Source organism: Coturnix japonica, chromosome 2, assembly GCF_054131305.1.
Source record: "Coturnix japonica strain WE chromosome 2, WE-NBRP24, whole genome shotgun sequence".
Taxonomy (NCBI): Eukaryota; Metazoa; Chordata; class Aves; order Galliformes; family Phasianidae; genus Coturnix; species Coturnix japonica.
Genome location: NC_140664.1, coordinates 126,796,520 through 126,940,698, shown reverse-complemented (window position 1 = coordinate 126,940,698; position 144,179 = coordinate 126,796,520). Strand labels below are relative to the sequence as shown.

The 144,179-nt window shown below is 40.0% G+C and overlaps 1 protein-coding gene across 5 annotated transcripts; it reads left to right on the top strand.

Moving 5' to 3' along the window:
• The first annotated feature begins 35,553 nt into the window (after nucleotides 1-35,553).
• Nucleotides 35,554-143,756, top strand: NRP1 (neuropilin 1). 5 transcript variants are annotated; one of them, XM_015853139.3, is made up of 18 exons: nucleotides 35,554-35,648; nucleotides 35,840-36,301; nucleotides 39,335-39,509; nucleotides 80,669-80,850; nucleotides 85,058-85,285; nucleotides 92,229-92,384; nucleotides 94,699-94,865; nucleotides 111,616-111,771; nucleotides 114,574-114,718; nucleotides 115,978-116,309; nucleotides 120,286-120,430; nucleotides 123,292-123,375; nucleotides 126,375-126,434; nucleotides 133,139-133,276; nucleotides 136,248-136,519; nucleotides 136,979-137,072; nucleotides 138,811-138,867; nucleotides 140,119-143,756. In XM_015853139.3, the coding sequence occupies exons 2-18, from the start codon at nucleotides 36,235-36,237 to the stop codon at nucleotides 140,403-140,405; spliced, it is 2,745 nt and encodes a 914-aa protein (XP_015708625.1). In that variant the 5' UTR covers nucleotides 35,554-35,648; nucleotides 35,840-36,234; the 3' UTR covers nucleotides 140,406-143,756. The 5 variants fall into 5 exon arrangements, with proteins under 5 accessions (XP_015708625.1, XP_015708624.1, XP_015708623.1 ...); XM_015853138.3 differs by having other exon boundaries at nucleotides 136,245-136,519; XM_015853137.3 differs by having other exon boundaries at nucleotides 123,292-123,396.
• The last annotated feature ends 423 nt before the right edge of the window (nucleotides 143,757-144,179 follow it).

The window sequence follows — 144,179 nt, the reverse complement described above, 5'->3', positions numbered from 1 at the left end:
TGCTTTATTTATGGGAATAATCCATTCAGTTCTATGTTCCATAGCCTAATTACCTAACAACGTTAAATTTTGTTCCTCTATGAGCAAATTTTCCTGGGAGCCTGCATTTCAGCTCCATAAAGCCAGCGCACTTCTATACAAATGAAACATGCTTTGGAGGTACATTATTCTGAACTCAGAGCCATTATTCTGAAAGTGAAGTCAATATGGGCAGTTGCTCCATTTGAAACAGGCACAGTTCCTTAATGGCAAGAATGTAGGACAAAAAAACACAGAGACAACTTTTGATATGCCCCTTCAGCCCACCCAGAATGTGCTGAGGAGATTCTCTGGACATACACAGGGATCTGTGAGGGATCTGATTGTTATTAGGGAATTCCTTTACACCCTGAATCATCTCAGTATAAGGGACTTTGTGCCAACCTTCTAGCCAGCAAAATGAATTGCTGCCTGCAAAAGAGAATTGATTTCCATTCTCTGAAGGAAAAAGTAGTGAAGTACTGCTATTTCACTTGTTGCCAGTGCCCCAGGACCAATCACAGCTTAGTTAGACTAGATGAGGCCCAGGACAACCCTGATGACATTGGTCTGCTCAGATATGAGCAAACAAACAAGCTTGCATTCCAATAGTCACTGAAATTAAGGGTCTGAAATGCCCATGTTCTTGTAGGTTTAGACCTTATCTTGGTAGTTTCACAACGAAACTGCGCAGTAAAATAGGTCTGGAGGAATTATTTCAGTATTAATTCTTTTTTTATTTCCACGAGAGTGAACAGCTTACCAACAAACCCATTAAAATTATTTTCATGGCAATACAGTGAATACTTTGAATATACTATGTCAAGGTTTTAGTTCAATACGTTCACATGGTTTCAAGCTTAGCAATTTAGTAGAAAATATTTACCTAATTTGATGTAATTGATGCTAAAGACTTTTTTCTTTCCCTAAATATGCTGTCTTGTACAGCATAAAGATAAGAAAGATAAGAAAGAATGGATTTGTAGATGTTTTTAATTGATTCCAAAGGGAATGCCTACCATGAAATCTACTGGTGAGTTCTGTGATCCAGTCATTCTACACATTTTTTATAAGATGCTGTAATATTTAAAATACTTTAAATACTTTTTAAAAATCAATTTAAATTTTAAGCACAGATAATTAAAAACTGATCTTTCTTAATACTATTTCAATAACAACCAAATTTTCACTGGTGGCAGGAGTGTCTGTTCTGTTTCAGATGCCCAAATTGCACAAAAAGACAATGATAGTAGAGCTACCAAATATAAAGTTCTTTGAAATTCTCACACTGCATGTTAAACTCTTGATTTTCAGTTACAGTGTTGAGATTTCATCACAACTTGCCTGACATGATGTATCATTTGCCACTCTCAGTTATTTAAACATTCGTTGTTCATTGCTTTTCACATGGGTTGAAATTAAATTAGGCTAATCCTTTGGCCTGCTTCGTGGAAGTCATCCTCTTTGTGTGAAGAATCCCACTGGCACCAGAAGAACTGGTTGAATGACTGAAAGTTGCTCAGAATTAATAACGATCAGGCTTGGTGTTTGTAGTGTGATTTAAGGCTAGCTTCAGGCAATAGGAAGCAAGACTCTTGGGATGCTGTTGTATTGATTCACTGTGTAACAATTGTGTGAGATGTTTAACAGTATAACAAAAACAAATACAGCAATGACATTACATAACAGTGTCATGATTTAATGAACACCCCATATTACATTCTGTAGATTCATCTGTAAAAACTATATGTTCTTTAGGATGTGTAAGCAGAAATGTAACCTGTAGGATGCATAAAGTAATCCATCACTTTTCTTCGGCAATGACAAGAATTTAGAAGAATTTCGTCTAGTTTTGGCTTCTGCACTTCAAAGAGAGCTGTGGACTAATTGCAGAAAGCCCTGAGGAGAGCAAAAAGAACAATCAGAGGTGCAGAAAACATGATCTATCAGACAAGATTGACAGAAAAGGAGATGTACAGCCTAAAGCAGAGAAGAGTGAGCCTCAACACAATAAAAAATTTCAGGTGAAACTAAAAAGCAGACTAATGTGGTGTGCAAGGAACCAATGTTTGCTATTTCTAGTGAAACACACACACACACACAAAAAGGGGGAAATCAGAAGTTTTCTTGGGAATAATATGTTGTATTACTACACTTCTTTACGGAGAAGACACTTGCCACCAGGAACAGTGGGTGTTGTCAATGGTATCTTTGGGCAGGGACAGAAGAGATGAGACTTATCAAGCCTTTCTAGTGCAACAATTCAACAGGTTTGTGATTGAAAGATGTTGCATAAATGTAAATTGCTTTTGTGACTGTAGAATCATAGAACCACCAAGGCTGGAAAAGATCTCTATGGTCATGCAGTCCAGCCGTTGATCTACCACTCATATTTCCCACAGCATCTAAAAATTTCTTGAGCACCCCCAAGGATGGTTGCTCTGCCACCTCCCTGGGCAGCCATCTGACCACTCTCTTGGAGAACTGTTTCCTAACATCCAACCTGAATCTCCCCTGCTGCAACTTGAGGCCATTCCTTCTAGTCTACTAACTATCGCTAGTTACATGGGAATGTGTTACAAGGGGAAGTGTTATTGTGCTTTCAGTGTTTACCATCAGGCTGATAAAACTACATCATCAGTACTTGGAATCTGGAAAAATAGTCTCTATATACTGCTCAGGAGAGTGTCCACATCACACCTACTGTGGCAAAGACGTACACTGGATAGAGAGTTCCCCTCAAAACATAGTGGATCTAAGACGGTAACTAAGTAAATAGGGCAAAATATTCTGCTACTTCCTCCTCAGCAAGCACAGATGGAAATGTACTCTATCCAGGCAAGCATGAGTTGAATAGAAGTGACCTGAAGCAGAAGGTCTGTTCAAATTGCCTGGCTTTGAGGTCCCAGTGAAATAAAAGTTCACTACTTATTTAACTCTAAAATGGCTCCAAGGCCTCAAGTGTTAGTCAGGTAGAGATCAGACAGGGTATGCCTTTAAAAGATGAGCAGATGGGCACATCTGTTTATTTGACAGCAAAACTTATGTTGCTTGACCTGGCAAAATTTCTTGGTGCAGTGAAAGCATTGCACAAAACATCTCAGATAGAAACTGAAATGCAACCCTCAGATACAGCTGAAAAATTGAGATATGATGGTGTCAACTCCACAGGAAAATGAGCCCAGTTAAAGGAACATTGTTCATCTTGATAACCCTGAAATTAGCTGTGCTACCTGTGCTGAATGATTCTGTCTTGCTCTGTAACTCATGACAACAATTCCCCTTTTATTTTCACTTCAGTGGAAATAGTTTTATGAGGATACATCAGAACAGAAGTTAGGCAGAACCAGCATTTTCAGAAAAGCTTCCTATCCCTTGTGTAACAATTGCAGAGAGATCTTCTGTTAGCCTTAACATTTGTAGCACCATAGCCTTGCATCATGCATTTGCACCAAAGAAGTTATCTAGCCCTGTATCCATAACGTGAGGCAGTCTTTATTCCTTTCATAAACAGATCTGGTACTGGTCAATCTGGTATAACACAGCTCTGATTTCTGTTGGAAATATTAGCTCTAGTTCTAAAAGCTGTATAATTACATTAGCATTGTTCCATGCCTGAGGAAATAAGGTCTGTCTCTCCACTGTGTAATCAGCTTCAGTTCAGCACCATTCCAACTGCTTTATCTAGAATGGTCCCTAGTACTCACTGGGCATCCTCTGTACTGAACATAATGCCACCACACTAGGGCCCCCCAGCTCCATGAAACCTCTCTCCATGGTGGATATGGAATGATGGAATGTGACATTACCAGTACATGTGTGTGTTGCTGAGATGGTGGTCAAGCAAGATTCTTAAATGAAGGGTAATTCTAGTTTCTTGAATTTACTCCTGGGAATGGCAAATGCAGGCAAATGTGAAATACAGAGGAACTGGAGACCTCGGCCTGTTCCCAGATGTCAATGCCTGAATACGTCAAGAACATCTGAGCTTTCTTGTTTGGTTATTGTTTTTTGGCTTGTTGATTTTTATTGCTTCAAATAATAATATTAATAATATTTTGTATTTGAGTAAACAATAGCTTTCATTTTAATGAAATTTGATACATAAGACAATTGTATATAAATATTATCATCACTGCAGTGGTCAAATTGCAGAAATCTTGGATTCTCTAGGGAGCAAAGAAACACGTATTATAAAGTGTTTTCCATTTCAAAAAACAGTTATAGTCCTCATAAAATCTTCGCCCAAAAGAGTTCTTATGTTTTGCTTTTGGTTACACATTGTAATCCACAAAAAGAATACACTAGATTTCAGAAGTCCAGTGTACCCAATTCTTCATGTAAAATTAGTAAGATCTTCAACCCCACTAAAAATCAGATAGAGCGCCCATCTCATGAAGGCATCTGGAATGTTAGTCATGTAATTCATGGTTACTCACAGCACTGTCTCTGGATATTTTTAAAAAAATCTACATTCTCAGCAATAAAATGTGTTGCTATGGGGCATCTGTTTATGTTTTTATGTGAGCTGATAATTGCATTGGAGTTTCTTCTGTCTGTAAAACCTGTAGATTTATTTTCCGTAAGTGTATACACAATTATCAGTTAAATGAAAGGATATTCACCATTTTATATCAGGAAAAAAAAAAAAAAAAAAGTGAAATATGAATCAGTACAAGCAGTTATCCAGGCAATTGCAAGTATGAATTATATGCAAGCAATATTCCAAAACCTCAAGCACTACAGAAATACAATATTTACTGTGAATAAAAGAGCAAAAGGAACGTAGAACAAAATAGATTGTAGATCCATTTTACACACAAAATAGTAACTCTACAAGACAAAATCCAAAGGAACAGGAAGCCTTTTACCATCATTCAGACGGTCCAACTTCCTACGTTACCTTTGACCTTCAATCTTTTTGTCCAGAAGACATCCTAGCACTAACTTAGCTGCTGGTAGAGATGCTGCTCATTAACTCACCCCTTGTTTACTTTCTTTTGGCAAATTCTTCTTCATATGAAATTTATCTGCCTTCGTTAGCACCTGATCAAAGACGCTTACATAGACACTCTCTGAAAATGTTATCGATGCACTCACAGTTTTAGGAACAATTTGCCATCCTGTGTGCAGAACAGTCCTTCTGAACCTGAATGCGGATAGCACCTTTTCTCCAAAGCTGGCTTCCACATTTCATTTTCATCTCACCCTCCTTCCTGCCTTAAGAATCACAGATTTACAAACTACTTATTCTGGTTACTGGTGTCAGTTTGTGTCCAGCTCATTTTTCCTCTAAAAATGATAAGGTTCATGTTTTCTTACAGCTTCTTAACTTTGTTCTGTTCTGTGTCCAATGTAATTGCTGACAGATTAATGCCCATCTGTCACAGTTCCACACTGTTCATTTTTAGTGAAAATATTCTGTACTTATTCTTCTGGGTGTTACAACCTGAAAAGAACCAAATCCAAATCCACAATAATAACATTACCAGAATTAGATAGATATCGATAACAAGATGTCAAGGAAGTGTTACATATGTCTATGCATATGTGCTTTGAAACACCACAGTTGGGCGAGTGGCTGTGGGATAAGGGGATGTACAGCAGAAAGTAAACATAAGATTTGGGTACAGAGATACTGGAAGTATGAGAAGAGGAAGAGGCCAGAGGCCCATCAGCCAGACACATGGCCAATCACTGACAGACACACAGTGGCCTAATGAAGCTGCCTGCCCATAACAGATAGCACAAATGAAGCATTTTTAAGTTGTGTTTGTAAGACCGCAAGACTGCCACAAAAGCTACTGGATGACTTTATCCAGTACTTCAGAACTGGGTGTGCAGAACATACTGCTTGGATTTGTTCTGAACTCCTGAGAGCCATGCTAATAGCATGGTAATAATTCATATTATGGTCTTGCTACCATTAATGTAACAGTGTTTTGGTATAACATTTTGTTGTGCTGATCTGGTGACCAGCTTTAAAGGAATGGTTACTAACTCTGCAGGTAGATAATGATGGAGGACATAGGCAATATAGGAAACTGAGTTCCAATAAATATCCACCATGGTGTGGGAAGCTCTTTCTATCTTGCTTTCATGATCTAGTTGCAACTCAGACTCAACAGCATAAGTACCTAACTTAAACAACTTAAACACCTTCACCATTTGGTAATAAAAGTTTTAGGTACCCAAGCTGCCTACGTAATCAGTTCTCAGTTATCCAACGGATAGTAAACATATGTGCAGAAGGAAAAAACAAACAAACAAACAAACAAAAAAACTACATTGAAATGATCATAACTACTTTAATCTCATTTTCTCTAGGATAGAGGAAAATGAAAATTCAGTTATAATCCTGCATATTGCAGTGGGGTCCAAATCCATGGACACAAGATATTTTACATGGGAATTAGGAAAATCATAAATTCTTGATGTCTTAACTTTAATAGAAAATGGGAAAATTATCTGCAATAAGTCAATAAGTTCAAAATATTAGTCCTATGGGTATTTTAGTGTATGGAAGATGATAAAGGTAGGAAAGAAGAGAAAAATCTAAAGATACCAACCAAATAAACATAAAGAGTCTTAAAAAATAGATTAAAGGAAGCTAAAGATTACTGGGGGGGAAGGGGGGGGGGAAGAGAGAGAGAGAGAGAGAGAGAGAGAGAGAGAAAAGAAAAAGTATAAACTAGAATCAAGCCAAGAAGACAAGCTATAAGAATCAAAACAGAGATAGAAGAAAATGATTCCAATTAATGCAACACAAAAGGAGTCACAATGCTAACATATCCAGGAAAATATAGAAAAAAAGACTGACCAGTTCCCATAAGAGGAAGAAAGAGCCAAAGGAAAAAAATTGGTGAAGTCCAGGCAACTCTCCTCAGTTTTTACTGTAAGACAGAAAGAGGAATCAGATGAGAAATTTGATCATATGCTCTCTTAGCAGGAAATATGTCAGTTTGAAAATATTTTTTTTAAATACCAGTTTAAAAATAACAAGCAGCGAAAGCAAAAGATATTTTTACATCTGTACAAAAGGAGAATAACTTGACTACAGATGTCTTGTACAACCTAAATTTTGTAAGACCTAGTGAGTTCCCCAATAATATAATACATTCTCATCATGAAGAAGAGCCTGCAAATCAATAATTAAATCAAATGCAAGTAACAATAAAACCAGCAATCACCAAATGAATTGCCAAAGCAGAAGGAGTAAAGGATAAGTGAACAAATCACTGTTGAAACAAAATTGGATACCAATCATGTTAGAACTACTGGTGAAGGAGCTGGTGAAATATCCGAGGCTAAACAGTGAAGATCAAACTTGCATTGATCAAGCAACTGCAACAAATTTCATCTGGGCTCTACTTAGTTCAAAAGGACAGGCATTCAAGAAGTAAAGTGCTTTAAGAAGGTGAACTTTACAGATCTTACAGGTTCCTCAAAAGGGTGGCAGAAGGAAGGGAGGGAGGGAGGAGGGAAGAAAGGAAGGAAAAAAAGGAGAAAAAAAAAAAAGGAGAAAAAAAAACAAAAAAAGAGCAAGGGATATACACAACAAAATAAATGCTGAGGGACTGCAGCAAGGTTAGTGCCTGAGAACAATACGGTGTATTTGTAAAGAGGGTTTCAAACTATCTGTATGTGAAGATCTAAACCAGGCTACAAAGACATCTGAGCCCAGCAAACCCAGCAAATGTTAAGTGAGAAAATTTAATATGTATTATTTGAAGACAAGAAGAAATTTTACAGTAAGGATGTGAAAGTTAAAGACAACCATATTAAGAATGAGAAAAGAAAAATGAAAATGGTAACATTTTCTAAATAATGACCAGAGGATCATTTACATACTTACTTACTTACTTATTTTGTTTATTGCAAAGAGTGGAATAAGGAGAATATGAGTAGAACATAGGAAAAATAGACTCCTAAGTACTTTATTGAGAAGTGTAGGTGTAGGCAGTTGGACATTAAATACACAGTATTGATTTCAGATGCATTTCTTACGTATTATGTATGTATTTCTTATGTATTTGCATTTGTCATGGGTTATCTATCGAGCATTTCTACAGGGAAATAGAACTTTACATATTTTAGAACATAGTCAAGGAGATCCCTGTTCTTTCTAACATCTCTTTTAGCTTCAAATGCCATAAAAGCAGAGCAAAAATCTGTCTGGATTACCACCTATGACAATATACATTGTTTGTTACTACAGTTTTCCAAAATTTAAAACAGAAATGAATTTAAATAAAAATTAAATACAGAAATGTCTGCTTTGGTAAATATTTCAGAAGTTGCGTGTGCATACATATATCCTTATAGCATTATGATTGGGAAAGGTGATGGTTTCTGAATTACTACACCAGGCATGTTTTATAGTATTTTAGAATAAATATATATAGCTTAATAAGCTCCAGACTGCCTTATGAAAACACTAGAAAATGAATGAGACAATAAATTCTTTAACTGTAGAGGTATAGTTATAATCAAAACACTACAAATCTGTATGATATGAAAGCATCCAATTTAGTGGAAGGATTATTTTGTTTTCAAGGAGCTAATCAAGTATTTTTAGAGATGTCCAACAATTGTTCTCCTAATCCGGGGAAACAACAGCAAATATTCATCATGAAGAATCATTCAATGCAAAAGTTATCTTTTTCAGTCTGGAAAAAGCACAAATTTTATGTACTTTGTCATGTGTTATCTTGGCAGTTAGACTACACTTTTTAATTGAAAACAAATCTTTATCCAATCAGATGGGTTCAAGTGCACAATCAAACATACAGTTCTGTCACTACAGTAATTGAAAATAATACATAGGATTTTCATTGATTGAAACTTTAACAGAGACAACGAATGGAAGAAATTATGGAAAAAGTCTCAACATTTCAGTTATGAGATAAATACCTATTAATAAGGTGAAATAATATTTATCATACATATTTGCCTTGAAACACCATGATTGGACAGAGTAAATTACTGGTGGGATAGGATAAGGACATAATGACTGCAGTAAAGACCCCCCAGGGAAAACCGTGGATCAGAGACCTTGAAAATACAGGAAGAGAAGGAAGCTAGAGACCCAACAGTCGGACATAATGCCAGTCATTTACACAGACAAGTGGACCAGATATCTATTGCAGGCAGCTTTTGAGGGCCGGTTTTTAAAATGTATGGGAACAATTGGCAGATGAAACAGATCAAAACTCTTTGCTTTTCTCTCTTTTGTGTTCGATATTTGCAGTTTTTTAGACAGTGTAAGTCAAGAAAATCAGAATTTTGTGTGAACATTAACCTTAAAAAACTGTTCACCTCAAGACAAGGACAGATTTGAAGGGTTCAGAGGGCAATACAAATGAAAACACATTGTTTTAGCTGTGTCTGAGGCCATTGGCTTTGGCACTATTCATTGAAGAGCAATATGTCATCTGTGTTAGGAACACTCTGCTGCTGCAGCATTTAATGTGATTGCAGGAATGCTTTAAAAAAACTCCCCGTATAAAATGGAATCAAAGAAGCCAGTAGAGCTCTTCAGCATGCCTCTTGAGTTGCATGAAAGTGTGTTTTAAAGGAACATGCTGTTGTCTGAGATGACCAATTGTTCACTGCTAGCCAACTGTATTTTGTGGTGGATTGATCTTTTCTTCTTTTTTCCTTCTTCTCAGTATTCATACATCGTTCTGGAAAACATCGTAGTTATTTGAAAAGGTCTATGGAAGTATAAATTTCTCTATGCAAAATGTCTGTTTAACAAGATTGCCTCCTTGAACTTTTCACATGATTGTGACAGCCACTTTCATTTACTAATGGAAGCTTTATAGCACATTTTCTCACTACTCTCATATCTCTGTTTACTGTTATTTTATGGAGAATACTTTACAAACAGGGTCTCTGATACAAAGAAAGAGACATTTGATGACATTCCCAGACTTCTATATGACGTGTTCGGAGGGCTGCCCAAGGGACATGGAAGAGTATACAAGAGAACCCCACCTAACCTGAACTGCCTCCGCTAGTGGGTGTATCTACGCGGGAGTTTGTTCAACAGTTGTCATGGCCACTGCCAAGAAACACCCTGTGTGTTAACCCAGCTTAGTGTTAAATTAGGAAGAACAACACATTTGTTAGGAATTGTTCCTCATTATTCAAGGTGCAGATACAAAAAGGATGGGGTGTAGGAGTAGAGTTGGTTTCACAACAATAGTGATAATTTAAATGAAAAGGGAAAAGAGAACTGAGGAGCAAATGATTAGGGATGCAACTGAGACTATGTGTATCCAATATCCATCATCTTGTAGCTGGCTGAGTTTTGGAACAGATCAGGAACTGACTGCTCTACAAGCTCATGTATAGAAAGCATTCACTTGGTATTTTAGGAAATGTCTCATGTATTCCATCTGTAAAATCCCTGCATAATTTTATGTTAAATGGTTGAATTCCCTCAGGACAAAAAGTAAAGATAGTTTCAATTGCTTGATTAGGAAAAAGAGTAGAAAGGAGGAAAGAATGTCTGGAGAAAAGGAGAGATAAGTAGGCATCTAGCAGTAAGGATCTCTGAGCAAGCATCCAAAACATCCAAAAGAGTAACATGCGGAGTAGCAGAAAAAGACTGTGAGTAACAGCAATGAAAGAAAGATTTATTTATGTTTTATTTTTCCAGGTCACTTGTCTTTGTGAAGTCTCTGTTGCAAAAGAAAAATCTTAAGTTCGCCCCATGTGCTATTTTTCATTTTGTGTTGCTTCATTTATTTTTTTCAGAGAAAGACGTTGCTATTTCTCCTAGCAACTAAAAATTGTTTGCTCCAAAAAATTATAAGTGTGAATTAAAATAAAATTTTGAAAAGCTTTCACTAAGTAATTTGGTAAAAAGTCTCATTGCTACAGGCAAGCATCCTCTTTCGGATCACTAAAAATATATACATTTAGAAATATCTTTTTACCAGAATAAGTAACTTTTTTCTCAATGAAGCTCCAAAACTCCACAGAAGCTGTAATTTTTTAAAAATCTGAAAGAATATTTTGCACATTCCTAAATGTGACATGATGAACACTTCTCAGCTTTTAAGGTTGGGTCATCTTTCTGAATGAGGATCATCCAAGGTCAATGCACTGTGTTCAACAGTGATAATACGAAGCTTACGACGAATCATTTCTACACATGAAATAAAGTCATAAGGCTGCATTTTTGTTCTAGATGTATCCATTAAATTACACAGAAAAATTAGTAGGAAAGATCCGTCTTGAGTCACACAATGTCAGAGCCCTAATTGAGATGGCTTGTGCATACTCCAAGATTGAATTTGTTATAGTGGTTGCACGCTGTTGACTGAAAACTGTTTTGATTCAGTTTATGTGGTTTCATAGCAGCAACCTTCACTTTAATTCATACTGGCATCATGGTGATTAAATTTAGTTCTTAAAACAAAGCTGATTCTAATAAGTTTTCATTTCTTTTTTGTTTCTATATAAATGCTAACATTGAAAATGTTAAGTACATAGTAATCACATCAGGAGCCAAGCAACTAAATATGCAGCCCTACCTCCAGATCACTTAAATTACCTACTGTTGAGGCACATCATCTACATCAAAAGAACAGAATTCTGGCAGAATATGTCCTCATCCATTACTGTGGCAAGCAAGGAGATGCACGATCAGATTACAATTACACTATGTAAATGCAAAGGATCGGAATAGGACCTCAGAGATATATATTCTGGGTTTCTCAAGTAGAAGAGATCCTAAATGTTATGCAAAATAATACATGGCATTTAATCTTTTAAGAGATATAAAGAAAATGTCTTCTACTTTATACATTTAAAGGGGAAAGTCTTTTGTTCATCACATTGGACAGAACTTTTATCCTTAAACTGTCAAGATGATAAAGGCATCAGCATACATTTAAATTCCTTACCTCAAAAGATGGTAAATGATGTATGCAAAAGAAAATCAGAGTGCACAAGAAATTTCTTTACACAGGGTTTGTACCATAGAAGAAAATAAATGTAAAAATATAGATGCGTTTTTTAAAGCTGATGTTAATACATGATGAGGTCAAGTGGCAAGCAAATCCAGCCAGCTAGAGGCTTTCTTTCTAATAAGAAAAAGATATTTTTTGAGAGAGAAGAATTTTTTTTGCTTTTGCTTATATTGATGTGCTGTGAAGGTCAGGAAGAGATTGATCCACAAGGCCAGTAAAAGTTAGAAGTAATTTAATTAGCATTGTCCAAATCCGAAATATCTTCAAATCCAATTATATATTTATTTCTGGGGGAAGACTGTGTGGATCTCTGTATTTCCTGTAGAAATATGCTTTTCTATAATCCAAAATGATTCAGTTATCAACTCCTGATTTGACACAATGAGTGAAAACAATTAAAAAAATCCTGGAATATTGGAGTACTTTTTCATATTTTAAAAAGTATATATTCTTGTATTAGTTTATACTTAAAATTGACTGCATGTATGTGTCTATAGATTTGTAGGGATATATTAGGACTTCATACTGCTGCCGCTGAAAGAATAAGGCCACAGACAAGCTTTTAGGAATGTATCCCACATATTGAGAATTGCAGCCTTTACTAGCATAATACAACAGGATTTGCCTGAAAACTATTTAGTTTTCTCAAACAGAAATCATAAGAAGTTTGGGGTATGCAAAAAGCACAAGAGTATAGGTCGTTCTCAGTGTCTCCATGTGTCCATTTGTAGCGCTGAAACAGAAAGAAAAGAGGTTCCGTAAGACATTTGGTTAGGTTTTTTAAAATGCTCCTCCCTTCAGCTTCCAGAATCCAGAGCCAGAAATAGCAGTGCTGAAATTCTATGGGAAAGACCACTCTCACACTTCTGGGAAATACCACTGTTATCTCTAGAAAGTCTGTTACTGTAACATTTGGAGCTCTTTTGCTGACTGAGAATATGTGGATATTCTTCAGATAAGGAATTGAAAGTTTGTCTTAAAACCAGATGCAAATCTCCAGTCTATGTTCCACCCATTAATAAGTTAGATGTTGAAGTATAACTATAGTACAAATCTGGTAGGATCTCCTCAAGATTAATGTTTGTAATGCTGTCCTCAAAAGATTTATAAATATGGATGGGCCAGTGGTGTTAGCCAACATAATTAAGATGTTCTCTAAATCAATCACTAACACAGAACTGCCCACAAATGGCACAGAAATGATTTTATTTTGAGTAATAAAACATCAGAGATAAAAAGCTCTTTGTGCTGTGTGCTGTGCCTCCTGGGCTTTGATTTTTTACCACTAGATGAACATGTCATACAAAAACCAACTACTTTAGGCAAGAACTTGAGTTCCATGTGCACAAGCTCTTTGCCAAACAGGCATGAGGTTATTCATGTGCTTCAATATGTCTTGCTATTACATAGATAATTCAAAATTTTAAATTTATATCCACATATATCCTACCCTAATGTAACAATTCTGCAAATGAAAAAACTTGCTGTGTTTTTTGGATCTTGCTGTATCCTGGCAAACAGAGAACATACCCCTCGCTCTCACTGGATATTTCACTGGACAGTTGATTTTCTTGAAGAGTATAATGCATGCATTCCTAATGATTCATGAGCTAACATGATGACAACTAGTTTTACCTTGAATGCTTCCCTGGATAGCTGTTTTTCTAAGGTGCTAATAAGATGTCTCAAACTCCTAGAGCAGTAAGTAATACTTTCCTAGGAGCTGTGCTTGTCCATAGTGAATGAGGGCCACATGAACAGCCTCAGGGAGAAGTCACACGAAAGCTTTTTTGTTGAAAAAAAATAAAAAATAAAATAAAAAAATAAAGGAAGAAAAACTGGCCTAAAAGAGTTTACACAGCTGTGAGTGATAAAATATAGCAGCCATGGCAACCCACTCTCCAGTATTCTGATAATGCATCAGAAATGAGGCTATTAGAATTATTAATTCACATTAGTGGCTATTAAAATTACTACCTGCAGATTCACAGCCTGAAAATCCTTTTCTATTTCTAAGAGAAGGCTCAATTGCAAAAGGAACCTTTTTGCTAAATAGGTGCACTGTATTGTATGCTAGACATTATGGGAAGTCCAATAGATAATAAAGCTCACATTGAGCTTTATGTGGCTTCTTTGTAATGCAAGGGTAGCAGATGTAATACTTTATTCTTTTAATGATGGCAAAGAACCAACACAGCCCCAATAGCAGTAACAATAACTGGACTCTTACTGGTTCCCTGGAAGCTAATACTAGAAATCCAACTTGCTCTGGGCTATTTCATTAAATAGCAAGTGGCATACAAAATATTCTACTTTGGTAGGTAATAAACAAAGCCAACAGAAACCAGCAGAAAAGCTGAGCCAGACCCATTGAAAGATTTTGTAGAGATTCTGCAGCGAGACTCAGGGAGTCCTGTAGAGATTTGGATGCATCCTTTCCATCCCCCATTAACTTAACTCAAAATGCAATTGCATGCTGTTTTAAGTAAAAGAAGAAACACTATTACACCAAGGTCACAGCAGGAAATAATCAAGGGGAACAGCAACATGGCAGAGAAAGAACATTTTATTTATGGAAATGAGCAGAAAAAGTAACACACAAGCTAGAAGCAGCCAAATAGGTACCAGTAAAAACAACAAACAAGTAAAGAACATGAACTTGGATCACAACCAGTTTTTAGGAATTCACATCAGTGTCTACCTCCTTTAAGAGTCCATGTACCAAAAATGGGTATAACATCCAGTGCTCCTTTTAAAAAGTATTATTCTCAAAAACAGCAAACAAAAAACAAAAAAACAAAAAAACAAGGGTGACTGCAAAAAGAAATTTAGCACACACGTCCACACACTAGACACAACAAATGATATAGGCATATATAATGGAATTTGAGCAGCCTTTTCACTAATGCTCTTCGGAATTTTCTCCCCTTGGTTGCCACCTAACTCAAGAACATCCTGAATTCCTTAAGGACTTTATTTTTCAATAAAGTTTACTCAGTGCCTACAGTTCTTTATACATTTTATTCATTATATATATTTTGTCTCCTTCTGATATCCTCTACAACTACCATCATTTTGGTTGGACTGGATGATCTTCTAGGTCTTTTCCAACCTTGATAATTCTGTGATTCTGTGATCAGGTAATGCCAATGGGCACCTGGATGTATACTTTTCTCCATCTCAAGTATTGCTGACAGAATCAGATTTTCAACAAATAGAGCAACTGTGCTTCTTTTCAGACATGGTAGCACCAGTCATATAGGTGGCAGTATTTATGGTCATGAATTAGAAGTCCCAGGGCTCATTTCCTCTTGGGGGTGTTTCGACTCACAAACATTGAATGTTTGGATGCAGTTTAGCCTGTGCCTCAAGAAGTTTGGATAGTTTAGCTTTGTCACCAAAAAACAACTACTGTAGGTGCCTTTATAATGTTAAGAAAATAAATGGAGCAATTTGTCTGCGATCTTATTTATACAGTTTCCAAGGACTACAACTCTGCAATATCAGTGCCCTGCCTTTTTCGCACTTCTCCTCCGGCATTCAGAGAAATATTGGTGTATATGGTATTATTCATATAAATAACAGTATCCCTGCTCGACAGAGGAGTTTCATGCATGAACAAAAGTGTTTTTTCTTCCTCAGTGCTCATTCATCAGCTCAAGTTCATGTCAGCGGGATGACTCATGTGCTTCTGTTTAGCACGTGCTTAATGCTCAGCTGAGAGAAGCAAAGCCTGCTGTGGGCTGCAGGATCCAGCTTGTCACCAGTGAGGGGAGAGGAGAGCAGTCTCTGTGTAAGCAGTTGCCACAGAGTTGAACATGGCACTGCTCCATAACATGGGGAGAGCTGTTTCATCAGTTACTCCATCAGTCTTGCAGAGGAGGGGAATGAGAGAGCAGCTGGGGAGCAGCCAGCACCATGTCCCATAACTTGGGCAGAGCCCATCACCAAGCATCTTTCTCTTTTCTCTTTCTGAAAAATTTTAAATATTTTCTTTTTTTTTTTTTTTTTTTTGCTTTTTTGCTTTTTCCAAATTGTGTTTGGAAGTATATCTTCATTAAGACAAAATAATCTTTTTCTGTATGGTTTGTGCACAATGGAGCAATAAGCAGTTATTTTTTCCCTGCCTTGTAAAGGACACCTTTGAACACCTCTCCTACTAAGACAGGCAGAGGGAGCTTGGCTTGTTCAGCCTGGAAAAGAGAAGGCTCCAGGGAGACTAGAAAGCAACCTCCCAAAACTTAAAGGAAGCTTATGAGCAGGAGGAAAATCAACTTCTTGCACAGGTAGATAGTGATAGGATAAAGGGGAATGATTCTAAACTAAAAGCAGGGAGATTTAGATTAGATATCAAATAGAATTTTTTCACTCAGTGGGTAGTGAGGCTCCAGCATAGGCTGCCCAGTGACGTTGGGGATGCCTCATCCCTAGAGGCATTCAAGCCAGATTGGGCACTGGACAACCTGGTTTAGTGTCTGATTTAGTGGTCTGAAACCTGGATTGGAACAAGTCAGTCTTTGAGATTCGTTCCAACCCAAACCATTCTATGATTCCATGATTCTGTAATTCACAGGGACTGTCTGGGAAGATCACGAGAATAAGAACTGACAGTGAGAGTCAAAAGTGAACAAGTAGCACAGGTAGTGATTCCCCCTTCCCCACTCCCTACCTCTCCCTCCCCCCCCCCCAAAGAAAACAACCTCTGAACAGTGCAGGGGAAGTGTTGGAGGTGAAGCACTTCTCCTCACAAACCATGACTGCATTTGCAGAGATTGCTAATGTGCAAAAGTATTTGGACATGACAATACCCCCAAAAAATGCACCACAGTTCAAAAAGCAGGCCCATACTAGAAGAGAAACAGGCAGAGTATCTAAATGCATTACTACTGCTTACAAAGGGGTCAATGTTTTAAAGAAAGAGTTCCATTTTGTAGTAAAATTTAGATGAACAGATCGATTTTGAAATTCTTCAGTGGGTGAAGGAAACCCAGCACAATAAGTGTAAGTTGTTCTGGCTGCAGCTCCTTAGATGCCCCATAAACCTCTGCTCCAGAGCAGCTCCGTGGTGGGAGCAAGCTTCCTCAGAAAACTGTTTCTGCCAACAATATTATTGGAGGGAAAATAGTTCCACATCATTCACTTATTCCTATTTTAATATTCTCTTAATGTTATCCTTCAGATCATGCTCTTCTAAGTCACCACAAACACATAGCTTCTATACATTGCCCACTGAAAAAATGACTGCTGCTACTTTTAGTCATTTTGATTTTAGCTTAATCTCATATTAAAATCTAAATGAGAGATGATTTCAATTTCTTCTTGGAGGCTGGATGGAATGGCAATGTGGGACTGTACCAGCTGCAGCTTTAGAGCTTTATTTGGAAGGCTACAAGGACACACTATATTTCCTTATGGATCTCAAAGGCCTGGACTAATTAGTACTTATTAGAAAACAAATTAGAAATGCATTTTAGTTCTCCATATGGTGAACACAGGAGCTACAGTACAGGAATAGGATCCCAGAAAAGCTGTGATGGTGATTTCCAATGCTTTTTTTTTTTTTTAACTAATTTTGCCTTTCCTGCCCGTGCATTGTCTACCAGCAGGTAACAGCTTCCCTGAATCTACCCATTGTTCAAAACAATTCAACAAATACTTTTTGCCACACGGCTCATCAGTGAACAATTTATTGAATATATTTGATCATTAAAATTCAGAATTGTAATGCAAAAGATATTTACAGGTGGCGTGACCCCTTTTCTTATTTAATAATGTGGATACCACTATAATAAGGGTGTTTTTTTTCTATGTGAGTGTGCTTGATTTGATTTTTAAATTTGTCATCAGCATAAATGCTTCAAAATTTATCTTAAAACTACCTGATCATCAGTAACTTGGCTGCCAAAAAGAAAAATGGTGCTATCAGGAATAAAGAACTAACTTTTCATTATGCCTTGCGTACATTAGAAACTGGAACAACAATCACTTTAATGACCTTTACCTCTTTTTCTTGCATTGGACATAGTTACCACCACTCTGAAGCCACGCTTCTCAGCCCAAATTTTGACCTTTGGACTGGTTAAAGTCCTGGAGGCACTCTTTTCCACATATACAAAGTTCAGGTCTTTATTTTCTGGGTGGGGCGTCATGCAGTAGATATTCTTATGAACCACTTCTAGGAACTCACCAACCATATTTATTGCGGAAGTCATTTTGTGTGGGTCAGTATCGCCAGTGTGCGACCACACACAGAACAGGGAGCCTCAGGGGAGCAAGGGCATAGTGCCAGATCTATTCATCCCAAACAGTTTCTCCCATTTGTCTGCTCTGGTCAATTTAAGACAGCAAAAATGATGCGAGTAGGAGTGGTGAACAGAAGTAATTATATCTATATGTATGCGAACCATGCAACTGCATGAACAATTGATTCCAGATATTCCTTTTATAGACCCCACACCTGGCTAACTCTAAGCTGTGGTCTTTAGACCCCTGTCCATAGGGGATGCATACATCCTAGTCTCGTGAGCAGGATGACTAAGATCTTTTGCAAAAAATCGGGTACCATTCACACTACTAAATGCTCTGAAAAATGCCCTGTACTCACATACATACACTGGTAGAAAGATACGCACAAAGAATTTACATAAGCATGACAATTTGAGGTAATTGATTTCATCTCCAGATTAAACGTTTTTGTTCTCTATTTTAAGATTCCAGTCAGACTTAATCTATTTTATTCCACTGAATATAATGGTTGGAGATCTGCTATCTTCCTTAAAATGTTTTTTGGCTAGAAAACGCTTCTAATTTGTATGATGCATTATTCCATCAATGTTAGAAAATTATAACTTTAATTTATGCAAACTATAAGTATGCATGGGCCATACACAGGTTTTCAAATTCTGAAAGACCTCTTGACTTGCTTTTCTCTGTTGATTTCCTTTACTGAAAGGACTGATCTCACCTTCCAGCCACCTCTTTTAACAGAACATTGCTCAACTGTAGATAGCATATAAACTCTTCTCTCTTTGAAAATCTTTTCTCCAATATGTCCCACACTCAGCGCTGTATTTCAAAGTGCCACTTTAATCCTTTTTATCTTTCTGATAACTTAGAATACTGGTCATTATTTGGTTATTCCAGTCACATTTCACTGTTCTTCACTGAAATCTCTACAGAGAAACAATGCTTAAGGCAAAATGAACTGTGAACTTTTGTGTCATCAAAATCTTAATATAAGTATATTGAATACAGCCTGCACAGCTTAGCCTAAAATCATAGGAAACACATTCGCATTATAAAGCTTGCACCAGCACACAAATGTAAGCTTTTGTGAAGAAGAAATTTCATTTCTCAGTGTTATTTCCTATGACCCTGGGTACTTACCTAATCTAATAATAAAAAAAAAAAAAAAAAGAAAAAAAAAATTGAAAATATTTATATCAAATCCAGGAAAGACAATGTAGTGAAGATAACAATAAAAACTTTCTACTTCCTCCTATAGAGACCAGAATGCTTTTTACTGACCATAAACTATTAAATGATTTGGAATTCTACAATTAGAAAGCTATGACATTGTCTTCATGCACCACATCTGAATACATACAGGTTGTGATGACACCATAAAAGTTAATGTGCGTACTCTTTTTTTAAATACCATTACTACTCCAAGTAAGTAGTGCCTATCATAAAATTGCATTTAATTTGAAAAGACATATCAACGGGAGTTAAAGTGTCCTTTTTCTCTTTGATTCTTTCGATACTTCATCCCTCTGGGATTATCAGAAAACTACTTGTTTTTTTGAAACAGCCATTTATGACATAGGTGCCTCAGCTCATACTTTTCACATATATCCCCACATCATTATTACATTAAAACACAGTTTTTGCCGAGGACTTTCTTTTCTCTGCTTCACGTTCTGCATTTGTTATCAAACCTGCTGCTCCCTGCTGGTGCAGACCAATTTCTCACAGCTTAATACTCAAATTATTATCTTAAAATTCCTAAAATACAGCTCCACCATGTCTTAGCCACTTTTGCCACTTTAAAAATCACTACTTATTAATGTTAATCATGTTAGAATACTGGGTTTTCTTAACTACTATAAGAGCTTACGTTTTTAATCTGAGTCTTTTTTTTTTCCTCACAAATTTCCAGAAAATTGCTAGGATTAAAATACCATAAAGATTTCCTTTCAACTTAAGTGAGCCTGTAGCCCAGATTGCTTAGGAGAAAATCTTTTATCCCATGCGAAGGACATATGTGCAGACTGATGTAAAGCACAATCAGGTACATATGTGTTCACTCTGACAGGACATTCACACATTTGCATTCTGTGGTTAACAAAAAATTGAAAACTGATGGAACTGCTTTACAAACTATATCTTCCCTTCACCTTCACCCCATATTTATGTCTTCACTCATATCTTATACAACCTTTGAATGTGCCCCCAGGTGAAATATACATGGGCTGTGGAGAACCCAAAATGTAGTGAATGCCGGATCTCTCTATTCAGAGTAACAAAGGTGACCCCAGAAGGGAAGCCATGCCAATCTCCTCCATTGCAATTTATACCTAGAGGAAAGTGATGAACACGTCAATGTATCATCTCTAAGACAAGCAGTGTCTCCACCTGTTGTCACACAGCTGAGTCTGGAAGAGATAAATGTGACCTCTTCTCTGGTAATACCTCAGCCATTTGAAGTAACAGTAATTTTGAAGTTTGTCAAAGAATCTCATTTTGCAGCCTGAATTTTAGAACCAAATTGAGCCCAAACACATTAAAACAGATATTTCTGATTCCTTGTGGAAACTAAAGATAGTATCTTCCCAAAACTGTAGTCATTAGCCTTCATTAAAAAAAAAATAGTAATAACTGTATGTCTCAGTACTTGCTATTTGTTTTTAGCATGTTGCTCCACAATCTCATTTCTAAGTGTTATTAAGGAGGAAGAAAAAGTTCTTCATCCATTTTTAATTTGATTTAGGAGAACAGCACTGACTATTCTCAGTTCTCTGACTTGTTTTCTGTCTAGAAATGGGCAAAACTCTCACGTCTCTTTTACTTTCTTAGATCAGTTGACAACCTTTGATACCCATGGTCCTTAGTTGCGATGAACAGCATAGCTTTTATTACATCACTCACTTGAGTGATTTTGCTCTTTCTTCTCCAAATGCCAGCTATAGTTCCCACTCAACTCAACTGCAAAACTGCTTTAGGCTTCATCTAAAACAGGTTTGGGCCCCAGGAGATGAAAGAAAGTGATTTTGATCAATTGCTCATCTGCCCAAAGAACAGTTTCACACAGGTTCTGCCAGGCGATATTTTAGCGCCCCTCCTCTATGTGATGCTGAGAGAGATAATAACACAATTTGGGCTGTTGTACTATCAAGATGCAGATGACACACAGCTCTATGCCTCATTTTCATCAAACCCAGATGGTGCAGCATCTTTGCTTTGCCTGTGCCTGGCAGAGATTAATACTTAGATAAGGACAAGCCGACAGAAGCTTAATTTGGACAAGATGGAGAAGGTGTTATTGTGCTAAGGAAAAATAGGGGCAATCTTACTTCCTTTCCGTTTCCCATTTGGTGGTTCAACCTGGAGTGAGTTTGGATTCCGATTGCTATTTGAAATCGCAGGTGGCTTAGAGGGCTTGAGACAACATTTCGTATCTGCTTCAATTAAACATCTATCACATTTCTTCTTGGCTTCGGACAGTGCCACCTCTAAGCTATGTCTTTGTAAATTCTAGACTTAATTATTGTGATGTGCTCTATATGGGGCACGTGTTGAAACCAGATGCTTGCCTGCTTGGCAATGGAAGCCATGGAGCACATCCTAGATAACTCGTGTGGCAAAAACATCCTGTCTTTCTCCCCACCAAGGAGATGTTTCCCTCCCTATGTAAATCAAGCTTCTAATCAGAATTGGTGTTAAATGACCTGGGTCCCATCTTCTTGAGAAAACATTTTCTGCCAAGTGAACTCTCAAAGCAGTTTCTGACAATATTATGTTAGAGATCTAGAATTAAACAAATAGGAGGCAGTAGCAATGCTTTTAAAACAAACAGCTCTCAGCTTCAAAGTTGGCATCCCCAACTACTCCAGCAGAGCCGAAATGTGTTAAGCTTGGCACAGTTAATGACCCTTCACTTTTCCCTAGTTTTGGATTATCACCAGGCTTATCACAAAGGACTGGTTTGGGAATCTCACAGTAATTGCATCTGTATTCATGAGCTTTTTAACATGATCATTAATATTGCAGTAGAGTTATAGGATCTCCATAAAATTCCACTGAACTTACATCAAGAACATAATCTAAACAATCTTGAACTTTCAATTTTTATTTTAAAGATCCCACTCATGGTACACTGCTCCCCAAAATGTATGGTTCAGATAAGCACTCCCCAGAATTCAGTATTTCTCTCACCTGCCTCTTGGATTAGCAGAAGTGGTTTGGAAAGCTCTAGTCAGTCGTCTTGTTTGTGACATTTCAGCACTTTCTTTTCTAGGTCCAGCTAAAACCAGGATCTGCAGGAAGGAACTTTTACTGTCTTAGGACAGTAAAAAATTCCTTTCAAATTCCAGAAGGACTTTAGGTGTAGTCCTAAAACAGAAATAGCCTGTCATTTCTCACTGCAGAAAAATCATGTATTTCAGAAGCATGTTTAAATAAAATACTGCAATCAGGATTTACACCGTTATATATGAGATGCAGGGCATCAAAATTCCTTTCTTTTAGACAAATTTTGTTTTCTACATTCATGTCAGATAATGCTATTCTCCATCAGCAGTGAAACTGTCAAAGTGGTGTAAGATACGGAGAACTAAGTTATCTCTTTTTGAGAGTAACAGTGGCAGAATACATTTATTATGATAATAGAATCAAATTCTTTTATCAGTTGCTCCAGCTGACCAGTTCAGACCTTGTTATCTGAATATGACACTTGCATCTCAAATATTCTGAGTAAATGGAGTTTGGCTGTGGTTCATACATCTAAAAAAGGGAAAGAAAAAAAAAAAAGAAAAGAAAAAAGAAAATCCTATATAGACTACATATACCAATAATAATTTAAATTCCTAGAGATATGCAGGTGCTTGGATGGAAAAGGAGACATTTCAATTCCTTGGTCTCTACTTTGCTTAATTGGATTTTGCTGAGCATTTTAAACCAGCTCAGACTTTTGATCAATGGCACATCCATCGCCACTTCCAAGAGCTTTCACAACAGTACAGACCTGAATATTTATCTGACAGACATATTTTTGAATCTACTAACAGTTCCTTACTAAGACATTTTCATCAAAAATGTAAAATCTTATAAAAAATTCAAATGTTTTGGTTCAGTTGAGGCCCTCAGCTAGAATAATGTCATCTCATGACTATGCTGTATGGTGTTGTATTTAGTTGGGGGCTTTTAATGCTACAGTGATAGTGATTTCAAAGTTTCTGGCTCCTTTTTATGAGATAACTACAACATACTTGATTTTGATCTGTCACCACCTTGCCACAGTATGATACTCCAGGTTTCTTGTTTTGAGTAAATGTATTTTTTAATCATTGCAGCTTGATAAAACAGAAGCCCATTTTGAACAATAAAGCATAAGTAATGTATTTCTATTTTTATGTTTTCTTGGATATGATTGCAATTTATGAGAAAAACCACTATAATTACGAATGCAAATGATTTCACAGTTACTGCAACAGATTTTGTTTATATATGTTAAACTATGCTGAGAAAGAGACGGCTTTGATCTGCGAAACTCATTAATGCCTTTGCAAAACAGCAATCAGAATATGGTGTGTAGCAGTGATAGTGACCACAGTTCTTCAGGAAGTGGCTCAGACTACACTACCTTTGAAATTCATATTCTTGTGTCAGAAAACAGAGATAGATGATAGAGAAGCAAGTATTTTCAAGTTAAATTGCTTAAAATTTTCTTTCCAGCTTGATACTAATAACAACGTAATTTATTAAACCAATAGAACCTTGGTTTCTGTCAAAGAAGACAGAAGCTGTACTGAAGATATATACATATCCTTTTAAATAAAAGAAGGTGAGGGAGCAAGGCTATGCATTCAGCTATTGACATCCACACTGCATTCTCCTTTGCCATGATTTGGACTATACCCTGCACACCTCTTCAAGATGAAGCCTAGGTTCATCCTGAGGTTAGCTCTCACCAATGAACAGTATGGATGAGGCCATACTATGTTCAGCTATCTCCATCTGTCACCATCCTCCAATGTTATCCCAGAAGACCTCATATCATCACATGCAACCTGAAATACTCACACAACACTCCAGGGCATGTGTATACTCTCCACATCACCCTTATTGAATTCTCAGTTTTGAGCCTGCAAAGCCATTTCATTCTCAGCAGTGTGGCTTATGGAACGTGCCCCGATGACAAGTGTTATTAACACCGCATCAACAGATATCTGTTAGGCAGTGTGGAGATGGTCTGGACCTTTCAGAGAGAGCAGCCATGCTTTCAGTCTTCAAAAATTAAGTCTAGAAGGGGAGAGCCATCCAAATGCCCCAAAAGAAACACCAGAATATTGCAGCCTCCATTGGCCATGATGGTAGCACTAAGCAAGTTTAAAAAAAAAAAAAAGAGAGAGAGAGAGAGAGAGAGAGAGACAAGTTACAAAAAAATTAATGGCTCACCTACAGATTCAACATAGAAATGGCAGATCCAGTGATGTCTGATGCATGTGTCAGATCTATGCTAAGTCTAAATATTATTTAGACTCTTGGCCACCACTGTGCCCTGCAGTGCCCACGGCCTGAGGCTGTGGTGCAGCAGACCTATTAACATTCTCCTTTCTTGCTTCTCACTGCTGTAGAGCAGGATCCAGGAGAGCACCCAGGTGAAGGGGTATCTCCTAGCATACCCCATATTCAGAAGTTTCTCTCACTCCTCTGCCAGAGATCAGTGACAGTTCTTCATCATCTGATACCACTGGAAGGAAGCCAAGGGATATGAATTGCATTTGGGATCATACAGTCTTTGATACCACACAGCCTGCATAGGTAAAAAGGAGGTATCAGCAGAACAACTAGTCATTCCTCCAAACAACAGTCTTTGTTTGCAGTCTCAGGGAGTAACTTGCAGCTACAAATGACAGCTGGTTACAGCACAGATACACTGCCCACAAGACCTCTAACAAACAAAAACTTTGTGTAACATAATAAGCTGTACAGGTCTCCAGGACAAGGAGACTGGCTACTGCCAATGGTTGCACCCCTGCAACCATTGTCTCCTGACATCCCCCGCTCTCACAGATCACAAAACAGAGTGGCAATTCAGAAATGGCCTCACATACCTCAAATGCAAAATAGCCTTATTCCTTTTTCCTTATCACAAATACAGGGAGATCAACTGTCAGAACTGGATTTGTACTTACATTTCACCATCAACATAAAATAGGTGCTCCCACAAGCCACTCCCACACACTCTCACACTGGGCACAGTCCAAATCTGTACCCTTGAAATTCATGGTGAAATATCCTGACTGTATCCCATAGGCGATGTTTACAAGAAATTCCTGGCCTTGTCCTTGACCATGTTCCTGATATTTATCCACACCCCTATTCACAGCTGGCCCAAGATGAGACTGGAAAGATCCAGCAATTCCTTGCTCACAGCACAGGGAAGATCTGTAGGTGACCCAATATATGGGGACAAAATGGGCACTGCACTGAACAGGCTCAAGACTCAGAAGAGGAAGGCATGAACTATGGCACAAGGCAGGAAATATGACATGACAACAGTCATCTCCCACTGCTTTCAGTTTTTCCTCAGGACTCCCCAGCTCTGGAGCACAGCACTCACCATCATGCATGGACTTCCACCATGCAATGGAAACACACGCCTGCCCTTCTCCCATAGAGAAAAGAGCAAGTGCATTCCTGGAAGTAGTAGGGGAGCAGACTGGCATAGAAGAGATGAGCAGTGCCTCTCTGTTCTTCTCAAAAATACTAACCTCCTTCTAGTATGGCATTTGAAACCATAACAGCATTTGACCCACATTTGTCAAAAAGCAGCTCCCTGATGTTGTAGTTCTTCGTAGATCTTCTGCCAGCCAGAACAGTTGGGAACTCTCTGCACCCTGGCCTGGCAGGGCAGAGAAGTCTGAACTATCACATAACACCTGAAAAACAGGAATTTTGATGGAAGAAAGATAAAAATCTTTTGCTTATCCTCATCATCAAGACCCTCTGAGAAACCCTGTCTGGAGCCTCTGTAGTGCTTGGCCCCTGGTGTTAACTCAGGGACCACAATCCACAATGGGAAACTGAGCAACAGGTTGTAGTACATAGGGTCCCCCTTCATTTTGATTGCTTTCACTCCACACCAAAAACATGTTCCCCAAATGAGAGGCCTTTCATTCTCATTAACTCTTGATAGGTTTCCATTAACTGGACAGCAGCAATTTTTGCAAAGATGTGGTTGTGTGAGCAGCCACTAAATCCATACCTGTGTTAGTTGAAGAGATGGGCGATGGATTTCTGCTCTGGCCTGAGGCCAACCAACCCACGCTCATTATTTGTGTAGTATTGCTTTGCTCAAACTTCCAGATAGAAACGATCCCTGGCCCCCTCCAACCCTTACCCAGGCATTGTCTACAAGCACTATTTTACCCTGATCAAAACCACACCAAAATCATAATGACAATTAATAGCAGTGCTCAGGTCCCCACCACATTCTGGTTAGTTTATCAGCATAACCAGGTCCTGTATAATTCACTGAAATACAAAGTTATTTTAAGCTGATATAAGTAGGGATTGGAATAAGAGTAAGTTGCAGAGTGACGCTCTTTCTTGCTCTCATCCTTCTGAAAAATAAACTTGTCTTTAGACTCAAAAATAAGTTGACAGCTGACTGAAATTATCCTAATCTTGTTTAAGATATAATAAGCCGAATTTCAGGAAAATGAAGTTTTCCATAGGGTATAAGCAAGTATGAGTATTTATCCAGTAAACCTTCTGATTAGGTGCCAAGGAATTGTCTCTTTCCAATATTTGCTGTAACTTTTTCTTCAGTGGGAGCTGATTATGGCTGGCAGTGTTCCCCTTCTGAGGCGGTGGGTCAGAAGGTTCATGTCTTGGCTAAAGGACCTGAGCATGCCTCACTTGGCAACACTGTTGTGTGCTGCCAGCATGCAGCAATGGGCGATAAAAGGCAGCTTAACCTCCCCACTAAGTCTAGTCTTCACCAAGGGAAGCACTGTACATGAATATCTCCAGTTTTGTTTACATACCTGTTATCAGCCCTCTGCTGGGGTTTAGTATCTGTGTGAAGTCTTGCTACCATGGCTATAAATGCTACACTTATAAGCTAAAGTTTTATTTTTGAAAGGAATCTTGCATAAAATGCTCACATTTCAAATGCAAAAATGTAGTCCTTTGGTATGATGAGCAACAGCTCATTCCTGGTCTTCTTTAGTCATTAAAAATATAACACTTAAAAGCACTAATAGTTTGTCAACACAGTCTCATCAAGAACATTTTTTTTCTCCAAGTACCACATTTACATAATTAAGAACTATTTATACACTTTGATTTTTAATTTCAATTTACCTTCAACTCCCAAAAACACAGCATCTATACTTTACCTGAATGGAGATTGAGACTCTGAATGTACTGGTGAATATAGAGTGCACTATATTTATATTGATTGCACCAGAATCATATATGCATGCTACAAAATTATCTTGTAAGACAAAATTCAAGGCAATAAATATGAAAGAGGCATTTCCAATAAATCCAGCAAGTTCCCATCATTCTCAAAAATGATATTTTAATTATATTCAGCAAGTGATACTGCGCATGTCAAAAAATCAATTCCATTAATTTTCTAATGTTCCATCCAGATACTGTATCACAAAGGTCTGGAAGCCCTTTTCTAATTATGGGTAATTGGGTGAAAGGACATTTGAATTTTTATTAGCACGTGAACTTTCTGCATGAAGGATACAGAGCTTCACAGCAAGATGCTGATCATTTTACTAAGGAGCTGAAAAACCTCCAGCTCCTATTCCATGTGGTGTGGCAGCTGAGGTAACTTTGTGTTTTATAAGATTAATCAGTATCTTGTAGTGTTAATTTGAAGAAGAGCTCTTGGCCACTGGTCACAGCATGATATTTTACGCCCAAGTAGAATCGTCTTCATTCCAGTCAATAAAATCTAAGCAACCTTTGGATTCAAAACATGCAGTTGAGAGATCATTGAAGTGGACTTCGACCATTTTCCAGTGCACACACTGTACCTATTTTTGTCTGTTTATTAGTCATTAAGGTCTTTGTGACAGAAAAAAAATTGACACAAAGGAGGAGAAAATAACTGAAGGTTTTATGGTGTGCTATGGCATTATGAACAAGCCATGAAGGAAACCTTAAAAACAACGTACCCTATAAATGTCAGGGAGTTTCCATGCAAACATGAATCTCACAAGAATAAATTAATGACAGTTGCTAATCAGAGTCCAAACTAATCTTAAAGATCAAAAGTGTACACGGGATTATAAGTACAAGGATGAAAAAGGAGAAAATACATCCATAAATTCTGAAAGTGTGATAAAGAAGCTTCAACACAGTAATGCCAACAGGAGCAGTTGAGAACAAAAAAGCAATGTCTCCGGATAGATTTAGAAAAACATTGAATTCAATTTTTTTTCACAGCAAACAAGATGTTCTCTGGCAAAAGATATGAATCCTTTGTCGAGGCTGTCCAGATGGCCTTTGCGAATAAAATACTGCACGCAGCAGTGACATACTTGTTGGACAGATAACTTACAGATTTGGAAACAGCCTGTTGGAGAGCTTCTTCATTAAACTAATAATGTTTCTGGTTATTTGGTTACAAGAAGCCAAGGGCCTGGTGACAATTTCATGAAAAGGAAAGTTTTAGCTGCTATGACAACCTGGACAAGTCTGATTCTCCTCATGACAACCCAGATGAATTATATAAAATTGTGAGCTCCCAGTCAAACCAGATCCCAGAAAATTCCCTAAAAATATAAAAACGTATATGGAAGATGACAAGAAATTCTATTCTGATCTCTTTTTCATTAATAACATTGAGAAGAATGTGTGAAGTCTTAAAAACTGCTTTGGTTATTGTGAAAGCTTCTTTAGAAAAGACTTTTTCATAATGTAAGCAAAGAATACATTGCTTACACACAAAACTGAAGCCAACTTTCTTCCATACAGGTGTTCTTCAGTTGCCCTCGCTGGCAACTTAATGGTCCCAGTATCAGTAAAACAGCAGTAGAAACTGTCGGGAGGGAGAACGCAGACAAACACATCAAATTTCTGAGATAGGAGAAGCTGACAGGTGAGGCCTTTTAAAACATAACCTCTTATTCGGTCAGTCCTTCTACAGATTCTCTTTCATTTTCTTTTTCTGGCTGGGAGAACCTGACAGTCCAATTTCTGTCACCCCCATTGGGTTTCTCTGACATCCCTCTATTGCACCCCCACAGACTGAATTTTAAAATGTTGCCCACCTACCCTTATTCTATGGCCAAAACATCTTCCTGCTTTAACTGGATTTTCTTGATAAAATAAAAAATAATAATAATAAAATTTTTTAAAAAATTAATTTATTTCTCTTTTTCAAGGCAATTTTATGAGAAGTAACATTTCAGAGCTATTTTTCTGTAAACGTAGAAATAACAATTAAATACTAAATGAAATCAACTTTCTGAAAATGTATCAATTTTATCAGGCCAGTAATGATTCTCGCTTTCTACTTTCAGGCTGTGGTATGAAATACAATTATCCCATGTAGACCCTTACACCTCCTTCTGGATGTCAGTCTGTACCCTTAAGTTGCAAGATCAACAACGGTAGACTTAGAAACTTTCTGCATTTGATTTATTTGAATAATACTCCTACCATTATATGTAATCTCCTGAACAAAGATTTGTGTTGCTTGTTGCTTCCACTTCCTCCAACTCAGTAAACCAACTGGAGGCAATCCATTGCCTGAGAGTTAATCCCTTTGAATACGATTCCCCGAATTTCTAGTTAATCCACTATAGTCTACAAATGGGTCCTCCATTCCATGTATAACATCAAAGTATGCCAATGTAAATGTTCTCTGGTTAATAAATAATCCAAACAAGCATTTAGCTGAAAAGCCATTTAACATCATCTGTAATAAGTGACAAAGAAAATTATGATAGAGAACATCTCTTGAGAAAGATGAGAGATGACTGAGAAAGGGAATCTGATCTGTAATGAATGCAGTACAACTGCTTGTTTACTGTGATTGCTGCATTGTAGCTAAAGGGGGTGCATGACAACCATGCAGCGCCGTGGTGACAGCTTCCATTTCCCTAATAACATCACAGCCTTCCTGGTATTAGTCTATCAGATGTAACATATAAAATAGTGCATATAATTTTCAATAATATGATATAATTATATGGACCTGCACAGATGAATAGATTACATGAGTGAGACACCAATTTTTCCAGCCAAAAACAAAGCAAGACAAGATATACAAAGATAAATCTATTACAATTTACACCTTCTTCTTAATGATTATAGACTTTCAGTCTAGCAAAGCCTGATTTTGAAAGGAACTGTTATTTTGGCTTTATGCAGCAGATCTCAGTGTAAACACAGACACTGATATACTCATTGTGCAATCAAATGGGAAAAAAATGAAGTTGATAAAACAAGTTTATTATCTGAGGGTCCGTGATCATTATTCAGGGCTTCTTTTCTTCTTTGAAGTCAGTGGAATTTTGTCATTGCCATTAGAAGAAATATAATCAGATTCTTAGTCCACATGGGTAGATTTGCTGTGTATCATTACTTTCATCACAGCAAGAGCTATTTCAGAACCCCTTGAGATGATCAGGCATCGTTAGTAAACACACCACCATAAAACCACTTTCATGCTGTGTATGTCCCCCACTTCCTATTTCAGAGAAAAAGCAAAAGATGCAGAGAAGAAAGGAGTGGGCCAATCTGGTGGAACATGGCACTGACCATGCCTAGATCTGGCAGCACTAGCAGTGCAAGCAGAAGAGGAACTGAGCCTTGGAAAGACTTGACAAGCTTGTCAAAATGGAAACAGGAGTAGAATGATATGAGTGATGATTTGCCTTTGACACACATGAAAACATTTGACTTTTGATAATCAGATAATCAGCTAATAAAGCTTCGGGCTGTGCTAATTTGTTGGAGTGGAATGTGTTTAGACAGGATGATGAACATGTTTTGATAAGGCATTTGTGAGACAACACAGTAGTGATTCCAAGGAATTTTGTAAGATACTTGTAAAGCCACTCTAACCCTAAGAATGAAGTCAATGTGGAGGTGATGTAAATGCAAATGAAACTGGTCTCTAACCAACCAGAGTAGAGGTTCAATGTGTATCTTCCAATACAGGCCCATGTGTAAATGTAAATAATGGACAGATCAGATGGCTTTGTTTATAAAAACTACGTATTTGCACTGATTCTTTGGAGGAGGTGAAGATGAGTGATGAAAGAGGACGGATCGTTTAGATGCATGTGGCTGTGTGTGGAAAAGAGGTGTAATGTGAGAGGACAGGGTAAGAAAGCATTGGGTGTGAGAGACTGAGTAGGAGGATAAAAGATGTAAGAGATAAAAGGGAGAGATGCAGACAAGAGAAAATGTATGTCTGATTTTAAAGATAAGGGTAAATACCTTCAGTTCAGTACAGCAAGCAATAGGAAGCCAAGCAGTGATTCATACGGCCAAAACAACAGGAGAGGAGATGACACAGAAGCCTAATTTTGGAGAGATTCTTGGGGAAGATAAGCTAAAGAAAAAGAAAACATTAGAAAGGCAATTATAAACGAGTACCAGGCTATACATGAACACACTAATAGTTTTTAGTCGTAAAGCAAATGTATTTCCAGTTCTCCCCTAAATATTTGCAGGAAGTCTTGATTTCATGGCATTTAACATTATGGATGGGTTTAATTTGTTGTGTTTCTTCCTGAAAATAATACCAAATAAAGGTGTCTACAGCCACGTATTAATCATTTGCCAAACTTAGTTTTTAATTAAATGCATTAACGTGCTATATGAGTGTATAAAGGAGAAAACATCAAAGTTGCTCTGTTCTGCTATTGTTAAAATGGGAAAACTGTTTTCTCTTTTGGAATTTTAAGTTTTACATTACATGATTTAGCCCAAGGCAAATATATTTTATGGCTGAATTATAAACTTCCTGAGAAACAGGTTTATAACAGAAGTGCAGACAATCTTCAAAAAGGTGCTCTAAGCACCAAGTCAAATTACGAAGCAGAGATGGGCCTCGACCCAAACCCCAGAGCTAGCCACTCCATTAACTTCTACACAGACAGGATTCAGACTCAGTCTTTGTAACACTAACTCATCCTTGCCATAAAATCCCATTACTGATGTGAAAATGGAGAGCTGAACAAACGTGTAAGCAGTTGCAGGATCAGAACCTAAAATACTAATACTGAAATGTGAGAAGTGGATTATAAAAAGAGACTTCTGAATGTTTCATTTGATGACAGTTCGTATTCAGGATGATTAAAGCTTAAACATTTTCAGAAAAGTATATGTAAACCAAGGAAAAAATGTCTTCACTCATCATTTCAGCTCAGTGCATACATGGAAGATGTATGTATGTGCCTGTGTTTGTGAAACAGAGAGAAAAAGAAGGGTAATAAAAACAGACCGACGCCATCCACATTGTGATAGGAAAGGTCATTAGTGTACCAGACCTGTAGCACAGGCTGCCCAGGGAGGTGGAGTCACCATCCCTAGAGGTGTTCAGGAGAGGGGTAGATGTCATACTGAGGGACACAGTATAGAGTGATCGCAGGCACAGGCTGATGGCTGGACCAGATGATCTCAAGTGGTTTTTCCAACCTTCACAATTCCACAATTCTATGATATTCTGCTGTATTTCCTAAGAGTTTGAGAATTCAAGAGAAAAAAAAAACAGTATGAAATCCAGAAAGCCTAGAGAGCACTGAGAAAAGGCTGAAGTTCCCATCCATGGCCCCAATGGAGACAATCCTGCCCAGCTGTCCCTGCAGCACATCTCTGAGCAGGAGGAGAAAGCACTGACACTGGAGACCCGTGAGCGCTGCAGTCAGCCCCAGTGTGTGGATTGGTGTTACAAAGCACAAGCCCTGCAATTCATCACACCGCACCATCTCACTAATGTACACACTGTACCTGCGTTTTAAGTATCTAATTCTTCTTTCAGATAATGGAATTCCTTTAAAATACACCATCTAGCAGTACACCATGCCTGAACCCATAGAAAGTGTCTTTTTCATCTGATATAGAAAGAAACTGAAAGAACCCTGCTGTTGCTTGATTTGTTTGGAGCATCTTTAAACTGTACAGCTGGGAATAGGCATTGGCTCCCTTCAGATTCATGGGCACCGCCTGATAGGAGAACAGTGATGGAGCCAAGAGAGCCACTGCTGTCAAAAAATAATTGCAACTGTTAATATACACAACCTCTGGTTATCTTCTCACTGCATTTCACTTACAAAATTAATCTTGGCTTGTAAGGCTAAGCTTTTAAAACTCACATGTATGTATACACTTGTGTATACGCCAATTAGCTGCCATCAGCAGGGAACTTCAGAATTCAGAAATAGATGTATTTTATTTCAGGATGAACGTTGTCTCTCAGTTGCAGGCAACAGTGTGCTTCAGGACAGAACCAATTTATCTCAAGGACTGTCCAGCAGCATGAGAGCTTTAATCATCAGAGAGCTCTGCTAGCTCCCCACTTCCCCCTTTTTTTCTGGGAACTTCACTATAAGAAAAAAATAAGGGGGCTCAATGTGCTACCCATAAAATATACATCCCAATCAATCATGGAAATGCCCAAGGATTGTATGTGATGATCCAGAGAGTGCCTAAAGACAGAGAAATGAGTCTGAACCCAGTAACTCAGTATGACTGGTTCCTGCCTGTGGACATGGGCACAGACATGGGTTCGGACACGGGCAGGGATGGGGACACGGGCATGGGCAGAGATGGAGGGCTGAGGAAAAAGAGGATGAAGTGTGCAGAGAATGTAACAGGATCAAACAGTGCTTCAGTGCGTGATATTGTAGAACTGCAGTCACAGAAGAAAGCAAAGTGTCTGGCAAAAACTCAGAAAGTAGCAATGAAAGTGCACGGTATGAGCCCAGCAGACAGATTTCCTACGGACTTAATCTCCAGACTTCAGCTGACCTTAAAGTCGGGGCTTCAAAAGGGCAGCGAGGGAGAGGGAGAGAAAGAGGGAGAGGGGAAGGCTGAGATGCGAGGCTGGAGACAAAGAGATGGAGGAGGCTGAATCTCCGTACGATGTCTGAACACAGATGTAACACATTTGTAGTTAATCTGTGTGGCTGCAGACTTACAGCTATGTTTGAAGATTATTTCAAACATAGTTACATCTTTTGAGTGGATGGGGATTTACAGCTGCAGCCTCACGGGGGCTGACCCCCAGCAAAAGCCCACTCCCTTCCCCAGCAGCCTTCAGAGGGGCTCCTTGGGAGAAGGACCTCCATGGGCCCTTTCTGATGGAGCGTGAACAGGGTTCACTGGCTGCACACTACTAACAAATCATTTCCAAACTTGGCTGCAGGAGATGTGAGTGCCTGATATCCACGGCAGCCCCAGCTCATTTAGCACAGACTCATCTTTGGGGACCACTTAACGCTGTGGTTGAGCTTTCAGTCTGCAGGCTCTTGGTGTAACCCCTACCACTGCACCTGACCACCTCTGCACAGAGGGAGCTCAAAGCACTCCATGTGAAGGGAGCACTGGGGTTCAGCCCAGCACTGACTGCTGAGGTGTAGTTAAGCCTTTGGAGCCGGGCAGTGGGGGAGGGCAATGGGGCAGGCCCCATTGCTGTCCAGAACCACACCACACATCCAAAGCCACAAGACTGGGAGAGTACTGTGCCCTCATGGATCAAGATTTGAGGCTGCACATTTTCTCTGGGGAACAGAGCAGGCCTGGGGAATCTGGGCTGCTTCTCTGCTCCTTTGTGGGGGATGGACAGAATGGTGACAGTCGAGAGGGCACGAGGGGAAGGGTTCGGCTGTCGGGAATAGGAGGGTGAGAGAAGGTGAGCACAGGATGCAGAGGGGACAAGAGCAGGAGGTCCAGGTGAGCCTCCAGCACGGGGTTCCCCATGCGGGAGGGCAGACGGCAGTAGCCGGGCGGTGGGCGCGGGGTCAGGGCGGCACCGCACGGCGGCGCGGGGCCACGCAGGAGCCCGCGGGGCGCAGGTGGGTGCTCCCGCCCGTCTCGGCGCTACCTGCCCGGCTCGGGGACGCCGCTGCCCGTCCCCCCCTTCCCTTCCGCATCTCACTGAGCCGGCCCCCGCCCGGCCGGCTGTCAAGGCCGTGTTTGTTTGTTGGTTCTTCCGCGCCGCCGATGTCTTGGGGGGCAGAGGAGGAGGAGAAGGAGGAGGAGGGCGGGGAGGGGGAGGGGACTGGGGCTTGGGAGACGGCGGCTCCTCGGCCTCTCTTATTGCCGCTGAGTTGCGCTCCTCTTCCTCAGGCTGCGAGCGGGAGCCGCCCGGACGCTTCTCCTTCCCGGCCGGCGCTCCCCGCGGCTGCGCCGCGCTCCCTCTCTCGCTCCCCGCCGGGGCAGGTGAGTGCGGGGCGCCGCCGCCCCTGCCCGAGCCCCGGCCCCGCCGGGCACCGCCGCCCCGGGGCCGCCGACCCGGCGGGAGCCGCTGTGCGGAGCAGAGCAGAGCGGGGAGGGCTCGGGGAAACACTTTGCCAAACTCCGGCGCCCGACCCCGCTCACCGCCGCTCTCCTCCCTTCTCTCCCCTCCGCAGAGCCGCCCCGCAGCCCGCCCCGGCAGAGCGCTCCCGAGGTGCCAGCAGCAGCCGCCAGGATTTTTGTCTGTCTTGTTTGTCTGTTTGTTTTTCTTTTTTCCTCCTCGTTTTCATTTGGCTTTCTAGTCTCGCTGGGAATGGCCGGGGCAGCGGCGCTCGGAGCGGGAACAAGTGTGGGGAAAGGCAGAGGGAGCCGGAGCTGAACGCCAGGATGATGCGGGCGAGCTGAGGCTCAAAGAGAGCGACCCTACCTCCCGGGACTGCCCGTGCGGACCGTGCCTTCTGCTCCCGACTCCGGCCGGAGGATTTAAGACCTAGGAAGAGTTGTGCGTGGAGGGCTTTTTTATTTTTATTTTTTTATATTTTTTGTCTTTTCCCCGCTCTCGGAAGGGAAAATGGATTGGGGACTTCTCCTGCACTGCGCAGCCCTCACCTTCACTCTCGCCAGGGCTCTGCGAAGCGGTGAGTGTCGCGGGGACGGCGGCTCTCAGCCTGGGGGGCGGCTCCGGGGCAATGGGAGCGGAGGGCGCACAGCGGGGCAGCTCCGACCCGCTCTCCCAACCCCCCGGGAACTTTCCGCTGGGGGACGGGAGCGGTGAGGTGTCCCTCCAGGCCGGGCATTGCCTTCTGTGCTCTTTGGGGTGCTTGTACCGAGCAGGCTGCTCGTTCTCACAAGATCAGGGCAGCCAATTATCTTAATAGCGTTTCCTCCCATCGGCAATTAAATAAGTCTCGCCTTCCGTATCTCAAAGATAATGAACGCTGAAGGCGGAAGGCTCTTCCTCGCCCTTTCTTTCACCAAAGCGAAAGGTGTCGGAGTGCCGTGCCCGTTTCGGGCTGTCCTCGTACCTGCGGGTGTCACAGCTCTCAGCCCACCCCTTCCCGAGGTGCTCAGTTTGTGTACAACTCGCTCAGTGCCCGGGGGGGGGAGAGAGGAGGGGGGTGGGCTGAGCCTCCCCACGAAGGTTCAAAGACTCTTCTAGGAGAGAAATCCCGTAACAGATGAGCGATGCAGACGGTTTGCTATCAGTCATTCCCTGCAAACACAGCAAATTGAAAGCACCGCGCTCCTCTTTCCCCGAACAATGCCCGGGCACCGCGGATGTGTCTGTCACCGCCTGATGCGTTTTTCAAGACGCTCCGGCTGTGGGAGCGCTGACGTTCCGCTCCCACACATTGAGCAGCTCCTGCGAGTTTGCCTTTCCCGACAAATCCCGAGCAATTATTATTAACTAATTATCAAATATTTACTTTAGCCTGGCTGGGTTTTCAATCAAAGTAATTAAAAGGAGAGAGCACCCTCCGCTCTGCGCTGGTATATTGTTTTAATAAGGGACCGCGAGCGGAAGAGAGAGCATTAAAGCCGCGTGGTTTATGACGGGAGTTCATCTCCTTCGCAGCGTTTGAGGGAGGCTGAGTTTAACCGGTAGGAGCCGCCTCCCAGCACAGCTGCACAGTAGTGGAGGTGTCAGGGGGTGCTTTGGGGCTGCCCCCGGCCCAGGTGAGGGACGCGGCTCCCACATCACCCAGGGGTGCCCCAGCCCTGCAGGGCTGTGCTCTCCTTGGCCTTTGGAAGAAGGGAGCAGGGCAGGGTGCTGGAGAGGAGCCTCCGTCTGCTTTGAGCGGTGGGTGCTTGGCCCTGCCCCAGACACCGAGCCGATAACCTCCCTCTCACCCACCGATGCCAACTTCACCTATATCCAGCGCCTGGTGTCTGCTAAATTAATTCATTAACCTTATTTAGAACTAATGGTCCAAAGTCATTAGAAACTACTCTTCTTAATCAAGTGTGAGAGAGATTGCACAGAGCCGCGGAGCCGACCGGAGCGCATTATCTTATTACACTGTCACTTTCCCAGAAGTCGCAGATGAAGCAGCGCTGGTGGTGGTGAGTCCACCTCGGCGTCCTCCGAACTGACTCTGTCAAGTGAGTGGGAGCAGCGCTGCTTTATTTCAGGCGTTAAGCAGATGCCAGACTCTGCCATGTTGTTTGCAGGGCTGAAGTGGGTTTAATGAGACGGGATCACTTTCCAAGGGTGCTTACAGAGGGAGGGAAAGGCAGGGTTCCCCCGAGCCCAGACAGCGGATTAGCGAGATCACCAGTGACAGCTTTGAGCTCTGAGCCGCAGCGCCTTTTGTTCTGGTCAGGGGGAAACAGGCTGTTCTGCAACGGCAGGGCGGAAATAAATAACAAGATAGCCGTTCCCAGCAGCGTGCTTAGCAATATCTGGTTCTTGACCACACAGCTGCGAATGTATCATCCCCTCCTCTCTTAATTTATGGCAAATATTCTCTACAAAGTGTGCGGCTTAATGCATTTTTGATGTGCTCTTCCTCATTCATTTCCATCTGACCTGGTTTTTCTACAATAAAATCCTGTACATTCATAAATTCATGCTGAGAGTAAGGAATGCCATTTTGCTTTTGCAGAACGTGCCTAAGATACAGCAGTGCAGTCTGTGTGTACCATTACTGGGACGTAGTGACATACAGGCTCCTTTCTCAGTGCAGACAGTCTTCCTGTCTGTAGTTTACTGTCATATTTTATTGCTCAAAATTAAGCAGTCAATGTGTAGGGAAAGTTTTCCCTCTCTGAACATCCAGGCGTAGAAAACCATAGTAAAAAAAAAAGTGAAAACAGAAATCTGCATTGGACAGTGAAGCGAGTGACCACGTAGGCTGAACCTCCTGTCTCTATATTGGTCTCCCTATATTTTTGCCATAAGCCCTAAAGCACAACCCTGCAGTGCTGCCCAAAGGATGAAGATGTGACATGATCCATCTCACGGTCATGCTCGGTGACTCCAGGAACTTTTGCAACTATTTTGCTGTGAGAAATAAACCCTTGTTGTTGTTGTTGGGGGGAGGGAGAGAGGGAAGGGGGAAGGATGTTGTTCTGCTCCATTACTTTGATACAGCCTCCAAGCATGAACAAACTTCCTTGAAGGAATAAATAGTGGGTGATTTCTGCTTCACTAAAACCACTTTGTTCTCTGCCAGCATGGGTTTGAGGAGCATAGATAATTTTGGTCTGCCTAGATTTATGGCCTGATAAGCAAGGGGAGGGTCTGCTGCAAGGAGCAGGGATCCTCAGGACCATCCCAGTGACACTGACCAGGCTCATTGTGGACAGAGGTCAGGCGGCCTCCTTTTAGCCGCCCTCCCACAGCTTTCCTTAAAACTTCATCGTTAAGGAGATTATACTTTGAGGGATAATTGGTTCTGTGACACCTCCTGAGCCAGTGTTAACACTGTTGGGAGGAGAGGTTTGAACACCGTATGGGCACTGTTTGCTTTGGAGAGCTTTTAAAATTCAGGAAAGGGGGGCTTGTGCCTGATGTAGGATTTATGGATGGATGCAGAGTTGGGCCTCTTCCCTTCAGAAAACTTAGCAGAGATGCCTTTGTGCAAGCACACAGAGAAAGTTTGCTTGAAGAAAGCTGTCATTGCCTTGAAGTACCAAAAACAAGCCAACCTGTTTTTCTTCTATTGCAGATAAATGCGGCGACACGATCAAAATTCTAAGCCCCGGGTACCTCACCTCCCCCGGCTACCCGCAGTCCTACCACCCCAGCCAGAAGTGCGAGTGGCTGATCCAGGCCCCGGAGCCCTACCAGCGGATCATGATCAACTTCAACCCGCACTTCGACCTGGAGGACCGAGACTGCAAGTAAGTGCTGCCGCCGCGCTGAGGAGCGCTATGGCTCCACCTGCCGGCTTAGAGCCGCTCAGCTCCCATCCTCCGCCCCGCTCCGCAGCGATCCGCGCCCACCCCGCTGCATTGCCCGCAGTGCCCGCAGTGCCCGGGCTCGGTCCTCACGGCTCCGTTCCGCCCAGCGACAGTCGTGGGCCGGTGGGAGGTGGGAAAGTGTCTTTGCGACTTTTCTGTAGGTGATCTGACGTAGGTTTGAATTTCCTCTGTCTCATAGGAGAGGCAGGTGGGCGATGCTGTGTGTGCAATTAGGATGAGGTGTTCTGTGTTCGTTTGGCTGTTTGCTTTTTGGAGTAGGTTTCCAAAATGTTAGAAGATACTTCCTCTTCTTTCAGTATCCCTACAACTAACAGCCTGTGGCAGAAATGGGCAACCTATAAATTGTAAACTCCTCTTATTAAGGCAAAACGTCTGCTATTTACTCTCACCCATTAAGGGGCAGTGAACTGCAGATACGAGAGCTGTATGTCCCCTTTTCTCCCTTTGCTGCTGATTTATAGCCAGGAGCTGCTCTTATCCCTCCTCCTGCTCTGCTGTAATGCTCTGAGAGGAGGAAGGGGAAAACTGAGGCACTCTGTGCATATTTTTCCATTGACCATCTATAATGGGAGTGGAACTCACCCAGAACATTGTTCTCCCCTTTTCCCCAAATCTTTGCATGGAAACCATTGAACCTCAGGTCATTCCCCTCTTCAACATACTCTCTAAATTCAGCCTACTTGTTCCACAATGAAAATATTTCAATAATTCACAATTAGAAAATTTCTTGAATATCGTGGAGTTTTCATCCCCTTCTGACAACTGCAAGAGAGAGTCATTGTTCATTAATGCTATCAGTCAGGATCTTCTCTGCATGTCAGGAAGAGATTAAACTCAGTTGCCATTAGTATTTGACATTTCATGAGAGTGCTCGATATTCCACCGGCTCTGGTACTGTAAAATGATCAGGAGTGGTTGTCATGGACTGTGAGGTGAGACTGTTGGACTTAGGGAGCAACTGTACTCAAGCACTTAATTTTTACCATGCATGTCTCTGTTCCTATTACTTAATAAATGGATTACTCAAATCATCATTATTGATCTCCCTTAAGATGAAGTTCTTTAATGATGCATTGTAGTGCTTAGCCGCTTTGTTGTTTCTGTAATCTCTAGTATATCAGCATTTCAGTTCAAGTGATAATGCAGGAAAACCCTGAGCTCATAAAACTAAACGGGCTCTTTGTTAAAATGAATTTTTATTGTGATGTTGGAGCTGCAGCTCATATTCACACCATATGTTTGCACGCTTGTTTCCCGTTCTTTAATTTTTAATTTGCTGTACTCAGGCCATGATTCACTTCCTTGTGTCTTCTTTGTATGGGTTTTACTTTCTTTCTGTGGGACAGCATTAATGCTTAAAGATGATCGTGTGTGTGTGTGTATCTCTTTGTCTTTCAGACAGAGATTGAGAAATTAAATCAAGCATATTTCAGTGTCAACCCCTTTTTTGTTCCTTGCTAGAATACATGTTTTTCCAGTGCTATAAAACCAACGTGGTCTTTGACAGCAGTAAAGCGGTGCACAGCATACAATTATTTAAAGAACAAGTAATCTTTGTGGCGTAGTGTTGTGTTAAGTAGTGCCAGACTGAGCTGAACTGGGTCCAGGGAAGAGATTGACTCCCTCCCTTCATCGCTCCCTTCTCAATATTCATTGTCCACTCTCGCCCTTGCATTATTCCTTCCTCTGAAAGGGGCCCAACGAAGTAATGAGATGGCAGTGGGTGGGAGGGAGTCTGAACAGGGCTGTTTGCATTGTCTTTGCAGTGTGTGATGGTGATGACTTTACTGTCATTTGGTCTATGCTGAAATGCTAATCTTCTAGGCTATGATAAATTACTCAGCTGCTACTTCACTTATATTTAAAATTGCTCTTTTTAAGTTGAGAAGGATTGTGTTTGTGCCAAGAACCTTAGGACCAGAATAATAGAAAATGATTTCAGCAACAGAAATTTGTCAACAAGCTCTGTGGTTTCACATTTCACTGTCTGCTTAGGAAATCCACATTCCTCTTACTGAATATTGGGTGCAAGCAATGATTAATGCAGAGAAAGATTTCAGGAGATTTTTTTTCTTTCTGGTTTTGCAACTAAGTACATTTTGATTTCCTAATATTCTTAGTTTATTAGCAACTCAGCGTGCCATCTCGAAATGTGCAATTTAGGTTACACACTGACTTATTGAAAGGTTTAGCACTGGAAATTAATAAGCACTTAAATATGAAAAGCAGATAGAAAATGAGAGGTAGGGGAATTCATGTCTGGGAACAAAAATGCCCCATACAATTAAAGTGGACTGGAGGAGAAGATTAGCTTTCTGGCCTAGCTCCCAAAATCCACTTTGTAATGCTGTTCCTTGCATCTTATACCTCAGTTAGAGTTGGAGATAACATCAACAACAAAAACCCATGCGCCCAAGGAGGGGAACAGTGTGACTTTGGAAAGGTTACTATTGTGGTCTGTAGTGTCAGTGGGAAAACCAGGAGGCCTTACCTTAATTGTAAATATCTCTGTATGTAGAAGACTGGGCATACTGAAAGGTAAAACTGGTGAAAGGTCTATTCTCTGAGGAGAAGCAAAAGCAGCAAATCTCAGTATCAGTTATACTGAAGCTGTTCGTGGCGAGTCTCTTTGAACGTGAGGGTTTGGGATTCATTTTGAAAACATACTCTTGATTTACCTATGATTATGCTGTGCTTTAATGGATAAGTGTTTCTCAAATGACTGATAGTAAAATTCATGTGTGTGTGATTTTCTGATGATCGTTTGAGTTGTTTTAAGCAAACACGGTGAAAAATCCTGTTTTTCTGGAGGCAGTCCAAAGTGCTCAACTTTCACAGTTCTGAAGAATAAAGATACGCAAATAATTAGAAATATGTTCTCACAAGCTGGGTTCATCTGACAAAAAACCTTCTAGCCAGAACTACTGAACCAGTGTAATGGAAATACTAGGTCTCAACGGGAAGCATACAATCATGTCAACCACAGATTGTTATCAAGAGTATTAGCACATAATGAAAAAACACACAGTCTCTTTGTAACTTTTAACTTTAATGAGTGTTATGCCTCCTCTTCAGGAGGCAAAGAAACTGCAATTACTGCGTACTCTAAGACAACGCAAGCTTGTTTGCTGTTTTGCCTTTTCTCAAGCAAGCGTGGATAACATCCATGCATTTTTTGGAGTCAGGAGGATGGTTAAAATGAATAGAAGAGACAAAACATATGTCTGAGTATTAAAATGCTCCAATGTTTGTTGCATGTGGTAAATGCTTTTCAGCACTTGGAGCAAGCTGCATACATCTCGTGTCGCTGAAGGAGCCTACTGTGTAAATGTAGCCATCTTGAATCCAGTAAAACTTTATACCTAGATAATAAACAAGAATGTCACTGATACAGTACTTTGAATTTATGGAACTTTTCCGGTTTCCCAGCAATGCATACTATCAGCATGATAATTTATAATGGTTTGTGACAAATGTTGCTGAGCAAAGAGGTGTGTGGTTACATTCAGATCAGATGTCATTATCTGGGGAGCAATAAAAATTTCACAGACGCTAGGTTAAAAACATTAAGAAAATGAATGTGAAGCTTCAGAAGAAAAGGGCTTAAGAAAGGTGGAGAACTGGGTAGAGAAAGCCCAAAAGTGGTTTTCTTACTGACAAATTATTGACTTTGTTGCCAGACTTGACTATATTGCTTTACAAGGTCTTCATAGATATTCCATGCGATATAGTTTTTTTATTGGCCATTTATAGATGTATAGAGTAAATATCATCCTTGCTTGACAATTATAAAAGGTGAACACAGTGCTGTCAAATTGGTTCAAACAGAAGAATTACCCATTTTGGAAACATTTGTGTCTTAGATAGAAAGATGTCATAGATAAGTTTTTTTGTGTACTGCATTTACTAGGAATTAGATATGCTGATGAGATTAGGGCTGAATAGAAATTTCAGTTAGTTATAGAATGCGGAGGAAAAAACCAAAACCAACCACCTATGTTTGTTTATGTAGAAAAAAGCAGCTCCTGCAGACCCTTGAGTCTGGCAGCAGAAAGGCTAGACAGACTTACTGAGTGCAACTGTAGCCCTACAAACTTCTATAGTCCTTAATGATGTTGGAAATTCATCCATCCATTGTATTTCTAAATAATGTCAATGGATTTATGCTGTAAATCTGTAGGCATAACAAACCGAGGCTGGTAAAATAAACAGGAGCAAGGCAAGCCATGGCTCAGCCTTGCTTTAGTTTCTGCAAAGTTTAAGCTTTCATTTACTTTTGTTTAAATCCTGGTTACTATTCCTCCGCACAGTGACAGGCTGCGTTAGCAGACTTTGTGGTTTATGTTTCTCTTGTGCAAAGGCAGTTTGAGCCCCAGGTGGCACTGAGCTTCTTTGGCTATGCAGTGATGTCCTGGGAGACCCAGTTAAACCACATATGCTGGAATGGCCCTTTGAACTGCTAAGGCTGCACACATTACAGCTGCATTCTGACTGCCCAAAGGTGTGTCTGGGGTCTGGCTCCAGGTTTACCAACCCTGAATTGCTCCCAAATCTGTGCAAAGGACATCTCAGGAGTAATGCAAGGATCTGCATAACTGTCCTGTTATCATTGAAAGCAAGGGGAGTTTTGCCCTCCGCTTTCACAGAGCTGTATCTCCTTTTTCTTTATGGCTGCGAGGAATGGTGGAGCACAGGCTCTGTATGACTGTTTTATAACTGTATCAGTCATTTTGATGGCAAACGTCAATCAGAGCCTCCTAATTTCATCTCTCTCAGTTGCTTTTGAGCTCAGTAGGCAGTGAGGTGACTGCAGCTGATGATGGCAGCTAAGCAGCAGAGCTAGTAAAAGAGCAGATTAATTTGGGCCTGTGAAAGACAGGAACCATATTTCCTAGAATCATAGAATCACAGAGTGGTTTGAGTTGAAAGGGACCTTAAAAATTATCAGCCCTGGCAGGGCTGCCTCCCAGCAGCTCAGGTTGCTCAGGGTCCCACCCAACCTGACCTTGAATGCCTCCAGGGATGGGGTACCTGCAGCTTCCCTGGACTGCAGTGCCAGGGAACCCATTTCACCATGGTTGAAGTCAGAAGATGAGCCTGAATGAGTTAATGCCTCTGATCTTTCAACCAGAAATGTGGTTTTAGCAGCTTGCTCTGTCTGTCTAGGCACCAGTGCCATTTCTTCTAACCGTTTGCCTCAGGACCAGGTGCCTAAAACAGGCATTAATGTCCACTTGCCACCTGCCACCCTGTGTGTCTTTTGAATGAACCTAGGCACCCAGCCCTCACACCATGAACACCCCACATGAGGAGGCCGGCATGTACCTGTTGGCCCCACTGCTGAAGCCAGGTTCAATGTGACCTTGAGAGGGATGTGATTTTGAGGTAGTTTAGGGTGAGAATTGTTGCAGTGGACTTGCAATATCTGTTTCTGGGTGCACTCTTAGAGCATGTCCCTCCTTTAAATAAAAACACATTAAGGGCTTTCTCTGGCAGTGTGCTGCTGGCGACCATTATTTGATGTTATCTGGAAGACCAACAGCACCAGGGAAGGGGGTCAGCTCAGGGCCTGCTCAGAATCAGGAAAGCAAACAACTCTTGTTTCAGTACAGATGGAATATGTTGCACACAGATAATTTTTCCTTTATGTAAAGGTTCTGAATCATAGTACTTTCTCCTTGCTACAGGATTTGGCATGTATTTCTAGATGTTTATCAGATGCAAGCATGCAAAGATAGCTCTATTATTTTATTGTGTTTTAGAGATGAAATAAGAGTTTAAAGAAGCTGGAAATTAAATTGTTTTTGCGATTACACAGTGCCATAAACAGATCCTTTTGTTGTTTTTCCAAGCAATTAACTCATATGAAACTCTCAACTGCTAACCTGATTATAACAATTCTTTCTTTTAGAGTAGTGTCAGGAAAAGGCATTAGCAAAATCATGATCAAATTACCTGGTCATACCTGGACATCTGGGCACGTGTGCAATGGGAACAGAGGTACTGGATACAGAGCCTGGTTTTGCACTCTGTGGGTGAGGGTACATCCCTGGCGCAGCAGAGTCTTGATTTGGGTCTCTGTACAAAGCACTTTACAATTATAATAACAATCATATGCAGATGTTTATATTAATGTGGACAGTTAAGTGAACTGTGGGGAAAATTCTGTCTTGATGTGCTACAACCAGATGCCCTTCAGACAGGAAAACGTCTTAAGGGTCAAATGTAGATTCCCGTGAGCCTCATCTTTCAGCTTTTCTGTGGACAGAGAGGCAAATTTAGAACAGAGGGCTGAGTCCTTTCTAAAATGAAACCCAGAGCTGCAGACATTAGCCCTGTGAACCATTCAAGATGCTTTCAGTCAACCCCATCTTGCTTTCCTCTTCACCCCCCTCCCCATGTTAATGTAATTAAAATAAAAATCTACAGGTTGCTGAAAATTAGTTTCTTAATTATAGCTTATTGCAAGCTATAACGTTGGATCATAATTTGATAATTATGATATAGAGACAGCTGATATAAAAGCAAATTGAATTATTTTCTTTTGTAGTATTTCCAAAGGATGAAGTTATGTCTGAAAACAGGAGACATACTCACATGCATATGTCTAGACATATATCATATGGAACAACTTGATCACAAACATACATGTAACACGCACATCTTTAAGACTGTGCATATATACATGCATGTCATATAGATTTGATAGCTTATATAGAAGTTCCTAAAGTAAATCTGCTAATTAAAGTGCTAATACCCATCTTAAGGCTGATAATTAGGTATAAAGAGAAAAAGAGAAAGGATTAGTGTTCAGATCATGTTCCAAATGCCTCTTAATTGGGTGTTTGTAATCAATCCTGATTGCAAGAGGCAGTGGTTTGGCAGTACAAAGAATGAAAAACGCTTAGCCCTACTATTTTCCTGTTAGTTGACTTGGCCATAGTATTTAGGTCAGGATCCAGTGTCAAACAAGGTAATTTTGTCAGCATTAGCGATCCTCATAACACATATAAAATCTTTTCTAATGATAATTTCTTGCAAACTAAAAACTCTCTCAAAGTGGACAGCTATTTTTACCCAGAACCTCAAAAGTGTTTTCAAGCAAACCACAGAAACGACTTTGTTTCCCTGGCCCCCATCCACCACTGACTTCTGAAATCAGGCCTGAGTTCACTGTGGGTCTTTCATTGCACTGACCTTGGCACTTTTCTCACCGAGCCACAGTTTTCCATCACAAAACCACACAGCTTGGTATAATGATTATTTCTTTTTTCCTAGTAACCAAACAATTTTTTAAACAGGGTGACAGATTTCCCTGTTGTGCTGCGGGAAACGAGCACCTGGTCATTTCCAAATAGAGTTTTAATGAACTTCCTGAAGGAGATTTGAGAGACGTTTAATAAGTCACCTGCTAACTTTCTGGGAGCATAGGTCATTTTCTTTTTTTTCTGTAAGAATTCACAAAAATGTGAGAATAACCCCCCTCCCAAGTCTTGTACTTCCATGGAGGAAATTGATTTTTGTGGGCAATATCAAAGGTTTATAAAATAGCAACTTCAAAAAATCAGGTTTCTGATTGTGTCTCTCACATGAGGTACTGTGAAACCCTGCCAGCCACAAAGCTAGCTGTGAACTGAGGTCGATCGTAATTCATTTAAAGTGAAAAAGATTGTACTTATTTAGACTTATTTTACATGCTAATAACATATGTAATGCTTTAAAATGAAGAATTTATATGGCTCAAAAGGACTACTATGAAAGTACATGTGCATATGGAAGGACATCCATTTGACATGATGATTTCTTCCAGAAGAAACTACATACATCCCAGAAGCAGGCTAACCAGCTGTTGTGCAAGAGAAACTTGGGGGCACTAGACTGGGGCTGCTGCTTTCCATGCTGATGTGGAACCACAGTAGCCCCGTGCCTCCTCAAAATACAGATGCCTCACATTGAGCTGGAGCTTGGAGTTATCCCTTCCTTATTCTCCCACCAGCTCTCTCTGTTGTACATTTGCACTGTGGTCTGCTCGTGCCCCCATGTGCAAATACAGCCCATTAGGGCTGTGAGGTAGGAGAGGGGTTGGAGCGCCCCAGGGTAGCAACACAACTCCCACACAGCTCAGTTGTACACTGGGGATGTTCCCACCGTGTTTCATGCTGGAAAAGAAGATACCATTTTTCTATTTTTTTTTTTTTTTTTTTTTTTTTAATTTCTTTTTTTATTTCTTATTTCTAATATGCTCCTGCAGCAGTTGGTAGCTGGGAACCTAGGGAAAATTGAGAGGTCTGTTCACAGCCGCGTGATTATTCTGCCTCAAGCTCTGAGAAACGCTCCCTTACAGCCAAATTTTTCCTCATCTTATTCACATAAACAGTCCCACTGAAGTCAATTAAAAGAACAGGCTCACTTGTGCAGGGCTAACAGCGCTTGAAAGCTAGGACATACGTTTTTGGCAGTATACAAATTAGTAGTTACTTCTTGCAACAATGGATTTCAAATGCTTGAAGAGTAATTTACTGTACAGTAGAAAATTCAACTTCAGACCCCACTATCACCTCAGTTCATATCACCACACCATATGCAACTTATCATTTGTTCTCTGAAATCTTAGCTCATAATGGCGGAGTTTTGGGATAAATTGCTAAGTGCGTGGGTAAGAATCAAAGTTTGTCTCACTGCAGAATCTTGTGCCAATCTGTCATTAAGCCAGGCAACTTCTGCCGACTTTCCTCTGATGTATTCATCTGTAACAAGGGAAGCAGATCAGCAATTTAGAAAAGCTTTAGCTTGATCACCATGCGGAAATGTAGACTATGCTGCCTATTTCCATAGTGATCACTCCACTTTGCCAGATGCAAAATGGAAGACTTACATCCCTCGTGCTAAAACCCTTCTTAAAGGAAATCCTAGGCTGTCTCTCCATTTGAGTAGTTTTCGATAAGTCTGGAAAAATATGCAAAGGTAGCTCTTAAGTAAAAGCGTTTATTTTGTTTTATTTTTTTTCTCCTTTTTCAAAGCCATCTCCATGACCTGTTGTTGGAGACAAAAGCATCCAATGTCTTAGCATGGAAGGTGTATGCTCTGGTTGTGAAGTGTGTTTTCAACGTTTCCACAAAACCCCTGAGACTTCATGTCACAATTCTATAAACTTTATCTATTTGTATCTTCATACCTGGGCTCAAATCCAAAACTTCCCTACATGCATTTGTAGCAGACAGTTTAGGTTCAACCCCTTGTGTTTCTGATGGCAGGCACTTAAAGCAGGTACACATTTTAACCACTCTACATAGTCTAGCACTATCCAAATATATTTCTGAATTTTTCTGTTTCAAATAGCACATGCACACCATAATGTATGCATATAAAACAGATACAGGACCACAGTGAGTTGAGAAGCAAATGGAGACAGCTCCAGTGATGCCAATAGCCTAGCACCTGCTAACAGCACAAATACAAAATACCAAAAGCATATCGTATTATGTTCCTTACTGGTTTCCATTTTCATTCACCCTCTACAGCTATACTCGATGATGGCCTTCAGACAGTATAATAGTCTTCTTTATCTTATCTCTCTGACATCATTTTCAAGTTCCTTATTACTCTTGAACAGTGTCGCTAATAGTGCCCAAATTGCTTCTCATTTTTCCCATCATAGCATGCCATTATTCAAGAAACCAGTGCTCTCCAGCCTTTCCCACATGAATAGCTCTTCCCCAAACTAAACTTACATTTACTACCAAGAGCCAGTCTCACATTTCCCAGGCAATCAGGCTACCCCACTGCCTATTTCACTTTTACTTTGTATGTTTTTATGCTTTTTTTTTTTTTTTTAAGTAACCATACTTGTGTGTTACTTGAGACTTGAATTTTTGTGTTCTAAAGCCCAGTCTTTGTGCTCTGGTTTTTGTACTTTTATTATTTCAATTAAGGAGTTTGTGTATAGTTAAAACAATTCAGCACGCATGAGGGGAAAGGTTTGTTCCAGTATAAAGATGTCTTATGTCAGTACTTTTGCAGAAATAAACCTTGCTTTTGTCAGCAGTTTGTAGCGTGGACTACAGCTCTTTATCTGTAATGGTTTCTAACGTAATGTAGGTGAAGTGGCTGTAAAAACAGTGTATAGGCTGTGGTAAATAAGTAGTCACAAGTAGTGGTAGAGATTTTTTGGATACTATAATAGCTAACTTTGTGAGCAGAAATGGGTAAGATTACCCTGCTGCTTGCAAGCTTCAGACTTCAATATGCATTTAAATATATATGTACATAGTGGGTGACTTAGTGGCAAATCCATTTCCTCACGGCTTTGATTCTTCTAACACTGGCTCAGGCAAAGTGTCTACGCTAAGCAGTTCCTCTGCTTACTGTAACTTATTCCTTCCAGGAAGGCTATTTTTTTTTTAAACTCACCTCACTAGGCAGTTGGATTAATTACTGCATGGTGACCTTCAGGCACCTCGCTCACTGCGTGGAAATGGTCCATATGCACACTTTCACCCTATGGTATTCCATATGAAGTGCAATGTAGCTTATCCCCTTTTTTAGTTATTCCTGCCCCCACCCCTAGCAGTGCAAACTAAAAACATGTTCATAGGTGTAGCCACAGCTCAGTTGACAATCGCCGGGTAATTTTTGCATGTCCCCATATGTTCAGCATAGAAAGGAAAATACATCCTTCCTTGCCACATCTCAGCTTCAGCTCTTTGTTGTCTGAAAAAAAAAAAAAAAAAAAAAAAAAAGTCAGATTATTAGATTATTGCAATGTAAATACCTGAAGAAAGGGAGCTGTTTGTCATTGGTCTAAAGTACATTACTGGAGCTTGTGTTGTATGTCAGCTGAGCGAGGAGCTGACTCTGCACTTCAGCAGTACCCTAGGAATTTTTAGAAGACCAACACTGCAGATCCAACTGCAGTAACTCAAAGTGAAGGCAGTTAAAGTTCTGCTTCAGTGCTTGTGTAGAATGGGTAGGAGGTTATCAAAATCAAATATAATAAAGACCAAGGTCCTCCCACCATGTATTCAGATCTCTCCATTACCAGCCCTAAAGAAGAACACTGAGCTGGGTGCTTGGGCATTGTGGATGTGCTGACCCTCTCATCCTGCTTGATCTTGAGCAAGTCAGCCATCATCTTTGTGCCTCAGTTTCCTCACAGGGCATAATATCTTCATGTTTTGAAGTAGGTTGAGGATGCATTTACTAATGTTTGTGAAGTCCATAGAAGCTTCCGGGTGTAAATGTAATGTAGTTCAATAATTATTTGCTATTGTTTTGTATTTCTTAATCTTCTATCCATTAATTTTTTTAAACAATATACTGCTGTGTATAAAGGCAATCTATTGACTTTCAGAGAGAAGTGTTATCCAAACAAAAATGAAGAATAGTACTCATGCTCACAAGAGACATATTATCCGTGATGAGAAGAATCTATAACAGACATGACACTAACTCAAAACTGAGCACCAGATAGCATCCAAATGCGAGCAATTTCCAATGTGTGCATATTGCAGCACAAAACCAGGCCATTCTGCGAGCACAGAGTCCCCCAAGGAGTCATGAACCACGCAGCAGCAGCACTAATGGTTGTCTCCTCATGTGCAGTGAGGGAAGGCAGCACTTTAGAGCCACCTTGGGCAGCTTTTAAGTTATTCATTCTTAACTTACTTCTATAAAGCTGTTATTGGGTGGAAGCAGATGACAAAAAGACTTGGCGCCTGCTCTGTCTGCAGCAGGTAGGACTTCCACATCTTTGCATGTAGAGTCAAATTATGGCTTCTTTTAGGTCAGTGGCAAAACTTCTCCCTACTTGCATGGGATCAGGATCTCACTTGACTTTAGGCTCCAAAATATCTTCTTTTGAAGAACATTTCTCTGGTGCCAGTGTATGTCATAGGTCTTTTCCCAGTTTGGATGTTATTTTTCTTCCAGTGCAGACAGTGCATATCAGGAAGCAAAGAGGCCCATGAGTTTCCAAATGGATTCATAATACAAGAAAAATGATTAAATAGGAAAAATACCCAATTTTCTCTTGTTAGAGTACACTTAATCATAGAATGGTTTGGATTTGAAGGGACCTCAAAGATCGCCTAGTTACAACCCACATCCCACAGGCAGGGTTCCCACCTGGGCAGTTCAGGCTGCTGTGTACCCCATCCAATGTGGCTTTGAGCACCTCCAGGGATGGGGGCACCCACAGCTTCCTGGGCAGCAGTGTCAGGGCCTCACCGGCCTCTGAGTAGACATTTCCTTCCTAATGTCTAATGTAGATCTCTTCCTCTCTTTTTGCTTAAAGCTATTCCTCGTCCCAATGCATGGAGTATTATGCTAAGTCACCTACTTGTTTTCTTAATTTGCTTTCAGAACATTTCAGGCTGTTCAGTGATTTATTTGTTCCACCTGATGCTTGCTCCTTCACTGTGTTCTCTCTGTGGGTGACTTTGCCAACTAAAACTGTCTTTTTCTTTCTTAATAGCACCCACTTTAAGTTTCGGATATTGCAAGTTAGTCCTCAAAAAATGTGAAACTTTATTAAAGTATCTCAAAAAGTACTGAGGATTTCTTTTTCCTTTTATTACTTTTTTGGGGATTTTCTCTGTGATAATAATAGCCATAAAATTCCTTCATCTTAAATGAGAAATTTGGCAATGCCTTGATATCAGCAGCTGATGCTTTAAAACCTGCCATCAAGTTTCATGACACCAGTGATAAAAATCATGGGAACTGGCAGAGCTGGATTCTCGTTACAGTTCCAGCTTTCTGCAGCCACAGCCTCGAAACTTCCGCTCAAGCGATAGATTTGTAGAAAAAAGTACAATCAAGAGGAAATTAAAGTATTAATCTCTATTGCTTTCACTGCTTGGCTATATTTCTTCACCACTCACTGCATGATCAAAACTTACAAATACCAAATTTCACCCCAGTTAAAGAAAAGTCCTCTGAGTTCACTAACCTCATATCTGTGTATATATACAAGAGCATAGAATCATAGAATCACCATAGAATGGCCTGGATTGAAAAGGGCCACAATGATCATCAGGTTTCAACCCCCCTGCTCTGTGCAGGGTCACCAGCCACCAGACCAGGCTGCCCAGAGCCACATCCAGCCTGGCCTTGAATGCCACCAGGGATGGGGCATCCACAACCTCCTTGGGGAACCTGATCCAGTGCATCGCCATCCTCTGTGTGAAAAAATTCCTCCTAATATCCAACCTAAACCTCCCCTGTATCTGTTTAAAACCATTCCCCCTTGCCTACTCAAGTACTGGAAGGAAGCATTGGGCATCCTGTCATTATGGAAACTAAATTTTTGTTTGGCTCCAAAACCAACTTACATCCATGAGAAGAAAAAAAAAAAAACAAATAAACAATGATTAGATGTCAGTAAACACAAGGGCATGACTTTGGTTTAGGAAGACCCTGTTCTGCAAGGTGCTGGCATTTTTTTGCTGAGCTCACACTGGTTGCTGATGGGTACTCATGGTCCCCTGCTGCTCTGCCCTGGCAAGTTGTACTGAGTAGATGGCACTGAGATTAATGGTCCTGTTTTTATGTCTGTATCTCTAGTGAAGACGATAAAGCCATGACTGATATCTGTGTATTTTCCACAGAGACTAGATCCTTCCTTGCCACAGTTGCTTTACAGCAGTGGGGCTGCTCTGGTGTGCAGCAGCTGAGAAGCAAACGTGTAGCTCTGAACTCAGGGGCTGTTCTGAGGACAAAACTAGTCTTCAAAACATTTTGATGAAGTCAGGAAAATCTTAATGTCTTTATTCTGTTATTACTTTAAAATAATAATCCCGAGCTGAACTGGGAGCTATTACTCAGTGAGCAGTAGCCCCTCGGAAGGTTTCAGCTTGTCAAGTTTAGCCATTTTTTGAATGCACAGAGGAAGTCATTAAGGCACATCAGGCTGCTGATTGCTATTAAACTCTGCGGAGAGTTCTGTGTAAAAATCAATGCTGTAAGAGGGCTGCAAGAATCTAGGAGGCAGGAAAAGCGTTTCTTTACCCTCTGGATCTCGAAAGTGGATTAATAGGTTTTGTGAAACCTCAAAAAAATATCACCTTTGAGCTAGGGGCCGCATGTAAGCCTCTGTGACAAAATAATACAGCTCAGAAAGCTTCAAGCATGTGAAAATGGGATTATAGGGGAACCCTCACTGCTACAACCTCGAGTGAACATTTCTGTGCTGAAGAAATCTCACACATCTGCACGTGTACCCATGCACATGCTCTTTTATTGTATCCCAGTGAAGACCTTTTGTGCTCTATCACCACTAAGAAACCCGGAGGGAAAATTGCTTTTTAGTAAAGTATGATCATACATAGCTTGTGCTTAAAGAGTACTGAAGAAATTCCCAGATGAGTTCAGTCTCAGCAACAGCAGAACTGTTTCTTAGATGGCCATTGGGTTCTGCTTGTGTGGGAACTGCACTGAAAAATGCAGCGCAGTTTACTATTAGTTGAAGGCTTTTTACCAATTTATTTTTTTTTTTCATGGGAAAGAGTAGCTTAAATCATATTAGGAAATTTTACTGTAAACAAGTTATATACAAACAGGCAAAGCCCATTCGCTCTGAGGCCAATTGCTATGGAATGGATGAAATTCAAACCTTCCAGTTCTCAGAAAGCAGAGTGGAAGCATTAGATTCCATTTGGGGCATGAATTTCATTAAATTTCTGATGAGAAGATGTTGAAACATCTCTTTAATTTGATTATTTTCTTTGATTCTTATATGAAAATACAATTTAAATGGGTTGTAATTAGTTTGTTTCATTCCATCATAGGATCATTTGTGTTGGAAGGGACCTCAGTAAACCAACAACTCAAAGGAGCTGTATTTTATAAGTACGAAGGCTAAAATGAAGTAATTCATTTAAAACCAACTGCTTCCATAAAAAATAAAAATAAAAAAAAATAAGAAAAAAAAAAATAAGAAGAACAAAGTAGACATTTTCATTCCCAATTAGGGTGTTTAAGAATCTTCATTTCATGTTATATCCCAGCCTTTCTACTCATATCAGTACTGGTTTCTCGCAAGCTCTTCTTGTTCATTTTCATAGAATCACAGAATCACAGAATCACAGAATCACAGAATCACAGAATGGCCTAGGCTAAAGGGGAGCACAATGGTCATCGAGTTTCAACCCTTTGCTATGTGCAGGGTTGCCAACCACCAGACCAGGCTGCCCAGATCCACATCCAGCCTGGCCTTGAGTGCCTCCCTATTGTTATTCCATTTTAAATACATGGTAATGTCAGGTAGGGTTGACCACAACATGCAGAGAGCTGAGAGGCAAGGCCACAAGCCTGGTCCATCATCTTATCTAAGCCCAGAAAATACCTTTTTAAATAAGGAGCTCAAGGAGGAGCTGTCTCAGCACCAAACCTTGGGACAGGCGGGACACACGACTGTAACATCCACCTGTGGTTCAGAGGGAGGAAATTTTTTCTTTGATTTCTCCCAAGATGCAAATGCCCAACAGTTTTCCCTTTCTCTGGGGGAGCTCCCCCCAGGCATCTCCCCTTGTCCATGGCAAGAGCAAGGGTTAGGGATGCAACTGATATTGGCAATCCCATCAGAGAGTCCAGATCCAAGACTGAGGTCTGGAAGGAAAGATCAAAACTAGGCTTTCTGCTAAGGACTGTCTCGAGCACACACAATGAAAAAGCTCTTAACAAGTGAGCTGTAAAGCCTGTTTTAGTGCGTATGGTCTGGAGTGGCTGCAGTGAGGGGGCAGCTCACAGCATGGCGTCAAGGATGGAGGCTCCTACACTCTCATTATAGTTGGGAAAAATCCACTTTTCTTGCATGGATAATTTGGAAGTTATGAATCAGGCTGTTGTTTTTATTTCAGTGGAGTACAGACAAGAGTTGTGTAAAATGAGGCTGCTGCCTGTCTGTCAGGCAGCTGTAGTTTTTACCCTGCAGCCTCTTTTAATGCACATTCTTGGCAAATTCTGAAGAGAAGCAGTCACAACTGTGCACTCAGACATTCGAGCAGCCCTCATAGCATTGTCATTGAGCTGAGGACTTCACTCATGCATTTTCCCGTGTTTGATACAGCCTTTAGACATCCTGACCCAGTAACCAGAAAACTGGTTTGGTATCTGAGTCAAAAAGCAGTGTAAATATATTTTCTTGAATCATCTGTTTTTGGAAAGTTAATATTTTCTTCAGTATATCTACTTTTTCCAGGTGTTAAATTGTTCGTTTGCTATCTGCTGATTCTTAGGGTTTTTTAAAGCAGGTGTTAAAGGCTATTCCAGCCCAACTCTACAGGGTTTTAAGGTATGAGAGACAGTTACCTGAAGAAAAAAAAAATGCCCTTCATTCAAATAATTAGCAATTATCTGTCAAAAAAAGAAATCTTCTGAACTGACTGCAGTAAGAAAAGCACTCTTCATCTTTGGCTTTTTTTTCCCGTCCTTCTTTCACTCTCCTTGCCTTACTCCCTGTTTTCCCCTTGCATTTTCTGAGCAGGCTTTGCCAAAGGAAATACTGATGAAAGTAACTGTCAGTGGCTGGGCAGTTCCCGGAGTCACCTCCTCGCAGTCCGCCCCCTAGATTGCAACAGACTTCTGCCTTTGTGCACACCATGTCAGAGTCCAGAAGAGTCATTTTACATTCATTGTTCCTCCAAAATAAATAAAAGCAGCACAGCCAACGCGAACTGGCTGTAGACATCCCATTGCTAATAATGGAGCTATGCTGGTAATTGCTAATAATGATGCAGTGTTCCAGCATGGGAATGCAGTTCTAGCTGTAATGTGGATCTGGCCTGAATAAAGTGACACAGATGGTAACATTATTGCATATTTCTTTGTAGGGGAAGTTGACATTTTACTGTGGGAAAAAAAATCCATTCCTACATTTCCTTCCAGTTATTTCTTTAATATCGGCGGTGCTGGCATACTTGATCCACAAACTGTGTCAGTGGCGCATAAGGAACTTGCAAAGGAGCCTGCAAAGTGAGGAGAAACAATTGTTTCCACTTAGGCAAGGAAAAGCTTAGATGCTGTTATACAAAACTGCCTTTGCCTTCCTTGGCAGGGATGACCCATTTTGATCACACGCAAAAGCCCAACAACAGCTGATTTGCAGCAGCTCATACTTTAAACTTCTCTGTAGCTGTCTGAAGGAGCTCCAGCTCTGGAGTCTCCTCTCGTTGACACATCTGCATCTCCTTGTTCTTTGCCAGCCTGCAGGCTGCAGACAGCAGGTACAGCTCCAGCCCCCAGCTGCCTTTTGATGCATGTTCCCCAATGGGAGCACCCAGTGCCCTCTGTGTGGGCATGCACAAGCCCTCCTGAGCCAAAACCAGGGAAAGGGCATACTGCTGCTTCGGCCTGCCTGCAACACATTTCCTTTGAAAGGTGTTTGTAAAGCTGTGGCAGCTTGTCAGAGATAAGAGAGGCAGGAATCAGGTGTGTTTGCCAAGCGTCTGCCTGCGTTGGCTCTGTCCACAGAGCTGCTACCCTTACTTTTGAACTCTCCGATCTCTTTGCGTGCTCACTTGCAGAAATCACTAAGCTAACCCAGAGCCAGAGTTGTCCTTCCTGCAAGATTAGGTCACTGCATTAGATCAAAGCCCTCATATGCCATTTTATACCACGTGGATGCAACAATCAGCCAAGTTTCAAGTCCTCAGCACAGGTGTCTATGAGCTGCACTATGTACACATGAAAGTTCAGGCCAGGAGCCAAAATTATGAGCTAAATTCCATCTTGTTCCCCAGCATTACACCTTTCTTATCCACCCTTACAACTACATTTCCAATTTAAATTCTAGCAGATTTTCAGGTCACTGCTGGTGTCTAAAGCCTTCCTGCTTGTCTTTCCCAGTTTTGCAATCCTTTGCAATTTTCTGCCTCTCTCTGGCAATTCAAAAGTGAGCTTAATAATGCCGTTTAAAAAGAAACAGTTGAGAAAGAATGATCCACAAACAAAGCCTCTTCCTGCCAAAAGGAGTGCAGCACAGTATTAATTAGCATGTGGAGGGACGTGCAGCAGAAAATGGTGTTAGTATGCATGTAGGAAATAGGCAGTGTATTTGCTACAGTTGCCGTGCACCTGGAAGTGCAAGGCTTGAGCCAAAGTGATAAGCAAGTGCCACTTAGTAATGATTAGGAGAAAAATATGGAAAAAATGCAGAAAGAATAGCCCTCATCTTGTTTATTTGTTCTCCTAAAAGCTGGATGTCTCCTTTAAACTGGACCCCTGGCCTTCTCTTGTGGCTTTTGGGAAGGGAGACACTAGCAGCAAAAATACATCCCATCTTACAACTGACCAGCAGAGTGAATCATTCTTTTCAGGTGCCTCTATCTTTCTGCACAGACTCCCAAGAGATAACTAGCTCAGAGCTCCTCCCTGACCTTTAGCTGAAGGTGAAATAAATTCCACCTGATGCCCTCAGAAGTAGCTGCCCAAGCTGACAGGAAGGTGGGCAGACTGTGATAGCTACAGCAGATCACTCGTGCCATGCTGGATGGAGGGCTGACTGCTGTGGCTGATGCATGCCATTGCCCATATCTAAGGCTACAAACATTCAGTATTGTTTGCCATGTGATGGGCGTGATACACAAGTGCTGTAGTCAGGCTATGGTAAAACAAAAGCAGAAAAATGAACATAAGATCTGCATGTTCTGTTTATGTGGAAGTAAACATTTTCTTCCAGAACTGAAACTGCTGTTATAAAATATGTCACACGTTGATGTGCCTACAAGGTAAAATTGCATCTACTCAGGCATTGCTACCTGCAGCTCAGAGATGAGGCATACTGCTGTGCTCAATGCAGAGCCTTCCTGAACCTCACCAGGGCCGGCTGGCAACCTGTGCTCTCCACTCTGTGGGTCAGAGTCACTGCAGAGGACACACACTGCAGGAGCTCCAGTCAACAGCCAGAGATCTCCTGTGGAAAAGCAACCTGATAGGACAAAAGAATGTGAAGTGGAAGGGAGTGGAAAGGAAATTGCCAGAGTATAACGGCACACAGCATAGTCTAACACAGCAAACACAATTTGCCCACTTGATCTTCCTCCATCTTCCCTCAACACATCCCAAGCCCTGTTAACATATGCTTAAACTCTATTTAATTTAATGTGGCCAACAGGTGCTTACAATTAGGCTTGTGCCCTGAATTGTGTGATTGAATTAAGGCTCAAAGCCTCAGCACATGAACATGGCTGTTGCTTGTGAGGAGTTTCAGCCACTAGGACCTGTAATCACTGCAGACCATTCTGTGTAGAAGATGAGGCACTGTGAAATGCTTCTGTTCAAAGCCTGTTCACACAGATTCATTCAGGTCTGAGCCCAGAACTTTTTCTTAATTAATTAGATCATCTTATGAAGCACAAATTCTGAAGTTGCTGTTGCTTCAGAATTCTTTCAGATTGTACATGAGTTCATAATCTGTGGGCAGACCATCAAGGCAGCTTCCTCAGTTATCTCAGGTTTGACTATATTAATAGCAAGCGGTTCTGTAGCCTAAAGGTCAGGAAAAATGAAGGATGCTGGATGATCATTTACGAACTGATTTGCTGCCTCTCTACCTTACGTATTTAATGTAGGGTGGATTTAAGCATCAGTAGGTTAAGTGGTAATGACGCCAATGTTGTTTTTTTTTGCTGAAGCATTAGCAAAGCCAAGGATACAGTACTAATCTAGGGTTGTTTCTCTTTTTCCTCAAATAATATTTTTATTGAGCAAGAAGCGGATGTCAGAATAGCCTTTTGATCAGTTAAAAACAGCAGTGTCTCTAAGGGAATCTTTCCTGTTTATTGTATGTTACTGCCTATGAAAAGTGCTAGCCTACAGTAGAAATAGACTTCTTAATATACAAGAAGCAAGGCAAAACAGGATGAGGCCAAAATGGGAACTGTATATCACAGGAACTCAGAAAGGCAGGAAGTAACAAAAGAAGTAGAAATTCTTGATTAAAAATATAATTGTACCAGCTTGTGTAAGAGGATAATGACTTTAAAATGTCAGCCTTTGTGCCTGTTCATAATGATAAAGCTATTAAACCGTATGTACTGTTCTTAATTCCATTTCTCATGGCAAGTCATTTAGGATCTGCATCTATTCTGTCCACTAAAATGTAAAGTATTTCTTTAGTAGTATATTCAAACAGTAGATTAAAAGCAATGCTGACTGCAGTGCCAGCCAGAGCTCCTGCACAGTGGTTTAGAACATTTGAGAGATTCTTTAATAAGCCCTTATTTTCAAGGATTTAAATATCAGCTATAAAAATTCACTCCCATGATGAAAGTCAGCCAAAGAGTGAATATTTAAACTGTGAGAAGAAAAAGACATCATTTTTGTGTTTTAGGAGATCTATGTGTAAAAATGAAGGAGGTCTTAAAATACTTTCTGCAGATCTGTAACTGAAAAGTATAACTTTCAAAAATTAACTCAACCAGAAATTAACTCTTACTGCACTCAGTGGCATCTTTATTTCAGACAATAGGTTGTACCAGAGTTAGTCAATAACTCCGCTCTGCTTTATAACTGCTGCACGGTTGAGCTTGGTCCAGCTCTGTGCTGCTAGTGGAAAAAAACAATTTACTTCAGCAGTAATTAGATCAAACACTAACTTCCTCATCAGGAAGTTCGATTCTGGAAGGAAAACTAAGAGCTGAACTTTGCAATCACAATGCCTAAGCAAAATACTCACTTTTAATGTCAGTAAAGTTGCCTTTAAAGATAGGAAAACAAACATGGTGATGGTGTCCCTAGGGGTGCTTTTGCCTTTGCAGCATTTCGGTCAGTGCTGCTGCTTCCTACCCCTGCCGTGGGCTGTGGTGCTTCCAGGCTGAAGCTGGTTAAGAGCATGTTTTGTAATTGCAGGCACATGCCAACAGAAAAGCCATAGAGTAAAGTGTAATTGCCAGATGGCTCAATGTTTCGGGAGTTGGGGAAAGATGTTAGCAGAGAATTCTGCAGCAGCTTCCTCAAGTCCTACCCAGCAGGTGATATTTATGGCCTGTTTACAAGATTTTCACATATGGCACGATAAAGAAGTTTGCAGCTTTTATACTCTGCCACCCAATTTATTTATTTTTCAAAAATCCCACTCCAAAGGTCAGCTATGTTTTATCTTTCTTAGCAATTCCAGGTCTAAGGAAAAGTACTGGACATAACCTCAGTGTGCTGTGATTAAACAAACATGCTTTAAAACATGGTAAAGATGTTCATGTGTCTTGTTCTCATTGAGCTTAGACCTCTTGTCTCTTGGCTCCAGGTATCATTTAAATGAGAGCACTGTTCAGTGCCTCTTTCACATTCAAATGATATATTTGTGTTCTTTTGTGTAGAAATGTCTGTATATTTTCAACACTTCAATCCATGTGAAAGCAGACAGGAACAAACCAAGGAGACAAAGATTATGTCAAAAAGAGTGAATAATACTGAAGTGATCCTGATGCATCTATTCTTTTCTAAATCTTCAGCAGAAAGTCACTTATCCTTTTTCAGCCTATTGATAGCACTGTGAAGCTCACTGCCGACCCTTCCAGCCTGATGCATTGCTCTTGGTGCTGTGTTTCCATCCCTAAGCTTCCTCTAGTACATCTGATTCAGGCACGAAGGTGAAACCCAGACTTGGTGGCTTCCCTCCTCACCTGACAGCAAGACTGGATGGCTTTGCTTTTTCTGAGCATCACACCTGAAGAAATCCTCACTAAGTGATGACCTACAGGTGTAATTCAAATAATGAAAATGCCACTGGTCTGGCCTGCCTAGTTCATATTGACGGTGCAAAATGTATTTGCACCCAGGGAAGCCACAGATCAGCTTTTCAACTCGTATCCCAAACATATTTGTAGCTGGAAGTTGTTAGTACTTTGAAGTTATATTTGCTCTAAGACCAGTGAAAAATTTCAACAATTGATTGAACAGCTGAGTCTCTTGATTCACAAAAGCAATGTGATTACAGTGCAACCATTATATATACAAAGTCTGACTTGTGATATATGTGTATAATCAATTGCAAATTATGCGCCTTTCAAACATCTGCTGTGGTTTATTGTGAGTCTATTAGAGGATATCTAATATGCAATAGAAATGATGTGTAAGAAATCCATCACTTCTGCCCTGGCAGGAGGGCCATGCAATTCAGACAGAAGCTGTCTGTCTGTTATATGGAGCCACTGCAATGGTGGATCTGAAGTTTTCCACTGAACTATCATGAAAATACTTTTCATGTCTGCTATAAAACAGCTCCTTGCTCACCAAGAGGACAAAGCAGCCATACAGTACGCAAAGATGGGCACAGCTTTGTAACAGGCATTACTTCAAAGCCATGAGGCAATGCTATTAGGCTTGAAAAAGCTATTTTCAAGTCAAAATCACATAATCATTTTTTTCATTAGATGCTAATATCCCAAAGACTATTCCTTTTAGGAATATTGCCTGGGAGTGTAAATTCCCTTTGCTCTTAGTAGCCTGGTGTGCAGACCTTGGAAGCAGTGTGTGTGGTTGCACATACAGCATGTAGGGAGGTTTGCAATTTCTGGTTTTAGGCAAGTTTTATCAAACAACCACAATTTACAAACTCTGCATTCTTCACTGGAGAGAGAGCACTTGAAACTGTGTCTCAGCTGCAAGGTATATAGGCAGCCATTAAATAAGCCTCTGCTGTGTGTTTAGAAGCGCAGTAAGGAGGACATGCCTTGGGCAAGGAATCAGCGGGTTAAAGTGGGTCCACTTAAACCAATAGAGCTGAGTCATTTTTCAACTCTGGAGGAGCTAGAGCAGCCAGGCAGGACACCATGCAAGGCCTCTCCACTACCAACAGCTGTGGAGTTCCATAAAATGGATTGGAGGTAGACAAGCACAGGTTTTGGAGCTCCCTGTTGGGCAATGCCCTGGCTTGGTGCTGCATGGAGGGATGTCTAGGGCTCCCTTTTTGCTCCCAGGCTGAGCTATGTGTCATGCTTACCTAAGTGTGTTTTTTCCCTCTCTTTTCTCAGTCTGGAAGAAGTTCCATCATCTCTGAGAATTTAACAGATTTTGTGGGACTGGGGCCATGGCTTCCCGTTACACCTAATTAGCCCTGGGAATTCAGCTCCACCACACTGAATTAAGGCCAAGAATATAGGTAGCTTTAAGAAAGAAAATGAAGGATTTGCAAGGAAGATGTACAATATCCACAATTACATTTCACATGATACAAAGTAATTAAGGGATATAAGCCATAATGGTTCATGGCACAATCCAAGTTCTAACAGATGGGGATACAAGAAATTTCCCCATGGGAAAGTGATTTTGTAATTGTAGAGGTGGGTGTACTCCTTTTACTTCTGTATTTATTTTAGCTGTGTATTTATATTTGTATAAACATTAGGGAAAAACATCAATCTGTAACCTCTGGGTATTTACACCATTTCTTTAAAATACAGAAGTAATTGCTACATACTTCTTAAGGAATAAAAGGGAAAAAATTAAAACCTTCATTTTTCCCCACCCACACATTTCTCTTCGCTCACAGATCCCAGCCCTCAGATTGCCCCTCCCTCTTGAAAAAGCCTGGGAAAAGATTCACAAGCACATGTGAAAAATGATAGTTTCACATGGCTGCAGTAGGTTCACATCCTTATTATGTAAATGAGTGGTTTTGGTTTGTGCGCCTCTTTTGTGGTTTTTGTGCAGATGGTTAAAGACTTAAACACAGTGGGCCAAAGTGTTCCTACTGGAATTTCACTGGCTCTGGGTAAACTACATGAGGATTCAAAACAGACCACAGATCCAAACTCTAGTTTTGCTCATAATGAAATGACCAAATGGGTAATGGGATTGCAGCACAGTAGCAGGAAAAAGCCAGCAGTGGACAGATTTCCCCCTGTCTCTTCAGTAATTAATGAAGTACCTGGTGAACGGCATAGATCTGAGGAACCTCTCCTTGCTGCTGTGATCTGCACTTCCTCCAGACAGGTAAGTGCAGAGCTGTGTGTGCTGGGGACTGAGTAATTAGCCCAAGCAAGTTGTAAAATCTCTAGGAAGCAAGTGGTGCCTGTTTTCTTTTGCACAGGATGCCAAGAGATGTATTTAAAGTGTGAAAGTCAAAGGTCAGCTTGACATCACATACTCTAAGAACTCTCTTGGATTCCTGTTTCGTGTTAGGACTATCTTCTGAGAGCTGGGAAGCTATTGCACTTTATAAGGAGCAGGATTCATCTGCAGCAAGCAAATTTTAGGTTCAATATTATGAAAAATTTTAAAACTGTGAGATCACTTAAGCAAAGTAGCTGGCTGTCAAGGGAGACAGTCAAAGCTGGAAGTGACACTTTTTCATTGCAGGTGTCTCGCAGAGTAATGAATAAGCGTTGCTCATTGAATGGGGAGGGCTGTGGGCTCTGCTAGTGGTCTCTGCCTGAGCAAAGGAGTCTGGCAGCAGACAGGAGGCTGAGTGCCTCCACGCAGGGGAAGTGTAGCCCCGAAAAGAGTGTTCCAGTCTCTTCCCAATGTCTGTTGCATATCAGAAATGGAAACTGAATGCAAATACTTTGAGCTGCTCACTACAAAACAATTTACGTTCTCTTGCACCAAATCTGACCCAGAGGAAATTTAAGGGACAATAGTAATACCTCATATAATTCTTTCAGAACTGCTTGAGTTGCAATAGTGAAAAAGTCTGCTCCAGTCTCGATTTCTTATACCTGTTTCATATTTATATTCCCAAATTTCTCTCTTCGGTTACAGTATTTCAAAGTTTTTCACCACTCTCTTCCATTATCAAAACTAATGAATGTGTTAACGTTGCATTCAGTGACAAAACACATAAGCCAGATGTGAGGCTGAAGTTCTAAATATTCTGCTAAGGTTTTTATCTTCAGATTGTTCAGGCTTATCCACTTGCACTGAACCAGTGATAATAATGTGTCTTTCTTTCTGCCTTTGCTCTGGAAAGATAAAATTTGTCATTTCCCAGCATTATATCTAGGTGCAGCAAATTGCAAAACAAATGCATTACCTCTGAATTATTCTGAGGGGACGGTGTGTTAAATTCAATTTCAAAATCAAATTACAGGAGGCTAAATCTCAGTCCCTAATTTGTGTCAAAAAAGTTGGCATATCATCTTAAAAAGGGCCAAAGAATTATTGCCTTGGTAAAAACAGCAAATTTGAGCATGGCAGTTTAATAGATGGCTCTGTGTTGGAAATGCTGATGGCTTTCAGAAGGTTTAGGAAGGGTTGTTCTCCACTGTTGCCAATGGAGTGATGCTTCATAAAAGTATTCATTGTGCCCGCTAACAGTGGTTTTAGCAAAGTGAAGGGGATCACAGGCAATACGAAATATAATCTGTAGCTTTCCATCCACTGCACCCTACAGAGCCACAACCAGGGAACCAGGAGAAAGAGATCAAAAGGTTCTAAAAATGTCAGGCAACAGGATTGTATTTAAATTATTAGGTGAGTCGCCCTCTTGCATTTAACAATAGCGAAAACATATCACGTTGCCTGTTTTCCTCTCTCTCTTTTATGCTGCTTTTGACAGACTGGTGTAAATTGCGCATAGAAATTGTGTTTCTGTTTTCCAGCATCACTTTGGACAATGTTTGAAAACACATTTTCTTAGAACAGTGTAATATTCAAAGTTATTTGAATCACGTAGGAGCTGGAGGATTTGGAACAGGTTCTTAACCAGTGTTGACTGAAATAAAACTCATTTGGAGGGGGAAAAAGAAAAAAAAGCAAACAACAAAACCCAGAAACCTGCCTTTGGTGACACTCAGTGAATACAGGCACTTAGGGAATGTAAGAAGGCTTATCTATAATTCTGTTAAGTGATTCCACTTTAAGAATTGCTTGTTTCTAATTCACATGCATATGTTAAAAGACTTTTCAAGTCTGCAACAATTGAAATCATTAAAACCACATAAGACATTTTTTCATTGTTGTTGTTTATGTGGGCTTAAATGTAGGAAGTTACATATAGTCATAACTTAATGTTGTACTGCGGAGTAGTAAAGCTTTTTTCCTGAGCTCTTTGTCCAAGCTCTGTGCTGCCAAATCTTTGTTTGCTGGAGTGAATGTCAGGAAAGCCAGGGTGCTATGCAATCTATAGTGTTTCATGAGCATGTCAATTCTTGATACTATTGATCTTATTTTGGATTTTATGAAGTAAAGCATGTGGCCTATGCAAGAGATTGGCTAAATACTCAACTTCTCTGATTTACTGAGTGATTTATCTTCCTAAATCATGTGAGTAGTGAATAGTACTGATTTAATAAAGGATCAGTCGTCTGAGACTGATGTTCTTAAAATGAAAGAAATAGAAATAAAAAGTAATCACTCTACACATAATTAATGACCACTCTGAAGGAGTTTTCTCCGTACCACCTAGTTATGGGTTTTCATGTCTCTGTGTCTGTGCATATTAACAGAGGACTGAAATGAGGGCAAAGAAGACCACTGCATCATTCTTTCTTATTTATGTTAGCGCCCTGGGGATTCTCATGCAAAATAACAGAATTAGGAAAACGAGCTATTTTTAGGACTCAGTTCATATGTAATCATTTTTGTTTACCTTATAGCAGCTCTCTGGGTATCTTCTCACAAGCTGTGTTGGCTTAAGGTATGGGCAGGGGACTGTGAAACTGAAGCGAATTGGACTCACATCCTCAGGGATTAAAAGCACCAGGAGACAAAACGTGTGCTGGAGACGAGCAAACTTAAGCTCTGGGTCTAAAGGTCAGCAGTCAGACTGGATGACAGACATCTCAGCATGACGTGTGGTGGAGAAGCGTGTTGCTAATGGTGCCTGCTTTCTCTCGTGTTGCCCCAGGTAGCTAAGAGAGTTCCTGTATGGCAAACAGAGGGAGAGCCATTTGTAACACAACAGACTCACGCTAGGGCTGGCAGGGAGTGCTGTTAACCTCAGAAGCCTTGATGTGACTGAAGAGCCTCGGGATCTGTATGGGAGACAAGTCTGAAAATTAACAGCCTCATTAATCAAATCACAATGTTTTGACAACTTCGTGGTGTGTATGTAATCTATCCTGTATACAGTTTGGCGAAGGCTTTCAAGCAACAAGATGGTTTTTGCAATAACTTTATGTGGTAAAGCTCCACCCACAGTACAATTAAGGATTGTATGCTGATTATCAAAGGGTGAAAAGGCTTAATCAGCTGAGCTCTGGAAAGAAAGTACTGCCAAGATAGTGAAGGATCTCTTTGTTTTCCATCTGTTTTTCTGAGTGAAGCATTGTCACCTTCATCTTTTGCTTAGAAAGTTTACGGAAGGGCATCCAACTTCTCCCACCTGAGCCCAGACACAGGACTTACCACCCTTCTTCGGTGATGAAATCCTTTAAATTCATTCTCCGATCTGTTTAGTCAAGAGATAAATGTGCAGGAAAACAGAGCTTGTCCTCAGAGCTCCAGTTCTGCATAGCAGCAGGATGCTCAGCACAGCATAATTTGGGGTGATTCTGGGTGCCTTACGTGTCAGACAGTCATTTTCTGCTTAAAAGCAGACTCTCCCCCAAATCCTTTGTTCTCCAGGCATCTTGTAAGTACTCTTTCTAAGGAGCTTAGAGACAAATGGCAGCCTCCTTCCACACCTAGGGATTTATGCAGAACCCTTGTAAATGCTTTTGGGTATTAATTGTGTAAATGTCTGCACATCGAGACAAGACTATATCCACAAGTACTTCTGGGCTATAATTAAATGTTATTGCTTCTTATAATGTGCTTATGAGAATGAGGCATGATGAACTGTCAGGAGTCACATGGTGCCATATTTCATCACCAGTACTATGGAAGAGAGGCTCACAAAATGTACGTAGTATTACAAGTCTCTTTGTCCTTGCTGTTTGTCTCTTTGCAGAGGTAATCTTTTAAATCATAGCTGAAAAGGATTAGGAGCAAGAATGCTGTGCTGTCAACTGCATTCTGCTGTTTACGAAAGACATATTAAATTCACAAAGTTAATGATGGAGTCACAGTTGTAGCCATCCAATTTTGTCTCATGCTTTCAAATGCTTTCAGGGAAATATCACTGTCTGATCTTTCAGACTGGGAAACTGAGGCATAGTAAAGTTACCTGCACCTGACTTTGCTGAATAGTGATGCAACAGGAGCAGAGCCAGTGCCTTTGTCCTTTCTCATCCATTGCTCTGCCCACTCTCTCCCCTCACCCCAAGCAACCCTACCCCCATCTTACTGAAAGCCAGACTGGCAGCTGGTTGTGGCACCAAAGGGTATGTATGGGTTAGTGATATGGTGGTGATGGGTTGACAGCTGGACAAGCTGATCTTAGTGGTCTTTTCCAACCTCTGTGATTCTATGATTCTATGACTCCTAGTTTCCAACCTGCCTTATGTTGGACATCTGTATCCACATTGCAGTTGAAGACATGATTGCAGCATCCATAATGGTGCCAAAACTTGATTCTGTTAGTGGCAACACTGCAGTGCCATAGGTTTTATTGTCCCTGACGGGAACATACAGCACTGAACAGAATCTATGGCACTATTAGTACCTCAGCCAGTCAAATAAAAATAGCTCAGACATGTGTCCCTGTGCTGTAATCACATCTCCAAATGCTAGAAAAGCAAATTTTGGTAGAGGTTATCACTGCTCTGAGCAGCAGCATTAATGAGAAATACTGTGATTTTCCCAGAGCATAATTCTGCATAAAAGCCTTACTCAGATTTTTTCCAGCTGATACATATCCTTTTGTTGCTGGCATGAGACTCATCCCTGATCCTTATTCCTATGGGAGAAAGGAGACAATCCTTCATCAGTTCCCCTCTTATCCCTTTGCTAGCTCTGATTTTGGTGAACTGCCGTGTGGAGTGTTCATGGGGTAAGGGCCACAGGTATGAAATATTTGTCAAAGTTGCCTGGCTGGTGTGGATCTTAAACCAGACATGTGGCAATCATGCAAGAGGGAGGGTGCTTTGTGGTATCGTATTTAGGAGAAATGGGTCGTAAATGAGAAAAAGCTGAAATATAGGATGTTATATGCCAAATACGTGAAAATTCCACTCATTGGAGCTGTTTCAGGAATCTGTTCATATTAACATGTGTTGTTACTGTGAGTCAGGCAGAATTTTGCCTCAGTAGCGTTCTCTTGACATCCCTTTGTTCTGGGAGGGCTGGCTTTACCATGTACGTAAGACCCAGCTCAGCTTAAAGCTAATGAAGAATGTGTGTGTTTAATTTGTTAAAGGGTTTTTATGCCCGTTTCGGGGAAGAGGGGGGATTATTACCATTCCCCCCTAATGAAAAGCAGGATCCTGTATCTTGGAAATGTTTACAGTGTAACAAAATGCAGTTATTTTGGGTTGTAAAATTTTAAAGGGGACTGTGGATGGACAGCTCAGCTTGGAGCGAGTGGAGGCTTTGCCGATCCTGAGCTCCTCCAGGTCCAGCCAGGCATCCCCGCCAGCCAGCGCAGGGGGCTTAGGGCAAGGAAGGGGATGTGGCATTATCTCATTTCCTTCCCAGACTTCCTACTACTGTTTTGGGCAATTTATACCTTAAAGAATGCATAAGGCAAACAAATCTTTTTCTCCCCAGTGTATGAAAACCTGTCTTTTGCATTATTAAGCTGCAGAGGAAGGCATGGCTTATCTGGCTCAGATTCTCTGCACGTACAGGAGAATCTGGCCAAAATACATTTCACGGCTTGTCTGTCTGGGTTAGTGTGCTGCTTGCTGTGAGTGAAGGAGAGGAAAGAATCAATGCTTAATACCACAGAGCCTTGCAGAGATTGCTCTTGTATGCTTATCACTGCTAAATAGACAAACAAAGCTAAATGCGTTAATAGATACCTGACTGGAAGTGTAAATGAAACAAAAGCTATCAAATCAGGATTTTATCCATTTAATTGTGGAGTAGGTGTTTTCGTCAGCCGTGTAATAGTTTATTGCCTTTCAAGGCTTGTTTATTGTAATTGATTAATGAAGACTTAGAGCACCATTCTCTTATGGCTAACAAAAGGAATAAAGCTGCAACACCATCTATGTTTCTAATTCACTGGGTCACTGCAGGCCTCCCTTGATATTTGAGATAATGCATTATTACAGTTCCATGTCACACTGCCTGTTCCCATGAGTAGAAAGCAAGGACAGAAGTCTGACCCATGAGATGAAGAAGTCGTATCTACATCCTTATCCCATGCTTGCTTAGTCCCACTAACAGCCATCTCCAAAAGTCTGTGTTCTTTTCTGGATCACAGTTGTAGAAAAATCCAGAATGAAAATGAGGGAGAGTGGTTCCATGGAAACATTATTGTAGATCTCGAAAGCAGCAATTCCTATATGATTGCATTAGTCCTGACTTTTTAGTATAGAGTGTATGTGTGTATAATGACTGAGTATAGGCTCAAATGCTCAGCGAGCTTGAAAGACCATATCTCAAAAAATTGCTCAGATGAGAGAGGAAAAGGAAGTAGAAAGACAAACTCCATCCCATCTAATGAATTGCGCCCTGACATATGCGTGGCTCCCACTAGGAACTGAGCGGATGCATTTATGCAGTGTGGTCCCAATTACTGAAACCCGTGAGCTGTGTATGTGCTTGGGTTGTATGTGTGTTCATTACCCTGCTTGCTTTCTCAGATAAGTATCTAGTGCCAGAAAAAAAGCTATGCAAGTTTTATTTCAAAAACTACTGTCAGGCTTTTGACGTAGTTTTAAAATAGCTTATGATGATGCATCCCTAAAGCAACTCCACTATACTCTAAATTTGCACTGGGAATGACGCTGATCTGCTGTACACATTTTCCTTTCTGAAAGTCGTTATCACATGCCTCTCTAAGAAAGACATTTTTATGAGAGGTGGATCACTGGGGTGGGTTTCTTTTGCATGACCAATGTGCCCCACGCGCTGGTCGTAACAAAGCAGTTTCACTGGGCTCTGGGTCATATGGCTGACCTCAGCTAACAAGCTGTTCCTGTTTGTACGCTACTGGGAATGTTTATTGGCCACTGTTTTCCTCCTTTCTGAGCACATAGTTATTTCCCAACACCCAAATAAATCATAAGGTCGCAAAACTCATAGAACGTCTGATATTCTCTGTGATGCGGGACACAAAGGAACTAACTTCAAGCTTAGCAGCTTTGAACATCTATGATATATTTTACCATAATGTAAATGCATTCGCTGAAGTTATTTATACTTTTTAGTTTGATGATATACATAATAAAATGGAAATGTAGTAAAATTGTGCTGTGGGACAAAAAATTATATAGTGATCTTTCAAATCGGTGCAGTTTAACTGTGGTCTCTGTTACAAAAAAAAACAAAAACAAACAAACAAAAAAAAAACTACTGTAACAGTACTAAACTGAGCTTAAGAGTAATGTTAATTGTCTACACACTTTGTATAGAAAATTGTGCTAAGATTGCTACTGAGTTTCTTAATGCAGACTTTGAGTAGAAACCCATACTAACATGCTGCATTGAGAAACCCATCTGTACAAAACCCAGCTCTACCAATAGGGAAATACACTCATTTATCAATAGCTGTTTTATTCATAATGCAAGTACCGAAGCTGGACAACAAATTAGTGAAAATAAGTGGTGGTCATTACTATAGTCATTTAGCAGAAGTTTCCACTCTGCTCCATATTTGCATTTGGTTCAGTTGTTTTGAAATGCATATCTTCTGGGCTGAAAGTTTCCCAGGCTGCTCCTCTGCTTGAGAATGTATTTGGAAAGAGAGATCTAGGATGTGATTCAGGCCTTTTTAAGTACAAGGAATATAAAAACACAGAGACAGGCACACACATGCAAGTGTTCCCAGTGGAAAACAGAAGAAGAGGAAGAGCTGTGTTCCTTTTTTTCAGGCAGATCTTTAGCCACATTTAGTAAGATCAGAAAACTGAGATTTGAAAGCAGCCTCCACGAGTAAATGTTCGTTGCACTGCTCTTGTGAAATGCTGAAATGTTATTTAGACTTCCCAAAGCCACAGATGCTTTAAAGTTGCTGTCTACATGAATTACTCATGCTGCTTAAGAGTTGGTTGTTAAAGTGGCAATGTACACAACAAGATGATTTTGTGCTGAGATAACACCCAGCCAGGAAGCATGCAAACACTGTAAGTGGGCTGATCTCTGAACTGGAAATGCTTCTTATTCAGCCTAGTGTGCCTCCTGTGCCAGACAGCGCTTACAGCCAAACACTTTGTCCTTCCAAATTTGTGTTCTAGGAAAGATGTAAGAAGTGTTTTGTTTTTTTTCTCTATTGCAGGAGAATGTCAAAGGTCTTCTCAGCATTATAGCAGTATTTATCTAATAAATCTCTACATTCACACACCCTAGAACTTCATTTCCAAGCCAGAAAATCTTTGAAAGTTGTGAGCTACTTTCACAGAATCATCATAGAATGGCGTGGGTTGAAAAAGACCACAATGATCATCTAGTTTCAACACCCCTGCTATGTGCAGGGTCACCAACCACCAGACCAGGCTGCCCAGAGCCACATCCAGCCTGGCCTTGAATGCCTCCAGGGATGGGGCATCCACAACCTCCTTGGGCAACCTGTTCCAGTGCATCGCCACCCTCTGAGTGAAAAACTTCCTCCTAATATCTAACCTAAACAACCCCTGTCTTAGCTGAAAACCATTCCCATTTGTCCTATACACTCTCATAAACAGACATTTTATTTTATTGAATTGTAATGTTTTGGTTTTTTTACAGTAGCTTAAGAGAGTCCATGTTCACCTCCAAACCACCACCAACCATACCTCACCTCACCACAAAAAAGGGAAGAAATTTTAATACATGTACATCATTAAACACGAGCAGGTCAAAACTTCAGTAATTAAGTTCTATGTCTTCCAATAATTCCTCTTTTCCATAAGTATTCCTTACTCTCTAGTTGTGGGAATATATATAGGTTTTAGCTGTAGCTCCTCCAAAAATCATGCATTCATTTGATGTGTCACTCTTTTTTCATGTGAGAAAGACCCAGCTAAATCATTTATATCAATACCAGCTATGTGTAGACACTAACCCACCAGTGGATTTTTCACTTGGCCAATCATTGGCCCAAAGGGAAAGTGGAATAGAAAACATAACAAAGGGGAAAATGTTGAGAAATGCTGAGTTCCAAGTCCCTAACACTGCATCCTTAATGTTCTCTTAATATAGTTCCCAACTGCAAATAAGTGAATAAATACCCATCATTTTGTTGCATTTACAGAGCTTCAGGACATGGTTGCCATGGAGGAAAATTGCCATAACTTGTGTCCTAATGCTGATACGTATGTCTGCAATTTCCTTTCTCCTTTAGCCTCTTTCAGTTTCATTAATTACAACTGTTGCTTGGAGTGGTTTTAAACAGCCCACAAGGGACAAATATTTGAGAATTTCAAAAGCTTGAAACTTATTTTATGTTGTGAACTTTCACAGTTTCTGTGAAAAGCTAACATGTACCTAATACTTTTAAAAGTCAAGTTCCATAGGTTATGATTAATATACCACATAGACCCCAAAGGGATAATTACAAATTAATCAGCGGTTCAAAACTCCCAAATGAAGTACTATAAGGTTGCCATCCCTTTAAAGATTTCCTTTCCTCCTTTCATGGAAAGAAAACAAAATCACAGAAGGGTCTGATCTTGGTTTGAGTCAGCCCTTTCTCTTTCTTCAGGTAATTGAGGAACCAAACCTGAAGGTTCCATTACATAGCAGTTAAGTAGGCTTTTTGGTGAACTCAGCAGTACGTGCTAATAACACTCATCCAACCACAAGCCATTAAACCAGTTAGGCACTTGAAAACAATGCTTAATGGTTTTAGAGATGTACAGATAGTGCTTGGCTCCCTGCATATGCATGTGTATGTATATGCATGAGTCTCTGTATGTATGTAATTTAGTCTAAGTCTCCTACAAAAATCATACAAATGTGTTTTATTTTTAACCATGTGAGACTATGCAGCCCTTTCTTCCAGTTCAGTTGCTTAAGAAAACTTCCAAGTTCTGAGTCTCTTTCAGGAAGCCTCATTCAAAAAACCACAGAAGCCGCTAGGAGTTTTTCCATTATTTCAGGAGAAGCAAGACTGAGTTCTTACATTCAAAACACAGTATCTGACTATTTAGGCTTTGTTCCTTGCTGTTTGCAAAATTTCTGGAAAGTTGTTGGCACTCCGTCTCTCTCTTCTGTCTCCACATATGTAAAATGAGAATGACAACTTTACCTCAGAAGAATGCTGCAAAGCTTTATGTATAAACAGATTGGCATACTTGGGTGAAGTTCCTCAACTCACAAGAAGTGTTCTGATGGATGGGTGTCCCTTGGGAGGTCATAAAAACAAAAACAAAACTGTGTAATTGAGATTGGGAAATTATTTTTTGGCTTTCATGAGCCTACTTTTATGCAAGATGACTGACTGGTCCTCTTTTTTTCTCTCCTTATCATCTATAATATCTTTACAAATCTAATTATGTGGCTTTATACACAAGTAAGCCAAGACATATCTGAAATGTCCATAGGAAAGACTATAAAACTCAAACATAACCAGCGATAAGAACATTCCTTTAAAAGAAAAAAAATAAAGATTTTTTTTTCCAGTTTCTTAAGCCCTTAAATAGATAAAGTAGCTATGAAAGAACCAGTAAAACTTAGGCTACTTTTTATTTTGTGAAGAACACTGGAAAGTTGGCAAGAGGCAAGATTTTGCAGTGAAATAGGGAGGTGAGCGAGTTGTAAATGATTCTAATATCTTCCAGATGGCATATTTTACTTGGGAACTGAGTTTGGAGTAATTAGATGCATGTGAATTTCCTATAAATACTAACCTTCACCAGTTTGACATTAGAAAGCTCCATCATCTCTGATGCCTTTCAACTGCTAAGTGTTTCTTTTTCCGCTACTTAAGTGAAAGTCGTGGATTTGTAAATTTGTCTCATTTGACAGACAGAAATCTTTTTCCATGAAAAGATAGCATTTTTCTATGCCAGAAAGTTATGGACTGCAGTTCTTCACTGAAGAGTTTTAAAATTGAATGTTTCTTCCCAGAAGAGGTCTTCATTTTTATATACTGGTATTATTATATTATAATTTATTACAGTGTGTTGCAAGCAACGAAATCAGTGGAGTAAACTTTAACTTCAAGATCAACTATTTTCATTGGTAAAAGGCTTTTTGCAGATAGATGTGTTGAAGACCTTAGCAGATGAATTCTGTTAATTCCCCTAGGACTCTGCAACACTAAAATGATCAGAGATGGTCCACAGCCTCCCATTCTGCATGATGCTGTTACATTCACTCCTAGAGTGAATACTGATGTTCACATTTATGTTCACAAATTTTCCAAATTTATTTGATGTAAATAGAATTGAAGTAAATAAATACAACAAAAAATATTATGTCACCACTTGCTCTCTTCAGCCATGTATCAGTGTAAACTGGCTTAGATCCACTGACATAAAGGGGCTAATCTCATTTGCAGCAGCTAAAGATCTATCTGCTGTTCTCAGTGGAGCAGTATAGATAAAGTGCAGATGTAATCTTGCTTATTTAGTTCGTATCTTCAATTCTGCCAGTCCTGGTTATTCAGAGTACATGAGCCAAACAGCCAGAAGCACGTGATAAGATGAAGGATAATCAGATTTTAAAATAGCAATGATTATTTTTATTACTTCTGGGTTTTCGATTTTTATTGGATAAGGTATGTTGTATATCAGATTCCTCTGCTCTGACGAGAATTAAAAGCTTGATTTTAACACGGATGCTGAAATCTTAGAGTTCTTGATGATGCCAGAAAACAACATAATAACAAAACTGTTGCTAACAATCTCAATCAAACAGTTTTAGTGGGCAACTGTTGATCTTCATCCATGTCTTTGTCACATCTTTTTCTTTTTCACTACAGCACTGTCATGCACTAAAATAGACCCTGACTGTTTAATTCTTAATGGTGACCCACTGTCACTTAATGGCATTAGTAAATTATTGAACAGTGGCCAAATCCCAATGGCCTTATTCCCAGAAACCTCTTAGGTTGACAGGACCTTTGAATGAGTAACTTCAGTGAATTTTGGCCCTGGGTGAAGGACATAAAAACAGCAACTCACAAAAGACCAACTGGAACAAAAGCCTCCCAGACTGATAGGCATTTCAGTAACTTACAAATCTCCAACTGGTTGCAAATTGCTTATCTGAATACCCAGGACTTTCAGAGAGCAGTAGGATTCAGATGGTATACCAACTCCCTCTGTGTGATTCATTCCATGCAACCTGCACAACCAAAACCAGCTTCAAAGACTCTTGCCAGAGGTGCTTACTGCCACCTCAACCTCACTACCATTGAGCTATGCAGAAGTTCTGCTGCAGAGCAGCCTGACAGACACCATAGCTCTGGGCAGAAATACAGCCTCTTTGGGGCTGCGCCTAATTTTTTATTTGTAATGGCGTGTGCTTCTTTTTCTTGTCTCTAATAAAGCGGGATTAAGTTTGGTATCCCTGGAGTGCCTGCTGTTCTGGAGCTCTCAGCTCTGGGATACAGATTGCCTTGTGTCACAGGCACTGCAGTAAATCCCACACTGCTAACCCTCAGTCACTAATGGGACACAAATCCACAGTGCAGAATAACTCAAAACTAGTGGTTTAGCTTTCCTTTTGCAACGCCTTCTCCTTGGCTAGAGTGGAGACTTGCAAGGAAGAATAAAAATTGTTATAAAGTAAAGGCAAAAGAGAGCAAAACTTCTTATAAGCAAAGATAGTCTAGCCAGAGTGGATAATTCCTATCAGGGAGAGATTTAGCAGCTCGGGGATAGGGGAACCAGAGAAAGAAAAGGAATAGGGGGCTGGAGGATCTTTTCATTCTTACAGGTGAATAACCAAAATACTCATAACCACCCTATAGATGCATATCACAGCAGGCTGCAGAAAAATATGGTGTATTCTGATGTAAATTAGAGTTGTATATGCTTCACTGATTGTTTCATAAGTAACATGGCAGATATTTAGATTTCAGCTGAGTTCTGCATATGTCTTCAGAAGGGATTGTTTCTAGGCAAAAAAGCATGAGCTTTTTGCTGCTCTAATACTGTGCAGGATCTGAGCACAGTGTGTCAGGGCATCTGGCTGCAGCACTGCAAGGCTTCCCAGAACCCCACCTTCCCTCCTGCAGCACAGCAGGCAGTTTTGCATCTCAGAGGTCACCAGCATGTTCACAGCTGAAAGCAGATGAGAGCTCTGTTATCACCTACCAGAAACTGGAAATGAAAAATCCACCAAAATCTGTATTCTGCAGCTGTTTATGTTTTTTCACTGCCCAGTGCTCATTTTTATAGGCATAGCTTGGCCTTTTCCTCAAACCTATAACTTACACTTGCCAAAAAAAAAAAAACCAAACACACACTTAAAGCAATTCCTTCAAGGACTTGCAGAGGAATTCTAGATTCCTTCATCATTCCAGTGGGAAACTTTCCCAGATACCATGTTATGGTACCATTAAACTGGGACCATTCCGTGTGCACATGCCCAGGCACCATCTGGGAGGAGTGGGGCAGCACGAGGGCCCTGCAGTCCAACAGGCTCCCACACCCCACACACCACCAGGAGGTTAGTTACAGGGCAGAGTGAACACAAATGGGATATCCAGAGGGAACCAGCAAGAAGGGAATGCTTTTCACCTCTTGGAAATGGAGCTGCGTGAGTATACTCACTGAACCCACTAGCATGGGTGTACCTTTCCTGGTTTCACGCATGAGCTCATGCAATGGTCTTTCACCTGAATCTTGGAGCAATGGTTAGCGCTGTGTTTTTATTTACGTCTCCACGCCATAAACCCTGGAGGACTATAACATTATGAGAAATATTTGCCACACCATTAGCAGCAGTAACTGAGCGAAGAAATGCCAAGTGGGAAATCCAAATTTGCAAACTCAGTTCTCTGGGCTGCGCGCCAAGGCTGTCTGGGCACTGCGGAGGTGACACATTCAGTCTCCTCGCAAGGATGCCAGCATGCCAACTGCATCCCTGGCACAGCATCTTCTCCTGACAAACTTATGGAGAAGAACTGCTACCACGTCCAGAGGGAGATGCAAGCTGCTTCCTGAGCTTCCTTTCAAGTTGTGACTGTACTTTCCTCCATTTACGAGAACAGTTGTTTGCAATATACTGAGGTCTCCGGTAGAAATTTGAAAAGTGCAGAAGTGACAGCAGGACTTTGGTTTCCAAGTGTAAACTAGTAAAACCCAGAGTAAGTTTATTTCCCTATGAAAAAAATCCATTAATACTCAGTTACTGCAGCCCAGCTTTCAGATGTTGCTGCCAGTGTGGGAGAATCCAAACCCGTCTGTTTATTGCCAAACTCAGGGCAGGATCGCCAGAACATGAAGTCTGTGAGGCTGATCTCTACAGTTTCCTGTTTTCAAGTCTTACTTCATACCTATTGTCTCACAGCTCAACTTCTTTCCTTTCTGTCATTTTTCAGAGGAACGGAAAAAAACTGAGAAATCTTCCAGCCTTCTGCAGGGCACTAAGACCTATAACTTGCAAAATCCATTAGAAGGCAGATATTATTAACCAAATTGTCTCACCTAGAACTGCCCAGCAGCCAGACAGAGCACAGTAAATTACGGTTCTGTTGGTATAAGGGACAATGGGAAGGTGTGGGCAGGCTGTTTGTACAGAGGAGGAGATATGGGAAAGTGAGAATTTAATCTTAACGTTTTTTTACGGAATATTACTTCCTATAATAGCAAAACTGGTACTTATTTATCCCTGATTTTTTTTGGTTGTGTGCAACTTGTTAAGACTGTAGAAGATGGTTAATCTTTATGTGTAGAAAAAAAATAAATGCTGAATTCAAACTTTTTTTCATTATACAAAGAGTAAAAATGTAAATGTAAATCACCTGTAAAATGTGATTCACATTTTTAGTTAAAATTGTTCATAACATCTAATAATTCAGTAGCAGTGTTCTTCTCAATATCAATTTGAAAGATCATCTACTTTTGAGGCTTGAGCAATGAATGGCATTGGTAAAACTGGTGAAGTAATGCTGTTAGAGAGAGAATAGAAAAGACCTGCTCGGAAATGAGAAGGGATTAACATACCTGAACCCCACAAGTGTCAGATGATGCAAAACACAAATAGCTTTAAGCACCTGCATCTGTTTAGATTCCTAAGCATATTTGTAGCAACACCAAAAATGAAAAAAAGAAAAGGGGGGGAGATAAATCTTCCTGAAGTCCTTTAATAGCTCATCTCCCAAATTTCAGATCCTCACATGTATACGTCATAATGAAATTACAGTAAAAAACAAAGGTCCAATTTTATTTATATTTTTTAAAGGCAGCTTACTTAAATTATCCATAAAATTCTTTCAGAAGTGAACATTTCCTCTTTGTATTTCCACCAATCTGAGCAGGGGCAGTGAAGCTAGCTAGCTGAGCAATAGCTACTAGAAAAATCAAATCCACGGAATGAAATGCAGTTAACACAATATTTCACATATGTTAATGCTTATGGTTCCATCAGTGTCAGCTTTATTTTCTACTTGATATACACTAAAGCTGGCACACGGTTTTAACTGATGAGGTAATGTCATTTTTAATTTAAGGAGCCTTAAGCCGTCCACATTAACTAGTGATATCATCTCTGCAGTTGTCTTATGGGACTTCATGTAAACATAAGTAATGTGCCCTGGATGGTTTGGAACAGGGTTGTTAAAAATGACATTGGTCATCATGAAGACATTTTTTTTTCCTTTGATCTCTTTAAAAATGTCAGACACACTTTACTGTCCTGTCAGTTTTAGATCTTCCTTGTATATTAATATGCTCAGAACATTTCAGTGAACCCAACAGCGGAATAAAGGTCTAAACAAATTAATGGCTACATTTCAATGTCAGTTGTAGTAGGATAATGAAAAGTAAATGGGATTGTCTGACTAACAGCAACCTGTGAAGTGAAACGGCAGCGTGGCTGAGACACAAAGAGGCACAGACAGGGCAAAGGCTTTCACTGCAACCCAGCAGAGAGCAGAGCAGAACCCGGTCTCTAAATGCCACCGCATTTTAGAGAAGATTAAACCAGTTCTTCAGATTGTGTCTGCACGTCCTTCCTGCCCAGAGCCAAGTGAAATCATCCGCTAATAAAACATAAAACCCGACCTGTCTCTGCACCTGAACCTCGTGCCTCTCTGACTAGGATGCTCATTTGTATGCTGTGGGTTGGTTCGGCGCAACAAGCTGCCAGCCCTGCACAGCCCCCTGCAATCAGGGTGTGAGACCCAGCCACTCAGGCTGGCATTGCTGGTGTCAGAACTCAGGGTCCCAGCTATGACTGCTGCTCCTAGGCACACTTGTGCTTTTGTACATTTGCACTTTCTTTTATGAAGTCCTTGGAAATCTAGCAAGTAAGCAGGGGAGGGTTTAGCCCAGCCTGTTTGGCAATCACATATTGTGTAGGCAAGAATACTGTAGTGTGCACTCCTTGGCTCAAACACCTACTCAAAGGTGCTTTGTAATGAGGGATGGTTCATCTGAGTAAACTCAAGTGTTGTGATAGATGTGTGGACTTTGAGATTTGCTGAAAATTGTTCATCCAGCTATCAGGGAAAAGAGCAGGTTTTGCTATCTGCAGCATGGTGGAGTTTTGAAGAAAATGTAATGCTTTGGGATTTATTTATTATTCCGTGGACATATGTTTGGAGGACAGCATATGGAAATGAAAGTATTGTTCATGAAGAGCTCCAGCTAAAAAGACGTTTCTGAATTCATAACAGAACTTCACAGTTTGAAAAGAATGCTATGCATTATGTATTGATAACAACACCACATAGACAAAGGAACACAATTTAATAATGCAGAATTGTGCTCATGAGATTTCATTTTTTTTTTTTATGTTAATTGGTTACTTTAGCTGACATTGTCTGCAAGCATAATGGACACCATTCTTCCTAATAGTTCCATGTTGCCAGATGATGTCTACAGACATAATGTAGTCCATTTTAATTATTTCATTTTGCTTACATCTTTCAACATAATGCATTTTCCAAGCAAGCTAGCATTTTTCTTGATTATCTATGTTGTGTTATGGTTTCTAAATTAATTAGGTCTCCTTCTTTCCTGGAAGTTAAAAGTTTCTTCCTTCCATTTGTCTACCAGGTATGATTACGTTGAAGTGATTGATGGAGATAATGCTGAAGGACGCTTATGGGGAAAGTACTGTGGAAAAATTGCTCCCCCTCCTTTAGTGTCTTCAGGACCTTATCTTTTTATTAAATTCGTTTCCGACTATGAAACACATGGAGCGGGATTTTCTATCCGTTATGAAGTATTCAAAAGAGGTGAGAAAAAATTCATTGTTATACAGTTCCTAACCCGTGACTTCTACTTTCATCAAAAAGTTCACCATATTTTTTAGGGGTGGGGGGAATACAGGAAAATATTTGAAAGAGAAGATTGTGTTACCTTTGTCGTTACGATGTAGTGCATGTATTCAGTGGGTGGAAAGTGTTAAGGAAGCAATGGGTCAACTGTATGTGAGAACTGACTCCTCTGGGTGTAATCTGATAGTCCTCATCAGCTGTTTGTTTGGACCTTCTTAAAACCATTAGCTTTCTTCTTTTGTGTGATAATAATTACTGTATGATTTACAGTGTTTCAGCCCTAACAACGCAGTAACCTTCTGAGTCCCCAACTTACTCTGGTTAGTGCTTACCCTGCATTCCCAAGAGACAGCGGTAAGCTCAGAAAGGACCAAAGTGCACATGGGCAGCAGATGATGTTGCTGTTCCTTCCACAAATCATGTTTGCCAGCTGAAGGAGTGGGGAAGGTCACACAGTTCAGAAACATGTCCTACTGGATGATTGTTCAGAGAGCACAGATAGCTGTACAGGGCACAAATAAAGCCCAGAGAACCAGTCTAGGGTTAACCAAGCCTGTAGAGAATCACTCTTTGATATCTCTCTGAGCCAGCAGCTAGAAGGACAGTGAGATCATGTTTGGCGTACACCTTCCCTATAGCTGGAGGGAGACAAATAATTCATTTACTCTATTCCTGGAGAATACAAGACCAAAACTAGTTAGTGTACAAAAAGACAAAAAGCTCAGAATGAAGTGACAAACAAATATTGGCTTTGATGTCAGTGTTCAGAGTCATATTTACAAAAGCAGCTCGAAGGTCCAGACTTCCAGAACAATCCCCTCCCAGTTACTGCTACATTTTCGGAACCAGTTTAGTTCCCTTATATGTACCTAATCCAGAGCCAGATCTTCAGCTGCATTCAGTGCACACACTTGTTGGCAGCTGTACTGTTAATGAGGAGAATTGCAGTTGTGAGGTCTCTGTTGCATGCTAGTGCTGCTCTGCACAGCGCTAATTGGGACCACAGACCTCTTGGTCACCATCTTCCCTGCCTGTAAGTCCACTCCTGGCTCTCTGAAATTCTTTTGGTGACCTCCGGGGTCAAATTTTTTGAAAGAGCTCATCATCCAAGTGACACCAAGCTTTCCTGAAAAAATATCTCTGTTTATTCTGGTGTCTTTAGGAAGCTAAGTTCTTGATATCACATCCTAAATTTTCTCACTGCTTATATATACACTATCATTTGTAATGAAGATGAAGGCTGAAACACGGAGAACAAGTGAAGTAGTGAGTAGTCTGTGAAACAATCTATTTTAGCAAATGGATGTTTCCAATAAGAAAAGTTTTTATTTATTTTCTAACAGTGAAGCTGTGAGTCAGAACTCTGACAGGAATGTTCTGCTTATTTCCTTGTGTGGTCATTTGCATTTCTCAGTGATGCATATTAACCATGTTAAGAAGGCATTATGAGTGTGATTTTACACACAGAGAAGTCAAGAAACTCAAAATTATGGCACCCAGAGCAACTTTAACTCTAGTTCATTCCACATAAACAGTATTTTAAGGCAGCAAAGTTATCACCAGGTACAGCATAAGAAAATGTTGTGTGTACACAAAGGGCACAAGTTATAGTTGCAGTGGGAATGCAACTCTTTTTAACTTTTGAGTTAATGCACAGATGCTATTCCAAATTTGCATTTTAATTTCTATACCAAATGAAGCTGACCAGTTTACCCTGTTCTGCAGATGAAGCTCAGGTGCGCACATCAGACTACCATGCTCTTCTTTAGCATACCTTTAAAACCTTGCTTAACCATCTCCCAGATAGGAGAGGCATTAAAATGATCCCAATCTCAACATCCTATGGTGCTGAGCCAAAGGCTGAGCTGTACTCCAGAATTTCTGCATTACAGGATGTGAAAGTATCCTTAGTTGTGGAAAAGGAAAGCTTACTTCCAGTGTCCTAAGCTGAATTCCCAGCCTAGCACTCAGAGGTCCACATGCCATGGAAACTGTGAGGAGACTGACCATGATAAAAGCAGAATGGGCTTTGAGAGTAGGATCACATGTGATCTCTGTGCCTTGGAAGTATTCATTCTGTTTGGTCTCCACAAGAGCCTTTTCTTCCAGCTTCCCACAAATACCTCTCCATGGAGTTCCTTGTATCCTCAGTGTTGATTTAATTCCTGAAGTTTCTCCACAGTGTCAATAAAGGGTCAAAATCTGTAGAGGGCATTTTAGTAAGGCAGCTTTTCTGAAAACAGTTTTTGTTTCTCGCACCAGATTGGCTTGAACATCTAATACAAGCTGGTACTGAGGTTCTATGTGTGAGCGTAAGGAGCCTGTCGATCCTGCACTCACAGAGCCAGGATTTGACTGTATTTAATAAAGCAATAATGATCCTGGCTTACATTTTATACTGCATCTCTTATTGGATTCCAAGAAGAGTAAAGAGCACTTTCTGCTATGAATGGCATACTCCAAAGCTGTTATATCCTGGAACAGCAGCTACTGGTGGGAGTGAGGAGCAACAACCAGAATATAACCCTCCCATATGTGACAGGGAGACAAGGAAACGACGAGGAGGGGAGAGAAATATCCGGCTAATGTGTAGGGGTGCAATTTAATAGCAGGCAAAATGTAATTTCCCAAATTGGAATGGGTCAGGTTAAGTGAGCATTAATTTCTAGATCTTCCAAAATATGCCATGAAATGTTCTGAACGCTGATGTGATAGCTCAAGCATTTCCCATCAGTGTCTGCTGAAGGACAAAAATACCTGAACTGATTACATTCATTCAGCCCTCTCTCTTGCCTGCTGAATTTACTTGGGAGGTAGCCAGATCTGTGGGGGGTAATATGTTTGGCACATTCACAAGGAAAACATTCTCTGTGGTGAAATAAGAGTATGCATATCTGCAACAAGCCAGACTGTTTTCCCTCAATGATCTGTGTTAAGCGTTAGAAATCCTCTAAGGCTACTGACTACGATCTCTAAGGAAGCTGTGCATCCTCATCCAAACCAAAAGCTTTCACATGCTCATACTGGCCTGTTGCAACTCAACTCTGTTGCCTGCACCCTTCCTTTTCTCCATGTCAGAAGAGCTTCATCTGAGCCATCCTCCCCAAACTCCCCAGGTCAGCTGCCACTCACAGATGCCCCAAACCCCATCAATCACTTTACATTAAACTGTGAGTGTCAAAAGGCAGAGAGAGGGGTACCTGAGTTGACCCTGTGGGAAGATATGTGGGCAGAGCCTGCGGCTTACTCAGAGCACACCTGCAGGTGTGGGATCCACAGAGAGGATTTCTGAGGACATAAACAAGGGAGAAACATGATCTGTCGACAAGAGTCTCTGGTTTTAGTCCCGTTTGTTCACAAAGGCATATCCAGTGACCTGGCCTTTCATACCCTTGCTCCTCCATTGCTACCTGCCTCCTCCACCAATAGCAGTATTAGGGGCAACATGTTATGCCATGGTAGGGACACTGGGGAAAGCCAGCATGTCAACATTGACATTAGGTGACTTCTAGCAACACCGCCTGTAATCACACAGTTTGTCATGCCTGCACTAACAGCAACATTTTACTGGTGCACCTGTGTCAACACCACTCAGAATGAGTCACTCACCCTTGGTACATGTACGAATTACCTTTCACATTTAGTTTGTCAAGAAGGCATAGGTCACATCTGGCAGAGTTACTGAGTCAGTGCTCCAGGAATCTGAAACCACTACTCCCTCTACTGAATTCACTCGCTCTCTTTCGTAAAAATTTCTATTTTACCAATAAAAGCCTGTCAGCCATAAGATTTAAAGATCTGAGCTTGAAGGGGCTATAATTATTTCTCTAGGGCTCTGTTGAGATTTCTGCAGCTTACACTTTCATTGTTCCCACATGACTTTGTATTTGTCATAATTTTTTCTAGAGCTGGTACAAGTTTTCATATTGTTCTATACAAATTGAAAATTGGAGATCAGACAGTGTATGTGAATTGTGCTTTAAAAACCTGACTATCAATAATATGAACAAGCTGGCTGAATGATTAATACAGCAATTAAAATGAGGTGTTTCATTGAAAAGCCACCTTTGCTGCTGGGGAGACAATACAACCTAATTTGTTTTCCAGCTAACTGCTTTGTTAGTAACATAGTGTTAAGCCAGGTGAATTTTTCTTTCTCTTGCAGGACCTGAATGCTCCAGAAACTTTACTTCATCAAGTGGAATGATAAAGTCCCCTGGATTCCCTGAAAAATATCCCAATAGCCTTGAATGCACTTACATTATCTTTGCACCAAAGATGTCGGAGATTATACTGGAATTTGAAAGCTTTGAACTAGAACCTGATTCAAATACTCCAGGGGGAGCATTCTGTCGCTATGACCGATTGGAAATCTGGGACGGATTCCCTGATGGTAAGAGAAAAATGGACTGTGATACACATAACCATTACTCCATAGTGGGCCGCAGAAGGCACATTCTCATTTTTTTAAATGCCACAGTACAGAGGTCCTTGTTTGATTTATGTGAAATGAGTTAAATTGAAGAGAAATGGGGAAAATGCTCTGTAAATTCATTCAGTAAAGCATATCACAGTGTGAATGATTTTTTTATGAAATATGTTTAATTTTGAACAGTTGGCTCAGAGAAAAGGTCTATTTTTGGATAGAATATGTGGTGGACCTTGTACACTGAATAAATCAAATATGCAACCTTATAACAGATTCCTAGAGTTTCACAGATAACACGTTGGGATTATCCAGTAATTTCCAAAAACTTGCACAAGTTGGAGTTCAGATCTTAACCCTCCAACTGGAGGAGGAACAAGGTTTCAGACCAGCTACCAAAGCAGAGGATTTTTGTGCCAGAGCAAACATAGTAACCGTCAGTCCAAATCACACGTGGTGAACCCAGGTCAATGGGCAGTCCCCAGTTAGCCATTCAGGTAGCATCATTGGGCACCACAGGGTTCTTTGCTCAAAGTGCTCTCTCTTCCATCAGTACAAACAAATCCAAAGGCATTCTCTTAATTTGTTAATTTATAATTTCTGATTAACCAGGCACACGTGCCAGGATGGATACGGTGGTGCCCTACTGGAATTTATTTCTCTGCCATCTCAGTAATTTTCCACTTATCTGTTGACCACACTTAACCTTGTGTAAACTGGAGAAGTGCATAGCTAGATCTTGGCAGAGGCTGGGGAGACAGTCAGCCCTCATTTCACCCCATGCCCAGTCTCACGCCCTTCTTTAACAGAGATGGTTGAACAAAATAGTGATGTGATTTCTTTATTTTTTCTTTATTTTTTCTTTTTTTCCACTAAAAGGGGCTGCTCAAGCTGAGTGCCTACCCTTTAGGGTGTCCAAACACCCATACAGATTGTGCAAACAGCTATGTCAAGCTGTCTGTGATGCCTTTTTCACTGTTTCTATGCACAGTGCAGACTGATAAAGAGAAGTATCCTGTAGCTGTCTTTTTTCTTCTTTCTTTTCTAACTGGTGACAAAATTCATTGGCTGAGGATTGATATTGTTTGTGTTGGGTACTAATTACAGATATTTTAGTTTTCTTTTGGTGTGATAACCCATTCTAAATAATAGATATTTTCTGTCGGTTTCTACAAACTGCTAATGCTACATAAATATTTCATTTAAATGAAAACATGTAACTTTAGGAACATATTTTAGTAACACATTTGAACTTGTCTGCCTTCTTAGATAAATCCTCAGTATCACTTTAATTAAAGTTTTTATTGATGCTGCAGTAAAAAAGAAAAAAAAATGTGCTTTTTAATGTATAGCTGTTCTTCCTTTTTGTTTTATGCTTAATGGGTTTATCGTGGCTCTTTTCAGTCCTCTCCAATAAACAGGGAAGAAAGAGCCATGACAGTAACTGCAAGTAGTATTTAATGCCTCAGTTAGGAAAACAGTATTGTAGCAATACAATAACGATGTCTGGAACATTTAATAATAGCTTTATTTGTACATAGGCCAAATCCTTTCAAGCTAAATTCCTGTAGAGCTTGGATTTCAACTGATATGTGAAAAGATGATCCAGTCAATCAATTTGTGTAATGTAACCAAAAAAAAAAAAAGGCATTATTGTTAGTGTCAGAGGGTTTCAAAGCAGTAATTTCCTGGTTCAAGACAGTGACTGAGCCATATTGAAGAGCAATTAACAACAGGCATTATCTGCTTTCCAATTCCCTCACAAACTGTCTAAATCCAAACTGCTCCTGACATCCAATAAGGGTGTTTCATGTTTGTAAATATTCAGTTGAATTTGTAGACCAGAAAAGAGCATTTCCTTAGATACATTCTGTTGGATCTTGTAGCATTGTAAGGAAACATTTGCTACATCATTGTACTGTAGGATGCTCCTCAGCCAGAGGTCAGGCTCTCTTGTTTAACTTAACAAAGATGAAGAGGATGTGTTTATTCATGTGATACATGCGTCACAAGATGAGTGCTTGGGAGGGAGAACTGTTTCTACCAGAGAGCAAAGCAGACATGGGAAACTGCTGGGATGACCCGGCTGTAAACTGAAGATAGAAATTAAAAGTTTCTAGGTACCAAAAAGAGAATGTCCAGATAATAAGGAAGTCAACATAAATCTAATTTGCATCTGCGTAGAAATAGCACATTTATGAAAAATGTTAGATAATACTCCCTTACACATTTTTTCACCCACATCAGCTGATGCTTTCCCCAGCCGTTCCCAAGTGTGCTTTGGAATGCAGCAGGTCTGGATGGCACGTTTAACAGCTATCCTGCTTCAGAGGAAGGAGCCATCCAGGAGCAAGCTCACTCTGATAATCTGCTCCTCTGGCTACTGACCATAGGTCCAGAGGGTGCTCCCTGGCCACCTTGACTTCCTGATATGCACACAGCCATGCAGAAGGAAACTATTTTTCTTTGCTGTACTGGGTTACTGCTCACACTCCCAGTTGTGATAGAGGTTAAAGCTCTCATTGCACTGCACTTATATAAACAGAGTAGAAGGATGTCTAGCTCTAATAATAGAGCAGACAGACGGACTTAGAGAAAACAAACACACAAAAAAGAAGTTTGAATTTCTTTTTTCTTTTTTTGTTTTGTTTTACTATAAAAACTTTTTAATTTTTATATATATATATATATATATATATATCCTTCTGTTCAAGTCCCAGGATCCAAGCAAAACATCTCTGTTTTGTAGGTATGATTATGTTGGGGTTTTTTTAATACAACACAAAGAGCAGTTTGATGGAAACTAGTTGTGGCTATATTCAGGGCAGAATGAGGTGGGCATCCACTGGACATGATGCTCCACTGTAAAAGCAGGTGTTCCCCAGAAAGCAGGTGTCAGTGTGTGAGCTAGACATTGCCAGTCCTAATGTTCCAAGCACAGAACAGGACCCAACCCTGATCCTGGTCTCAGACATTTACTGTAGGGTCCAGGTACTGCTCCTCTGGAGGTGTTTATCTCACTGGCTATTCTGGGAGCCAAATGGCTATTCTGTGAATCACAAACTCAGTTGTAAACTTTAGGTACCTAAGTTAGTGCAGATAAAAATCCTCCTAAGCTGAGTGCTTTCACTCTGGAGTTTGGTTACAAGCACAAGGAATCAACAGGAGATGAATTTTCTGTCTTCAAGAATTTCCATTATTTCTCTTAACTAAACTGTGTCAAAGTAAATATGCTTTCATGTATATTTTGTTTCTCCATCATTAAAATTTTTATGCTGGAAAACAATTACTCTTCAGAAAACTTTCCAGCAGCCATAGTAATCATTCACAAAGAAGTTAATTCTGAAATGTTCTGTCGTGATCATAGTCCTCAGTCTCTCTGGTTATCCTTCTACTAGATGGAATCTGGCAGGTGCTGAGTACCTGTGACTTGATTCTGCAAAACAAGTGCTTATTTTCAGAGCACATGAGTGGTTAGACTGACTTCAAAAGGAATTCGCTGAGAACACTTACAGGTCTGAAGTTAAGCACCAGTTTAAGTGTTTTGTTGTTTCAGGAGGGGAATGGTAGGCATTCAGGAATGCCTCAGGCATGGCATTTTGTTTCCACATAACAAACTGTATGCCAAGGGCACCCTTTGGTATCTTCATTAAAAGAGAGCTTGAAGTGAAACAAGTCCTGTCAGAATATTTGGGAACTACAGGTGCATTTTGCAAATACAGTGCAGAAAAGATTCATGGTTGGAAGACAGAAATGAGTAAAGTTGGAGAAGAAGAGTGTAGATGACATCATAGAAACATATGGTTTCTCATTGATAAACTAGGCTCTGAAGATGTCTTCGCCCAAGGCAAGACGTATCTCAGCCAGCCTTGGCCAAGAACACTCCATTGATGGTTTTGAAGAAAAATAGACCAGTCAAAATGAGGGCTAGCTCAGGTGATGAATTGCACCTATTCATCATGCAGCATTCTTTGAAGCTCTATGGGCTGTCTACTAGGTGCTCAGAACTAATTTAAAGAAGTTTACCTGTGGTTTGAGAACCACAGGCTGAGCATTGCTGCTTCAGTCAATACCACTGAGTTACAGAGCAAAACAGAAGGCTTCACTGCAGTTGTTTACATCAGTGCAAATGAAGGTTGCTATTAATCTGGGTTTTTCTCCTCCGCTGTGGTTGCATTCTACATTCTTATGAGAAGCCATTAAGATTTGAGTGTATTCAAGCTCAGTGTGACTAGTGGACTGTGAGAACAGAACTCATTTTTCAGTTGTTTTCTCTTTAGCATCCTAAATTATGTGCAAATGTTTTGTCAATAACAATCACAGTGCTGTGAACATACTGTTGGCAGCACACTAGCACACTTCTATAAGCAAACTCTAAAATCCAATAAGAACACTAGTTAATATAACATTTTGTCTGATATTTTAGTAGTTCAATACAGTTTTAGTTGTTGTTGTTGTTTAAATCTAGTCCAAAAGCTTGTGGGACAGCTTTCTTAGTTACCCCTCCATCTTTTAATCTGGAAGTGACTTGGGTCTCCACTCTATCATATCACGCTGAGGCCCCAGAAATAGCTAGACCATGGGCCATCAGTGAAGTAGCTGGCTCACAAAAATGCCTCTGTTCCACAGGTAATGCAGAAGTGACCTTGAGAGAGAACATTTCCAAGTGGCTCACACTTGGAGTAGGACATCCTGTGGGATGCCAGCAAAGTCACCTGATTGTCAACAGGCAAAGGCTGCAAAGAGCTTTCTGGGCCTAATGACTTCTCAGTGCTCAGTGTTCCCCACACTGTATTTGTTTCATGTGGTGACACCTGAAACGTGTTAATTTATTGTCATTCAAAACTCATCAAGACTTGAATAGGAACAAGGAGGAGTTTAAATGTATTAGGTGTCTATGTAAGAAGAGTAAGAATTTCTATTTGATCAAATTCTGCTTAGATCAATACCATATTAGCTCCAAACACTGAGGTTTACATGCTGTGCAAAAAATTCAATACCTCTTTGTAATGTTCTGCAAGTTTTTGCCTCTTCATCTACACAGCTAGGAAAGGGAATAGTAGTGTGATAACAGTGCTAATTTGAAGAAGACTGAAATGCAGAATTATTGAATGTGTCTTAAAAATTATAAACCAGTGAGTCATGGGGACTCTTAAAGCCTGTCTGCTTTAAACAAAGTTCTCTTCTGTTTGTCATTTCAAAGAGGCTTCCCTGCAGGAAATGGGAGGAGGGAGGCTCAGAGTGCCCTAACATGGTGGCCTTATCCTCCCTATTTTGATTCAGTTCAGAGCGAGAACAGCAGCTGTAATGTCAAAAGGCCATCACGAGAAAGAGCAGTGTCAGAGCTGTGTGCATATGCAAAAATTGTAAATATATATATATATACCACCAGCACCACAACTGGAGCCTGAATTGGGGTATAATTTTGTCTTTTTTAAAAAGTCAGTAACTGTAACACTCCAGAACAACTTCCTCACTCCAAATAATAAAAACCATAAAGCTTTATTATTTCTAGAATGAGAAGGAATCCAATTCATGTGTTTCAGTCAACTGATGTGAAAATGAGCAATGCTGGAGGAAAAGGGCTGGACTGGCAGGTACTCAGAATGTCCTGGGATTGCCATAGCAAGTGAAGACCATGGCCAGAATATTGGTTGAAATATATATGCTGGCAGCAAAAGCTGTATCACATGAGCTTCCTCATTCTGGCAACTCAAGAGCCTTACAGAAGTGTGTGGCTTACAAAATCAAGTTGTTCCAAGCTGGAACTGTTTTACTTGTTGAAAAATGCCAACAAATGACTACAAAACGATGTTAGCTGAGGATTTTCTTTGAACTGTGAATAATTAGGATATATAAACATTTTATAATTTAAACTGAATGTTAAATGGAGTTCCTAAAGAAATGACAAGGTGTTAATTTAAGTCTAGAAAGCCAGTGGTGTAAGCATTAGAATGATTTCTTATGATTATTTTTATCGTTGACTCCACGCATGGGTTTAGCATTATCTTTTCTTATTGTTTGTAAGCAGAGATGTGTCAGTACTCAACCACCTAGGGATCTATCCATAGTGAGTGCTCAAGAGTCAGAAGACCACATATGTTGGTTGTGATTTGAGTAGTGTAATTAAGGGAAAAGATTATCTCCCTGCACAAGAAAGCCAGAATAAATAGCAGGAACCAGTTTATGTGTTATGAACACTAAAAGAAATCATGTATGTGTACTTGTTCTGTGACACGGAGTTCCACTCAAGAAATCTTTGCACTATTGAATGGATTAATATTTTCCACCTGAATTCTTCTATGGTAATCTTTAGTATTCAGCATATAGGTGAAAGATCCATGAGGATGCGCTGAAGGTATAAATAGGAAGGGGAAAAGAGAATTTGGTCATTCGCTCAATGTGAATGCAAAAACATTTTTCTGAATTTGCTATAAAATTAACAGACTGCCTGCAATATTGAGCAAAAATCCAGAAAGATGCTGTTTGAACTTTTACCAGAGCTAAGAGCGTTCAGCATCTTGTAGGCTGTGTGGGCAAATCAGGCCATTCCAATGTCCTTGTCATAAATAGGTGCTTCAGTCACACTTGGAAACATACTTCTGCTGTTTTGTACATGTGATTTTGTGCATCATTACCGTTTCTGTGCACTTTAAAGAACACATTTTGAAATCCTATTCTTTCTGTATTCTGAGGTTTAATGGAGTGCTATCTAGAGCATTTTAGAAGACCGCTGGGGCAGGATAAGCAATTTATTGTTCATTGCTAAGTTATTGATGAGGCTGTGATTTTAAACTATTGTGAAGTTTCACTTACTCCTGCTGAGGAAGTCTCTCTAGGAGGCTATTGTAGAGTCATCTATTGTTGTAGTAGAAGTGCTCCTTTACCATTGTACTCTATCTCTTTGCAGTTGGCCCGCACATAGGGCGTTATTGTGGGCAGAACAACCCAGGCCGCGTCCGCTCTTCAACAGGGATCCTTTCAATGGTATTTTACACTGACAGTGCAATAGCAAAAGAGGGATTTTCAGCAAACTACAGCGTGTCACAGAGCAGTGTATCAGAAGGTCAGTATTTTTGCATCCTGCAGAGTTTCTTGGAAAATATTCTCTGTTATGTCTTCTCGCACACCAGGTGTTGCATGAAACTTTAAAGAAACCTTAAATAAATAAGATGATGGAGGAGAGTAAGTTCTGTTTTGCTGTTCTGCTTTTTTTCTTTTTTTCTTTTTTTTTGGGGGGGGGGAGTTTCCTATCTTTTTTTTTCTTAAGATCAGCTACCCTTTGAAAAAATTCTGCAAGAAGCAGAATTCCTCTCACAGCTTTATTCCTCAGGAAGTTGGAACAGTTATGAAAGCCTCTGCTGACCAAGGAAACACAGGAATGCAGAGCAATTGAACAGTTGCATTAAAACAATGAAGCATGTACAATAAATGCACTATCCAAAGCCTTCTTTATTACAATAAGCTTTGATGGTCGATTTCATGAATAAGAAGAACCCATTTAATATATCTGCTCTTGTTTAGACATTTCATAAGCTACATAAGCTTTGTTCTGTCTATTATTTTTCTCCCAGTTGCCTCATTTTCATGCTTGTTGATTGGACAGGGAATGAAACCAAGAGAGGGAGATGCAGGAAAATAATAGGCTATGTTATGTTATGCCCTTGTAGATTTCCTTGCTCTGTTAGGTGATAAAATATACACTTTAAATCAAACTTTCTCCTTTCTGTGGCTGAGTTTTGAGCAGATTCAGAGTTGTAGTTGTTAAATCAAAGAAGGAACAAGAGAAAAATGGGTAAACAGAAATTATTCCAATTTTTCCCCACCCTTTTTCTGCTTTTGTATTTTCATTTTTTTTTCTTGTACATTCATAGCCAGCAGGAGGTAGCAGGACATACCCAGCTGGCATGGATGGGAAAGCATCCATAAAACTGGACAACTGTTTTTTAGATATTTTAATATGACTCTGACCTACCATCTCTTGGGTCTTTTGTAGTGGCCTTCTGATTCCAAGCAGAAGGGGGTTTACACAGATGTAAGAAGTCTTACCTAAGAAGACTTACCCTAACATGCTTCAGTTTCAGTACCTCACCTAATATTTTTTAGCAGCACAGAAAGAGGGAGATGGGTGGTACACCATGGAGAATGTGATTTTACCAGAAAAGCTGATAATTCAGTTACAAGATATAGTTTAGTGATTTGTTGTAGCTACAGTAATGGGAGAACAGTTGTACTAGATGATCTTGTAGGTCCTATCCAACCTATGATTCACTGTTCCTCCTTAGGTCAAATGCTCAAAAGCAGTGAGCTGTACCTCTCAAAACTCAAGTGTGCATTTGTTCAACATACAAGATGAATCAGAATCAGCAGCAGAGCAGGCTTCCCATACTATCATGAAAATGCATCTCAGTCCTGAATTCAGTACTGAATCCAGCCAACATTCTCTAGCAGTTCTGAAACCTTTGGCTAACCACCTGTTGGAAATACAGTTCCTTCTCTCAGAAAGGAAAGCTGGCCTTTTCTCTTAAGCCAGCTTAACCAGTGATGAAATGAATTATATTAATATAAGATTAATTCCCCAGACTGTAGTGCAGGCACCTGCTCTTTTCTTCTGCCCTTGAAATCAAAGTGGTAAACCTGACAAAGGTCCTTATGCAGCTGGGTGTGAGGATCCATCTAAAGTTACTAGCTTCTATTTCTTCAACAGTAGCATCTTTCTGAAGAGTGAAAGAATTTAGAGTCCATGCCCTATCAGCCTTTGAACTTCCAATATTGACAACATTGTTAATTGATTCTGTTATCTAGGTAATTTTATGTGTATAGAAAGAGACAGGATGAAGATGGTCAACTCATTAAAAATGCAGCACATTACAGAAGAGGTGGTAATTCGCTTGTGTCAACACTCTTCTGAACTGGATTCACATTTTGTTGGTCTGTTTCCTTCTAGTGTCCAGGATCAAAAGAGAACAGCTGCAATTTTGATAACATCTTAAAACATGTTATACTTTTTGTTCTGGAGAATATACATAGTTCTGAGATTGAATTATTTTATACTGTCATGTAGTTTGTCTTTCCTGGCTTTGTGCATAATTATGAGTTGAACACACGTTGTTTTATATTACAAATCTACAGCAGTGCCTGTGCTACCCTAGAAAAGAGAATTCTATTGTCCTATACTGAAATGACTACAACCACTGGTCTAGAAATATTTGTATAGCATTATTATTATAGGAATTGCCATGGCAACTTGAATGACAATATTAAGAATGGTACCACGAGCTCCATACTGCTTTGCTTAAAGTTGCTAAAGAATTCAAAGTCACATAAAAATAAATTCAAAAACCTGACCATAGTAATGATGGTAATTTATTTTTCCTCAGATTTCCAGTGCATGGAGCCACTAGGTATGGAGTCAGGAGAAATTCACTCTGATCAAATCACTGTCTCCTCCCAGTACAGTGCTATCTGGTCTTCAGAAAGGTCCCGTCTAAATTATCCTGAAAATGGTTGGACCCCAGGGGAAGATTCTGTCAAAGAATGGATACAGGTAAAAAGATAATGCTTTAAAGATATTATTGATACCCTGTGGAGTTTATCGAATGTGGAGAATGCAGAAGAAAAAGTAAAATAATACAGTAAAGTACTCCTACATAATCTAAGAATCGCTGCAAGTGGAAAGCTCAAATTCCCTATTAAACACTATTAAACACATAGAAAAACTGACTCCCAAAGGTATAAAAGAAAAAAAAAAAAAGGTCAGGAAGATTAATTCTTCTGCTTCCCACGTCTATTGTTTTTCAGTCTTCTGGGCACAAATAGCAGATTTTGGTTTAGTGGAAAAGTCAATATTAGTTTAACATGCACTTAAAGTGGAATGTCCCAGTAAACTGAGCATGTGCTATGTCTCAAGCTGATTATAGTTAAGCATTAATATGGGATGGTGTTTTCATGCACTCTGATTTCACCTCAGAAGACCTAGGTCCTTTCTAGAAAATCTTAAACAGAAGGTGAGTTTACTGGTCTCTGTCTAGTGGCAATTCTTCCACATCCTTAAACATAGTGCTGTTTAGCGCAATTGTCTGCCTCAGCTTTGCTCTGACAGTGCAGGAGCAGTAGCAATCCTGCAAACACTTGTCCCTGTGAAGAGATTCCCTGAGCTCAGTGGGTCCACTGAAGGTTGTTGCTAATTGCTACCAGGCCCTTAACTTCATGGTGCACAATCCCTGAACAGATTAAAGTTGTTCATATGAGTTACTGTATGCAAATAACAACCTACAGTAGCGCACCAGTATTAATTTCATTAGGCAAAGAATACAGATTTATCTTGATTATGTAGGTCAACTCCTTAGTTGTGTTGTGATCTAGTTTCTGTTTCTTTTATTAAAAAAAAAAAAAAGAGAGAGAGAGAGAGAGAGAGAGAGAGTTTAGTGTATATTAGATTAATATAACAAATACTGAAAGTTCATTCAGGTATTCAGAACATTTCTTCTGCTCCTGTTGTTTTCTATGGGAAATTGCTAACTGACATATAAAAAGGTCTCATTAGCTGTCAATAAGAATATTCATATCAGTGTTTCCTGTGAGGTTTGCTGTCTGCAAGAGAGCTTAAAAACATGTTGAGCAGTAGTTAGTAAAGGAGAGAAAGAAGGGGAAGTCTTTCATTTCTGATCCTTGGCACACAATGGGACTCTCAGGTGTCCTGCTTAGGGGCCTCTACACATCCTGAGCTCTTGTTGATGGACCTAATCAGGCTTCAGAGTGGCAAAAAAAAATCTCTTGATCCTTCTTCTTTACTTAAGAATAAATAATAAAATCTTACCTAAGTGCTCAACTTGTTATTAATCATTGCTGCTTGTAGAAATGTTATTAATCGTGTAATGCTTGTAGAAAAAAAGGATGGAATGCATCAGAATCAAAGTCCATGTGTCTTATCTGGTCAAAGGGCCACCACTTGTTTTTTATTTCCTTCTTTTCTACCATCACTTATGCATTTATGATTGGATAATCAAAACAAGAAAGCTTGTCAAATCTCATTCATGTGTTCTATGTGAGTTATAATGACCCCATACATATGTATATAGCTTAATCCTTTCACTTAGAACTAGGCCTTTTTGAGAAAAAAAAAAAAAAAAGTCTGAGGACTTTTTTAACTTTAAACTATTTTAATAACAAGTGCGTAACAGAACCCAAGACACTCAGGGATTTATGCTTAAAACAGTAACAGTAACCTCAAGCCTCCTAACAAGAAATTTCTCAGCCTCCCTTGTATTTTGCTATAAACCAGAATGCTCAGGGGCGGAAACAATCACCAAACAAATTTTTGAGCACCTTTATACTGCTTTCAGCTACCCATTGGTCAAGAAGCTGGTGCTTAATTGTATGCTGTCCTGCTCAAGCCTCAGCTTTTCCCTACTTCACCCAGCCCCTGTTTTGGAAAAGGCAGCATGAGCCATTTCCTTGACTGTTCTAGCGCTAGAACGGTGCCCAGAAGCCATTATGAGAATACAAGCAGCCCTGGGGCAAACTTCCTGCCAGAACTGTGGCAGCCTTTACAGCAGAGATAGGAGATAGGTCATGTTTGCAGGACCAAGCCTACAAAACTCTTCTTGGGGATTTGCTGTGTTGAATATGCATGCTTTACACATGCTGCAGAACTGTTAATCATTCCACTCATCCTGTATAAGCGTCTCATTATCCTACCATTCATTGTCTGCATAGCAGAAGCAGCCATGGTTTGGGGACTTGCCTCCCCCTGACCTTTTTCAATGTACAATGGCTTAACACATCTTTGGTTCCATTTGTGTGAGAAGGATATGAATTATTGTAATTATTTGTTGTCATTTAATTCAACACTCATTGATAATTGAAGCCTCCAAATGAATTTTAGATGCTTTCCTGTTAAAGCTAATTGACAGTCTTCAAATGGATGTTAAGTAATTCAGACCGTAGAGTACCTTGGTAGCAGTGTCCTTGCGCATGGGAAAAGCTATCTACAAAGGCTTGATGCCATTGGCAGTAAGCGGGTATTGTGAGTTTGTATCTGGATATGGTAATGAAAGCCCATGTTTCCTCTCCACAAATATCTGCAGGAACAGATGTTCATATCCATAAGAGCTTACAGACAAACAACCAAGGACATACAACTAATAAAACATTCTGAAACTACCCGCTGAAAAAAAAAAATATATATAATACTTTCTAAAAGGAGGGGGGCACTTTTATATGAAGGACTGAGATCACTTTGTTCTATGTGGTTCTGCATGTGGTTGTAAATTAGTCATTTACATGAAGTTTTTGCTTTTGCGCAGTACAACGTAAAGAGATTCTTGTGGCACAGTTCAAGACCTCTGGAAAATATTCAGTGGGAAAAAACATGCTGAAATGTACAGCAATGCTGAACTTGAAACTTTTAAACTGAAAATTTCTGCCTATATGCTTTTGTCTCAGAGTTAGGGAGTTTCTCTGTACTACTATTCATTAATCAGCTCACGTTTGCAGGTTTGCATACCTGCACATACTGCAGCTGGTTAAGTAGCAATGTCTGCTTTTAAACTGCCAATACGCATATACAACTAGGGCATATATTTGAGATATGTACAATTATACGTGGGCAAAACAGCTTGAAAATTCAGCTCCAAATACTAATTTCCTTAGTGTTTCATTTTTTGTATAAGGAAAATATTATAGCTCTCCTTTCCCTTCCTTTTACCCCTCCCTTCAAGGTTAATGTTTTTACTAGGACAAAAGAAACAGAAAACCTCAGTTAAGTATCAGCAAAGGGAGATTGGTATCTACAGAGGACGTCTAGAGGGCATGCGATATGATTGTCTCCTTTGAGGTGTTGACGTCTTTTGGACCATTTCACTGAAAATAATTAGGAAAATAGCCTTGGCTTGCTGTTAGCAATGGATTTGCATGCATTCCATCTGTGGACGTGAAATCCATTTTTTGGTAGAAAAACTGGGTGTCTCCTTTGTGGCTGAAGAGGCATGAGCTCCTGGGTGCATCTGAGTGCTGCCTGCCTGCCAGGCTCTGCAAAATGAAAGCTGCATGTCTGCTGCTTTCTTGTTTTGAAATAAATGTCAAAGCTTAGATTCAAAATATCAATAGCATGATCATACCATCAGTCTGCACGGTACCTTCTCCATTATTTCTTTTTTACCCTCAAACACACTTTTTAAAATTACTCAACTGACTCGAGATTTGGAGTGACTCCGTAATCAGAAACAGAGTTACTCCAGATTGAATTTCTTCTTTAAAATCACATTAATAAAGTCTGTGGATTTTCTAATATGAGCAGAATAAAGATACGCATGAGACAAAGGCTGTCAAAAATAAGCATAAAGTTAGTTTATTGTCATATGGAATGTTATTAGCTCTTCAAATTTAAGCTAAACATCCCTGTTTATTACACTTAGGTTTTATACACTCAGCTGCCCGACAGTGTGAAATAGCATAATTTAAAATAAAAAATAAAAACAGTTCTTTAATTTAATCAAGAGCAGAGTACTGACATTGCATTGTAAGTCATTGTCCCTCATTAACGTATCCTTTCACAGGAAAAATAGTATAGTGTTTCCATTTCTGTAATCTGAACAACAAACATGTTAATAGGTATCAATTACCAGCCAGTTTCAGTACTTAGAACCAGTAAGAAGGCCAGCACAAGGGTTTCACATCTGGTTTTAGTGAAACTGTTCCTGTCTGTGGTATTTAAAATTTAAAGAACTGCTGTTATTGTGCAATTGGGAATCCTAGGGGAGTACAATGTTAATGAAACCCATAACATGCAGGGATTTTATGATTGCATTTTCAAGGCATTCCTTCAAAAGGGACAACTGATTTCTGCCATGGCAGCAGTAATTGTGCTTTTACAGAGTAGATTTAATGTTTGCATTTAAGAATGGTTGTTATGTTTACACACAACTGAAAAGGCAACATGTGAAATCTTTGCAATTAGGGAACTTTCTGCATCTTACCTTTGAAACCCTGGAGTAGGAGCTATAGGTGCTGCACAAGGTAATCCTCTGCATCTCCAGGCCATATGGGTAGGCAGACACTTGAGCCCCATGTGTGTGTGGTTTTGAAGGGAAACTGATTGCCTATTAACAGGGTCACTGGAACCTGTGTTATCATCAATTCTCATAATGATGTGGGTTTTCAAACCCGCAAAGAGCAACACCTTCTGGGTACTTTTACTGCAACATCTGTATGCTTTCTAACAAAATCTTTCTCCTAATGCTTATGGCACGAATCTTTATGCTCCCACCGAGCTGAGTGATAGTTTCTGGGTGGCAGCATTTGTCACTCATTAACCCCCAGCTTGCCCAGATAGCAAAGATGTGTTTGCACAACATCTTCAGTTCGTATTATGACTGGAGTTCAACAAAACCATAAATCCAGCTTTAAGAATTTAGAACCAGATCAAAACTTTGCAGCTATAAGACAAAAGGCACTAACGTGGTATAAACATACTCTGCCAGTTCAAATTTGTTCCAAAAGGTTAGCAGAGGGTTAACATAAATAGACATTATACTCTGGATTGGGTATTATCTGTCATTCTGCAGCTGACACAGGGCTGTACACTAAGATGAATTCCATATTGTGTGCTCTGGCTAACATGACAGAAATGGCTAATCCGCTCCAAATTTGCGTACTAGGTCTTCCAGCAGGGCAATGGAATGGCCTGGTTGGAGGTCTGCAGGGAGCAGGCCTGGCTCAGGAGGCTCCCAGATCCCGACCTGCCACTCAGACCTCCTCCCAGCATCATGCCTCAGGCACCCGAGCTTGCACAGGGCCATCCTCCAGCCCAGCAAGCCCTAAACACAGCAGCCAACCTGGTGTAAAACTATCCCTCTACATCCTGCAGCAGTGAGGTCTCTGGAGTAAGAACGGGCCTCCTCACAAAGCAACCTGGGGGATCCCCTCGCCTCCACTGATTGAAATATCAGTTGTTTATTTAACACGAACTCTCCCATGCAAGGAAAATATACTTCCATTGATTTAAAACACTTCCATGTATACACTGCTTCACCAGAAAGAGAGGGACCTCTGAGGTGGAATTTTTTTTCCACATTTGTCTTCATTCCTTTAAATTTGTAGTAACCTACCTTCCTCATTACTTGCTCCTTTGTAAGCGAAGGCCAGAAACATGCATCATAGATGTAAACTGGTATATAGATTAATATAGATTTATTCCTGCAGCACTTCTGAAAATAATCACAGTTTATCATCTGGTGTCTCGACCTTTCATCTGTGTCATAGCTTATTTCCTTATCAGGAATTCACTTAAAAATGCAGTCAGTATTTATATATTACTTCTGCATAGCACATTTGTTTCATTAACAGGTTTATTCTTACATCAGGCAGCTGCTTAGGTTGACTTTCCTGAGCAAGCTTATCTAAATATTTCACATGAAAGCTCAAGGAAATGCAAGTCAACAATTCCTGTTATTTTTACTGCTATTATTTCTGCTTCTTTTGGAGTCTGCTATTGCAGTAAAGTACATCGTATTTCTGCATAGAATAATGTGAAACTTGGGAAACCTGGGAAACCCACTTCTAAGCCTTTGAAGGACTGCCTGAGAGCTGAGGCTCAGAGGCTTCATGGCAGGGCTTGCCCATCATTAGGGAGCACACTGACATGAAAGCACAAAACCTGCCAGTCCTTCTTCCCTACCACTTCAGAATATGAGTCTTGTATTTGGTTCATGTCATTTTACAGTTAATAACTGTACTCCAGCAATTACAAAAAGCAGAGTTAGCTTTATGTGGAAGAGTTTTACAGTTATCTTATAGTCTTAACATGTGTTTGCACATGGGCAAAGGATGACAAAAGAATATTCCTTTCTGGAAATCACAGTCAGTACAGACTGTGACACGGTGCAGAACCGAGGTTAATTGACCCAGCAGGATACATTCGTACCCTTATTTACTGTGACATGGGAATAAATGGTACAGTTTCTCAAAGGCAAGTACTGAAATTGGGCAAGAGGGAGGGGGAGAACTAAAAGGGTCCTACGAAGTATGAAAGGGTTTTATTTATTTATTTATTGTTATTCAAAGCAATTTAAGAGATATTTTAGTACCAGAAAGTTCCCAGCCATAGATTTATCACTCTGGGGAGGCTGAAGGGATGCTCAGAGTGCTGTGTGCAACCACTGGCAGCCTTATTGCTTCAGAATTGCAGGTGCAAAATGATGCTTAGAGGAAAAGCCTCGCTACATCCCACTGACAAGTTTCTGCATCAGCCCTGGTGCAGTGGGGAGTCCTGCATGGCTTCGAGCAATCCTGCATGTAACATATGGAGGAGCAGCAGAAGCAGAGCCCCTCTGAGTCTCCACCACCAGCCTAATCATTATAATAGTTGCGCTTCTTTCAGGGGATCCATTATGCGGAGATCTGAGTAGTTTGTATATAACTCTGTAATTACCTATGCATCCACTTCCCAGTCCAGCCCTACATCCCCTCAATGGCTGCAAGACAGATGGCCCTTTAGAGCTGAGGTAGCAAATTAAAAATGTGTCCAGCAAAAGCCCTGAATCAGCAGCTACTAAAATAATTTTGTAAATTTATTTCACTTTCACAAAACAGTTTATTCCAGGAGGCAAAGAAATTAAAACCTTTAAATATGCTTTTAAAATAAATGGGGTTTTTGTTTGTTTGTTTGTTTGTTTTAATGAAAGCATCTTTTCCTTCTACTTTCTTCCACATAAATTAAAGCCACTTGAAAATATTTGGAACAGAATGGTTCTTCTCTTTTTTTCCCATTGACCTTGCTCGTGTGTTTAGCTTGACTCAAACCATTTGTTATTGCTCAATGATATTTTTAACTGCCATGAGGGCAAAAAATCAGTTGGCTGTGTCACTCTGCTCGGCAGAGGGCTGAGGCAACCTTGCCTATCCCACACTGCAACACGTCTGTTCCTCTGAGCCCGTGCTCTTTGCAGAGGTGAGGGAAGGTATCTGAAAAGGAGATATTTTCCAAGTCCAGCAGAAATAAATTAATCTGCAAGACCAGGCAGGTGTCAGGCTGCAGGGAAAGCAGAGCCCAAGGCTAGAAGTTAAATGGCTAAGTGTAGTGGCTAAAAACACAGTCTTGGGTAGGAACACGCAGCTGAGGTATGTTATAATAAGCAGAGTTGTTACTGAGCTAAAGGTCGCTGCTCTCACAGGGATGACCCCGGGCTGGAGATGATAGGTGCACTGCTGAGTGCTTTGCAGAGACGGTCGTGTGGTTTTATTCACTCTTTCCATACCTGCACGGCAGTATGAGGCTGAAGAGTTCATGAGTCCTGTGGGTCCTTCCCCATCCCAGCATCCATGCTCCGGATTTTCTGACGGTTGCCTCCCCTGCCGTTGTGTTATCCTGATTCTTTGTCCCAGTTTGATTCTGTTCTGCCCATTAGGGGACATTTTCACAGCAGTAGGAAAATAGGTAAAGTGGAAGGATGAATTAGATTTCTACCAAGTGGTAAATAGATTCCCTCCAGAAAGCAATTTGTCTTCTTCCCACCAAAAAAAAAAATACATATATACATATATATATTTAAGTATGTATTTCAATAGAGAGGTACTTCAATTTTTGCTTCACCTTTAACATTCTTTATCAAATCTTTTAAAAAAATCTTTTAAAAAACATCACTGTGAACTTCACAGCTGTCTGATAAACAAAGCCTATATGCAGAGAAAGCACAGCTGGCCGTCAAAGAATTGTTAAGCCAAGGTTGGGTTCCTTTGCTTTTGGAAGTGCCTGGTCCTTCTCAGAGCCCTGTTTGCACACAGCTTCCTGCAGCTGGTGGTACCTGTGCAGTCTGGTCTTTCTCTTCTCTACTGCCTCCTGCATTGAACACTTTGGGCCAAATTCATTTCTGGTGTTGATCCTTCGAAGCTGCTGATAAGATTAATTTGTCGTGTTGCTTGTAAAACCTGGACATATTTTGACTGGTCATATTTAGGTTAGATATGATTGAAATGGAGACTAAGGGGGCTTTCATTTCAGCCTTAACAAAGGTGGCAGGTCTTCTATTGCAAATCCTATTCAGTTCAGACTGTGGGTTGAAGGGCTGACAGAGCATAGAATAATTTTAAAATGCTGTTATCAGGCTGTAAAAATTAACAGTCCATAGTGGCCTTTCCCCTTTCAGTGATATGCTTAACTAAGAAAATACATCCTGTGTTTATTTTACAAAGTCACAGCACTTAAAAATCAATGGCTTTGCCCTTTGCATGGCTAAAGATAGAGCAACTTTTAGAGAAACGGGGTGGGAGTACACAAACCAGGCACGTTCCTTGGCCCAAGAAACCCTGGAAATGAGATCCCAGAAGTCTGAGCAGGTTTTGCTGAGAAAAGGGCAGAGATGGAAAGGAACCAGTCTTCTGGTGCTTTGTTTATCACCAGAGGGGAAGCACTAGAGGGGGTCTATAAGAAAGAAGGGGAGACACTTTAGCAGCATCTGTTGAGACAGGATAAGAGGAAATGGTTTGAAACTAAAAGAGGGAAGATTTAGATTGGATGTAAGGAAGAAATTTTTTACAATAAGAGTGGTGAGGCACTGGCGCAGGTTGCCCAGAGAGGTGGTGGATGCCCCATCCCTGGAGACACTCAAGGTCAGGCTGGACTGGGCTCTGAGCACCTGATCCAGTGTAGGTGCTCCTGTCCATTGTGGGGGGCGTTCCTTCCAACTCAGATGATTCACTGATTTTGTCTGTGTGGTCAACAACCTGCCCATCCCTTCTTCTGCACCGTACTTCCCCAAAGGCAAAAGCATTGCACTCACCAGTAGGTCTTCCAGATCTCTGCCTCAGAAGGATTTCATCCACAGCTGAAGCTATGAGAAATGTACCAAACAAGATGAGCTTGGTATGTCACTCCCTTTATTCTGAGCATTTACAGTCCCTTCAGCACATCGTCTGACCGCAGTTACCTGACATTTTCTCTAGAAAGTAGCAGAAACTCATATTTTAAAAAAGCAGTGACTTGTTTGTTGACCCAGTAGTAAATTAAAATCATCATACACAATGTGTATGAAATAGAAAATCGAATTTTGGTGCAATGAAACTGACAGTTCCATTTAACAGAGAATAAATGAATGCAGACTCCTGTGGATGACTGACTGACTTAAAGAGACTGGGCAGATTTTCCCAGATGAGAAAGCTGATCACAAGAAAATACATATATTTCTATGTGACACAGGTTATACACCTTTTCCAGTTCCCAGTGAAATTAAGCTTAAAAAACATTAAATCTTAGACTCTGGCATTTTTTTCCACATTTTGTTGCTGTATAAATAGAAAACTCAAAGCTTGAACTCTGTAGCAAATTCCAGTGATTTCAGAGGCACTTTCTCTGCATCTGTGATTGCACAGTCAGATCTTTCTGGTCTGAGACAGAAGAGGTTTAATTCTGTATGGCGCATCACACCCTCACTTATGAGCTTCCTACGCAATTAGCATAGGTATGCTGCGAAACAGGAAGAAGCCGAGGTTGTTCCTGTGTGTTTATATGTATATAATATTGTACTTATATTCAAAGTGCCAAAATACATTTCATATCAAGCCTTGCTGCCTCTGCCACTGATTTCAACAGGATAGTAGCTGGCAAATACATGCTAGAAGAGAACACTGTAGATAAAATTCAGTGTTTTCCACCCAGAGCCCAGTTATTCACATGTGAGGCAGTCTGTCACTTTGCATCACTTGTTTCCCATGTGTGTATTAGTTGCTTGGTTCAGCTGGGAGAAAAAGAAGTCCTACAATTATGTCCCTCTCTCAGAAAAGAGCGGTTCTACAAGTATTGCAATAGAGTTTCCTTTTTCTATAGTTTCTAACACAAACTGGGGAAGGTTACATTCAGACTGCACTAAATAGTTGTCTTCATTCCAGATCAGAGGATTAAGCTCAGGTTTAAAATTAAATGTAAATTACAAATAAGTATTCAGAAAACGTTAATTAAAAGTATTACGTTCCTGACTCATTTATGGCTCAGCAAGGGTTCCTAAGTATCTTAGCTGGAGAAAGGGGCCATTCACATTCCTCTTTTTTTGACCAAGTCATTGTACATGTCTTAGGTTATCCATTTGCAAGTTAATGTAGTGCTGAAGCAAAGGTTTTCATTTTAAAGAAGTAATATTTCACAGCAAGATATGCTCCTGAAAGACGTAAAACAATCTTTTTCTAAAGCACTGGGAGTTAATCAGACTTTCTCTGCATTGCTATGGCAGTTTTGAATGGCACAAGATACCGATTATTTGGATCCCAGAGTCTATAGAAATCCCAATACTATTACATTCTCCTCTCTTTATTATCGTATATTGGTGTTCAGGTTTTAAGTAGTTTTGAAGTAGGAAATAAATTAAGAAGAATGTATTTTCTGAGTCTTCTGAATAACTATTGTGTTACATCAGAGCCCTACAAGACCACATCAGGTGCAGCTTGGAACGAATGAAGAGTGGCAGAAGCACTCTCTGTCACCACCCAGCAACACAGTCACCCCCTTCCAGCGGACCAGTGCATTGCCCCTGCTTTTAAACCGACCCCTTCCAAGCCCCACACTGAAAATATCACACTAAGCTAATGTGTTCCAGTGGCAGCACTTCTCCCAGCCTACAGCATTTCTCTTTCGCATTTGATCTTTATAGTTTCCATACTGGAGCGATTTGGTTTGCTGAATTCTGGAAATGTCTCAAGTTGAAATGCTAGTGTATTAACCTGCTGTACTGAGTCTCTTTTGTTTCTCTTTACCAGAGTGCTGCTTGCCAATTTTTACAACTACAGCAGATTTTACTATTCAAACAGAACCAGATGGAACACCAGTTCAAAGAACATGTCAGAATTAAATATTTCTTTTTTAATTAGTTGCTTCTGATTTATGCAAAAAAAAATTAACATAAGAGTGGGAGAATGTGCCATGAATCCAGATGCAACACAGCCCACACAAGCATTATCTTTTCTCTGTCAGAGACACAGAGGCTTTTTCATTCTTTTTTTTTTTTTTCTAGTATTTTTTTTTTGCCTTTGTTTCTGGATTTCATTTTTCTTACACTTTCTGCATCTTTTCTTTCTCCAGGAAGCCCCATAGTGACAACTGAGGTTCTTTTATGTCTATTAGTCGTACTTTTTCCGGACCAGTTTGACTTTTCTCTTGTAGAAACTAACTGATCTAGCTCTGAAAAGAAATATCACTGTACTCAGTACTGCAGTCCCAGCATCAGTATCTCAATGTGATAGACTCCTCTGAATCAATTCTTTGTCTTCGGGACCACAGTCTTTACACTCACGTTTTTCCTGCTCAGAAAAGCATTTAGGCAGAGGGCAAAGATTGCAAGGAATATTTCAACTGCTAAGAAAAGTTCCCTTCCTTGTTGCTGCCAAGCATTCCTGCTTCTTTGGCATGAATATTTGCTCATCTTCTTGTTCCTAACTTCCCACTTTTGCCAAGTCACATAGGCATCAGTTCAGTAAGTCTAGAAGTTGAGTGCACTGAGAATTTTGCACAAAAGTCTTAGGTGCTTTACAGCCTTAACTACTTTCACTTAAACCCAGGATGAATATTTATGCCCTGTCATTAATCAAGGGGTTGTGCTCTTTTAATGATGATTCATCTCAGGGGTGAAGGCTTTAAGAAGTAACATTGAAACCAAATTAGTGAAACTCTCAGAATTTCTTCTAGAGCTTGTGTCGTTTTGCTTAGCATTGTAATCTTTTTTACTTAAAGCGCAATAAATAAAGGAACTAATTGATAGCTGTATGTGCGTAGTGGGAATGTGTGATTGGTCAAAGCAACAGCAACATCTAATAAAAATATTATATTAACAAATGAAAAAGATCAGCTCTTCATTAATTAAAATATTTGACGGAGGAACAGTGAAGCATCACAACAGTTAATGTAAATCAGAGCGCTATGTATGCTATCTAGGGAAATGACACAGTTCTCTAAAAATATTTACTTTGGTGTGTTGTGTCAAGTGATGGATTATACAGCTTTTCAAGCCACAAGAGATGCCCACAACAAAAAGCTTCCTGTTGTTAATCAAACTCCAGCACTTCGTCCTTTATTTTCTCAGGCTGTTGAACAGACCTACAGTAGGAGTGTTAAAAGCTCATGAAACTGCTCCCTTGCTACAGCTCACTCAACGACTGTATTTTATTTAGGGAGGCAGATTTTCATTCTGAAAATAAAGTCTTCCATACAATGACATGGTTATGTATGACAACGGGGAGAAGCAATATTCATTTCGTGCCTTGCATGTTGTGTGTTGTTCATTAACCAGCAGTTTTGCTAAGATTTGCTGTGTGATATATTGTGCAGAGCTAAATGTTATCCTTTTTCTCTCTCCTTAAATGGTCTCAAATCAAATGTGCATGCCTCCCCTTGCATATCTATGTCCTACAAGTGTGTCACCCACCCACATATTTTGAAGATAGTAAGACAGCAATAAAAATATTTTTCCTGGAAGCTAAAAGATATTGCAGTATAAATAGCGAGGAAGAAATTCATATGCAGAAACACCTAGTGTTTTGCAGTGTGATTTCACAGGATATAAATTGATTTTAGAAACAGGAAAAACTGGGACTTTTCTTTACAAACATTTTTCTTTAGGAGAAGAAACACACACTTGAGATATTCCTAATTTCATGTAGGTTCAGGGCCCATTCCTGTAGGTAGGTCTGCCCGCAATCTTGTACTTACCAAAAAGGCGGTCACATCGCAACACAGGCAATTATCAAAGCAGTTTGTTGGATAGGTCCCCAAGGCACCATTTTCCAGAAGAGAGAAGCTTTTTAATCGGAATGAAGGTGAGCAAGATTTTGAAAACAGACTGTCGGTATACTGCAGTTAGATAAGGCAAAAATTCTGTTCATGGCAATGAAATGTCATGATTTCAAGCTTTGAGACCACTGTCTATCTCAGACTGTGGCCATACAGCATGCAATAACTTAGAAAATTGTTTGCATCCTGTAAAATAAATACCAGATGTTTATTTATCATATGTGCAGAAAGTTAAATGTCAAATAATTGCAGGGATATGCATTTGATGTTCATCTTCAAAAGTACCGTGTTTCATCACCATCTCTCTCTGCAGTTCATTTTAACATGAAACACAAGTTCTAAACACACACAAAAAAAGGACAAGAAAAATGGGTTACTTCTGGTCATGTTAACACTCGGAGACCTCTGTTGAGAGGGCACACTGAGCTGATTGGAAATTTCATGACTTGAAAAGCAAACATCTCCAAAAAACATAGGAACTCCGACCTATTTGGTGACACATCTGTACTAGAGCTGCTGCAGTGGTTCCTCTGGATAACATAGCACAGAAGATATCTATTTTACGACCTCTGCATTCTGGTGCCTTCAGGTTCCAGTTGTTAATAGCAGTAGAAATGGTTGAGCTTCAACCCTGAAAAAATAGAAAGAGAACAAAATGCATCAAAAAATGGCTAGTGGAGATTAATTTAACAACTCTTTTAAGATGCTTCATGCAATTTCCAACATTGTCTTCTACATAATTTATTTCAATCACCTTACTTAGAGAAGACTGGTAAATGTATAGTTTGATTTACAAACATGCAGAGGTACCAGAGCATTGTGATTCTGTTTTCTGGCACCTGGAGAGAAGTAATTCCTCTGTCAAACTGTTCTTCATGATACAGTTACTGGCACCAGGAGAACAATTAGGTTACTTCTTCCCTACCTGTAGGCAGTGAACTGGAGACCTGCTCACAGATTCCCTCTCTCAGTCCACTGTTAACTTTTGGCAGCAGAATTTCTACCTACCTGTAGAGTTCTGTCCGATTTTAGCTATAATGGTAGATGTTAGTCCTTACTGTATTCAGGACAGTGGGTTAGATGGGTTTCAGGGTTTTCAGTGCTTCAGGAGTGTGTTGAATATCAGCATTTGGGCCTTAGCAAAATGTGGACACCTGAAGTTCTGTGATGGGACAAGCCTGAGGTGCATAACTGGTCACTGGCCAGTAGCTGTATTAGTTCACTCAGACATCAACTAATCAAATCTTCCCCTCAGTCCCCACTGTTAAAATTTAACTAAGCTTCAAATATCTGGAACTCTTGTAATAGGCCATTGCTTGACTTTATTCACAATGAAGTACTTACTGTATATTAAAAAGCCCCTACTAGAATCATTTCAAATCAGTTGGAATGGTACAGGCTTGGGACCCTAATCATTTCAAAACTGAAGAGCTGTTTCAAATTGTAAGAGAAGCAGATCATTTAAATAACTTAGCTCTGCACTCCCTCAGACTTCCAGATTTTCAAGTGCACTTCAGTCTGGAAGTGAATGTGGTATTGGACATAACTCAGCGCAGCACACTTTACAATCAGCAGAGTACAGTTTGGAGAGCATTTGAAGTTAAGCTGAGATTGCTCAGCGCAATGATGCCCAGATTCCCCCATTAACTTTCAGATTGCAACAATCTAACATCTGAGACTCTCCAGTTACTTTAAATCACTTGATTGTTTTTGTAAGGCAGTGCTCTGATTTATTTTTTTTAAGATTGATTTTTTTTTTTAATCATGAGATAACAAAATGTTGCACTATATCAACTCCACAGACCAATGCTAAAATGTTACATATAGGCTTCACCAGCCTTAAAAACCGTGGCAAGGGCAGTGGCTTTGTGCTGAAAGCTAGTTCTATCTGTCATACACAAGGCTTCTATTCTTGTGTTGGAAGACTTCAGAATGACTTGCATATGACATGGGCATTGAGAGAGCAGCCAGTCTGTCCTCAATAGCACTTCCTTCAGCCTTTTGAGAGAGAATGCAGAGCATGTTGATTTAACTGCTCCAGCGCCTTTGGATATATGACATACATCCAGGAAAAAGGATGCCTGTGGGACACAGGGGACATATGTGCCCCATCCTGCATACTTTGGAAATAATGAGAAGGCCTGAGACATTATTTGGACATTCACATGAGAAGGATTAATCAACCTATTATTATGCTCCTAAAGCCTGGTTAACAATTTTGAGCAAATTAATTGCTCTGATTAATATTTTGTGAACAGTGTAATTTTGTATTGAATTTAAGTAGTTTGCTTTAAGAAACAAAGAGAAGATTCTAGGTGTGGAGAAAGCAGAGTGATGAATTTGATTTTTATCAAGTTTGCTTTTATGGTTAAAGAAAGGCAGTAAGGAAACGGAGTTTCAAAGCTGTGGTCATCAGCCAGACAGTGTGAAAGTTTCATGCCTTGTTTTGGCCATTTGGCAGCTGTACTTGTGCTCTGAGACAAAGGTTTCTCTTGCCAGCAGAGCTGACTTGAGTAGTCTTGCTCCTGCACCCCACATCATCTTCCCAGCTACACCCGTATAGCTTCAGTGACTACATATGGTGACCTAGATCAAGAAACAGATCTAGATTAGAAATAGTTTTTCGAGGAGGGAGCTAGTCTAAATCACTTCCCCATTTGGTTGCTGTGTAATTTCATGGGGGAAAGACAGAATAGTTGAGGAAGAGAGATGGCCTCCAGCAAGCATTTGTGTGCACACAATAGCATTCATTTCTATAGCAAGTTCAAATTGCCATTATTTTCTAAAGCTTGAAGTTCATTACATTTGTCAGTCGGAGCAGAATTATTGAACTTGTGTTAATGCCTCCTTTTTTTGGCAAATGCCTTGTAGTGTACAAGCTAGCAACTCATTTGCCTTTTTCCCAACAAAATTGCACAGTGATTCATAATTATCTTGTGACTAAATAATACACCATGGGACTCTTTTCTTCTCATCTGTTTGCAAGTGATGAGCTTGTAGGCTTCAGCAGAATTCTTTTTATCATTCCCTAAGTGCATGACTTCGTTATTGTGCTATTAAATTTTATCCCATTTCTAATACTCCAGTCCTCAGGGTCATTCAGCTTTCACCGCATGGCTCTCCTCTGTATTGACAATGCCTGGTAGCTTTGTGTCCTCAGCAAATTTCATTTGCATCTTTGCAAGACAGTTAATGAAAGTATTAAGTAAGATTGTTCACCAGACTGGTCCTTGAGGAGCCTTGCAAATAACTTGTCTATAGTCTGGTGCCCAGTTACACTGAAGGGGTTTCTGGTTCCTCCTCCATAGAGGAAAGATAATCCTCTGCCATGTGTGTTGCCTTCCTAACTGATCAAGCAAATGTTCCCTTCTCCTTTGATGGCCCTGTTAGCAAGAAAGACTAGTACTGTCATTAGCAACAATGCACTGCAGTTTCTTTTATATAAATCCCTATTACCTCCAAGGGGGATGTGGAGGGTCACTTATGCATTGATTGTCCTCACACCCCCATTTGTTCACTACCACAGGTAGATCTGGGCCTTCTCCGCTTCGTTTCTGGAATTGGGACCCAAGGAGCCATCTCAAAAGAGACAAAGAAAGAATATTACCTGAAAACATACCGTGTAGATGTCAGCTCCAATGGAGAGGACTGGATTACCCTGAAGGAAGGAAACAAGCCTGTTGTAAGTCCTTTCTCTTTTACTCTTCTTTTGCCAAAAAAAAATAGGCTGTTGAATTCCTTAGTTACTGTATCACAGTTTTAATCAGCATGATCAGTGCTAGCAGTTTCCCAAATCCAAAAGGCAGAAATTTTCTTAGTAGCAAAGGGCCCCAAAAATCATCTGTGTGCAGCAGCTGAAATGGGTGTAAGGTTCTGCTTTTCTTATTGTGGACACCAGAATTTGAGTGGTTTGGATCTTCTCCCCAGAGTGTGCTGCTGTTTCCCTATTTGACAGAAATGTCCTATGTGACTTTCAGAAAAACATTATAGGGAACCTTTTAGAAAATGTATCAGTCCTTCATATATGGTGAAGTTCTGTATATGTGCTGCTGCGGTGCCTCAGCATAGTCCTGCTGTCTTGCAGGAGTGCCAGCAAGCCATTAGTAATGTGTTAGACTTTCAAGCATCTCAGTGATGGGGTCATGCAGGCAGATAATTAGGCTTATCTTTCCATCCTTATAGATTTTTATCACCTTTCCATTTATCAGCAGATGTGCTCCTTGTAACCTCCCAACATAACAGCTTTAGACATTTGTAAGAAAAATCTTCATTATCCACTACCATGAGCATAAAGCTCATTACTGAGAAGTCAGTTCTGTCCCAGCTACCAGTGAGGCTGTAACTTCCATTCCACCTCACCTGGGACACATCTGGGAACTGCATCCCCAGTGGCTACCTGGGGCTGATGACATAGAAGACTCTCTGCTGTCTCTCCTCAAAACAGCTTTTTTGTGACCATTCTGGAAGGACTCAGAATGGCTGCATAATATTATGCTCTATCAGTGTAACCATATCTAGCCCAAAATATTTGGTAACTGGTTTGTCCCTTATTCATCTGTAAGTGCTATGCCAAGTCCACTACTTTTATCTAATCAAAATGGTAGTACCATTTAACACATTTACCTTTCTTCTTTGAAACACTTTGTAAAGAAACAAAAAACAAGAATCCTGAAAGCCTCCTGAACAGGTATTACAGACGAGAAGGAACTTTAGAAGGTCAAGTGCCTCAATGCAGGCACTGTGTAATGATGTACAAAGGTACAATAACTGACTCACCCAAAGTCACAAGGGGAGCCAACACTGCTTTGGGTACAAGGCACAGGGTTTTCTGGCTCCAGTTCCAGTAACCTGAACAAATGCCTCTTTCAGAATCAGGCCATGCCTGATTTTCTTTACCAGCTTCAAATTGTAAACTCTCCAAGAGTGTATTTTGCGTGAGTTTCTGTTATACACACTGTTCTTAATTCATTCTTAAATCACTTACTTTTTCGAAGGGTTTATTAAAAAAAAAAAAAAAAGAAAGAAACAGGTTTCTTAAAAGGTCACATTTCTAAAATGACCTTATTTTGCTGTTATCAGGACAAGGAATAAAACCTGTACATTGTTCTCCCTCTAAAAGCTTCATTCAAACCAATGAAGGAGACTCAGCTGCTGAAGGAATGACAAAAGCAAGCAGCCACCAGCATTCTAAGGAAGCCTAATAGCAGTGTTGCACTGACCAAGCTCAGGAACTGGGTGCCTTGAGAAACCTACTTCCTTGATCAGATGCAAACCTTGAGATAACTACAACAGGTCCTCCAAGAGAAAAAGAAGATAGTTGCTAAAGAGAAATGTAGATCCATTTAAATTCTCTTTCTGTGTATGAAACTCCTTTATCAAATTATTTAAGAAATAACCAAGCCTGATGAGCTGGCAGCTGTGTGCTGCTGGCCTCTGCTCCAAATTAGTGCAATTGCTGCAAGTAACAAACAGGAAAGTAGACAGTGTATGTAAGAAATGGGAAAACCTCCTATAAAAAGAGAGGGGACTGTATCTATGGAAAATAACAGGAAGCTGGTCCTCTCTACGTGAGAAAGAGGCAGGAAACTGAATCACCTTCTTTGGACTGGAACATTGCAAGGTTTCGGCTCTGCTAGGAAGGAGCATGTTTGTAGGATCCTCAACATGAAAGAACAGCACAGTCCTCTCTCTTCTTGTGGAAGTCTTATTGTTCATCTGATCTGACTATTAGCCTCAGGGGACACACAGAGGCAAAACCTTAGAACCCACTATATAGACTTTAAATAGTCTTCCATGTCAGAATGCAAGGAGAAAGACTTGAGCATTTGTTAAAAAAGGAGTTAAGCCCAGAAGGTTATCAGAGCAAGGGTTGCATGACGCACTCTGAAAAACTCTGAAACCCAAGGACAGCAAAACAAAGTGTTTTTAGCTTAACTCCATATAGGGATTTTTACATGGTCTAATTGAAATCCAAAACCTTTAATTTGGGCATGAGGTTTTGTAGCTTTTGGCATCATTCTACAAGCATTTGTGTAATCAAACTACCCTAATTAGGCAGTGAGGCTTTCTGCCAGGACACGGCAATCCTTGGGTGGCAAGGACCAGTGTATGCCAGTCTCACATAGAGGCCTGTGCATTGGGAAGATGTTAACACAGTCAGGGGCTGTGCAGAGCCTTGTGCTCAGGTGAATTCCTGATCTCCTGATGGCCTTGAACTCTCCTGCCGTGTTCTGCAGCGTGCCATGGGACATGGCTATTTTTTAGTATTACCAGACATCTTTTTCCTCTCAAAGGAAAGCTTGACTGTCAGCAAAAAATATGTTAGGAGTTTAATGAAATACTTCCCCATGCAAGAATTTTGTCTCATCTGCCACAGAAATAACCCTGGCTAGATCTTGTGTCTCTAGAATCTGTAAAATACAGAAATCTAAACACCATTTAAAAGAAAACCTAACAAATATATACCTTTTCTCTCCACACAAAGGTCTTTCAAGGGAATAGCAATCCCACTGATGTTGTTTACAGACCTTTTGCCAAACCAGTTTTAACACGTTTTGTACGAATTAGACCTATGTCTTGGGAAAATGGAGTATCGCTGAGATTTGAAGTCTATGGCTGCAAGATAACGGGTAAGTCTTGGGAAGGATTTTAAAACCAAGGGAATTTATTGTGCCTATGCTGTGTTTTTTTATTTTTATTAGTGAAATACATCTTCACTATTTCTGCTGTGGTCGTACTGGAGAAATGTGAACAAATGAGAAAGAAAATAAAATCCAACAACCCAAACATACAGTATTATCAGAATTTTGTTCCAGCATTCTCTTTAAAGTCTTCTGCTTTAAGAAGTTAAATAAATAAAGTGTAATTACTTCTCATGCAACTTTTACAGCTTTGTGCAAAACACCTCAGATACGCATCACTCTTGTTTTCTCTTTCTTGCCCTCCAGTCTCTCTTGGCTCTCTTGCCTACTGTTTACAGTTTGTTCTCAGCAGGTTGCCCAAGGAACAGTCATATATATCTACATTTAAAAACACTACAAGGTAAAAACGCTGAGATCTAAAGCCTGTTTCAGTATCTAGACATATGAACTCATGTTCCCAGTGCAAAATCAGCATTACTTTTTGGAATGTAACTCCTTTGTATCACACAGATACCTACCTACAGATCCCTACCCAAATAATTGCCCGAAGTGCTTTCTAAAATAATAGCAAAAAGAAATAAAGGAAAAAAAGAAAAAGAAAAAAAATAAAGCAGGCACAACCAGGAATTTTTTAGTGTTTCTTTTTCCAGTTCCTACAAAAATTTGTTAACATTTTATATACAAAGTAGAAATAGTCTTCTTTACTAAGACCTTTAACAAGGTGTGTAAGAAAGTGATAATTTTAATATTTCGCTTCTTTGTCCTTTAAAAATGCCTAAGACAAAAGTTATAACAATGGGGAAAACTCAAGTACAGCAAGAAAATGTAATTTACAGAATATACAAAAGATTTCCAGTTCCAACAACTTTATAAATAAGTAGTTTGAAACTGGTTTTTTGGTTGATTTAGAAAACCTTCCTTAGGGGAAATTCAAATTCAGATGTGACCCCGCACTCCTTGACTGAGCAAAAAGAATAGAAAACAAGAATAGAATAGGATTTTCTGATCCTTTTGGTTCCCATAAGGACAGAAATACTTGTGGTATTTTGGTACTTCCATTTCCTGCCAAAACTAGGAAGTGTACATTTGAATAAATGAAAATTATATACAAATACAAAAAGATAATGTTGCATGTAAGAAAGAAATAAGAAATTGCTTATCAGAGTTGAACTGATTGATACAGTCTGTTTCTGCTTTGGTGTTTGTTCAAATTAACAGTTTAGTTCATTTGTTTTTTTTCTCTGCAGATTATCCTTGCTCTGGGATGCTGGGCATGGTGTCTGGGCTCATTCCTGACTCTCAGATTACTGCTTCTACTCAAGTTGATAGAAACTGGATCCCTGAAAATGCTCGCCTTATAACAAGCCGTTCAGGCTGGGCACTGCCACCAACTACTCATCCTTATACAAACGAATGGCTTCAAATAGACCTTGGTGAAGAAAAAAAAGTGAGGGGCATTATAGTCCAAGGAGGCAAGCACCGAGAAAACAAAGTATTCATGAAAAAATTCAAAATCGGCTACAGCAACAATGGATCAGATTGGAAAATGATCATGGATTCCAGCAAGAAAAAGATAAAGGTAAGGAGGAATGCTCTGCTTAGGGAAGAGCTTGCATTACATTTTATACACAGTCATCTCTAATCTGAGGAAGAGCACGTGGTTGGGGTGAAGCTAAGGTAGGACTGCACCGAAAGTGATGTGGCTTTTGACATTATCCCATTCTAGGCGGAATGTACCAGTGGAGATTACTGGTGAAGCACCTTGTTATGTGTGAATAATGCTCATAGGTTGAAGCAGAAACCACAAGATAGTTTTTTTTTGTTTTTTTTTGTTTTTTTTGTCTTTGAATGTATGCACTTCTGAACATAATATGCACTATTTAACATGTTTACCCAAAATCCCATTTATTGTTTTCCAATCAGATTTGTAATTGTTGCTCACAAAGTCCATTTTGGCTTTGAAAGGTGCAACCTTCTTCAACCCTCCCTTCCTTTTTGTTCAGGAGAGGAGCACGCACATTTTCAGGGGCTGGCACTACAGTATTGGAAAGATAGGGAATCAGATACACCAAAAATGGTCCCCAAAAGCCAAACCATTATGGTGTTTGGCAGATAGAAACCTTGAGAGTTGCTGCAGATCTTAGCAGTGTTAGTCTGAAAATTAGATGTAAAAGCTGTTTTGCTATATAGACTCATCAATTGAGCAAACCTGTGTTTCTTTAACGGAAAAGCTGAGTGTGCCCATGGATGTAGCTTTTCCAGGCACATTTGGTAAATATTGGACTTCCTTCTCTCCTGTTTTAATCTCACTGAATATCACTTTTCATCATTTGTTATGGGGATTAAAACTAAATGAATTCAGCCTTTGCAATCAGCTCCTTTCTCTTGTTACCATGAGTTTTGACTTCATCATAAAGTGTGAAGAGAGTGTAAATCAACAATGGGATCTAACCATTTTCTGTCTAAAATAGATGTTGTTTTGACATGTACTTCTACACTGGGGCTCAGTGAGGGAAAAAATAATGCCATATGCTTTCAAAGCAGTGCGCCGTCTGCTGCATGGCTTTCTGTTTTCTAATACAAGCACTTGCCATCATTGTCAGAAGTTAGCAGTTTGACAAGAAAACTAGAGTGCTAACTAACACACTGAGCCCATCCTCAGCTTTCATCACTACCAGAAATTAACTTTCAAAGGTTAATGGAATGAGGAGGGCTGGAAATCAAATCTCTTGTGGCCTAATTATAATCCTTCCCAAAAATTCAATACTATTTAATAAACTTTCCTCCAAAGTACAAGTTTTCTTTAAAGAGAATTAAATAAATCCTATGATTCGGGAGTCGGAGGGATTTAAAATGTTAATACTGGAATGTAGTACTTTTAAATGTAAGTAGAACTGGAGCGGACAGAATGCTATAATGAGTCACAGCAGGAACATAGATTAGAAACAGCCCCATTTTATGAAATGAAACACATCATTTCACTTGGTTAAAGTCTTGACTTTCAATAAACAAACAACTGCACGCAAGGAAAAGGAAGAGAAACAACAAGCTAAATGTAAAAACAGAATCTGTCCAAAGGATGAAACGTCATCTGAATACCATCTTGTCTTCCATGCTTGCAGCTCCTTCCCTAAGACTATCGTAACTCTTTTTTCTTTGGCTGACCCAATTTCTGCTATTTTTGACTGTGCAGAATGTTTCCCCCTCCAGCCTATCTCAAGCACTTAAAGGAGTGAATATCACTCAAATCCTCAAACAACCACGCAGAACCCCACATTCATTTCAAAATCCAACTTGTGTTTGTTCTCCATAGGCTTTCTCTAGTTTTCTCCATAAATTCATCTTTGTCTTCCATTCTTTTTTCCTGCTTCCACTTACCAACTGATGACCTTTTTGGTTTTCACACCACTTCTGGTCATTTATTGCACAAGAAAATTCTAACTGTTCTGCCAACTGGAACAACCTTTTTAAATTTCTCTGCCATACTTAAAATAATTTTTAATTTACAAATCATGAAAACTTTTTTTTTTCCCTAGTTTATATTCCCTTTTGTTTTGTGATCATTTATTATACTTATCTTTGTAAAAAAGTAAATTGATTTGTGACATAGCATATATAAAAGATGCTCAGAAAGTGAAGTTATACTGTGTACTCCTCTCTCCTCCCCCATGAAGAATATCAGTATGTATTTTAAATGAACAGTCAAAATTGAATCACAGGCAGCTCTTCACTACAAAGGACAATGATTCAATATAATTATGATTCAATATAATTCTAGATGCCTATTGAATTCTAATGCCTATGTGTCAGTACTCTAGTATTGATGTCTTTTATAAAACAGTTGTCATTATTATATGTTGCTATTAAGACTACTATTAAAAAGGAAGCAAAGATTCCTCAGATACATCTGTCTATTTTCTACACATAAAATGGCATTCATTCTTTCACATGCAGTAGGTAGCTTTTTGATCATTTGACCTATGCTGGAATTCAAATCTAATAATATATAATTGTATGTTAATTAGTTCTGACAGGCTATCTACATGTGAATTCTTGACAACTTTCTTCCAGGCACCTTCAGAACATGAGATCAGGTATTGCCCCTTGAACCACCTCAGAGTTACAGTCTTCACTAAGAAATAATAGCAAAAGCATTTACGTAGAAATTACCCATCAACTCTGGCTTATGTGACTGCAACATTGTCTTATGCGACTGGCACTCTAACCAATGGCCAGAAGGGATTCTGGACCATCCGCTAGACACAAGTGTAAAACAAACATAACAAGGCTTTTAGGACTGCACTAAAAACACAAGCAGCTGTCAGTTTTACCTGTGCTTTTGGGCAATACAGCCAGTTTTTCCTATGGCTTCGGTTTTCTCTGTCCCCAGGTCAGTAAGAAGGCCAAGTTTTGTTCTCATTCAAAATAAGGGCAGACAAGTGCTGACTTCTTCCTGAAGAAAGCTTCAGACCTCACAGTTATGAGCTGGAATTAGCAGCACTTCTAATCAGTTCAATAAAGATTATTTTTATTGATTTGTAATTTAACTATTAACAGAAAGAAAAGTCCAAATCATTTTACTTTTTTTATATACATTTAATATTTTGTTGTTTATTCTCCACAGGGCCTTCTGAAGTTATTTTTTTTTTTACATAAATTAGTCCAAAAATAACTCTGTTTAATCATCTAGACTTTGAAACATTTCATGGGAAGAAACATTTCTTTGTGCAGTCAGTTCATTCTAAGGACCTATAATCTCCATGGATACTATATGAAGGTTTTGGTTTAAGTACAAATTATAACTTGTCCCATATAAGAAATATCAATGACAGGTGACACTGAAGGTATCAGACAAATGCAATTGAGAGCTATATTATGGCTGAAGAACCCAGAGTGCAACTCAGACAAGAGATTTTTTGTTTGATATGTACCTTCACTGACCTGCCTTCCCTGTTAAATTACATTGCAGTTTTGTCAGGAAGCAGCTCTCTTCTTTCTTTCATTCTTTCTTTCTTTTTTTTCTTTCTTCCTTTCTTTCTATTCTTATTCAATAGCAGTCTCCCTGGAAGAACTCTTGCAGCTACTGTTACTGGAGTTTAATTTATGCCTTTTGAAATAACTACAACTTATGAAACTCTGTCACTGGGGGAAATCAGATTGAAATTTTCTCTTGAATAGTTGGATTATTATTGTAACCACTTAAAAGGTGACAGGATCTTCACCTCAGTCATTTTTTTTCCCTAAGAAGTGTTGAAAATGTCACCCAGTTAAACCCCAGATCAGAGCGTCATTTAAAAACATGTCTCATTAAACACTCAGCTCTTGTTATGACCCTGATGGATTGGTTGCTACTGAGTTTATGAAAAATGAAATGCATTACTTTTCCGAGAAGCTTTAACTGTGTATTTTCCATTCTCGTTTAGGATGTGGAAGTCTGACACTTATTAAATGGTTAGAATCTGGCCTACTTCTCACCTAATTCAAAGGCTAGAGAGTGAAGAAAACGTTGAAATATCTTTTCTTTTTTAACAAGCAGCATTTGTCATGCTTTGCAGACGTTTGAAGGCAACACCAACTACGATACACCTGAACTGCGGACTTTTGAACCTGTATCGACGAGATTCATCCGCGTCTACCCTGAGAGAGCCACACACGCTGGACTGGGACTTCGAATGGAGCTGCTGGGCTGTGAACTTGAAGGTAATTGCTCTGCCAGAGATGAATGCCCTTTATTATTTTCAAACATACATTTGGTACTTGGACTACTGCTGAACACTGCTGTTCTTGCACAGGCAGCACATCATACTCTTGCTTCCGTGACTGCCATTAGTGCTGTTTCTTGGACTAATCAGTTCCTTCTGGGCAGACGTTCGAATATGCTGAAGGCACAAATATTATTCTCTCTCCCATCCTTTGTTGAATCACAGTGATATTCTCCACATGGTTTCTGTTCCCTCAAGCAAACTTATGATTATGCTTTCGAGAAGAATAGAGCTATTAGGAGAAAATGAAGACAGAAACTCGTATTTTCTGTTACAATGATACAACCCAGAAAGAGACATTTTCTGAGAATGAGAAAGGGGAAATTACACCTTTTGCTCCTTCAAAGGATGTGAAAGTCACACAAGACACTATGATAGGTAGTGATTACTTTTATGGACAGGGTCTGTGTTCTTCCTTTTTAAGGGTGAGGAAGGTCTTTTTTGTTCCACACCATGCTTTCATTTTGCAACAGTATGTAAAGAGATGAAAGACCAGGAAAAGCAAAGTTTAGACATTTATTCTTGGACTATGACATGAAGTATTATTATGCTTTGATTTTTGTTATATAAACAATAATTATTTAACATCATAGATAACTACAGAGAGCACTACATGAATTTCACAATGTTATCTGGTGGATGAAGGTACAGTGGCTTGGCTTATAAATCACAGAGCTTAGCAATATGCATCTAATAACAAATCATATTATCAGGGGTTTCATATGATACCTCAGAAAGAAGTTGCTGAACAGGCTCCAAAGATGCAAAACTGCTCTACCTCCACTTCTTTCTCACCATTTCATTCCCACAGCAGAGGAGTGGAAAACATTACTGTGAGAACTGCTGATCTCTCTGTTGTTTTTTAGTGAAGGCCAAATTGAATAAGTGTGCTTTTTACTTGGCCCAGAAAGTTGGGAGTTTGGAAATGCTTCTTAGTTCCTGCAGGAAGTCCTCATTTCCTGTGAGAATTCTTGGTTCCTGCAGACTATTGTACTGCTTGCTCAGAAAAGAGAAAAGAAAACTCAGCACCTGCCCTGTGTAAACTTACAACCCATGGGTAATGTCCTCCTGCTACAGGGGTCCTGTAGCCACCTTCACATCAAGAAGTAAGGTTATGGATCACCTTACAAGAACATGTGGCTCAGTGAGATGGAGGAGCCAGAGAAGACTAACTAGGCAAACTGCAGCAGCAAGTATTGTGTTTCCCTGTTGCCGTGAGCAACATGGGACACATCTACTTGCATTCATCTTCCCAACTCTAGAGCACTTCTGAAGGTTGCTCACCTACAGGTCATCCATGGACAGGCAGGGTCAATTTCCATTCGCTCATGGGAGAAACTTAATAAGAAAAATTCGTTGCATAACTGTATCTTTTGGAAGGAGTTGAATGAAGAGAAGTCACTTGAGATTTACTGAGGAGGATGGATATTGAGATGAGAAAAGAAGCATGGAGCTAGGCGCAGACAGGAGTAAAAAATCAAATCTCCAGCAGTAATGAGCAAGGGGAAGTTTTGTATCTTACAGAGCATCCCAGGGGGCCTATAGGAATTGATGGCAGAGATGTAGGCAAGCTTGAGGCTATACAGGGGCATGAAGATCAAGATAAAAAAACTTGACTTGATGTAGAAAGCTAGAAGGAGCTCCCAGAGGGGCTTTCAAGGAGATATGGGGAATAGATGCTCTGAATAACTTATAACGGGTGCAGAAATGTTTCTTTAGTGCTAGCTTATACCTGTAAAGCACAGGTTGTGGTCCAGAAAATCCTAGTTTCATCCCAGGATAGAACTTCCACAGAAAGTGCCATCCCTACTGACATTTTCTGACCATGAATTCAGTGCATAAGATCTTAAGTGGCCAGTGGGCTCTGGAGGCAGCAGAAGGGCAAAGAAGAATCCAAGGAAGTGAAGCATTATTATATAGCTATAATCACAGTAAAACATTGTTAATGAAAATAGCAGTAGTTGAAAACAGGCAAAAGCCCGGACCACATTCCCAGGCTGGTTATCTTAAGAAAAGGAAATATACTTCCAGCATAAAACATAAACTGTATCCTGATTTTCCAGATGTTATATGTTTTGCAGACACTGGGATTTAGATATGTTTTCTGGCACCTTGCACAAATCTCAAGGTCTTAATTGCAATAACAAAGGTCAGACTTTTACTGGTTATGCAGCAGCTACCGGAAAGTCATCACCAGTGAGAAGCTAGCAGGTGGCCAGGAGGGATGACTGACATCACTGATGTCTTACTTATTTATAACTTCAACAAGAACAAAAGAAACTCCTTCCAGACCTTCTCAGTGAGCACAAAGTAATTCCACATCACACTGCCTTCCTGCCACTGTTACTGTCTGCTCAGACATTTCCTCCCTTACACGTGCTGTGCAGAGATTTCTTTGTCAGTGTAGTAGGTGCTTGAGAACTACCACCCTGAGCTCACACCACTCCTTCTGCTCTGTACAGGCCTACTCATGGAAACTTTGGCCACACAATAAGATTATGGGGTTTCTACCTTACCCTAACACTTACATCCCTTCACTCCTGGTTTGTAGAAACAGTACGCTACCATCAGCCAGTGAACAGACAGTTCAGGGCTTTAATGCTCAACTCCACACAGCCCTTGAGCTCAGATATAGCAGAGCACCTCAGTGCAAGAGGAAATATTAACAAACCTGGAGAGTTGCTCCTTTTTGCAAAAATAACACAGGAAAATAGTGTATGGTGCTCATCACGATGTTACTGCCAATTGCATGCTGATACTCCAGCAAACTTTTTCACTAACAAATGGATTTTCTTTCAGCTCCTACAGCTGTCCCTACTGTTTCTGAAGGCAAGCCCGTGGATGAGTGTGATGATGACCAGGCGAACTGTCACAGTGGCACAGGTGATGACTACCAACTGACAGGTGCAGAAACCATCCTCATTTCATTGCAGCTTCATTGTAGCTCATATTCATCACCAGTAACCAGCTAAACATTTGTACTAATTTAGTCACTCAGCATAAATGGACATTGGTATGCAGTTCATATTGTCGGTGCTGTCAAAACAGAGGCATCTGCCTTTTACATGTGACAATACTTTTGATTGTTTTCTCAGCCATATAATTTTGGAAGCAAATAATAGTGACTAGCTGGAGCAGAGGGCATTTTTTTTAATCAGGAATTCTGCCTAATCAAATGTCATAATTAAACTTTCTCTTACTAAGAACAAAGCTGATAAACCTTTTGAGGTTTATTGTCTGAGGCTGAAGAACTCAAAATGAAATATTGTTTAGGCTCTTGCATGTTGTTATACTCTTCCATGCATAAAATTTAGCACAGGACTCATCTCAGCCCTAAATCTTACTCAGACAGAAACAAAGAAGATTTGCTTTATCAAAGCATACTCATGCATATACCACCAAAAAGATTTTCATGAGCTTCCCCATCAGCACTGCATTACAGCCTCAGATGGGCTGACCTCCTCCAAGCTGCCATCACTAAGAGCAAAACAGGACATAAGGTACTCTGCATCTGGAAGGGAGGAAGCTTCTTAAATTTCATATTTTCTCACTTCTGCACAGAACCACTGTCCTTCTGAGAGAGCTGGTTCTCCATCACTATGTCCTCGATCCTTTCACGAAGGTCACTTACTGCAGAAAGCTCTGGGCCTGCTCCTGTACTAGATCCATACTTCTGTAGCGGCTGAGCTTATTTTAGGACATAGCAACACAGGTTATTTCATCACATCTCTCTGGTTCACTTACCTAATAAAAGTTTACTGCTTCTTATATCTATGGCATAAAATAGCACCACAGCCTGACAATAGCTGTCCATGAGGACATTGAGAAATCTTAGGTAAGAGAGAGATTGGCTTTTTGAAAGCAGCCAAGTAGAACATCTGACAGCAGATATGAGTGAAAGTGCAGTTTCAGCATCAGACTCTTTCTGAGCTTTGCCAGTGTCTCCCGTAAATGTATATTGCAAATCAAAAATTGAAAAACAGTTCATGAGCAAAAAAGGCACCACACGGTCACTGTCACTGCTTTTCAAATCACTTTTCCAGATGGATCTTATTCTTTGTGAAAAGAGTCACGTAGGAAGTCTAATAAAATAGTCCATATTGTGTTAAGGTAACTCAGAAAGCTTTCAGTATTAGTAAACATTGTAATTTTGTAATTTCTCTGAAAGCAAAGAGCCAGGTCAGAAAACCCTGGGGCTGTCTGCAGAGCTCTGCGACGAAGGCTGGCTTGCAAGACTCAATAGGTAGAGACATATTTCGCATAGACAGAGGCTGTGTGAGGGCAGGGAGACAGATCTGTGCAATCACCTTCCTGTTCACCCACTAATAGTCTCTGCACTTCAGACAGCTCAGGACTGCATCCCACATGTCCCTCAGGGAAAGGTTATTGAGCAGAAGAAACTCCCTCTGGCAATTTTTGCAGGCTGTGCTTAGGGAGCAGTTTATAAGCTCTAGGACAAGGGAGCAGGCATCAGCCTTCCTGAGCACCAGATTTTCTGGGAACTGAACCTATTTCACTACTAAAATTGAAAATTACTACACTGCCCTTCTATAGAGTGCCAGCACTTCAATATAATTTACAACATCCCCTAGAAACCCCAGCTCAGTTGTTCTGGGCACAGCAGTAATGTTACATTTGATGTTTGATGTCACATGTAACACAAAAAATGCACAAAAGTGATTTTACCAAAAATTTTACCACAGATATTCCTCCAAAGTGCATAGACAGAAAGTGTGTAAATCTCACAGACCATTAAGGATGGCAGGGCAAGGCATCGGTGCCGTCCCTTCTTTCCTCCAAACCCAATGAGTGCAGTGCCAGCATTCTCATGGGTACGGCTGCTTGAGTCACTTCCCTGATGGTACTCGCACATATGTGAGTATCACAATGAATCCTCCCTTGCAATTAACAATAATTGTTCTGTAGGCCAGATTCCTTCCTGCTCTATTTGGACCCCATACAGAGCTACTCTATTTGCATGGCTTAGAGCATTTCCCATCAGATCATTCTCACAAACATAAAGCTGATATAGCTTGGGCATTCATTCTTATTGAAAGTCATCATAGTCATCCTTTCTATAATGCTTTAAGCACTTGCTTGCTGGAGAAGAGAAAAGCCATTGACTGGTAATCAGCACCCCGCTGTGCATTTATAATTGCACTAGTTTACTTTTTGTTTCCTTTATCAATATGAGGCTTACCTTTAAAAAGTCAAGTATTTTTAAAATATCAATTAGCGAACGTAGTGAGAGGGCCATGACCCCTCTCTTCTCTTGTTCATCTACTTGAAGAAGAAGACAAAGTTCTTAATTACCCCTGCTCTTTGAGACAGAAGTGAAAGCTGCCTAGAGAAGAGCCAAAAGCTGGGCAGTTCCCATGCAGCTCTCCAGCAAGCTGGTCTCACAAAGTAGCTGTGAAGCAATGCAGGGGCTGGAGGATCTCAGGTGTGTGATATGGCAAGCATGTGCTTGCTGAATGCACAGACTGGTGAGTGTCAGGGGGGCTAGGGAGATCAGTCACTGACATCCCATCTGATTTTGACAAATCACTGTCTGTAAAGTGAGGACAACCATAAGGGCACAATAGGGATTGATTAGTTGGTGTTTGCAAGGACTCAAAACATAGAAGGCTTTATCTGAGCTCTGGGTGGGGTGATTTTGGGGTTTTTTTTGGGGGGGGTTTATTGTTTTGAGGGTGTTTTTGGTTTTGTTTTGTAAAGGAAACCAGGTCTTTAATGTCATATTTTCATGCCCTAAGGTATTCAGTTGCCTTCATGTCTAATAAAGATGGTCATATTTCAGATTTATAAGTAGGAAATTCCTAATGATCACTGTGTCCTTCGTTGAATGCCTCATATCATGATATGCATAATTTCTTTTCCAGGTGGAACTACGGTGCTGAATACAGAAAAGCCGACAGTGATAGACAATACATTACAACCAGGTATTTAAAAAAAAAAAAACAATTCCAAACCTAAATTTCATGCCAGAGACAAAATAATAAATTGCAGCACTTCCTGACTCCCCAGCCCCTAAAAGTCTCTGAAGTAAAGAAGCATCTGGTCTCTCGGCTCTATACAGTAAATATTTTATTCCTTTCATCCACATGTAGACAAAGCGGAGAACAAGATTTCCTTTTGCATCAGCAAATGGTAAATGCTGACAAAATTAAACTAGCTTAATCACACAGTGCATTCTGTTAAAATGGCATCTTAGCGATGCAGAGTTTGTTTGCAAACCTAAAGAAAACAAAAACAAGCCACACAGGCAAATTCACTCTTTATATCCATGGTTTCACAAACCTTAGAGAAGTCAACTTTGCCAGTTTTCTCTACCAGAGAGCTGGCAGTTTTACAGCATTGTTTTCTAGCAAGCTTTCTCAAAATGGGGTTACATAAACTACTACCATGAACTTGAAAAGAGAGGAACAAGTTGTCACAGGCAGCAGGTCCTTTCTACTTAATACAGTAACTAGCAGCTTTTAAAATCCTTACTTTCCTGCTTCCAGATCTTTCATAGCAATTTTTTAATATCCTGTTCAGTTTACTGGGAATAGGGGACAGGATAGATTTGGTCAGAATATCTGAACTGTAAAAACTAGGAACACCAGTTTGAAATGCTGTGCGTTAGTGAATGCGCAGTGGTAAAGAGGTCAGCTTTCAACTACTCCCATTTCCTCCATTAAAGTACGGTCAGCCGCAGCCTTGCAAGTGATTTGTAGCAGGGTGGGTAAGTGTTTATCATTGTTTCCTCAACTGTGTGACACAAACTGGTTTTGCTTCAATTAAAAAAAGGTACTAATAATGGAAAAGTTTCCTACAGAGCACCAATTGTGTCAGTCTGATAGTCAGAACTGGCTTCTCTCTGCCATTATTCCCACTCTCAGCCTCTGCATTCCTCTATTGCGGAGGCAAATGCTTTTAGTCTCCCTAAAATTTGTCTCTGGGGCCATACAGTTTGCTTTGTCAGCATATACTATTCCTAACTGACTTCTGTATGAGTGGGGCAGATAAAGGGGTACCAGAGCCTTCACACAACACTTCTTCATGTTGCTCTTTCACAGCCAGCATTGCTGCAGGGCCAAGGGACAACTGGTGATTCCACAGTTTGGGGGTGGTGAAGGCAGAAAGGATATTGCAGTGGGTTTAGAGTAAAACATTTGGATTCTTCTGTCTGAAATGAGCTTTTAGTCTTCTACTTGGCTGTAGTGAAGGGTTTTTTTAACAGTTCCTTTAACTGTCTTCTTGCATTCAAACAAATGCTAATTGCAAACTCATACAGTGCCTCAGTGCTATGCAGTTCTCCTCACCCCTCCCCAGTGCCAGTTGCAGTTGCAGGTTGTGTTTAATCCTTTTGGCTTGGGTGGGACTGTTTCTGCCAGAGTTAAAGATATCCTCATTTTCTCTCCTTCCCTCCTGCACCACCTTCGTTGACTCCGCCATGAGCCAATTTTTTTCTGTACTGAAGAAGTTTATGAGGTTCCCTTCAGAGCATGCCAATGCTACTTCCCTGCATTGTGCTGGTAGGAGCTGTTTCCTTCCGGGCAATAAGGGACAAGCTCACATCCCAAACGCCAGGCTCCCACATGACAGTACAGTACAAAGATCATAGATACAGATCAGTCAGATGCTAATAAATAAGAATAGGGTTTCCAAAATCGGCAGTTAAAGACATAAAGGTTTCCAGCTGCTTTGTAATCCCTCACTGAAAAACAGCCAGAAAACTCGTAAAAAGGGGCAGCCAGAAATTCCCTTTAGCATGGGGAAAGCCCTCCTGGCAGAGAGGTGATACAAGCCACTGCCAGCCATGGCATCTTGTGCCATGGTGATTTGAAACATCTTTGCCAGCCCTTCCAACACTCCTGTTGGACAGGTACTTTTGCACCGTGAGCTAAGGCCCTGTACTCCTGCATACCATTGTCTTCCTGCCTGTGTTCAAGCCTTCAAGCACCCCTAATCATGTTATCCCAGACTAACATGCTTGTGTATGTCAAAGTCTTGAGATTATCCTATTCCTGCCAGCTTTCATACATGATAGAAACAGTTAAGTGCAAATAGCTGGAAAGCCTCCACATATAAACAAGCTTTCCATCAAAGAGACTTTTACAGTTCATTCCAAAGAGGCTGAATCGTAAGAAAATAAAAAAGAATCATTATTTCCTACTGCTCAAAAAGTTTAAAGCTTTGGATTTTTTTATTATTTTTTTTTTAATAGAATCTACTTCTCAGACTTAAAAGGTGCTTTTAACAAACCTGTCTGTCAAGGTAAATACCTTTCAGACCTCAGTCCTCAGTCTCACCAACATCTAGCCTTTTTCAACATGTCTCTTTCAATTCCAAAGAACTATTGGAAACTCTTGACTCTTAGCTATTTACATACAGAGCAAGCTGTTCATTTACATAATGTGCTCTTGGAGTGTAAGCTCAGTCCTTTGTAAAGCAGATTGTTCAAGAAGTAACGTATCCTGTTTTTCACACATATAGTAGCTATTTTGGAAAAATATAAGAAATCTTGAGGTTAAAAGCTATACTGAGAAATCATTTAAAGGTAGAATAAGTCTGAATCTCTTTTATGGCAGGACAACTTTGCACTGATAAAGGATGTAAAGGGATATTAAAGCACTTAAATTATAATTTACTATCATTAGAGGTAATTCTAAGCTGCCAATATAAATAGTATAAAAAGGTGAAATGCAAATAAGAATCAGACTCAATGTACTACTTTGAAGTGTTTGCAATTTCCCTTTTTAGTGTTGATTTTCCCTTTGGCAAGAGCTTCCTATAGGTAATTTTCATAGCATTTTTAATGCCATCATGCTCCTTCTTGCCTCTTGTTGGAATAGTTATAAAAATATGTCAAAGTCATTGGGCCACATAAGATTAATGGACTTGCAAGAAACTCACTCAACTAGATTTTCAAATGACTTTCTTGTTCACGTGTGGTAATGGTTCCAGCTGTGAGCAAGATGTGGTCAAGTACAGCTGTTGGTTATTCTTTGAGAGGATAAATCTGTTTTAATTCAGTATCACGTACACTACATTTTCAAAAAGACATATGGGATTTCGTCACACCTCCATCTCAGATTCTCATCTGAACTGCTGCTATTTAGTTACATAATAGCTGGTTTTCTTCATCTTCTCAATGTACACAAACCCCAAGATCAATCACCTGCTGGCAAGGGAAATATCTTAGCAGGGAAATAGGACAGCACCACAAAGGGAGCCCACCAAATGCTGCTCATCCTCCTCTCTTCTTTCCTTCCTTCCCTAAGATTTGCCAAGCTATAGTTAAAGGACAAAGAAACTGACAGATTGCCTGTAGTGTACTGTGAGCTACTGTCTCAGCCTCTCAGGACGTTTATTAGAAGCACTGAACTATTCTGTCTTCTGCTGGGTTAGACCCATTGTCCATACAGCTAATGAACCTATCCTGATGCTGAAAATGTCTGTTATAAATTGGCTCACAGTGTTGTTTTTTTTAATGGCTCCCTGGGAGGAGCACTGGAAGAGACATAAGAATAGGCAGTAATAGATGGCATGTTTAAGGAGCCCATTAAATGAAAGTGCTCTGAAATAAATGCCTTGCTTTTGACTTCTAGTGCCATTGCTGTGATTGTCTAAGGAACATATTAACATGATCACTTTTGAGAAAACAATACGGACCTCGCAAGAAGTAGCTGATGAAGAATATGTTGCAGGCCAAATCCTGCTCAGTTTCAAGGGCTTCTCATTAACTTCTCCTTGGAAAATAAGTTCATTTTTGTGCTACACAGCAGCAAAGCTAAGGAACAGTCAAGGCCAAATCGTACCAAGTTTAGGCATTTTGCCAGTTTCCTGGACCATATATTTAAAATGAAAGTGTAAGAAATACATTATTAGATGATGCTGTGAAATTTAGCCCTGCTTCGATGCTCATTCTAGTCACAGTGTTCAGAGATTGCTTCAGACCATGAAGAAGGTGGCTTTTGTCACTCCGTGTGTGTTAGAATTAACAACTAAATTCTGGATATTTTCCTCATAAATTTCAGCGCCCATTTCTCTTTGATCATTCGAAGCACCCTTAGCAGTATTCAAGGGAAGAAGGAGTTGTTTGCACCACATGAAGCTTTCCCTTTGATCAGTACTGAACTACACTGTATATCGCCTAGTTCTCAGGCTATGAAACTGAGAAAACAGAACATTGTAATTCTCCTTCTGTAGGTTCTTTACCCGTACTCCTTCTGCGTCTTCTGCTATTTACTTTTATTCAGAGTTAATCAATCCCAGTCCTTTCAACCTCTTTCCACCATGTGCTCATTTATGCTGTCTTACATCTTCAGATGGATGTGATCTATCCACCATTGTTCTGCTTTCTTGTGGTCTGAATACCACACAGGCTATCACAAGCTTCAGATGATATAATCCTTTGGAATTAATACGATTAATTTTGTTTTAGGTTCTCTAAGGCCTTTTTTATGGTTCTGTTTCATGACTCTGATGACAAAACCATGCAGTATAGCTCTCCCTAGGCTTCCTTGACAAGGAAAGGAAATTTTTCAAAAAATTAAAACCCTTTAATTCATTTCAATGTTATTCTTTTTTTCAAAAAACTCTCCTTGATTTTCAGATGTCCCCTTTCAGGGAAGACCGCTTTGATCATGGCCCCATTGTCTAGGAAAAAAAAAAAAAACACATACTGAAGCAAGAAACATAATGGATTGCCTTTTTGTACCCATGTGTGCACAGGATGAGTTCTGCTTCTTCAACATTTTGAGCTCAAAGAGGCATTACTCACCGTGATCTGCCTCTTGCCTAGAAAAGGTTGAGGTCCGCCAGGAAACATGTTTTCTCCACATTAAATTCCTGTGACAGGCAGTATCTGTTTAATTCATTTGTTCCCAGTTAGGATGCCACATCTGTGTCAATGTCAGGTAGACCCCTCCAGAGGCCAACAGGAGGCTGGGGAGTTGGGTTGGAATGGGGTAGATGAAAGGTGAGGGAAAGGAACAAGGCACAGGGATTGCAGAGATGCTGCAGCACAGCCGAGGCGTAGGTGAAAAATAGGAGCTGCAATGCACTCAAACCTCTCTGATGACAGAACAATATTGTGGGGGGGGCAAGAGCAGAGAGGGCACTGTCTGAAATGCAGAAATCCTCTGGATTTGGGTTGAGTGAAAAACACGTCTCAGAGCAAGGATTCACTGAACAAGGGCACAGCAGGCAAGGAGGAAATGACAGATAAACTGTTATGTATTGACCTACTCACTTGAGGTTTTCTCTTAGTTCATAAAATATACTAAGTTTACCTCCTATTAAAATCTGGGAAGTGAGTTCAAAAGTCTTTCCAGTCTTCCCTGGGCTGCTTTTTTATGTGGAGTTCTTTGCCTCATCACTTTTGAAGAGATCCACCTCAAAAGTGTTCCCAGTTGCAGATCCCAGCATGCATCCCATATTTCTCTATATTTTCCCACTATAAACAAGATGCATTATAGGAGTTGCATGATCTTTATCTGGGTTTTTTGTTTGTTTTGTTTTGTTTGTTTTGTTGTGGGTTTTTTTTTCTTTGTTGTTTCTGTTTTGGTAATGGGAAAGACAGCAGAAGAACAGAATTCTTCCCCTAGACCTGACAATGGTGAGAGAAAGGTTTGTTCTTAGTTCATACTTGCACAAAGCATCTCATTAAAGTAAATCTAAGTTTTTTCCTTTAATAAAGCATGAGTCAAGCCTGAGAAAAGGCTTCAGGATTTGGTCACACTGCTGTGGGAGGGGTATTACTCTACTGGGAGCTGGCATTGCTCAGGGTGAGGTAAAAGTTCTACCAACCTGGTAGAAACCAAAAGCCGAAAAGATTTCAAACTGTTTCTCAAAAGAAGAAATATAAAGAATAGTCTATCTTTGTGTAATCTTTCCATACTAATTCCAAGTTGTATTGAGTAAAATAAGCTACAATCTATTAAACCTTTGGGCAGAATTGAAGAGAAGCTGAAAACAAGATATGATCTCATCCTGACCATAATACCAGATTTCCCTTGTTTTACATGGAGCTTGTTTTGAAGCTTATTTTGAGTCCATATGGCAATCAGCCACATTTCTCCCTTTTCTGTCTTAAGTTGTCCATTTCAATGCTGCCATCTTGTGGGCCAGCTTGTGTGGAAGATGCTGCAGTGCTGTTCCTGTCTGACGCCATGAGCTTGGCATTTCACCAGAAATCCTTTCCTGCCGATGACATTTCACTAGTGTTCCTGAGTTTTCTTATTTTTATCCAAATCTTGCCATGGTTTGTTGTACAATGTTATGGTACGGTTACAGTAGAAATGCACGTTAACAACCAGCAAACGTATCTAATAAGCAAGCCAGAGTTTTCTTTTGGAGTCGTATATGTTAGAACAAAGTTGTCAGATAATGTGGGGAAATTAATCCAACAAAAAAAAATAATAACAATAATCACAAAATAAGATTCATAAAGAGACAAAAAATGAGCACACTGTTTACTAGAAATAGCCCTCCTTTTTCCTAACAGGACTACTTCTGCTATGTCTTCTCACACTTACAAGTGGGAATGGCTTTCTTTGTGGTTAAATGAATGCATTTGGTTTTGAAATGCAAAATCTGAATAATGAAATTAATAATCATATTTATTTTCAACATCCTTTTCTATCTTTTCATGCAGAACTGCCTCTATACAACTTCAACTGTGGCTTTGGCTGGGGATCCCACAAGACTTTGTGCCAATGGGAACATGACAACCAGGTGGATTTGAAGTGGGCAATTCTGACCAGCAAAACTGGGCCAATTCAAGACCACACAGGTAATCTTGAGTTCATGATTTAGTCATTTTACATGAGAATAAGTTGATCTGTTTAATACCAACACGCCTTCCAAAGCCAGAAGAGTCTGAGTTATACCTAAAATAAATATCATAGGAAAGATAAGTCTAGGCAATCTGAACCATTGTGTGTAGATGCGAATGACCATAATTATCTCTTTTGTTGGGGAATAAAGAACATTTATTGTCAGGAACTGAAGATCCATGCTCCTCCTGACTGTCCTTTCAATAACTGCCATCTAGATAAATAATCAAACATTCTGCATGTCGTTTACCAAATCATATGGTCATGAGCAAACCCCACACTATTCCTACTTGTGATTACAGAAACTGTTCACTGTGGTAAGGCATTGTGAGTGAAACTTCTCACAAGGGCTTGTTTCCATGCCCTTCTGCTTTCCAATGGGAGTTGGAGACCACAGCCATCCCTTTGCTCGCACAGTTTTTCCAGAATTATTACCCTGGGAAATTGATTAGTTTGGTTTGTAGTATCTAACTCATGGCTCTGCATAATTAGGCAATAAATATGCTGCTGGCTAACAGAGAAGGGAGTGCATTGTTTGACCTGCATGGCCTCTCACTTCAGTGTTCTCCCTTGCATACGTGCAGATTAATCAAATGTGTTAGGGATGAATACCCTTTCCCACTTCTGCAACCCCTTTGCTTAATGAGAATGACAAGGAAATTAGACAAAATTGGACTTTTTAAATTCTGAGACACTTTCAATTGAATCTTAAGACAAGTACAGTAGTTTCTGAAAGAAAAAAAAAAAACTTATAATACTTTGACTATAAATGGCATTGTACAAATAAATGGCATCAAATTAACTAAATGCAGTTAGCTGAAGTGAAGTCTGTAATGGTGGAAAAATTGATGTAAAGTAAAGTGAAATGGCTCAGTAGGATCTGACATTGAAAGGAGGTTAAAAGCTACGTTAGCCAGACTCTGACAAAATCTAAAAGGCATGCATAAGTAAAGCTTTAATTAAGACAATGAAGACAGAGTTCCTGACCCAGCACTACAGTAATATTCTGGAAATGAGAGCTATCTGCACTTTGCCACCAAGGATTATAGAGAGACTGAACCTGTCTTCAATCAAGAGATGAAGAAATGATATTCTTCAAATGAGATTTTGTTGTTTCCTCCGGGTCTTACTATTGCAGAAGACTTACTCATTCCATTAGCTGTAGCTTCCATAAGTCTTCCAGGCAGCTCATTTTGCTCCTTGCTACTCTCGCTTTCGATATTTTCCAAATTTTTCCTTCAATTCCAACAGTATCTTCATCTGCCACATCTGCCATAGGGGGGGAGTGGGTGTGAACACAGACCACAAGTGGTCTGAATGGCACTGCCATCACAGGCGTGCACTTCAGTGTGCCTGTTACTCAACAAAGCACCTGGTATGCTGGGAAAACTTCAGTGAGCAGTTCCCAGCTGTACTTATATAAAACTGAAGAAACTCCATAGAAGCAATCTTCAACAGCAATTGCTTTAAGACAGCAGGATACTCTGTACGCCACTTCAAATTATTCATGTTACGATTAAATCTGGCCAGAGTTAGGTCTTCCAACTGAGATGCCATCCTAATGCTGTGAATACTTTCCTTTTTTCTTTCCTTTGGGGTTCTCTGTCACCATTCTCTGTCACCATTCTTTGATGGGAGAGATTTGCATTTACATTGTGATGTCCTCTGTACAGGAGTAAATTCAAACACTCCTGCTGTAGAAGCTGGACAAGGTGCTACTGCACTAAAATAGGGAAAAAAATAATTCTGAATTTTTGGCAATTTAACATCAACTTCCCCTACAACATTCTTTCAAAGATCAGATACTCCCATGTATATTGGCATGGGTAATTCTGACTGCTCACAGAAAAATCCAAGTAAAATACTCTCATTTCATGTCAAAATTAATATTACTCTTCTCTTTTAGTAGGTTCCAATGACTAAGTTTAACCCACTTGTTTTGTTCCTGGTTAATCTTTTACTATCCTTAACTTCATTGGTGCAAGCCCACACCATCACAAGCCAGCATATCTCAATTATGTGTTATTTCAGATGAAACTCAAGAATATCATATATAATCAAAGACCAATGTTGAAAATGCTTCACCCTTCTAAAACATCTTTTGCCTCTTTTTTTGTTTTAACTTTTCTTTAGCTAAAGCAATGGTATAAATATATGCTTATTTCAGCAGATCACCAGCACTTTGCTTCAGTCAGTATCTCACCTAGTGTTTTGTTGTTAGCAAACTAATCATGTTCCCACATGCTTCCCTGCCCAATTAAGCAAGTGATTTTCAAAACTAAGGGTATCTAGTGTTCATATTTTTTATATAAAATCCACGTATAAACCCATTCTGCTGTAATTAGTCTTCTGGGAAGTGGCTCATAAACATTCAGAGCCCAATATGCTATTGCCAAAATCAAGGGATTAACTCTGGCACCATTTGTGGCAATACTCTGGCTCAATTTATGCACTCACTTTGGTTTCAGTTCCTCATCTCTGACCATGGCTGCTCAAAGATATTTTATTCTCCACTGCTCTTCCCATCCTAGCCCTGCCTTCTCAAGCTCAGCCTAAACAGACATTAAAAGCAGCTCTTTACACGATTAGTGTGGAGTAGGCCCAGGGGACTTTAGCTGGACCTACTGTCTGAGGTCCGCCCTCAGAAGCTGCACGCTGACTGACAAAGTGCTCATCACTGCAGACATGCCCTTGCCTCCATTCCTAAGCAAAGGGAAACAAATTCTGAGTGCTATGTGGCACACACTTGTCACAGGGCATCTTGGTGAGCAGCAGAAATACACTCTCTCTGGGGCACACTTCACTCTCAGTTGTGCGACTTGGGGCAGAATGCAAAGAGACCACGACTGGCAGAGCTGAGATTTCTTAGCTGAACAAAGAAAACAACATCTGGTCACTATTCCTAATGCAGTCCTTTTGTCACAGCAGGAGATGGCAACTTCATCTACTCTCAAGCTGACGAAAGCCAGAAAGGCAAAGTTGCCCGGCTGTTGAGCCCCGTCATTTACTCACAGAACTCAGCACACTGCATGACTTTCTGGTACCACATGTCTGGCCCACATGTTGGCACTCTGAAGATCAAGCTGAGGTACCAGAAGCCAGATGAATATGACCAGGTGCTGCTGACCCTGAACGGGCACCAGGCAGACTGTTGGAAGGAGGGCCGTGTTCTTCTGCACAAGTCTGTGAAACACTACCAGGTGAGCCTTGCTGGTCATGCCTTATATGCCTTAGCAGAAAATGTCACTGGAGGATTTGTGTAAAGAGTGTTATACCTACAGATGAGTTGCTGTTGCTGTGACAGTAATAGTAGTGGCATATTTCATACTATCGCAGATGACAGTGATACAAGCAATTTGTTATAGAAGGCCAAATAAATGCATTAGAAATCACTTCTCAGTTGTCAAAAAACTGCATCCTTGCCATACTTTTGCTACTGATGTAAAATGTTTCTGTGAAGTTTTGACATTATATGAATTCACATTTGTGCATATAAGTTCGTAAAGGCATATAGCACTGATTGACAGGCCACAATCAAAGTGTGCGTAATGTGGCATCGTGACAACTGGAGAAGTGTGTTAACAGCTAATTAAGACTTCCTGAACGCTTCAATTGTGTGTTAACTTGAAAACAGTGTGAAAATTATCTTATTTTTCCAGGTGGTTATAGAGGGAGAAATTGGAAAAGGAAATGGAGGAATTGCTGTGGATGATATTAATATTGACAATCACATATCTCAAGAGGACTGCCAAAGTAAGTATGCATAGCATGGTTGTATAGAGATCTCATCCAGTACCTTTATTTACTTAGATTTATTTAGATAGCTGATATTATGGGATTTTAGTTTTGGTTGGTTTTTTTTCTTTGTGAAAAGGATACATAATTATTGACGATATTGGAAGCTTAGCACTGAAAACGCCCTGATCTGGTCCATACTCTAATTGGTAGGCTGGCCTCAGTACTGCAGTGATGCAGTCTTCAGGATCACAGCTGGCATCCCCCTGACAGGTCACAGCACATTCACATCCTCACATCTCTCCTTATATTTTTTATTGCTGTACTCTTAGTATTTTTCTGCTTTTCATAATGCTCTTCCCTACCTTAATTATTGCTAAAAATTCTTCACTCATTTTAGATCACTTATCCTAGGATTTTTTAAGCATTTTATCAAACCAACATTGGATACCCAAGTATGGTTCAGTGGCCACAGCCCTGTCCTTTGCTGCCCTGCAGCAGAGTTTGCTATTACTCATTTACCATAGTTATCAGTTCCCCAGACACGTGTCACTGAGTAGTACTGGATCGTGGTCTGTTTTGCTTCTGAGCCAGGCTGATCTTGAGCCCCTGTTTCAGTCGTTTTTTTCTGGCCAGTCTGGAATTATTCCAGTCACAGCCAATCATATGTGCATTGCATACTGCACGTAATTTGGCAGCAGCAACCTCCAGATAAACACAAGCAACTAAATCCCGTCCTTCATGATAGAGATTGAGGTATGAGATTAAGAGAGAAAATAGAACAGAGAACCTTCAGCATCAGAAATGTAAACTTACTCCACTTGAGTTGGCAGCACAATGGAGAACAATGATAGAGGCTGTTCTCACCCTTTGTGGCTAACAGCCATTTGAGGATAACATGACAGGCTCCAACTACATGGTAATTTCATAGCTGAATAAGACTGAAACAGTCTCTTCATTGTGCAGTCCATCTCCTCGATTCATCCTGCAGCACAAGTAAACGTTACCAGGAAAGAGAGTCAGTGCACACTGCCTGATCCTCCTGCAGTATCTTCAGCGCCAAGCAAGATGCTGGGACCACAGTGATGGCGCTGATCTGACTGAAATGAGAGAGGAAAGTAACTTATTTCCTACCTCCTCATTTCAGATATGCAAACTGAAATCTCAAGAAATAAAGACAAATGGAGCTTCTATTTGAACCATCATAACAGAAATAATAACAATAATGATAGCCAGGTAAACTGTCCAACAGGAAAGGAGGAACAAAAATTCAACCCCAAACATTAAGACTACAATTGGTTTTTGTATATTTCCTCCTTTCAGATATACAAACCAAATGGTGCGCAGAAATTTTAGCCTGTGTGAGCTAAAGCTTATTCAGCAGACCAAACACAAATGGTCTCACTGCAGTTCTTGTGATTAACTGTGCCTTCACTGATGAAGTGTTGTGGAATTGGGCTCCAAAATTGTAAATACAATGAATGAGATGCTAATTTATCACACTGATTTCTCTTTTGTAGGCATGGAAAACCCCTGCTGATAACTCTAAAACTGTGCCAAGATTGGGTGGAGAGAAGTTTTTAAATCTTTCTTTTTTCTCCATTAATTTTCAGAGCCCGTCATAATGAACAGTTATGTCAAGCTGGCATAATGATGCTCTGACACAGAAAAATCTGCTATACCATTATTGTCAGCATGATAGTCAATCAGTGTTTGTAACCCTAATAATCAATGTCAATTCTCTTTGCTTCATTAGAATCAACTGATCTGGAGAACAGAATAGATGAAGAAGATCCAGAAAGTAACCAAACAGGTAAAAATTATGCTATTGTTACAAGGAAATGAATTACAATGTGTCTTTTCATGTGAATTTGTGTATTCTATTTCCTTATTTATGAATTGGTTATCTTAATTGCATATGGCACTAAGGTTTTTTTGTTGTTGTTTATCTAGAGCAGAAACATAGAAGGTTTTCATTTATACTAAGGATTTCATAGTTTTATTCTTCTTTGCCTTACAATCTTGTGGATTTTCTGTCCTATATAAAGATTTTAAAAATTCAAATTTTATGTATGTTTGTTACATTGTATACATATTTATGCACACACAAACTAAAGATCTCTAATATTTTTTATCCAGAAGGCATACCCACAGATGAAGAAAAAGCTATCACCGTATTTTATGTCTCATGCAGTGTCTAGGTAATTAGGCTCAAAACTCTTCAGGCTAATAATTTCTCAGACCTTGCAGAAAATGTCGTTTTATAACCAGTCTACCAAAGCATTATCGTTTTCAATGATGATAGCTGTAAATGGATCATTAAATGGATCATAATTGTCATATTGTTCTCATAGTGAAATACATTCGCATTTTTCAAGCAAAGAGCTTCTTTTTTTTTCTTTTTGGCTACAGTCAACAAGATTGTCACTGGGTTTAGTGAAAGTGGAGTTCATACAGAAATACTCCTTTGCTTTGCTTGCAACAATTAGCAAGTTTCATAAGCTTAGCATGTCTCCTTAATAAATTGAGTTTAGGGAAAACTTTGTGATATCCAGTGAATATTTTACATTAGGAGGCAGAGTGCTCTCCTGTGTCAGTTAACTGTCACTATCCCCATTTCCACGTCCATTCCACGAAGCCAGTGAAGCAGAGACAGACTCAAACTGGCTAAAGATTCCTGATTGATGTCTAAGACTGTAAACATTCACACTGAGCTATGAAATATTTAATTAACATTTTGGAGCTAAATACTTCAGATAAGGAAAATATAACCAAAAGGTCTGGTTATTCATTCCCAAGACTCCCACATATGTCAAGGCAGAATCGGACTTCTGCTACCATGCAACAGAATTGATTATTGGAGAGCTGTATGAAGAATTCAGCAGCTATTTGAGCCCCATTATAATTTTCAGTTACTTATGACTACTTCTAAGAAGCCAGGTTTTCAAATTACATAGCAGTTTATGCCAAAAGCTTGATATCCTTTCTCCAGATTACCTTCTCTTCAAACTAAGCTCTAACTGGAATCAATTCTGAACATTTTGCAACTCTTACTCTATTTCAGGGTTTACTCCTTCATACCATACAGATGAGGACTACGATGACATCTCCAGGAAACCAGGCAACGTCCTGAAGACGCTAGACCCAATCCTTATTACCATCATAGCCATGAGTGCACTTGGGGTGCTTTTAGGAGCCATTTGTGGAGTTGTCCTATACTGTGCCTGTTGGCACAATGGGATGTCAGAGAGGAACTTGTCTGCACTGGAGAATTACAATTTTGAGCTGGTCGATGGTGTAAAACTGAAGAAAGATAAACTAAACACACAGAATTCTTACTCGGAAGCATGAAGGTATAAAGCAACTTGAGAAGTTTCAGAGAATCGGGATGGAAGGACATAGCTCGGTCGTGCTGGGGAACTGTTGATCATCTTTTACTGTACAGGCTGAAAAGTGCATTGATGACACTGAGCCAAGCTTTTCTCAGGAGCTTCAACGAGTGTGTAACCGATAAACATGGACAACAATCTGTGTTAACAATCTGAATCATGTACAGTCTGCTTTTTTCTGTTGGTTTTATTTGAAATAATCAAATGCTGGTGTTGAGACCAAGTATGATTGACTTCTAGGTCATTTTGTCTTTCTTTCTCTCCCTCTCTTTTGTTTTCCGTTAATGGGTAATTTTCTTTTTACTGTGCAAAATCCAAGATGCTGTCACAAAATGTATTCAGTGGGGTCCTTTGGATGGACATGCTGTCTGTAGCTCAGTGCCCGGAAATTATTGGAGTAACAGCAATTTAGTGGACTCCTGCACCTGTATTTGTGTATAATTGCTCGTGTTGTGCATAGGCAAAGAAGGGTTAGGATGTTTTTGAAAGTACTGCTGCATCAGTACCAATATAGTGTGTCAGCTCTGTTTACAAAGCAATACAGTCAAATTTTATTGATGTTTTTCAGTGTTGTACTAAATTTTGTGCTTGTGACTCCATAAAAGAGTATGTGCCATCATCAGACACAACTGGTAACCAAGTATACTGCCTAAAATCTAAACAAAAAAGTCCTTGGCACTGGCTAGTGTATGTCCTCTCAAGTGCCTTTTTGTTTGTACTGCTTCTCATTGTGTTAACATTGACTACAGCTCTGCTTCTCTCCAATTATGCCCTTGTCTTTAATCATATTCTGATGGCTTACCGAAAAAAGTATATTTTAGTGTAAGAGAGTAGCCTCGGCAAGGCAAGGGTTAATCAAATTTGACCACCTGGCTCAATGGTTCAGCTTTCTATATTTCACCTTCACATCTCTTGACCCTTTTGTATAAAGCTGCAATATCCCCTTTTATTGTTCTTTCATATAGAATGTATTTTCAAATGTAAAGTCTCTCTACCTTTCTCTTCTTGCTCTCTCTCTTTCTCTCTCTGAGTAGACTGCATAAACATTTGCCATTGCCAAGGAAAGAAAACTGCAGCTTTAACTTGCTGGTAATGGCAAAAGATTTTATTAGAGTTTGTGTTAAAAAGTAAGGGAAAATTCTTAACTTTACCCTCCAAAGTCAAACTTTGGGTTTCTTCTTAACGGCATAAAGTGACAGTATCTTTTTTCCTGAAGTCATGAAATGTATTTTATCCTAAATGACATGCCTGTTAATTACACTAGGGAAATGAATTCCCGGCTGAAAAGATTGCCTTTAAAATGAGAAACTTTCCTCCTCCTGTCCCTACCTAAACCAGAGTTCTTTTCTCTCAGTAAACCTTCATTTTCATGCAAATCAATGCTAATTGGGCTTTCACACGAGTTCAGAGGGCAGAATAAAATCCCACAGTGTATGTGGGAGATGTCCTTGCTGTTCTGTAATATCCCATTGGCATTTCCTACCATGAGGTCTCTGTTTGACCAAAAGTGCAGATAATGATAGATTTGGTGAGCAAGGCTAATTTAAACTGTCAGGACAACGTACTCAACAATTACATGGCAGTATTTAATATTTCAGGACAAGTGGGTTGAAAAAATAATATCCAGCAGTTGATACAGCTGGTCTGACAAGGTAAAAAGAAATAAAGTGATGCTGTGCTCAGAGGAGCTGTCTGCAGTGATTAGGATGCAGCCCAGTTAGAGCTGAAGTGTTTCAACCCATGCAGACCTGGAGAAAGGACCATTCCGGAAAGAGCTGAACTCCTGTTCTTCCTCACTGGATTTGCTCTGTAGAGCCAGGGAAGGGTCTGTGATTTTCAGAATTAGTCTTTTCCGAAAGTAGTTTTGTAGGTAAGCAGTGAAATATCCTGCTCAGGATTAGGACTGTGAAAGGGATAATCCAACCCTGAATTGCAACAAAATCCACCCTTGTTTATCAGCTAAATGTTTTAAAGCATGTCATGTAACCAGTACTAATCACAAAACAATAAATCCACTGATTTAGAAATTGAAAAAGAGGGAGGGAGGCTGAAGGTAAAAAAAATATGAGTTATGTAGCTGAAAATACTGTAGACGAAGACTCAGTAGAAAAGTGAGGAGTATGGTTTCTACTTCAAAGGACTCCTGAAAGCAGAGACTATAGTGACTATTGAAACACACACTTCAGGTCATCACACCTTTAGCTAAAGAGGAAGAGCTACCTCTCCAGGCTCTGGGCCTCAGGCCATCCAGAAGATGAGGCAGAGCACTTGACTTAAAAGTTAAGCCCAAAAGTTAGACCATGAAATGGCCCGAGTGGCAGGCTCACTTGGGCAGAGGCAGAAGTTTCATTTACATCCAGTAGTGTAAGCTGACCATCACAATATTGCAGCAGCTAGTTAATCAACCCAAAGAAAAAAAGGATTGCTCTAAATTATTTTCAGGACACCACCATGCAATTCGGTTGTGTTAGAATCTGCCCTCCTCATCTCAAAACACATCCACTAGCATGACTGAGAGTTACATTTGTATATTGCCTTGAAGAGAAAGTCCCACAGGGGAGCCCAGGCCCAAAAGTTTGGAAATATTCCCATGGATTTCAGTGGATTCTGGACCAGCTCTTGGTCTTGGTCTGTTTGAACAGTAAAGCTGATGGTTGTTTGTGTGCTGTTTTTTCTTTATTCTTTTAACGTACTGAGAATGGTAAACATAAAAAAGAATGGTATCTCCTTTGTAGTCTTCAGACTTTACTATGATAATGAGGATCTAGCACTGAAGATTTGATTTCTCTGAAGGTAATAGAATGAAAGTTGCCCTTCAAAAAAGGAAAAATGATACTGCAACTTTACATTGAAAAGTATCTTGCACTGATAAATATATTTAAAAAAAATATATGTTTATAAAGTTATTAATTTGTAAAGGCAGTGTTACAAAATGTTCAGTTTATATTGTTTTAGATTGTTTCATAATTTTTAAAGTGTAAAATAACATATTTTTTTCTTTATTGAAAAACTATAAAAATCTTCTGTAGTAAAATGATTTCATTTTACTGGTATATTATTGCTTCATGTTTTGTACCATCATAAAACTTTGTGCAAATTTTTTTTACAGAAATTTTTATTTTCTATGACAATATGACACTTGTAAATTGTTGTTTCAAAATTAACAGCGAAGCCTTAACTTTAAATGACATTTGTATTCTCAGACACTGAGTAGCATAAGAAGAATCACATAGAACTGAACTGTAACTTAAATTTCCAAACTATGACTACTACATTCCAAAGAAACAGTTGAATTAAACATTTTCATAAAATATCCCTTACCTGATGTATTTTATTATACCAAATGCACTTGTTTTATTAAATGTCTGTTTTTCTTTAGAATCCTGCATCAAGCACAACATTTTAATCATGGTTAAATTTGTTTCAAGGCAGTTGGTTAGAATAAAAGTTAGGGCATATCTTGCTAGCTTTAGGAGCTTCCTAAACTTAACCTTCTTGTCTGATCCAGTTGCCTCAATTATCCGTATACACAGTGGGCAGACAGACACCTTGGTAGGAAAGCTCATTGTTAAGAATGGTTTTAACACCATGTTTTTAGTGCTGAGCACTCTGCTAATTAAAGTTTGTCAAACCCTTCCTTTATTTGCGCACAGTAATAATGCATGTACTGTCGCTGTGTCATTAGGTTGAGTGCTCACAGACATGTGGTTTACTTCATCTTCTTTACTGTTCCTGG

Excerpts from the sequence above, each read along its gene's own strand:
- NRP1 (XM_015853136.3), top strand. The coding sequence starts at position 36,235 with ATGGATTGGGGACTTCTCCTGCACTGCGCAGCCCTCACCTTCACTCTC. Across the intron at positions 36,302-39,334 it reads CGCCAGGGCTCTGCGAAGCG|ATAAATGCGGCGACACGATC; the intron begins GTGAGTGTCGCG and ends CTTCTATTGCAG. Across the intron at positions 126,435-133,138 it reads AGACAATACATTACAACCAG|AACTGCCTCTATACAACTTC; the intron begins GTATTTAAAAAA and ends CTTTTCATGCAG.